The sequence below is a fragment of the Podarcis vaucheri genome (genome assembly GCF_965113315.1).
Source record: "Podarcis vaucheri genome assembly, chromosome: 9".
Taxonomy (NCBI): domain Eukaryota; kingdom Metazoa; phylum Chordata; class Lepidosauria; order Squamata; family Lacertidae; genus Podarcis; species Podarcis vaucheri.
In genome coordinates this window covers 690,359-829,718 of record NC_138767.1, presented here as the reverse complement: position 1 = coordinate 829,718, position 139,360 = coordinate 690,359, and the positions used below count along the sequence as shown (strand labels likewise).

General features: G+C 52.5%; 4 protein-coding genes and 2 long non-coding RNA genes across 14 annotated transcripts; 4 read left to right on the top strand and 2 right to left on the bottom strand.

Annotated features, from left to right (window-relative positions):
* Nucleotides 1–30,310: 30,310 nt before the first annotated feature.
* IDH3B (isocitrate dehydrogenase (NAD(+)) 3 non-catalytic subunit beta) lies at nucleotides 30,311–51,479 on the top strand. Of its 2 annotated transcripts, none has more exons than XM_082236592.1 (12): nucleotides 30,311–30,411; nucleotides 36,269–36,346; nucleotides 37,427–37,525; nucleotides 37,986–38,106; nucleotides 38,454–38,514; nucleotides 39,284–39,416; nucleotides 40,749–40,882; nucleotides 41,779–41,881; nucleotides 42,145–42,291; nucleotides 42,405–42,499; nucleotides 42,959–43,019; nucleotides 45,093–46,118. In XM_082236592.1, the coding sequence occupies exons 1-12, from the start codon at nucleotides 30,376–30,378 to the stop codon at nucleotides 45,180–45,182; spliced, it is 1,158 nt and encodes a 385-aa protein (XP_082092718.1). In that variant the 5' UTR covers nucleotides 30,311–30,375; the 3' UTR covers nucleotides 45,183–46,118. The 2 variants fall into 2 exon arrangements, with proteins under 2 accessions (XP_082092718.1, XP_082092719.1); XM_082236593.1 differs by lacking the exon at nucleotides 45,093–46,118 and adding an exon at nucleotides 51,276–51,479 and having other exon boundaries at nucleotides 30,312–30,411.
* Nucleotides 32,208–32,868, top strand: LOC309540196. Its single transcript, XR_014223121.1, has 2 exons — nucleotides 32,208–32,296; nucleotides 32,433–32,868. It is a non-coding gene; the product is annotated as an uncharacterized lncRNA (long non-coding RNA).
* A 433-nt stretch (nucleotides 51,480–51,912) lies between the features above and the next one.
* On the bottom strand, nucleotides 51,913–56,669 carry NOP56 (NOP56 ribonucleoprotein). The gene is made up of 12 exons (XM_082236501.1): nucleotides 56,560–56,669; nucleotides 56,363–56,452; nucleotides 55,792–55,906; nucleotides 55,543–55,704; nucleotides 55,212–55,410; nucleotides 54,743–54,930; nucleotides 54,293–54,444; nucleotides 53,774–53,874; nucleotides 53,334–53,482; nucleotides 52,969–53,078; nucleotides 52,634–52,762; nucleotides 51,913–52,499 (listed from the first exon to the last, which is right to left on the bottom strand). Exons 1-12 carry the CDS (start codon nucleotides 56,560–56,562, stop codon nucleotides 52,293–52,295), a joined length of 1,605 nt encoding a protein of 534 aa, XP_082092627.1. The 5' UTR covers nucleotides 56,563–56,669; the 3' UTR covers nucleotides 51,913–52,292.
* Nucleotides 56,670–58,908: 2,239 nt separating this feature from the next.
* Nucleotides 58,909–118,036, bottom strand: DCTN1 (dynactin subunit 1). Of its 8 annotated transcripts, none has more exons than XM_082236300.1 (32): nucleotides 118,014–118,036; nucleotides 104,525–104,773; nucleotides 101,512–101,590; nucleotides 99,688–99,719; nucleotides 95,780–95,800; nucleotides 87,549–87,569; nucleotides 81,759–81,779; nucleotides 79,711–79,902; nucleotides 77,245–77,442; nucleotides 76,688–76,892; nucleotides 76,206–76,284; nucleotides 75,531–75,690; nucleotides 74,477–74,581; nucleotides 74,045–74,236; nucleotides 73,451–73,567; nucleotides 71,768–71,920; nucleotides 70,080–70,240; nucleotides 69,799–69,967; nucleotides 69,227–69,295; nucleotides 68,619–68,681; nucleotides 68,361–68,510; nucleotides 68,074–68,235; nucleotides 66,273–66,404; nucleotides 65,676–65,804; nucleotides 65,314–65,456; nucleotides 63,835–64,001; nucleotides 62,706–62,720; nucleotides 61,811–61,944; nucleotides 60,601–60,790; nucleotides 60,394–60,470; nucleotides 59,951–60,040; nucleotides 58,909–59,858 (listed from the first exon to the last, which is right to left on the bottom strand). In XM_082236300.1, exons 2-32 carry the CDS (start codon nucleotides 104,750–104,752, stop codon nucleotides 59,721–59,723), a joined length of 3,792 nt encoding a protein of 1,263 aa, XP_082092426.1. In that variant the 5' UTR covers nucleotides 104,753–104,773; nucleotides 118,014–118,036; the 3' UTR covers nucleotides 58,909–59,720. The 8 variants fall into 8 exon arrangements, with proteins under 8 accessions (XP_082092426.1, XP_082092423.1, XP_082092424.1 ...); XM_082236297.1 differs by lacking the exon at nucleotides 118,014–118,036 and adding an exon at nucleotides 114,200–114,475; XM_082236298.1 differs by lacking the exon at nucleotides 118,014–118,036 and adding an exon at nucleotides 114,200–114,475 and having other exon boundaries at nucleotides 87,549–87,566.
* LOC309540177 lies at nucleotides 92,560–95,457 on the top strand. Its single transcript, XR_014223102.1, has 2 exons — nucleotides 92,560–94,326; nucleotides 94,708–95,457. It is a non-coding gene; the product is annotated as an uncharacterized lncRNA (long non-coding RNA).
* Nucleotides 118,037–124,588: 6,552 nt separating the features above from the next.
* On the top strand, nucleotides 124,589–135,091 carry LOC309540736 (uncharacterized protein; the record flags this gene model as incomplete). Its single annotated transcript, XM_082237797.1, has 5 exons — nucleotides 124,589–124,670; nucleotides 128,589–128,985; nucleotides 131,439–131,596; nucleotides 132,096–132,262; nucleotides 133,421–135,091. The coding sequence occupies 5 exons, from the start codon at nucleotides 124,589–124,591 to the stop codon at nucleotides 134,732–134,734; spliced, it is 2,118 nt and encodes a 705-aa protein (XP_082093923.1). The 3' UTR covers nucleotides 134,735–135,091.
* Between the last annotated feature and the right edge of the window lie 4,269 nt (nucleotides 135,092–139,360).

The following is a 139,360-nucleotide window of genomic DNA, read 5'->3' as shown; positions in this document are numbered from 1 at the left end:
TCCTCAAATAAGGTAACAGTGGTTTAAAGGTAAGGTAAGGTAATGGACCTCTGGACTATGGCGTGCAGCACTCGCCTTGTTTCTGGTTGTGAAGAGCCCCCCGTGACAGTTCCAGCTCCCATCGCTTCTTCCAACTCAACGCCAAAGAATGCAAGAGAAAGGTCTAGATTTCAAGAGACGGAACGGTGGCCTCTGCAATGCTCTGCCCAAGTCAGCAGTCCCTGCACCTCTCAGATTTAAGGGGCTCTAAGGAACCTAGCAGTTCGAAAGCACGTCAAGTGCAAGTAGATAAATAGGTACCACTCCTGCAGGAAGGTAAACAGCGTTTCCGTGCGCTGCTCTGGTTCACTAGAAGCGGCTTAGTCATGCTGGCCACATGACCCACAAAAACTGTCTGGTGACAAACGTCTGCGCCCTCGGCCAATAAAGTGAGATGAGCGCTGCAACCCCAGAGTTGTTCGCGACTGGACTTAAGGGACTGGACTCCCTGCTCACATAACTAAAGGAAGCTTTTGCATTGTTGTTCCCTGTGTTCAGAAGGTGGACCAAACTCCTTGACCTTCTTTTTCTTTGGCGATCCCTTGTAGCCGAGTAAAATTTTCTTCCATTAACACGGTTTTAACAATGAGTCCGTAAGTTACTGATCCACCGTCCTTCCACAGTGGGGACATTAGTTCCCGGGCAGAAGTTGATCACAGTGAGGGTTTGCCAAGCATGCCTTCCTCTTAGCGCGTTTCTCTCTTGCGTCCTGAGTTCGAGCGTCTTCAAAGCCCATGACACCTTTGGTCAAGGCTGTTCTCCAACTGGAGCGCTCGCAGGCCAGTGTTTCCCAGTTGTCAGTGTTTATACTACATTTTTAAAGATTTGCCTTGAGAGAGTCTTTAAACCTCTTTTGTTGACCACCAGCATTACACTTTCCATTTTTAAGTTCGGAATAGAGTAGTTGCTTTGGAAGACAATCATCAGGCATCCGCACAACATGACCAGTCCAATGAAGTGGATGTTGAAGAATCATTGCTTCAACACTGGTGATCTTTGCTTCTTCCAGTACAGTGATACTAGTTCGCCTGTCTTCCCAAGTGATGTGTAAAAAATTTCGGAGACACCGCTGATGGAATCTTTCGAGGAGTTGGAGATGGCGTTTATAAGTGGTCCATGTTTCACAAGCATACAGTAAGGTTGGTAGTATAATAGTTTTGTAAACAATCATTTTGGTTTCCCTGTGAGTGTCCCGGTCCTCAAACACTCTGCACTTCAACTAGGAGAAAGCTGCACTCGCAGAGGTCAGGCGGTGATGGATTTCGGCATCAATGTCGGCCCTTGTGGAAAGATAACTGCCCAGGTAAGAGAAGTGATCAAAATTTCCCAATGTTACACCACTGAGTTGGATTTGTGGCGCTGCAGAGGGGTTATTTCGTACAGTGGTATCTCTAGTTGTGGACATGATCCGTTCCGGGGTGCCATTCGCACCCCGGAAAGTCCACAACTAGAGCATGCTTCTGCACAAGCGCGGAGCACGATAGAGTTCTTCTGCGCATGCGCAAAGCACACCGAATGCTTCTGCGCACGCATGCGGGGCGAAACATGGAAGTATACACTTCCGAGTTTTCCGCATTCGGAAGCTGAAAAGACGCAACATGAATCTAAGGCAAGGTATGACTGTACTTGTTGGTGCAGCGCTTTGGTTTTTTGCATGTTGAGTGATAGGCCAAGCTTTCCTTAGGCTTCTGCGAAGATATTTAGGATGGTTTGGAGGTCATCCTGTGAGTGTGCACACACGACGTTGTCATCAGCATGCTGAAGCTCTATGACGGAAGTTACGGTAACCTTACTCTTTGCTTTCAGCCTGCTCAGATTGAAGAGCTTTCCATCTGTTTGATATATGATTTCTACTCCAGAGGGGAGTTTCCCTTCAACAAAGTGTAGGATCACGGCAATGAAAATGATGAATAGAGTTGGGGCACAACCCTGTTTAACACCTGATCCCACTGGGAATGGTTCACTTTGAGACCCATTGTTATCTGTGATTGTTGCTGTCATAATATCATGGAGGAGCTGAATGATGTTCACAAATTGGGCAGCCAATTTTCAGAAGGACAGCCCACAGGGCATTATGATTTACAGTGCCAAAAGCCTTAGTCAGGTCAATAAACACCGTATACAGGGGTTGGTTTTGCTCTCTGCATTTTTCTTGAAGCTGAGCAGTGAAAATCATGTCCACTGTCTAAAACCATTTTGGGAGTCAGGAAGGGTCTCCTTGGATATTGTTAAGAGACAGTTTGCTAAGATCTTTGCAAGAATTTTGCCGGCAATTCATCTTCAGAAGCACGGCTGTGGAGGCAAAGCAGAGCCATGGATGGCAAACAGGCCTGCCAGTTCGGAAGCCGGCAGGGCTCAGGGTTGAACCACTTCCTCAGATCAACTTTTAAGTTGTATTCAAATCAGTGCTGGAGCTGGGCATGTTTAGCCTGGAAAAGAGGAGACTGAGAGGAGATGTGCCAGCCCTCTTCAAATATCTGGAGGGCTGTCTCGTGGAAGATGGAGCAAGGTTGTTCTGCAGGGGGTTGGGCAAGATGACCTTTGGGAATCCCTTCCAACTTGACAATTCTGTAATTCTATGTGCAAATGCCTGCCTGCCTGACTTTGCTTCCGTGCAAAGCCCAGAGTCCAGAGAGCCAAAGTGCCAGGGATCCAGAACAGTGCTGGACTGTGGTTCCTGTGCGAGGCCCAGGCGGTTCCTGCTTCCCTCCTGCTCCTCTCTGGGCCTGGCCTGCCCCTCCTGTCCCCAGCCGAGTTTTATTAAGACATCCAAAGTGGCTTCTCTCCCCCCCCCCCGGCTGAGCGCAGTCAATCTCCCGCCACCCCCAAAGCCCCGTTCCCAGAGTGCCATTGGTCCGGCTGCAACACCTGAAGACATGTGCGCTGTTTGGGCTCTTTGAGGCCGGAGCTAATCCTGGCTCTGAGGGCAGCGGGAACAAAGGGGCCGCTTCAGCCGGGATGCCCAAAGATCTCCTCCCTGCGCCGGGCTCCCCACCGCTCGCGTAATCCAATTGCGCTGCCTCCGCTCTCCCCTTTGATGAGGGCGGGGGGATTATTTCGCCAGGGCCTTGTTCTGCTCCGCTCGGACACTTCCTCTTGGTTTAATAGAGGGATTAGCATCTCCCTACAGGCTCCAGGGTGTAATCTCAAATCGTGCCAGTTCCACCAAGGGGAGCAACATGCCATGGGGCTCAGACAGCCCCCCAGGGCTGGGCAGCGGCAGCAGGAAACGCCCAAGACCTCAAGCATCTTGGGGGCACCTAGTTCAGGACTGCAATGGGTCTCTGGGATTTCAGGCAGGCTTCTCTCCCACCAGGAGACGCCAGCAGGGATTGAACCAGCAACCTTCGCCTTGCAAGGAGGATGCTCTGAGCTGTGCCTTGAGAGCAGCCTTCGCAAACTTGTCACCCTGCAGATGTTGCTGGACTGCAATTGCCACCAGCCCCACCCAGGAAGGGGGGCCAGGTTGACAACGGCCATTTCAGAGCATCACCAAAGGCTGCTCAAAGGACACGCCGGTCTAGGACAACGTAGTGTGCGAACGCTCAGAGGACGACCTCCAAACCATCCTAAATATCTTTGAAGAAGCTTGCAAAAAACTTGGCCTGTCGCTCAACATCCAAAAAACCAACAAGCACAAAACAAGTCCTCTGTAGCGCCACAAATCCAACTCAATGGTGTAACGTTGGAAAGTGTCAATCAGTTCTCCTACCTGGGCAGGTATCTTTCCACAAGTGCCGACATTGATGCTGAAATCCAGCATCGCCTGAGCCCTTGCGAGTGCAGCTTTCTCCCAACTGAAGTGCAGAGTGTTTGAGGACCGGGACATTTGCAGGGAAACCAAAATGCTTGTTTACAAAGCTATTGTACTACCAACCTACCTGTATGCTTGTGAAACATGGACCACCTATAAACGCCATCTCCAACTCCTCGGAAGATTCCATCAACAGTGTTTCCGGAAAAAAATATACATCACTTGGGAAGACAGGTGAACTAATGCCAGTGTACTGGAAGAAGCAAAGATCACCAGTGTCAGGGCTGCTACCCAGTCCCAGCTCACATAGGACCACGTTAGCCAGCGTTCACGTTAAAAGAGTCTTTATTGGGTTACAGGTTCCATTTCCAAACTGCAATGTGCAGCCCCACGTCTTCTATGTCAGACCGGCGAAGACCCGTCTGAGTCTCCGCCTCTAGCACACCAGCTTAATACCCTAGCCTTGCTCCACCTCCTGCGCCTTTCCTTCCGTCTCTGGGTCCTTCTGCCCCCCGTGGTCTCTTCTCTCCTACTCTCTTCTGACGCGGACCCCCCTGACCCTTCCGCCTCCTTGCGGCGGGCTTTGGGACCTGGCTCACTCTCCGGGCTGCTTACTGCGCCAGCTTCCGCTGCATTTGAACTTGGCGCGCGCGCCCAACTCTCTACCTTCCTCTTGATCGTTTCGTCGCTCCCCGAGGTGGGCGTGACTACTCCTGACTCATGCCCTCCCTCCTGCTGAAAGCCTCCGGAACCCGATGTCTGGTCCCCTTTCTCCCCGCTGCTCCCGGCTGGGCACGTGGGTCCCGATCTCCAACTGCTGCTCTCTGATCCCTCTCTGGACCCTTCTTCCTGGGGTGTCCCCCTGCTTTCCCCCCTTGCTCTGACCGCTGGCGCTCCCTTCTGGGAATCCTCAGACTCACTGGACAGGCTCGGTGATCTCGGGTCGTCATCCCCACTCATCCTTCCTTCGTATTCCTCCCCCTCGCTCTCTGTCTCCTCCCTTCTCTGCGTCTCTGCTCCTGAACCCCTGACATCCATCCCCCCCTCGAAGCCCCCCCTTCCCCCTCCCCGCTTTCAGGTGTGGGTGCTGGGTGCTCCATCATCACGGGAGTGAATGCCGGATACAGTTCGCCCCCCGTCGCTGGCCGCCAACTGAAGACCTCCGAGTCTTCCTCCTCGCGTTCGTCAACGTTGATCTGCTCCGCCTCCATTTCAGTGCCGCCGTGCTCGAACCCAAGATCCTCCCCGAACACGTCCATGTCAGTCTCTGCGTCGGTCGCTCGACCTGGCATCTCCAGCCACCTCCGGCGCCACTGCTCCTCTGGTCGATCGTCCCACCAATACGAGGAGTCTGACGCCGAAACCTCCGGTGACCCCTCTGGGGAACGGGTGCCCGGTGCGGGCTCCCCGTCCGAGTCGAATCCATGGAACGTGCTGGAGGAAAGTGTGGGCGTGAACAGCCAGTCGTCGAAGAAGCCTGCTGGCATGGGTCTGTGTGGGAAAAGGGCATGAAACTCGTCCTTGAGCAGGGGTTCCTCCAAAGCGTAGTCTGGCACCCAGCTATTAGCACTGGCCCGGGTGCCCTCTCTGGCTAGGAGGTATTCTACTCCCTCTTCCCCCCATCTGGAGTCCAAAATCTCCGTGACTTCGTTGATGGGGTCCTGCTGTGGCAATCTCCCCGCCTCCGTCCGCTCCTGAGACGGACTCGGTGCCGTTCCTGGTTCCTGGAATCTGTGAGGTGCCTTGTAGGGAGTGAGCACCGACCTGTGGAACACCAGATGCATCCTGGAACCCTCCGGCAGCACCAGCCGGAAAGCTACTGGGTTGATCTGTGCTTCGACTTGGTATGGACCGAGTTGCTTGTGCCCCAACTTCTTCTTGGCTAACGATCTGGTCGGCACTGCGTGGGCTGCCAACCAGACCCAGTCTCCCACTCGGATCTCTTCGCCAACCCGCCTGTGCTTGTCAGCTTGCACCTTGTATGCGTGCTTCGCTAGCTCCAGCTGCCGTCTGAGTTGATCGTGGACCTCCTGCAACTCAGACGCGAAAGCGTCCGCCGTCTGTGGTTCTCCGTCCCCCACTCTCTCCCGTCCCGGGAAGGTTCTGGGATTCCTCCCATTGTTGGCGAAGAACGGCGTCACCCCTGTGGACACGTGCTTCGTGTTGTTGTAGGCGAACTCGGCGAGCGGCAGGTAATCCACCCACGTCGCAGGCTGTTGATTGGCATAGCATCTCAGGTACTGCTGCATGATGGCATTGACCCTCTCCGCTTGCCCGTTGGTCTGCGGGTGTCTCGCTGATGTCAGGTTGATCTTGACGTTCAGGAAGCCCATCAGCTTCTGCCAGAAATTCGAGATGAACTGGCGTCCGCGGTCGGACAGTATAGACCGCGGCAGACCGTGCACTTTGAACACGTGATCTATGAACAGTTTGGCTGTTTGTTCCGCCGTGGCCACCTTCGCACACGGTATGAAATGTGCCATCTTGGTGAACAAGTCCACCACCACTAGTACAGCTGTCTTGCCTCTCGAGCTGGGTAGATCCGTGACAAAGTCCAGGGCCACCCTCTCCCACGGTTCAAACGGCGTTTGCAGCGGTTCCAGCAGTCCCGCCGGTGGTTTGTGCACCGGCTTGGCCCTCTGGCAGGTGTCGCACCTCGCGACGTAGTCCGCGACTTCCCCTCTCAGTCTGGGCCACCAAAAGTCCCTTGCGACTAATTCCACCGTTTTTTCTGTGCCAAAGTGTCCGGCCGTGGGTGCGTCGTGCAACTGTTGCAGTACCTTGGCGCGAAGTTCGTCTCCCGGCACGTAGATGGCCCCTTTACGTAAGAGCAAGCCGTCTCGTATCTGGAACTCGTCGCTCTTCGCCGTGCCCTTGTGCACCTCGGCCATCTTCGCCTGCGCGAATGAGTCGTCCTGCAACGCCCGCCGCACCGCATCCAGGTCTACTGTGGCTGAAGCGCACGCCCACGCTGTTGGCGCGAAGATGTGCATGGCTGCCGCTGGTGTCGCCTCTTCGAGGTATTGCGGTTTTCGGGACAGTGCATCCGCCATGATGTTGGTGTCGCCTGGGACGTACTCTATTCGGAAATCGAAGTCAGCAAAGAACTCTGCCCAACGTATCTGCCTCTGGTTCAGGAACTGCGCCGTGCGCCAGTGCTCCAGATTCTTGTGGTCCGTGCAGACTTGCACTGTGTGCTTGGCTCCGATCAGGAAATGCCTCCACGCTTTGAACGCTGCATGAATGGCCAGCAACTCCCTGTCCCAGATGGTGTAGTTCTGCTCCGACTTGCTGAGCTTTCTGGAGTAGAACGCTCCCGGCCTCCAGACCCCCTGCGGGTCTCTCTGCAGCAGGACAGCTCCCACGGCTCTATCGGACGCGTCTGTCTCTACCCGCATCGGTCTGCTGGGGTCGATATGCAGCAGTTGCTCTTCCGACGCGAAGAGACGCTTGAGTGCTTGAAAGGACTGCTCCGCCTGCTCCGTCCAGATGAATTTCTTTTTCTTGGAGCTTAGCGTGTCCGTAATAGCCGCCGTCTGCATCGCGAACCCCTTGATAAACTTGCGATAGAAGTTGGCGAAGCCCACAAACCGCTGGACCTCCTTCCGGTTGCGCGGGCTCTTCCAATCCAACACCGCGCGAACCTTGGCGCTGTCCATGGCTAGCCCCTTGTCCGACAATTTGTAGCCCAAGAAATCCACCTCCGTCGTGTCGAACTGGCACTTCTCCAGTTTGGCGTACAGTCTATGCTGCTGCAGCCTCTTCAGCACCTCCCGAACGTCTTGGTCATGTGCTTGCTGCGATTCGGAGAATATCAGGATGTCATCCAGGAAGCAGACGCACTTCTTGTAGAGGAGTCCCGCCAACACATGATGCATGAAAGCTTGAAAACAGTGAGAACCGTTTTGCAATCCAAACGGCATCACTCTGTATTCGTAGGTACCCAGAGGCGTGAACATGGCCGCCTTCCACTCATCGCCTTCCCTCATGCGGATGAGATTGTACGCCCCTCGCAGGTCCAACTTGGTGAACACGCGTCCCTTGCGCACCGTCGCTAGGAGGTCGTCAATCCTGGGCATGGGGAAATCAGAGGGCTTGGTCATCTTGTTCAAGAGGCGAAAATCAACTACAAGTCTTTTTTGGGGCGTGTCTTTCTTCTTCACGAAGAAAACAGGACTGCCCCCCACTGCCTTGGACTCCCGGATGAAACTGCGCTCCAAATTGTGATCTATGAACTGTTTGAGTTCCTGTAGTTCGTCCTCAGACATGGAATACAGCTTCCCTTTCGGCAGCGTCGCCCCTGGTAGGAGGTCAATCTTGCAGTCATACTGCCTGTGAGGGGGTAGCTTGTCCGCCTCCTTCTCGCAGAAGACCTCCAGAAAGTCCGCGTATTTGTGGGGGACTGCTTGCAACGTTCCCAACTGCAGCTGTGATTCCTCCTCCTCTCCCTCCTGTCTGGGCAGGATGCAGTGCTCGGCACAATAAGAAGAGCCGAAGATCAGCTGTCGCTGGTACCAAGCCAGTGTCGGACTGTGCCTGTCCAACCAACTCATGCCCAACACAATGGGCGTGTCCGACAGTCGGGTGACATTAAAACTGATGACTTCCCTGTGGTTACCAAGTCGCATCACCATTGGCGGCGTCTGCTTCACCACCTGCCCCCCCCAGCAACTCTCTGCCATCCACTGTGACGACTTGCAGGGGCAGAGTGGCAGGCAGTAGCTGTATAGCGTGCTGCTCCACAAAATCCTGCGCTATAAAGTCTGCATTGCTTCCAGAGTCCACAGAAAGAGGCACGTCTGTAGTGATGCCATTGGGTAGCTGGAGAGATGCGGTGAGCTGCACTACTGGTTTGGGTGGGAGGGGGTCTGTGGGTTGCAAGATCGCTGGGGACTGCTTCACTGATTCGTCTGGCTGGGCCCCAGTGCCTCTGCCTCCAGCCAGACATCGTCGTTTCCCTGCTGGGGTTCGCTGTGCTGCGTGGTTGCTATCACCGTTGTGGAGGCTGCAGTGTGCTTGGAGTTCCTCTGGGGACACTCTCTCGCCAAGTGTTGAGGGCTGTCGCAGATGTAACACTTCCGGTTCCCTCTAGGAGGCTTAGTCTTGACTGCTCCCGGTGCTGGGGCTCTGGTAGCTGACTGAGCCCTGGCGCCTCCCACCTCCATAGGTTCCACTCCCCCTCCTGGCGGAGGTGTGGATTGCGCACGCGCTGCTTCCCTGGGAACGAAAGAGAAACTTCTCGCTGCTTCGCGCCCTCCACGTCCTTCGTCTCTGCACCATGGACGTTCTTCCAGCCTCACCCCCACAGTCAGCGCCCTTTGGACCACCTCCTGCGTGCTCCGGGGCCTCTCCCCCCTCGCAATTTCGTCTTTAACAGCACTGCTCAGACCCTCCCAGAACAGGTCTCTGACTGGAGGTGAATCCCGGTCCCATTCCAAGGCACTGACCAGCGCAAAAAAGCGGGCGTGATACTGCCGTACGCTCGCCCTCCCTTGTCTCAGTCCATGTATCTCCCGTCGAGCAAGATCCACGTCAATGGTAGATAAAAAGCACGCATCCATCGCTTTGATAAAGGCATCTGCACTCTGAAGCGCTGGATCTTTATCCCTCCACAAATTGCGCAGCCACGCTTTAGCATCCCCATGCAAATGGGATAGTATAAACCCCACTTTCTCTTCCTCATCTTTTGCCAGCAGTTGCAGTGCGCACATTACGTCTGCTCGAAAATTGGGGTACTGTTGCAAATTCCCATCGAAGTGAGCCACAAGCCCTCCTGCTCTCCGTGCCAACCCAACCCCCTCCGGTCTGGGTCCCGGTTGCCCTTGCTTAACCAACGCTTCAAACCTGGCGTGGAGATCTCTGTAGGCGGCCGCAGCATCCTGCTCCCTTTTCTTGGATGCCAGTACCTCTGCGTTCAATTGGGTCACTGCCTGTTGCAGCGCTGAAATTTTTTCTGCTTCCGTCATCTCTGCCAACCTTTGTGAGCTTGCTCCCAAACACCAATTTCCTCCTCTCGCTGCTTCTGCCTCCGCTGCGAGGTTTCAGGTGTCCGAAGCTATACAGAGACGGGTCTTACTGTCAGGGCTGCTACCCAGTCCCAGCTCACATAGGACCACGCTAGCCAGCGTTCACGTTAAAAGAGTCTTTATTGGGTTACAGGTTCCATTTCCAAACTGCAATGTGCAGCCCCACGTCTTCTATGTCAGACCGGCGAAGACCCGTCTGAGTCTCCGCCTCTAGCACACCAGCTTAATACCCTAGCCTTGCTCCACCTCCTGCGCCTTTCCTTCCGTCTCTGGGTCCTTCTGCCCCCCGTGGTCTCTTCTCTCCTACTCTCTTCTGACGCGGACCCCCCTGACCCTTCCGCCTCCTTGCGGCGGGCTTTGGGACCTGGCTCACTCTCCGGGCTGCTTACTGCGCCAGCTTCCGCTGCATTTGAACTTGGCGCGCTCGCCCAACTCTCTACCTTCCTCTTGATCGTTTCGTCGCTCCCCGAGGTGGGCGTGACTACTCCTGACTCATGCCCTCCCTCCTGCTGAAAGCCTCCGGAACCCGATGTCTGGTCCCCTTTCTCCCCGCTGCTCCCGGCTGGGCACGTGGGTCCCGATCTCCAACTGCTGCTCTCTGATCCCTCTCTGGACCCTTCTTCCTGGGGTGTCCCCCTGCTTTCCCCCCTTGCTCTGACCGCTGGCGCTCCCTTCTGGGAATCCTCAGACTCACTGGACAGGCTCAGTGATCTCGGGTCGTCATCCCCACTCATCCTTCCTTCGTATTCCTCCCCCTCGCTCTCTGTCTCCTCCCTTCTCTGCGTCTCTGCTCCTGAACCCCTGACAACCAGTGTTGAAGCAATGATTCTTCAACATCAACTTGGTTGGACTGGTCATGTTGTGCGGATGCCTGATGATCGTCTTCCAAAGCAACAACTCTATTCCAAACTTAATAATGGAAAGTGTAGTGCTGGTGGTCAACAAAAGAGGTTTAAAGACTCTCTCAAGGCAAATCTTAAAAAATGTAGTATAAACACTGACAACTGGGAAACACTGGCCTGCGAGCGCTCCAGTTGGAGAACAGCCTTGACCAAAGGTGTCATGGGCTCTGAAGACACTCGAACTCAGGACGCAAGGGAGAAACGTGCTAAGAGGAAGGCACGCTTGGCAAATCTGCACCATGATCAACTCCGGCCCGGAAACCAATGTCCCCACTGTGGAAGGATGTGTGGCTCCAGAATTGGCCTCCACAGTCACTTACGGACTCATTGTTAAAACCGTGTTTATGGAAGACCATCTTACTCATCTACAAGGGGTCGCCAAAGAAGAAGAAGAGGAAACAAAAGCAGAAATTAAAAGTCATTATGAATGTCTAGTGCGATAGATCTGCCATCTCCCACCTTCACCTACAAATCCACAGTCAAGCCACAGACTGCCTGGGTGAAACTCACACAGAATCCTGTCCTAGCCAGTCCTTGGGGTCACAACATCTAGCAGCAAGTAATTTGTGATTCAAAAACACACACACGTGTGTGTGTGTGTGTGTGTGTGTGTGTGTGTGTGTGGTTTGCCATTCAAAGGACTATGAACAGGAACCTCTAGGAAAAAGAAGATCTTTCGTTGCTCATTGGTGCTCATTTGAGACTCTGGCTTTTGAGACAGGGGCAGCTCCCTCTGGAAAGAGGTGCTGGGACCTATCTAGCAGCCAGATGGTTCTAGCAGATATGATGCAGCTCCTCTGCTCTGCCTTAAGGGGGGGATGCAATCCATCAATCAAAACTAAACACATCTGGCTCTGGCCAGGGCCGTTTACGCCACTGTCAGAGCTGCCACCCAGTCCCAGCTCACATAGGACCAAGTCCGCCAGCGTTCACTTTATAAGAGTCTTTATTAAGTTACAGGTTTCATTTCCGAACTGCAGCGTGCAGCTCTACACCTTCTGCCCTAGGTCGGCGAAGACCCGTCTGAGTCCCCGCCTCTTGCACACCAGCTTAATACCCTAGCCTTGCTCCACCTCCTTCGCCTCTCCCTACGTCTCTGGGTCCTTCTGCCCCCCTGGGCCTCCTCCCTTCTACTCTCCTCTGACGCTGACCCCCCTGATCCTTCTGCCTCCTTGCGGCGGGCTTTAGGACCTGGCTCACTCTCCGGGCTGCTTACTGCTCCAGCTTCCGCTGCATTTGAACTTGGCGCGCGCGCCCAACTCTCTACTTTCCTCTTAACCGTTGCCTCGCTCTCTGAGGAGGGCGTGACCACCCCTGACTCGTGCCCTCCCTCCTGCTGACAGCCTCCGGAACCCGATGCCTGGCTACCTTCCTCCCTGCTGCTCTCAGTCTTGAGCGTGGGTCCCGACTTCCAGCTGCTGCCGCCCTCAGTTATGAGCGTGGGTCCCGACTTCCAGCTGCTACTCTCTGAATCTCCTCTGTTCCCTTCCTCCTGGGGTGTCCCCCCGGATCCCCCCCTTGCTCTGCTCACTGGGGCTCCCTTTTGGGAGTCCTCTGACTCACTGCTTAGGCTTGGAGATCTCGGGTCGTCATCATCACTCATTTTCCCTTCGGATTCCTCCCCCTCGCTCTCTGCTTCCTCCCTTCTCTGCGTCTCTGCTCCTGAACCCCTGACATCCATCCCCCCCTCGAAGCCCCCCCTTCCCCCCTCCCCGCTTTCAGGTGTGGGTGCTGGGTGCTCCATCATCACGGGAGGGAATGCCGGATACAGTTCGCTCCCCGTGGTTGGCCGCCAACTGAAGACCTCCGAGTCTTCCTCCTCGCGGTCGCCGACGTTGACCTGTTCCGCTTCCATCTCTGTACCGCCGTGCTCGAACCCAAGGTCCTCCCCGAACACGTCCATGTCAGTCTCTGCGTCGGTCGCTCGACCTGGCATCTCCAGCCACTTCCGGCGCCATTGCTCCTCCGGTCGATCGTCCCACCAATACGAGGTGTCTGACGCCGAACCCGCCGGCGATCCTTCTGGGGAACGGGTGCTCAGTGCGGGTTCCCCGTCCGAGTCGAATCCATGGAACGTGCTGGAAGAAAGTGTGGGCGTGAACAGCCAGTCGTCGAAGAAGCTCGCTGGCATGGGTCTGTGTGGGAAAAGGGCATGAAACTCGTCCTTGAGCAGGGGTTCCTCCAAAGCGTAGTCTGGCACCCAGCTATTGGCGCTGGCCCGGGTGCCCTCTCTGGCTAGGAGGTATTCGACTCCCTCTTCCCCCCATCTGGAGTCCAAAATCTCCGTGACCTCGTTGATGGAGTCTTGCTGCGTCACCCCTCGCGTCTCCGTCCGCTCCCGGAACGGACTCGGTGCCGTCCCTGGCTCCTGGAATCTGTGAGGTGCCTTGTAGGGAGTGAGCACCGACCTGTGGAACACCGGATGCATTCTGGAACCCTCCGGCAGCGCCAGTCGGAAGGCTACCGGGTTGATCTGTGCTTCGACTTGGTACGGACCAATTTGCTTGTGCCCCAACTTTTTCTTGGCTAGTGACCTGGTCGGCACTGCGTGGGCTGCCAACCAGACCCAGTCTCCCACTTGGATCTCTTCGCCAACCCGCCTGTGCTTGTCAGCTTGCACCTTGTAGGCGTGCTTAGCTAGCTCCAGCTGTCGTCTGAGTTGATCGTGTACCGCCTGCAACTCTGACGCGAACGCGTCCGCCGTCTGTGGTTCTCCGTCCCCCACTCTCTCCCGTCCCGGGAAGGTTCTGGGATTCCTCCCATTGTTGGCGAAGAACGGCGTCACCCCTGTGGACACGTGCTTCGTGTTGTTGTAAGCGAACTCGGCGAGCGGCAGGTAATCCACCCAGGTCGCAGGTTGTTGATTGGCATAGCATCTCAGGTACTGCTGCATGATGGCATTGACCCTCTCTGCTTGCCCGTTGGTCTGCGGGTGTCTCGCTGATGCCAGATCGACCTTGACATTTAGAAAACTCATCAGCTTCTGCCAGAAATTCGAGATGAACTGGCGCCCGCGGTCGGACAGGATAGACCGCGGCAGACCATGCACTTTGAACACGTGATCTATGAACAGTTTGGCGGTTTGTTCCGCCGTGGCCACCTTCGCACACGGAATGAAATGTGCCATCTTGGTGAACAAGTCCACCACCACTAGTACAGCTGTCTTGCCTCTCGAGCTGGGTAGATCCGTAACAAAGTCCAGGGCCACTCTCTCCCACGGTTCAAACGGCGTTTGCAGCGGTTCCAGCAGTCCCGCCGGTGGTTTGTGCACCGGTTTGGCCCTCTGGCAGGTGTCGCACCTCGCAACGTAGTCCGCGACTTCCCCTCTCAGTCTGGGCCACCAAAAGTCCCTTGCGACTAATTCCACCGTTTTCTCCGTGCCAAAGTGCCCGGCCGTGGGTGCGTCGTGCAGCTGCTGCAGTACCCTGGCGCGAAGTTCGTCTCCCGGCACGTAGATGGCCCCTTTACGTAAGAGCAAGCCGTCTCGTATCTGGAACTCGTCGCCCTTCGCCGTGCCCTTGTGCACCTCTGCCATCTTCGCCTGCGCGAAGGAGTCGTCCTGCAACGCCCGCCGCACCGCATCCAGGTCTACTGTGGCTGAAGCGCACGCCCACGCTGTTGGCGCGAAGATGTGCATGGCTGCCGCTGGCGTCGCCTCTTCGAGGTATTGCGGTTTGCGGGACAGTGCATCCGCCATGACGTTGGTGTCGCTTGGGACGTACTCTATTCGGAAATTGAAGTCAGCAAAGAACTCCGCCCAACGTATCTGCCTCTGGTTCAGGAACTGAGCCGTGCGCCAGTGCTCCAGATTCTTGTGATCCGTGCAGACCTGCACCGTGTGCTTGGCGCCGATCAGGAAGTGCCTCCACGCCTTGAAAGCTGCATGAATGGCCAGCAACTCCCTGTCCCAGATGGTGTAGTTCTGCTCCGACTTGCTGAGCTTTCTGGAGTAGAACGCTCCCGGCCTCCAGACCCCCTGTGGGTCCCTTTGCAGCAGGACAGCTCCCACTGCTCTATCGGACGCGTCTGTCTCTACCCGCATCGGTCTGCTGGGGTCGATATGCAGCAGTTGCTCTTCCGACGCGAAGAGACGCTTGAGTGCCTGAAAGGACTGCTCCGCCTGCTCCGTCCAGATGAATTTCTTTTTCTTGGAGCTTAGCGTGTCCGTAATGGCCGCCGTCTGCATCGCGAACCCCTTGATAAACTTGCGATAGAAGTTGGCGAAGCCGACAAACCGCTGGACCTCCTTCCGATTGCGCGGGCTCTTCCAATCCAACACCGCACGAACCTTGGCGCTGTCCATGGCTAGCCCCTTGTCCGACAACTTGTAACCCAAGAAATCCACCTCCGTCGTGTCGAACTGGCACTTCTCCAGTTTGGCGTACAGTCTATGCTGCTGCAGCCTCTTCAGCACCTCCCGAACATCTTGGTCATGGGCTTGCTGCGAGTCGGAGAATATCAGGATGTCATCCAGAAAGCAGACGCACTTCTTGTAAAGGAGTCCCGCCAACACATGATGCATGAAAGCTTGGAAACAGTGAGAACCGTTTTGCAATCCAAACGGCATCACTCTGTATTCATAGGTGCCCAGAGGCGTGAACATGGCTGTCTTCCACTCATCGCCCTCCCTCATGCGGATGAGATTGTACGCACCTCGCAGGTCCAACTTGGTGAACACGCGTCCCTTGCGCACCGTCGCTAGTAGGTCGTCAATCCTGGGCATGGGGAAATCAGAAGGCTTGGTCATCTTGTTTAAGAGGCGAAAATCCACCACCAGTCTTTTTTGGGGCGTGTCCTTCTTCTTCACGAAGAAAACAGGACTGCCCCCTACTGCCCTGGACTCCCGGATGAAACCGCGCTGCAAATTGTGATCTATGAACTGTTTGAGTTCCTGTAATTCGTCCTCAGACATGGAATACAGCTTCCCTTTCGGCAGCGTCGCCCCTGGTAGGAGGTCAATCTTGCAGTCATATTGCCTGTGCGGTGGTAGCTTGTCAGCCTCTTTCTCGCAGAAGACCTCCAGAAAGTCTGCGTATTTGTGGGGAACTGCTTGCAACGTTCCCAACTGCAGTTGTGATTCCTCCTCCTCTCCCTCCTGTCTGGGCAGGATGCAGTGTTCTGCGCAATAAGAGGAGCCGAAGATCAGCTGTCTCTGGTACCAAGCCAGTGTCGGACTGTGCCTGTCCAGCCAACTCATGCCCAACACAATGGGCGTGTCCGACAGTTGGGTGACATTAAAACTGATGACTTCCCTGTGGTTGCCAAGGCGCATCACCATCGGTGGCGTTTGCTTCACCACCTGCCCCCCTAGCAACTCTCTGCCATCCACTGTGACGACTTGCAGGGGCAGAGTGGCAGGCAGTAGCTGTATAGCGTGCTGCTCCACAAAATCCTGCGCTATAAAGTCTGCGTTGCTTCCAGAATCCACAGAAAGCGGCACTTCGATAGTGACGCCATCGGGTAGCTGGAGAGATGCTGTGAGCTGCACTACTGGTTTGGGTGGGAGGGGGTCCGTGGGTTGCAAGATCGCTGGGGACTGCTTCACTGATGCGTCTGGCTGGGCCCCAGTGCCTCTGTCTCCAGCCAGACATCGTCGTTTCCCTGCTGCGTTGCTGCAGTCACCATTGCTGAGGCTGCAGTGTGCTTGTGGAGCCTCCGGGGACACTCTTTCGCCAAATGGCCTGGATCCTCGCAGATGTAACACTTCCTGTTCCCTCTAGGAGGCTTCGCTTTCACTGCTGTCGGTGCTTGGGCTCTGGCTGCTGACTGAGCCCTTGCACCTCCAACCTCCATCGGTTCCCCTCCCCCTCCAGGCGGAGGTGTGGATTGCGCACGCGCTGCTTCTCTTGGAACGAAAGAGAAACTTCTCGCTGCTTCGCGCCCTCCACGTCCTTCATCTCTGCACCATGGACGTTCTTCCAGCCTCACCCCCACAGTCAGCGCCCTTTGGACCACCTCCTGCGTGCTTCGGGGCCTCTCCCCCCTTGCAATTTCATCCTTGACCGCAGAGCTTAGACCCTCCCAGAACAGGTCTCTGACAGGGGGCGAATCCCGGTCCCACTCTAAGGCACTGACCAGCGCAAAAAAGCGGGCGTGGTACTGCCGGACGCTTGCCCTCCCTTGTTTTAGTCCATGAATCTCCCGTCGGGCAAGATCCACATCAATAGTAGACAAAAAACACGCATCCATCGCTTTGATAAAGGCATCTGCATTCTGAAGCGCCGGATCTTTATCCCTCCACAAATTGCGTAGCCACGCTTTAGCATCCCCATGCAAATGGGATAGTATGAACCCCACTTTCTCTTCCTCATCTCTAAAGTCTTTTGCCAGCAGTTGCAGTGCGCACATTACGTCTGCTCGAAAATTGGGGTACTGTTGTAAATTCCCATCGAAGTGAGCCACAAGCCCTCCTGCTCTCCGTGCCAACCCAACCCCCTCCGGTCTGGGTCCTGGCTGCCCGTGTTTAACCCATGCTTCAAACCTGGCGTGGAGATCTCTGTAGGCGGCTGCCGCATCCTCCTCCCTCTTCTTGGATGCCAATACCTCCGCGTTCAATTGGGTAACTGCCTGTTGCAGCGCTGCAACTGTCTCTGCTTCCGTCATCTCTGCTAACCGTCGTGAGCTTGCTCCCAAACACCGATCCCCTCCTCCAGCTGCCTCTCTCTCCGCTGCGAGATATCAGGTGTCCGAAGCTTTTGTGAGACGGGTCTTACTGTCAGAGCTGCCACCCAGTCCCAGCTCACATAGGACCAAGTCCGCCAGCGTTCACTTTATAAGAGTCTTTATTAAGTTACAGGTTTCATTTCCGAACTGCAGCGTGCAGCTCTACACCTTCTGCCCTAGGTCGGCGAAGACCCGTCTGAGTCCCCGCCTCTTGCACACCAGCTTAATACCCTAGCCTTGCTCCACCTCCTTCGCCTCTCCCTACGTCTCTGGGTCCTTCTGCCCCCCTGGGCCTCCTCCCTTCTACTCTCCTCTGACGCTGACCCCCCTGATCCTTCTGCCTCCTTGCGGCGGGCTTTAGGACCTGGCTCACTCTCCGGGCTGCTTACTGCTCCAGCTTCCGCTGCATTTGAACTTGGCGCGCGCGCCCAACTCTCTACTTTCCTCTTAACCGTTGCCTCGCTCTCTGAGGAGGGCGTGACCACCCCTGACTCGTGCCCTCCCTCCTGCTGACAGCCTCCGGAACCCGATGCCTGGCTACCTTCCTCCCTGCTGCTCTCAGTCTTGAGCGTGGGTCCCGACTTCCAGCTGCTGCCGCCCTCAGTTATGAGCGTGGGTCCCGACTTCCAGCTGCTACTCTCTGAATCTCCTCTGTTCCCTTCCTCCTGGGGTGTCCCCCCGGATCCCCCCCTTGCTCTGCTCACTGGGGCTCCCTTTTGGGAGTCCTCTGACTCACTGCTTAGGCTTGGAGATCTCGGGTCGTCATCATCACTCATTTTCCCTTCGGATTCCTCCCCCTCGCTCTCTGCTTCCTCCCTTCTCTGCGTCTCTGCTCCTGAACCCCTGACATCCACCTTCAGATGTAAGAAAGGCAGAGTAGAAAATGCACAAAATAGATGCATCAATGTGCACCTCTGGTTTTCCCTGCCCCCTCCGTGGTCCTGGGTGTGCTGGCAAAAGCTCCGGGGGAGGGGCAAGCACTCAGCACAGGCCCAGAGGCACTGTTGTCCTGTGGACACTTTCCGCTTGCAGGTTCCAGGGCTGCACTTTCAACACTGGTGGGAGGCTGCCTCTCGGGTCCCCCTCTCTCCCAGAGCCAGGCTGTTCTCGAACCCAAACCCCCTCCCCGTCCTCAGAAAGGGCAGCCCTCTCTGCACCCCCACAGAGGCCATCCTGGTGGGATTCAGGGGGCTGATCCTTTTCTGCAGCCTTAGAAAAATGTACTGCCTTCTGCTAATGATCTGGGAAAAGTCACACCTCAGCCCCAGAGCCATGGGAGGGAGGGAGGGGGGTGTTGGTGTGTGTTTGGGGGGGGGGAGGAAGTGGGGAGAAGCTCCCTCTGCTGTTCCTGCTCCAGAGTGGTCTCCAATTTATAGGGGAGGGAATATGGGGCTTGAGGGACCAGCCTCCCCAACATCTGGAAGGCCAGGATGGGTGTTGGGGGGGGGAGGACAGCCCCATTGAGCCCCACAGCATCCCCTTGGCTTGGGTTTCACTAGGTCCCAGGGATGAGGGGGGCAGGGAGAGTGGCAAGGCAAATCATGGAAGGGGTTCCAAGGGTCATCTAGTCCAACCCCCGGCAGTGCAGGAAACCCAAAGCTGAGAGAGCTGCAACACTGTCCAAGTCTTGTTTTGGTGGCCGGGGGGGGGGTCCCCTTTGCTGCTTTTGCTGCTTGCTGCCAAAAGTGGGGCTAGGTTTCAGGGGAGGTGCTGGGTTTCCAAAAGAGAATTTCAGTGATTGACTCACCAAGTTTCACAAAGGTGGGGGACATGGGATGTCAGCCACCCAGAGTTTCCCAGCTCCCCCAGCACCGAGGGGCAGCAACTCCTCCCTGCCTCCGCAACAGAGAACGAGGCAAAGACGGCTAAGTGGTTTTTAGTTACTTCGTACGTTTAGTTAGTACGTCCGTATAGTCAAAGCTATGGTTTTCCCAGTAGTGATGTATGGAAGTGAGAGCTGGACCATCAAGAAGGCTGATGGCCGAAGAATGGATGCTTTTGAATTCTGGTGCTGGAGGAGACTCTTGAGAGTCCCACGGACTGCAAGAAGATCCAACCTCTCCATTCTGAAGGAAATCAGCCCTGAGTGCTCCCTGGAAGGACAGATCCTGAAGCTGAGGCTGCAAGACTTTGGCCACCTCATGAGAAGAGAAGACTCCCTGGAAAAGACCCTGATGCTGGGAAAGATGGAGGGCGCAAGGAGAAGGGGACGAGAGAGGACGAGATGGTTGGACAGTGTTCTCAAAGTGACCAGCATGAGGGAGGCAGTGGAAGACAGGAGGGCCTGGCCTGCTCTGGTCTGTGGGGTCAGGAAGAGGCAGACACCACTAAACAACAACAACAACGTTTATTGTTCTAGTTGGTGAGGATCATCTGAGCGCAACAAGAAACCAAATCTTCAGTGTCATTGGCCCAGCCAGCCCTGTGGAACTCCCTGCCACTAGAGATTCAGCAGGCTCCTTCTGTTTCAACCTGAACTTTTTCTGTGCCGTCAAGCTCACACAGGCCCTTAAGAAAACCGATTTGCATAATAGTAAGGTTCTAGCCAAAGTTCGTGATAAACTTGTAGCAATAGCATTTGCACAGTCCAAATGCTGCCTTCGGCAAGAGGCAGGATCCAGATCTGAGTCATGATGGGTCCAGATCCACAGCGCGTGCGCACACACATCCTGGTGCCACCCAGGGCTTTCTCTCACCATGGCGGGTTCACTGCGCACTTTGCTTTTTCCTGCATGAAGCTTCATCCACTGAATTTCCACCAGGCATCAAATGCATAAGTCACCCGACATCTTTAGGGGCACCAAGGCGACAAATGATGGTGCACAATTGAGATTACGCACATGGCAAGGGATCCTGCGCTGCGGGTCTCAGGTGCCAAGATGGGGGGGGACGCTGGGGGCTTCCCCATTTTCTGCTTCGTTTGTCTGACGGGCCATTTCTGGATAACACTGAGCAGCAATATCAAAAGATGACCTTGAAGAATACCTCTCTCGCCCTGACCTGGCCACTGTGATCCACGCAACGGTCACCTCCAGACTTAATTATTGTAACTCGCTCTGTGTGGGGCTGCCCTTGAGACTGACCCAGAAACTCCAGCGGGCGCAGAATGCCGCGGCGAGACTCCTTACGGGGTCCTTGCCGTGGGATCACATTCATCCAGTGCTATAACAGCTGCACTGGCTCCTGGTGGAGTACAGGGTCAGGTTTAAGGTGCTGGTTTTAACCTTTAAAGCCCTACACGGCCTAGGACCCTCGTACCTACGGGACTGCCTCTCCTGGTATGTCCCACGGACATCTTGAAGGTCCCAGGCCACAGAGAGGTTAGGCTGGCCTCAACTAGAGCCAGGGCCTTTTCACTAGTGGCCCCAACTTGGTGGAACTCTCTGCCACGAGAGACCAGGGCCCTGCGGGACTTGACATCTTTCTGCAGGGCCTGCAAGACGGAGGTGTTCCGCCAGGCCTTTGGTCAGGGCACAGCCTGACTCACTCCCTCGGCAATCTTCGCAGAGCTCTGGCCCAATGGTTGCCATCAATTTGGTTTGAACTGATTTTATAATGAAATAATTTTAGAATGTTGTATCATTTTACTGTTGTTAGCCGCTCTGAGCCCGGCTTCGGCTGGGGAGGGCGGGTTATAAATAAATAAATAAATTATTATTATTATTATTATTATTATTATTATTATTATTATTAGGGAAGCTTTGCTGGACCGAGCCAATGGCCCATTGAGTCCTCCGTCCTGTTCTCTCAGCAACCAAATGCCCCAAAGGATTTGAGCCCCAGAGCAACTGTCCTCTCCTGCGGTTCCCAGAAAGTCGCGTTCAGCAGACTTGCTGCCTGGGACTGCGAAGGCAGAGCGCAGTCACCCTGGCTAATACCCATCAATAGCCCCGTCCTCCACCAATTTGCCTAATAAACTCTCTGCGGTCCCCTTTGCCCTGAGGGTTTCGTGTCCTTCATCCAGGGGCCCATAAAAGTTCAAGGTGGTCCCCACCAACGCAGGACCATCCCAGCCTCTCTTGCCGCCACCGCTTTGCCTTGTGGGGCGGAGAGAGGGAGTGCCCACCCCATAGGAGCTTTGGGGTCCCTGCAAAGAGGTCCTTGTAAAGGGGAGATGAAAGGCTGGACTTGTAAAAGAGCCTTGTCATTAAGAGGCCTGAAGGAGCAGCCCCCCCACCCCACCCCTGATAAATCCAGGGGGGTCTGGATTGCCTCGCCTGCCCTAGCGGTGCCCTTAAGGGCCCCTTTTCAAAGGCGCCTTCGCAAATAAGGAAAGCCCCCCCCCCCAGCAAAGTGGTTAAACATGTTCAAACGCTTGTCTGGGGCAACAGCACCCCGTGACTCGTGCACTTCCAAAGAGGTTTTCCCCGTCCCATCCCTGCGGAAGGGAAGGGCAAACACAGATTTGTTTGTCCCGAGGTGGGGGGCGAGCCCCCCAGCTCCTCCCTCCGACCCCACACCCATCAAAGGAGCCAGGCAAGGGACCCTTCAGATGTGTGGGGTTGGACGGAAGCCGCATCCATCAGGCTTGTTTGCAAAGGACACACACCCAGGCGGGGAGAGGACCCCCCCCCTTGCCTCTTGTTCTGGGGATCCCCAAACATCTGGCCTCTGGCCTGGTCTGGCAGGAGGGGGGGTGGAACTGAGGAGGGATTTCGGCTTCTGGCAGCTTCCCCCCAACCCTGACACTGGGGTCTTGCCTTGAATCTCTTGCCCCCACTGCTCCCCGGTGGCCAGAAGCACGAGAAAAATGCACATCTATTTTTTTTATATACATTTTTCATTTTAGTTCATTACATACATCTCAAATTCTTAACATTTGCTATATATTCCTCCCTCCCCTCCAAGACTTCCCCCAACTTGCGTTTCTGGTTTGTTTCTATTTTCACCCGCGTTTCCCAACAGAAAAAGTTATTAATAACATCAAACCTTAAACACATAAAAATAAAATTAAATACATCATCTTATTTCACGATCTTCCAAACATTTCCTGATGCTAATAATGGGAATGTTTATTTAAATCCTGCTATCTAATGCACATCCAAACACAGCGCAGATTTGAACTGTGGAACTCCCTCCCACAGGAGGCAACCAGGATGGCTTTCAAAGAGGACGGGGCAAATTCCTGGAGGAGGAGAGAGGTGGCTCTTCTCTGCCCTCATGAACAGGGGCAGCAGTGCTCCTGAATCCCAGCCCAGCGCAGATGTCGCTGAGACAGTTTTTTGGCCAAGCGCATAAAGCTGAATTTGAGAGTTGGGAGTCAACTGTATTCTCAGCCAACATCTCCAGATGTGCGCATCCGGAGAGTGGGGCTCATCCCTCCTCCCAGCGCCTGGCCTTCCGTCCTGTTCCAGAAGCGCCTTAAGCGGAGATGCTCTCAGCACTTTCAAGGGCGATGTCTCCCCAGCGCGGCTTCTGGTAGGGCACCAGTTCAGCACCTTGGCCATTACCTTCAAAGCCCTTCGTGGCTTAGGACCAGGTCACCTGAAGGACCACCTCTTGGACCCCTCGTTGCCTTGAACCTCAAGATCTCCAGGGGAGAAGGGCCTCCTGCCCTCTGAGGGGAGGGGGGGCTGCCAGGGAGAAGGGCCTGCATGGTGCTGGCACCCCAGATAAAAGTTTGCTCCTTCCTTCCATCCTTCCTTCTTTCCTGATATTTGCAACTCCCTCTTCATTAAAGTCAACCCCGGAGTATGTTACGATAGGTGGCTTAATAATACATGATGAAATTAAGCAATCTGGAAAGACAAGCCATAACAACAATAAATCCAGTGTACATCACAGCCCTGGGACTTCAAAAACCCAAAGGCATAAATGCGTCTGTGTCTGTGTCCTGTAATATGTTCCTGAGCCTCTTTAGATACAATTTAAATCCTCCAAAAGGCTCCGCTGGGCTTTATTACTGAGGAAAGGTTTGGAGTTCTCCAGAACTCATCATCAGGCTGCTTGTAGCAAGAATATGTGTGTGAAAGGAATTCTTAATTCTGGTGATGGTTTTATGCCGCTGTGGTGATTTTATGGCTTTAAACTTTTTTTCTGTATTTATTTTCTTTCTTTCAGTTTTGTAAACTGCTCCAGGAATATAGCTGAAGACAGTATAAAAAAACAGTGGTACCTCAGGTTACATACGCTTCAGGTTACAGACTCCGCTAACCCAGAAATAGTGCTTCAGGTTAAGAACTTTGCTTCAGGATAAGAACAGAAATCGTGCTCCGGCAGTGCAGCGGCAGCAGGAGGCCCCATTAGCTAAAGTGGTGCTTCAGGTTAAGAACAGTTTCAGGTTAAGTACGGACCTCCGGAACGAATTAAGTACTTAACCCGAGGTACAACTGTACTTCAAAGAAATAAATTTCCTTATTTTGGTTTCAAAACGTTCCCTCTTTTCCCTAGCAGTGTCCCTCTTAAAACTTTAAAAACAAAAAAAAAAAAACCCCACACCATTTTCTGCTTTTCTTCAACCAATTATGATGTGCCTTGCCTGAAATTTCCTGGATAGTTCTCTCCTCTGTGTGAATGGGCTGGCAAATTTGCACACTTAATTGTGCCTTGCCAAGAGCATGACCTGGAAGTAGCTGAGAGCTGGTTCCTTTGCATGTCCCTGAGTTGCCCCAAAGGGCGAGGGAGCCTCTCGGGTGCCCCACTGGGGCTGGCCCAAGGAGGAATCCTTGCAGAGATCAAGGGCCAATGCCCATTTCTTGCCCAAGGCTCCCTCTGGAGAACAAACACCTTCTCCTTAGGCACAGCAGCCTCCTTATTGGGCAATTATTACCCAAAGGGGGGGGGCAAATGAATGAATCCTTAAGCTATTAAGGTGTGAGTGGGGCTTAATCCTTTTGTCCCTTGGCTGGGGTGGGGAAGGTGTGTTGTGTGGCCAGAATCTAATGGGCAGCAATGAGGGTCATTAGCAAATGAATCCCATTGAGGACATGCCTGAACTTAGCCACTGTCTGGAAGGCATGTGGATTGGCTGTCTGGGCTGGATCTGCAAGATCTTCTCAAAGAACACAAGAGGCTGCCCTATACTCAGCCAGGCCATTGGTAATAATAATAATAATAATAATAATAATAATAATAATAATAATAATAATAATGCTGCAATGACAAACCTAGACAGCATCTTAAAAAGCAGAGACATCACCTTGCCAACAAAGGTCCGTATAGTCAAAGCTCTGGTTTTCCCAGAAGTGATGTGTATGGAAGTGAGAGTTGGACCACAAAGAAGGCTGATCGCCGAAGAATAGATGCTTTTGAATTCTGGTGCTGGAGGAGACTCTGGAGAGTCCCATGGACTGCAAGAAGATCCAACCTCTCCATTCTGAAGGAAATCAGCCCTGAGTGCTCACTGGAAGGACAGATCCTGAAGCTGAGGCTCCAAGACTTTGGCCACCTCATGAGAAGAGAAGACTCCCTGGAAAAGACCCTGATGTTGGGAAAGATGGAGGGCACAAGGAGAAGGGGACGACAGAGGATGAGATGGTGGGACAGTGTTCTTGAAGCTGCCAGCATGAGTCTGACCAAACTGCGGGAGACAGTGGAAGACAGGAGTGCCTGGCGTGCTCTGGTCCAGGGGGTCACGAAGAGTCGGACACCGCTAAACAACTCAACAACAACAACAATTTATTTATACCCCACCCATCTGTCTGGGTTTCCCATTTCAATGGGGGAGGTGACTTGCCACGCAAAGGACATTCCCAGTCCTAAGAAGAGCCTGGCTGCCGGATGCGGCCAAAGGGGGCCCTTCCAGGATCCTGTTCTCACTGTGGTCAACCAGATGCACGCCATAGGAAACCTGTGAGCAGGATCCGAGAACAAGGACACTCTCCCCTACCATAAGTTATGGACGTGCCATGAAGGTGTACGTTGAAAGATTCAGGGTACCATAAAGGACTGAAACTGTGGAACTCCCTCCCACATGAGGCAGCGATGGCCTCGGACCCGGAGGGCTCCCAAAGAGGACTGGATAGATTCATGGAGGAAAGGGTGATTCATGGCTACTCGCGATAAGGGCTAGGTATCGCCTCTGCAGTTGGAGGCAGAAAGGCTTCTGAAGACCACTTTGTTTTTTGTTATAATAAACATTATTTGCACATTAAGTGTTACACATAATGAATCACATTACTATTATATAAAAAAAATCCACACTAAAAGAAAAAAATAAGAAGAAACGAAAAAAGAAAAAAGATACAAAGGGGGGGAAACTTGTCAAAAAACATACAGCTATTTAAGAATTATGGGACGCGGGTGGCGCTGTGGGTAAAAGCCTCAGCGCCTAGGGCTTGCCGATCGAAAGGTCGGTGGTTCGAATCCCCGCGGCGGGGTGCGCTCCCGCTGCTCGGTCCCAGCGCCTGCCAACCTAGCAGTTCAAAAGCACCCCCGGGTGCAAGTAGATAAATAGGTACCGCTTACCAGCGGGAAGGTAAACGGCGTTCCGTGTGCTGCGCTGGCTCGCCAGATGCAGCTTTGTCACGCTGGCCACGTGACCCGGAAGTGTCTCCGGACAGCGCTGGCCCCCGGCCTCTTGAGTGAGATGGGCGCACAAACCCCAGAGTCTGTCAAGACTGGCCCGTTCGGGCAGGGGTACCTTTACCTTTACCTTTATTTAAGAAATGCAAACCATCATCGATGATATTCTAAACACATATTTCCAGTTACAGATAGGTAGCCATGTTGGTCTGCCATAGTCAAAATAAAAAAATTCCTTCCAGTAGCACCTTAAAGACCAACTAAGTTAGTTCTTGGTATGAGCTTTCGTGTGCATGCACACTTCTTCAGATACAGCTTTATTTTGACATATTTCCAGTAAGAGATCCTTTTCTCTTGACCTTATCTCCCCCCCCCCCCGCACCTCTCACTTTCTTATCTGTATCTAATCTCTGGTTTTATTCCCTGATTTATTTAATGATTTCCTTCTACCTCTATGCGGATCCTAATTTCTCATATCTTAAAGACTCTGCGAAAAACCATTCTGTTATCTCTGTGGAATTTAATCTATGCTCAACCCAGTATAATCATTGGAACCGTATTTCATCGTGTAAGTTTAAAAGCATCCCATTATTTTCTGATCTTATCTCCTGAGTGGTTTCTTATTGATTCTGTTAATTTCATCAATTCCAGTTCCTTTCTTCTTTTGTCAGTAGAACATTCCTTTTCCAGTACTTTGCTATCAGAATCCTGGGAGCCGTAGTAGCAGAAAGAAAAACTCTTTTATTGACCTTTGGGATGTTTGTTGTCAAAATACCTAATAAAAACAATTCTGTTTTTTTAGGAAATGTATATTTTAACATTTTCTTCCATTCTTCATATCTTCTCCTTTGGCGATCCCTCGTATCTGAGTAAGACTGCCATCCATAAACATAGTTTTAACAATGAGTCCATAAGTCACTGTGGCGGCCAATTCTGGATCCACACATCCTTCCACAGTGGGGACATTGGTTTCCGGGAGGGAGTTGATCATGGTGTGGATCTGCCAAGCGTGCCTTCCTCTTAGCGCGTTTCTCCCTTTCATCCTGAGTTCGAGTGTCTTCAAAACCCAAGACACCTTTGGTAAAGGCTGTTCTCCAACTGGAGCGCTCGCAGGCCAGTGCTTCCCAGTTGTCAGTGTTTATATTACATTTTTAAAGATTTGCCTTGAAAGAGTCTTTGAACCTCTTTTGTTGACCACCAGCATTACACTTTCTATTTTTAAGTTTGGAATAGAGTAGTTGCATTGGAAGACGATCATCAGGCATCCGCCCAACATGACCAGTCCAATGAAGTTGATGTTGAATAATCATTGCTTCAACACTGGTGATCTTTGCTTCTTCCAGTCCACTGATATTAGTTCGCCTGTCTTCCCAAGTGATGTGTAAATTTTTTTGGAGACACCATTGATGGAATCTTTCAATGAATTCTTCATTTATCATGTCCCAAAATAATTTAATTTGAAGACCACTTTGTGGAAACCAGGGGAGAGCTCTTGTGCTAGAATCCTGTTGGCAGGCTCCCCTTGGGGCAGGATGTGGGACTAGATAGGTCTGATCCAGGAGCCTCTTCCGAGGTCCCTTGGAGGTCTCTGCCCGCCTCTTCTTCCCCATTAACACCTCCTCAGGCTCACCCCCATTAGCTCCTCCAGAGCTCTGCTGCTTAAGGGCTGCTAATGACCTGGGATTGTGGGGTGGAGGAAGATGCCCTCCTTGGGTGAGCTGCCCCTAAAGATGGGCTCTGAGGACACACCAGGGCTGGTAGGATGCCTTCTGCAGGGTCTGTGTGTGTGAGAGTTCTTAAACATTTGCAGTGGGCAGTCTAAGTTTGTTCTTAGTACAGTCATACCTCTTGTTACGTTTGCTTCGGGTTAAATCTTTTCAGGTTGTGTCCCGCGGCAACCCAGAAGTAATGGAAAGGGTTACTTCCAGGTTTCGCAGCTCGAGCATGCACAGACGCTCAAAATGGCGTCATGCGCAGAAGCAGCGAATTGTGACCTGCACACATTGGCAGACGCGGTTTGTGTTCTGCTCATGTTGCAAACGGGGCTCTGGAAGGGATCCTGTTCGCAATCTCCTCTCAAGATCCTCTTTAACTGCAGTGGACGCTCGGGTTGCGAACATGATCCGTGAGGGAGGCACGTTCGCAACCCACAGCATTCACAACCCACAGCGCTGCATCTGCGCATGCGCGGGTTGCGATTCAGCACTTTGCACATGTGTAACATGCGATTTAGTGCTTTTGCACATGCGCAAGCACCAAAATCCAGAAGTAACCTGTTCTGGTACTTCCAGGTTTTGGCGTGTCCATAACCCAAAAATGTGCAACCTGAAGTGTCTGTAACCTGAGGGATGACTGTATTTAGTTGTGCTCTCACCTTGTATTTTTATCTTATGATGAAGGACGGTATAGAAATCTAATAAATAGAATTGATAAATGAATAATATTGCAGTAGTGGAAACGAGAAGTGATTGTACCACATTAGAAAACCGCACCTTTGAATCGGACTTCAGTAATGTCACCCAAAACCCCTGGAGGTAAAGCCAGGACCCAGTGGGGTCTTCGGGGGTCTATATCTCCCCAAACCAAAAGTCACTCCTGCAAGCTCTGCCCCATCGCCTCCTTTGGCAAGACCTTCTCATGGCACCCTCCACATCAGGGGTTCAATCACCTGCTCATCTGCCAAGAATGACCGTCTGCATTCTAAAGAGAGCGCACTCTTTAGGCAAAATAAGAAATGACACAAATCTTATGTGCGAAATGCCCATGGCCATAAAAAGAGGATATTCTGACACCTGCGGCCTCTCTGGAAACAAAGGCTATTTAAATGGAGATGGCCATGTGAAACTGCCAAATAGCAATTCCATCAAGAAGTTCAATCCTATCACTTGTGGGTTTTTATCACACTTATCCCATGTGTTAATCGGCTTATCAGTTCTCAGCACAACCTTTGTGCAGCCTGAGTGGCTCCTTGGGACTCTGGAGAGCTTCAGACCAGAGAGCAGTTGGCGCAAATCTCCTTCCGATGTCAGATGGATGCCAACAAGCCTGTACTGAAGGTAATGGAGTTTGCTTTTATGCTGTAAACCACCTTATATTACTTTAGTATGAAAGTGTGCTTTAGAAATATTGAAATAAAATCAATATCATGGTCTAGGCTCTTCTGCATTTTCTTTCTGATCCTGCTGTCCACACCCCATGCCCCCAAATCCAAGTGTGTGTGCATACACACAAATTCACACACACACACTTGCAGCTCAGGGTGACATTTTGTGCATCTGACGCAGTGGCCTGCGATGCACAAAAACTTGTGGCACCCTGATGTCATGGTCCTGAAGGTGCCACAAGACTCTTGTTCCTTGTGCTGCAAGAGACTAAGGTGCCCCACACCCAGAAATTCCTATATCCCTTAATTTCTTCCCTCACAGTGTTACTCATGGAAATCTGCAGATCTGCTAGATGTACAGGGACACCCTGGCTCTTAAACCGCTGCCCTGATCCCACCCACCCACCTTTCCGCAGAGAAAGTGGCGATGCCCCGGGCCCCGCAGTTCCCTTCGAAGGCAGTGTCACCTTCTGCCCAGTGTCTTCTCTGCCACAGTCTTATTTGGTGATCCCTTGTAGCCAAGTAAGTAATAATTTTAAATAATTTCAACATTTCAAAACTCGACTTCCTTCCCCCCCTTTCTGCGGTTCCTTAAACTTATTTTTAATATTTTCTGCATATCCCAATTAACTTAATTTGCTCATTTATTCATCTGCTTCAAATCTATACTCTTATAAAACTGCAGCTTATTCCAATTATCCTGTCAATGTCCTCCTCTGTTGACAGTTTATCCAGAACTTCCATCTCACCCAGGAGGCCAAAGTGATTGGATGCCTCTGGAGGCCTCGCCCTCTGCCTTCCCTTCCTTTCCAGTGGTGGTGGTGGTGGTGGTGGGGTTGTCTCTCTGGCTCCCTGCAGAGCTCCCCCTCGGGCTCAGAGGAGCCCCAGAGCTCCTGGCTCCTTGCCTGCCCCAGTTGGAGAGATTGGGCCTTTCGTGTCCTGTGGAACTCCCTGCCACTGGAGATTTGGCAGGGGACGCCTGCCGGGCAGACAACTTTCTTTTTATTCCAGGCCATCAAGAATTCATCTTTCCACAGAGGCAGATGAACTTCGGATTTCAACCTGTTTGGTAGGGATTTTATTGCAAGGCTTTCTTGCTACAGGAAGGAATAATGTGCATTTTTATGACACAGAGGCATAAAAGATAATAATAATAACAACAACAACAACAACAACAACAATAATACACAGAGAGATAATTATATAATATATAATATATAATATGTATAATATGATATCTATAGATCTAGATCTATGGCTCCTGTCTCAGGCTGGGCACGAGGCGCACAGGTGTGCGCATGCGCGGGATGTCAGGCTTCCAAGGCAGGTAGGGATTCCGGAACCGGAACCTTGGCGCCGCTCTGCCCGCGCTCCCTCGATGATGGCGCCCTCCTTCCGGGCCGCGGAGCATTGTGGGGCGGCAAGATGGCGGCGCTCAGCGGTGTCCGGGCGGTTGCCAGGGTGAGTGAAGGGGAGCGGACGGGGGGGGGGGGCGCCGACGGAGAGGGAGGGATCTCTGGGAGGCGCCCTTTGGCAGGAGGGGCTGAGCCCCCCCCGCCCCTCTGGAATTGCCCCCCTGCTCCTCCTCTGTCAGCCTCAGCCCCCCCGCAGGGCGAGGGGCGACCCTGGGGGGCTGTTCGCTGCCTCGGGGGCATTTCCACCCCCCGTCGTCCTCTCTCCCCCTCCCCCGACACCCTGGGGGAAATTAGCTGAAACAAACAATTAATGGAACAAACAATGTGCTTATTGTTGTACAAAACTCACATACAGTGGTACCTCGAGTTACAGACGCTTCAGGTTACAGACGCTTCAGGTTACAGACTCCGCTAACCCAGAAATAGTACCTTGGGTTAAGAACTTTGCTTCAGGATGAGAACAGAAATAGCGCTGTGACTTCGCAGCGGCAGCAGGAGGCCCCATTAGCTAAAGTGGTGCTTCAGGTTAAGAACAGACCTCCGGAACAAATTAAGTACAGTGGTACCTCGGGATGTGAACAGGATCTGTTCCAGAGCCCCGTTCACATCCTGAACGCAACATAAGCCATGACGGCGCGTCTGCGCATGCACAGTCGAATTTTGCCGCTTCCACGCATGCGCAGACGCTCAAAATGAGCGGTGAAACCTGGAAGTAACGCGCTCCATTACTTCTGGGTTGCCGCAGAGCGCAACTTTAACGCGCTCAACCCAAAGCACATTCAACCGGAGGCATGACTGTACTTAACCCGAGGTACCACTGTATACATACATTTGTCACGGATACGATCCCCTCTATTCTTAAGCAGCATTTGACAATGGTTTGTTATGGAGTCTAACTAGTTTCAAACAAACAAACAAACAAAACCCTTCCATTAGCACCTTAGAGACCAACTAAATTAGTTATCAGTATGAGCTTTCGTGTGCATACACACTTCTTCACATACACAGGTATTCTTCAGATACCTGTGTATGTGGAGAAGTGTGCATGCACACGAAAGCTCATACCGATAACAAACTTAATTGGTCTCTAAGGTGCTACTGGAAGGAATCTCCCCCCCCCCGACTATGGCAGACCAACACGGCTACCTACCTGTAACTAGTTTTGAATGGTTCCTGTTCATTTTCGGATCCCTCCATAGTCGTACAGTCTACAGCATGGAGGCGACTTTTGCATATAGACCACAAATTCTCTTTTTTATTTTTATTTATTTTTATTTTATTTACAACATAAATCCATCACAACTCAAGTAGCCCACAAATTCTCAATGGGATTGACATCCAGGGAATTCCCTGGCCAATCAAGTACCTGTATTTGCTGCTTTGTCCTGAATTTCTTCCCCACTTTCAATGTGTGACAGCGGACTAGGTCCTGCTGCCGTATTCCCAGTACCGTCAGGATACCTCTTTTCCAGCTCTGGAATAACTCTCTTTCGTAGAACCTCAGTATATTGTGGCGAGCGCATCATTCCTTCTATTGGCTGCAGGCTTCCGACACCATAATGAATTTTCATGTTTGTTTTGAGTACAGTGGTACCTCTGGATGCGAACGGGATCCATTCCGGAGCCCCGTTCGCATCCTGAAGCAAACCCAACCTGCATCTGTGCGGTTCGCGGTATGCTGCGCCTGTGCATGCATGTGACGTCATTTTGAGTGTCTGCGCATGTGTGAGCGGCGAAACCCGGAAGTGATGCGTTCCATTACTTCCGGGTCGCCAAGGAGCACAACCCGAAAATGCCCAACCTGAAGCAACTTTAACCCGAGGTATGACTGTACGGGGTTACGATAGAAAACCTGCTTTGTTTCAGTTAATTTGCACAAGGGTGTACAATGCCCACCACAACAGCCCTGCCAGGGAGGGTCAGGCTGAGAGGTGGCGATGGGCCCCCAAGGTCACACCCAGTGGGCTTTGTGGACATGCAGGGGCAGGATTTGAACCCTGGTCTCCCCAGGTCCTGGAAGCCACTCAATGCCCACAACAGCCCTGCCAGGGAGGGTCAGGCTGAGAGGTGGCGATGGGCCCCCAATGTCACCCCTTGGCTTAATGGCCAAGGGATTTGAACCCTGGTCTCCCCCAGGTCCTAGTCTGACATGGGTCCCCGGCTGTTGTTGGACTACAACTCCCAGCATCCCTCCCCACTGGTCCTGCAAGCGCTGGATGATGGGAGTTGTAGTCCAACAGCAGCCAGGGCCCCCAAGAGAGACCCCCGCCTCAAGGAGTTTGCCTTCCGAGTCTTCCTGGGCAGGGAGCCCCAGGGATGGCTGGCACATGAGGAGGTGCCTGGGCCCCAGCGCTGCGTACCCCCAAAGAACTTGTGAAAACGGCAGCCTTTCAGGAAGAAGCTTGTCTCTAGAATTATTTATTTCATAAAATGTGTACGTGGCTTGATTGTAAGAAAAACACCTCAAATACGTTTGTGAAAAGATGAAAAAAGAAAATCATCATCAAGAAAAAATTACAGTAGCTTAAAACGCACAAGAAGTTAAAATACTGAGATGTGTTAAAATTCGCACCCACTTTCTAAGCACCTGAGTAGCCTTGTCTAAGCAAGAATCTTTTTAGCAGGGAAGGTGTCTGCTTGGTGTCAACCGGCAGGGAGTTCCACAGTGCAGGTGCTGCCACACTAGAGGAATTAGTTCTTACAAGTGCAGAACGGCTGTTATGTGACACTTGCAGCAGTGCTGATTCCACCGACTGAAGCAGTTGCGCTAAGGTGATCTTCTAGGTCAGCTAGTTCCCAGTTCTTAAGAGCTTTAAATACCGTATTTTTCGCTCTATAACACGCACCTGACCATAACACGCACATCGTTTTTAGAGGAGGAAAACAAGGGAAAAAATATTCTGAATGAAACAGTGGACGTATCATTTTTGTGCTTCATGCTGTGGCCACAGACATGTGATCTGATGGTGAATTTGGGGTGACCCAATGCAAAAATCCTGAGGATCCATGCTTTGTAACCACGTTTTTGCACCATTGCAGCCCCAGGCAACAGTGGGTGCGTGATTTTTTTTTGGGGGGGGGGCAGGCTGTAGCCATGGACATGCTGTGTGCTCTGATGGTGAATTTGGGGCGACCCAATGCAAAGATCCTGAGGATCCATGTGGATCCATGCTTTTTAACCACATTTTAAGTGGGGAGGGAAGGAAAAACACAGAAGGCTAAGAATGCAGGAGAGGGCTATAACGTGAGGAAAGGAAGGCAAAAGTTCCCCCCCACCCACCCACACAAGCCAGCCAGCGTGTGCTCTCTCTCTCTCTCTCCCTCTTTAAATGGAAGAAAGCATATTTGAATGCTGTGTGTCTCCAAAAACAAAAAGCAGGAAGTCAAATCAGAATTTTAAGCCGAACCTGTAATCTCTCTTCCCTTCACAAACATTGTTCCTCCGGAGCAGGGAGAGGATAGAAGGACGGACGCTCTGCTTTCCCCTCTACTTGCCTGGAGGGGAGGGGCTTCCCCTGCTCTTTGTTCCGTTTGAGCAAACACAGCAAGGAAACAGAGAGGGCGGGCAGTAAGACCCTGAGGCAGAATGCAGGAAAGCTGCCACTTCCTCTCTTCAGGCTTCCCTTCTCCCTGAAGCGCGGTTTGATTTTTGCCTCATTTTTCGGCTCCAGGGACCACACATTCGCTCCATAACACGCACAGACATTTCCCCTTCCTTTTTAGGAGAAAAAACCTGCATGTTATAGAGCGAAAAATACGGTACTAACAATAGCACCTTGAACTTGGCCCAGTTGTAAATCTGCAATCAGTGCAAATCTAAAATAAGGCTTCCTGCCAGGAATTGAAAGATAGTTAACATAGTGACTGGGGCTGGTGGGAGTTGGGGGTCCAGCAACATCTGGAGGGCCAAAGGTTCCCCATTCTGACCTGTGGAATTCACTGTCACAAGATTATTTTTATTTTTATAATATTTTTATTATATTTTCAACAAAAAAGCAAACAACAAACACAGCAACAACCACAAACAAAGAAGCTTATACACAACAACAATATCAAATCCATAAAATGGGATTCTCTGAATCCCATGATTCCCCCCCTTCCTTAAATTCCCTTTTCAACTGCATGAGATCCAAGTGTGGTATAGTGGTTAAGAGCGGTAGACTCGTAATCTGGTGATCCAGGTTCAATTCTCTGCTCCTCCACATGCAGCTGCTGGGTGACCTTGGGCAGGTCACACTTCTCTGAAGTCTCTCAGCCCCACTCATCTCACAGAGTGTTTGTTGTGGGGGAGGAAGGGAAAGGAGAATGTGAGCCACTTTGAGACTCCTGAAGGGGAGTGATAAAGAGGGGTATCAAATCCAAACTATACTCCAAATTATTTTTTCTACCTCAAATTTCCTGTATTAATTGTAAAATTACAAGTGTTGTTAAAATCCTGCCAGTGTATTAACCTGTTTACAATACTTTTGCAAATACAGTCATACCTCGGGTTACAGACGCTCCAGGTTGCGCGATTTCGGGTTGCGCACCGCACCGAACCCGGAAGTACTGAAACGGTTACTTCCTGGTTTTGGTTCTTGCGCATGCGCAGAAGCGCTAGATCGCGCTTTGCACAGAAGTGCCAAATCGCAACCCTTGCGTGTGCAGACCCAGCGCTGTGGGTTGTGAACGCTGAGGGTTGCGAATGTGCTTCCCACACAGATCACATTCGCAACCTGAGCGTCCACTGTACATAATAAACATTTCCCATTCTTTTAAAAATTTCTTACCATCTTGATTTCTTTTCCTTTTTTTATTAAAGATTTTCTTGATTTACAAATCATCTTGATTTCTGAGCTTTCCAGTTAGTTTTGCCATTTCAGCATAGTCCACTAACTCACTGTCACAAGATGTACTGGTGGCCACTGACTTGGATGGTTTCGAATGTGTTTGTTGTTGTTGTTTAGTCGTTTAGTCGTGTCCGACTCTTCGTGACCCCCTGGACCAGAGCACGCCAGGCATGTGTTTAATTCAATGTTATTTCTGCCTTAGTAAAGCCTAAGGAGTAAAGCTAGAGGTTGAGCCTTGCTTATATGGGATCAGCTCCTTATATCAGAAGCTAGAGCCTGTTTAAAGCCCTAAACGGCCTTGGCCCAGTATACCTGAAGGAGCGACTCTACTCCCATTGTTCAGCCCGGACACGGAGGTCCAGCTCCGAGGGCCTTCTGGCGGTTCCCTCGCTGCGAGTATTGAGGTTACAGGGAACCAGGCAGAGGGCTTTCTCGGTGGTGTCAAGGAAATAAACAACTATCTGATTTTTAGAAGACATCTGAAGGCAGCCCTGTTTAGGGAAGTTTTTAATGACTGATGTTTTAGTGTACAGTGGTGCCTCGCAAGACGAAAAGAATCCGTTCCGCGAGTCTCTTCGTCTTGCGGTTTTTTCGTCTTGCGAAGCAAGCCCATTAGCGGATTAGCGCTATTAGCGGCTTAGCGGGCTTAGCGGATCAGCTGATAAGCGGTTTAGCAGATCAGCTGATAAGCGGCTTAGTGGATCAGCTGTTAAGCGGCTTAGCGGATCAGCTGATAAGCGGCTTAGCGGATCAGCTGTTAAGCGGCTTAGCGGCTTGGGGGAAAGGGGGGGGGAGGAAAAAAACCCCGCAGGAACTCACAAGACATTTTCGTCTTGCGAAGCAAGCCCATAGGAAATTCGTTTTGCAAAGCACCTCCAAAACGGAAAGCCCTTTCGTCTAGCGGGTTTTCCATCTTGCGAGGCATTCGTCTTGCGGGGCACCACTGTATTTTTAATCTTTTGTTGGAAGCTTCCGAGAGTGGCTGGGGAAACAGCCAGATGGGCAGGGAAGAAATTAATAATAATAATAATAATAATAATAATAATAATAATAATAATTCCTTTTCCATTGCAGAGTCTTCTGCTGTCTCAGAGCTGTGGGGCATGGAGGAGCCTCAGCACTTCAGCTGCAGTTCTGCAGAAGCCAGCCAAGGTAAGGCTCCTCCTCTCTCTTGCAGATGCTCTCCCTTCTTCCAGCTCCAGGCTTCCTCTGTTTATTGATGGCATTTCTATGTCACAGTTCTGTGTTGCAACCAACATCTGAAGCAGTGTACGAAATGTTAAGAGAGCTGTAGTTCATCTGCAAAAGGAGGCTAAAAATACTGTCATACCTCACAGGGTTGTTGTAAGGGCCACCAATGTATGTGCAGTGCTTTTTTCCTAAAGTTCTTTTTAAAAATTCAGCCGGGGGACTGGGAGCGGCCGCTGGGACCACATAACACTGGTCCTGAGAGATCTGTATTGGCTGCCAGTACGTTTCCGAGCACAATTCAAAGTGTTGGTGCTGACCTTTCAAGCCCTAAATGGCCTTTCAAGCGCAGTATACCTGAAGGAGTGTCTCCACCTCCATCGTACTACCCGGACACTGAGGTCCAGCTCCAAGGGCATTCCGGCAGTACCCTCATTGCAAGAAGTGAGGTTACAGGAAACCAGACAGAGGGCCTTCTTGGTGGTGGCGCCCGCCCTGTGGAACGTCCTCCCATCATGTGGTGGTCAGGTTGGATTGCTATGATCCCACGTGACCACCACACATGAGATGTCAAGGAAATAAGCAGCTATCCTATTTTTAAAAGGCATCTGAAGGCAGCCCTGTTTAGGGAAGTTTTTAATGTTTAATGCTGTATTGTTTTTAATACTCGATTGGGAGCTGCCCAGAGTGGCTGGGGAAACTCAGCCAGATGGGTGGGGTATAAATTATTATTATTATTATTATTATTAGTATTAGTATTAGTATTAGTATTAGTATTAGTATTATATTACATTGTGGGGGGCTGGACCAGATGACCCTTGGTGTGACAGTTCTATGACTAAGTTTTCATTAAAAAGAGATAAATCAGTTCAGCTCCTGCCAGGGTGCTCATTAAGCTGTATATCTGATTTGCATAATATCCCCCAGTTTAGATGGTTGTTTTTTTTTTTTTAACCTCTTCTAAAGGATGGGGAGTAAAAACCAGATCTGCTCCCCTTGCTCTGAGGATCAGGCTGGGTGTGACTCTGTGCTCTCCTCTTCTAGGCGGAGAGCTTCAGCTCGGAGGGGGTGTTCCCCGTCACCATGATCCCAGGGGATGGCGTGGGGCCTGAGCTCATGCACTCCGTCAAGGAAGTCTTCAAGGTAAGAGCGCTTGCTTCGCTTGGCGATTTCTCAAGAGCTTGGCTGTGGGGAGGAGGCAAAGGGCTGGCTGGCTGGCTGAGACGCTCCAGTCTCTTGCCCTGAATTAAGCCGTGGCATCTGTGTTGTCAAGCCCCAAGGTCTGGTCCTCAGGTCAAGACAGTGGGGCTCAGATCAGAGTCCCAAGCCCAGGGTTGCTGGGGAAAATCTCTCCTGGCTTGGCTCATCCTTGGGGGTGCCTGTGACAGCCAGTATGGGTGCTTCGCAGTGCCCCCGCACCTCGACAGGATTCCCTTTCCGCATGTGACATTCCTTGCAAGAGGCGGAGAGGGGTTCCCTGCTTTCTTCTGCATGGGGCGACCACGTGGAAGTCAGAGATCTCCAGGGGCAGAAGGGGCCCACCCTGGCCATGTGACCCAGCAGCACGGCACCCCACTTTCTCCCCTCCTGTGTGTTTCTGCAGGCGGCTGGTGTCCCTGTGCAGTTTGATGAGCACCACCTGAGTGAGGTGCAGAACATGGCTTCAGAGGAGATCCTGGATCAAGTCCTTGGCTCCATGGACAAGAGCAAAGTGGCCCTCATGGGTACGGCGTGAGGGGAAGGTGGTGGGCAAGGCTTCCTTCATACGCCTTAGAGGCCCATGGCGGGCATCTGGGCCAGGCATAGGCAAACTCGGCCTTCCAAATGTTTGGGACTACAGTTCCCATCATCCCTGGCCACTGGTCCTGTTAGCTAGGGATAATGGGAATTGTAGTCCCAGAGTTTGCCTATGCCTGATCCGGGCCATGGGGAAGTGGCTTACATCTTGCAAGGAGACGGCTTTCTCTGGGCTGCCAATAGCACCTTCATGGGGGCTCCCATCCCCTTATCACCCCGTGGCTCTCCTCTGCAGAGGGCTGGGGTCTTTTCTCACTGTCTCTCGCCATTGCAGGAAAGATCCACACCCCCATGGAATACAAAGGGGAACTGGCCTCCTACGACATGAGGCTCAGGTAAGTTTCGGCAGCCTTGCACCGGGGAGACTAGATAAACTTCAAATGCCGCCACCATCCAGCTAAAGGCATCCAATTTGCTGTCATCTGAAAGGATGGAAAGGGTGTGTTTCCCTATCTGCTGCTTTTCCACAATGAGCTGTGCCCAAAGCAGCAAACATCCAAAATATCAAAATGAGAAGCATGTCGGTATATTAAAAAATGACAAAAACCAACAATTTAGCAAACAGAATAATACTACACACTGCAAAAAAACAACAACCCACCAATCCGTCTAGCCTTAAATACCTAAATGCAAAGCGAAATGAGAGTTAGTTACCAATGAAGTTTCTGGTACCAGTCTTGCTGCACTCCAAGGAGCGTGGCTTAAACGCGTTTCAGAGGGGCGAGGTAGATCACGTACGGGGGCAGACAGGTGAGGGGAAAGCCACGACTCAGGTGCCTTTGCCTTATTCAAGGCAGCCCTGGATAGGGAAGGTTTTAATGTGTGATGGCTTTAGATTTTGTTGGTAGTCGCCCAGAGTGGGCGGCATACTTTTATTATTATTTTTATTTATTTTATTTATTATTATCATCATCATCATCATCATCATCATCATCATTATTTATTGCTGGTCCAGCCCATCACGGTGACTGAACAGACAGAATTGAATGAGCAGCCGTGGGGGCAGATTGAGTTGGAGGATGTGGGGCCGGCTGGTGTTGAGACAGCACTTTAAAATGGTGGTGGTGGCAGGTTTTCTCCGTAACTCTGGCTTCCCTCTTCCAGGCGCAAGCTGGACCTCTTTGCCAACGTGGTCCGTGTGAACAGCCTGCCCGGCTACAAAACGCGGCACAACAACCTGGACCTGGTGATCATCCGTGAGCAGACGGAGGGCGAGTACAGCTCCCTGGAGCACGAGGTGAGTGCTGCCAATACAGTAATGAAAATAAATATATATAATTTACATGCCACCTATCTTGCTGGGTGACCCCAGCCACTCTGGGCAGCTTCTGACAAAAGAGAGTCAAAACACTATACAGCATCACTTCCCTGAACAGGGCTGTCTTCAGGTGTCTTTTGAAAAGCACATAGCTCATAGATCTTTCAAGACCCCATAACACTGGTCTTGAAAGATCTACATTGGCTCCCAGGACATTTCCAAGCACAATTCAGAGTGTTGGTGCTGACCTTGAAAGCCCTAAACGGCCTCGGTCCAGTATACCTGAAGGAGCGTCTCCACCCCCATCATTCTGCCTGGACTCTGAGGTCCAGCTCTGAGGGCCTTCTGGCGGTTCCCTCACTGCGAGAAGTGAGGTTACAGGGAACCAGGCAGAGGGCCTTCTTGGTAGTGGCGCCCGTCTTGTGGAATGCTCTCCCATCAGATGTCAAAGAGAAAAACAACTACCAGACTTTTAGAAGACATCTGAAGGCAGCCCTGTTTAGGAAAGCTTTTAATGTTTAACAGACCACTGTATTTTAGTACTTTGTTGGAAGCCACCCAGAGTGGCTGGGTATAAATAATAAATTATTATCATAAATTATGATATCTGTTTGGCATCTGCTGGGAGGGCTTCTGTTCCTGGCCGTGCTGATCCTGCAGTTTGCCTAAAGTTACACAATTGAGCGAGATGCAGGGAGTGTGAGAGCCACTGTGTGAATGGGAAGGACATTTCTAACGTCACGTTTGGTGATGGGGTCGGGAGCGAAAGGCTGTGTACACTGACAGCCCCCACAGTAAAATGGGGAGTGGGGAGGAGACAAAGCTTGTGTGAACCTTTGGGATGGGGGTCGGAAGGGGAACAGGCAAAGCAGTTTTCTAGTAGGATAGGAGCCAGTCTGCTTAACTGTACACCCCTCTGGTGCGGGGCTTCTCCCCTTGGCTCTGCTTGCTTCAGATTCATTCATTCATGCTAAGCAGGTTCATTTAGCTCTAAGGGCAACTTGCCTAAGAACGTTGATGTACAAGACAACCTCTGCTTGCAGGCTTACATTCTAAAAGACGCCGCACAAAAGGAAATGGGTTGGGATGGGATGAGGAAAACAAGCAAACCCGGGCACCAGTTCTTAAAGTTATAAAGTTTGAAAGGAAAGAGTTCTTGGGCAGGAGGGGGCGGGTGAGGAGGAAGAGCCAGGTGGAGGCAGTCTCTGAGCAAAGCCCAGGAGGCCTGACGCTTGAAAGGGGCGGGGGCCTTGGTGGGGGCAAAGCCTTCCTTCATGTGGCTTGTGCTGCTTGTGCCCCCTCTGTGCTCAGAGTGCCAAGGGTGTCATCGAGTGCATGAAGATCATCACGCGGGCCAAGTCGCAGCGCATTGCCAAGTTTGCCTTTGACTTTGCCACCAAGAAAGGGCGCTCCAAGGTCACAGCCGTCCACAAAGCCAACATCATGTGAGTGGGGAGCAGCGGGAGGGCGGGGGCCGGCTGGCTGGGGGCTCCCTTTCCTGTTCCTGACCCCCAGTCCCCATCTCAACACCCAGGGGGTTCCCAAGTGTTTGTGCTGCCACACGAAGGGGTCAGGTTCTTACAGATGCTGAACGGCTGCTCTGTGGCCCTTGGTGACAGAGTCAGTTCCATGGAACGAAGTGGCCGGCCTGTTGAGATGAATGGCCTAACTTGGACATGCTCCTTACTTTCATCATCATCATCATTTTCAATTTGTATATCTCCTTTCTATCTTACAATACTCAAGGCGGTTTACAAGTTGAAGAAACAAAAAATGTACATCTTATAACAATCTAACGCAATACAAAAATGTGATAATAAAACATAACTTTAAAATAGGCAGCCTACATCAAAAAAGTAACATTCCACAATCAATTAGAATAGTATAAAATAATAATATCAACATTTAAAAGTTAAACAGAAACCCACCCAACAGTTACAATAATATCTAAACTATAATCAGTAAAACAATACAATCAATATAATATAATATAATACAAAACAACACAATTTGTATAATATAATACAAAACAACACAATTTGTATAATATAATACAAAACAATACAAAACAATATAATCAATAAAACAATACAATACAAATTGAGAAGCGGAGGGTGGGGCAAGGCAGGTGGAAGGAGGCCTTGCCTGAGGGAGTCTCTCCCCTCACAGTTCTTCCTCCAGGAACAGCTCCCTTTTGTGGACTCCCAGGGCCGGAGGGTGGGGCAAGGCAGTGGGTCAGCCTTCCTTGAATCCCGCCCCAAGTCTGTCTCCTGTTTCTACCTTGCCCACTTCCCTTGGGACAGCGCCCAGAATTTCAGACTGCCTTCTCTCTCTCTCTCAGGAAACTGGGCGATGGGCTTTTCCTGCGCTGCTGCAAAGAGGTGTCCGAGTTGTATCCCAAGATTAAATTTGACACCATGATCATAGACAACTGCTGCATGCAGGTAGGCCACGCCCCTTGGCCCCTCCCTCCCCGCTGCCTCCTTCAGCAGATACGTTCCCCTGGGGACCCTTGCCCCTCTGCCCAGGCTTGTGGGTTGCCAGAGGAGTCCCCCAGCGTTGGCAGTGTGCCCCTGCAAGTCTCGGTTGCTGGGCGGCCTCACCCCCTCCTGGCACAAAACCGTGAGCTGCCCGTGAGACTGGCATGACGGGAGGGTGCTTCCTGCCGCGATTCCACGTGCGATGGTGTGCCGTGTCTTCCTTCCAGCTGGTGCAAAACCCTTACCAGTTTGACGTCTTGGTCATGCCCAACTTGTACGGCAACATCATCGACAACCTGGCGGCCGGCCTGGTGGGTGGGGCCGGCGTGGTTCCTGGAGAGAGCTACAGTGCTGAATACGCCGTCTTTGAGATGGTGAGGAGCTGATCGGGGCCGGGTTCGCCCTCCCTCCGTCCCAGGGGCTTCAGGGGAAGCTGGGCGGCACAACGTGTCTGAGAGCATTTCCCCCTTTCTCTCCTTCCTTCCAGGGCGCCCGCCACCCCTTTGCTCAGGCTGTGGGGAGAAACATCGCCAACCCCACAGCCATGCTGCTTTCCTCGGCCAACATGTTGAGGCATCTCAAGTGAGTTCCCTGGGCTGAGTGGCAAGAGGGTGGGGAATAATAATACCACCTTCATTGTCATTGTGCAACCTGTGTACAGTGACATTAAATGAGCCTCTCTTCCCCACAACACTCAGTCTCATTGCACTCTGTGCTTTTCAAACAACACACCACCTCGCAAATCAATTTCACGGTGTTATTTTCCGTTCAACAGCCTAACAGCCCCCAGACAAAAGCTGTTTTTTAGCCTGTTGGCACGGCTGATTATACTTCTATATCTCCTGCCCAAGGGTAGAAGATTAAAGAGGTGCATAGCTGTCAACATTTCCCTTTTTTAAAGGGAAATTCCCTTATTCCGAATAGGATTCCCTGCCAGAAAAGGGAAGGGTTGATAGCTATGAAGAGGTGATGGCCGGGGTGGCCTACCTCAGAGGGTTATTACTCCTCGTGACAGCCTCCTCTTTCTCCTCCCCTGTCTAGCCTGGAATACCACTCCACCATGATCTCGGACGCCGTGAGGAAGGTGATCAAAGTTGGCAAAGTGAGTATTGAGCTGTCTGATTTCTGTCCTTTCCTTTCTGCTGTGAGCTGAACCCGTCTCTACTTCTCTTCCCTCCGTGTTGTGCCCAGTTCCGGCTGGCAGGTTCTGTTGGGGCAGTTGGGGGGGAGTTCAGGCCAAGGAGAGAAGGGGGGGGCAGAATTTGCCAGGGCAGCTGACTCACTCCCCCAGGAGGAGGAGGCCATTGGGGCTTGTTTGTACTTAGAGCTCACCTTTCATCAAATGGTGCCCGGGTGGATTACAAAAATATCCTACTTAAAATTATTTTCAAATTATTATTATTATATTTATTTATACCCCTCCTTTTCCTCAGCGCAGGACTTAAGGCAGCTTACACAAATTAAAGCAGCACAAATAAAATACAAAAAGCAAAAAACATATACAGTGGTACCTCGGGTTCCAGACGCTTCAGGTTCCAGACTCCGCTAACCCAGAAATAGTACCTCGGGTTAAGAACTTTGCTTCAGGATGAGAACAGAAATCGTGCTCCGGCGGCAGCAGCAGGAGGCCCTATTAGCTAAAGTGGTGCTTCAGGTTAAGAACAGTTTCAGGTTAAGAATGGACCTCTGGAACAAATTAAGTACTTCACCCGAGGTACCACTGTAAAAGTTAAAAAGTGATCAAACTATAATAGAATTAAAACAGCGTAAAATTACAGTGGTGCTCGCAAGACGAAAAGAATCCGTTCTGTGATTCTCTTCGTCTAGCGGTTTTTTCGTCTTGCGAAGCAAGCCCATTGACAGATTAGCGCTATTAGCGGCTTTTAGCGGCTTATCAGCTTATCGGATCAGCTGATAAGCGGCTTAGCGGCTTAGAAAAGGGGGTGAGGAAAAAAACCCCGCAGGAACTCGCAAGACATTTTCGTCTTGCGAAGCAAGCCCATAGGAGATTCGTTTTGCGAAGCACCTCCAAAACAGAAAACTCTTTCGTCTAGCGAGTTTTCCGTCTTGCAAGGCATTCGTCTTGCGGGGCACCACTGAAAATCCTTTAAAATACAGATAGCAAAAACAGCGCAGCACAATTAAAAGCCCTTGCTTAAAAAAACAGTTCCCAAAGGCCTGTTGGAACAAAACAGGCTTCATCAGCCAGCAGAAGGACAGCAAGGAGGGAGGCAGCCCAGCTCCCCAGAAGGCCCTCTCCTGCGCCCCCACCAAAAACCCCTAAAATAAAACCCCCCAAATGACCAAAGTAACAAAACAGCACCACAGAGCGGCAGCAGGAGGGAAGTCTCCTGCTCAGCCAAAGGCCTCCTGGGTAAATTGGCCAGTGGGGGCCAGGATACATCCCTCTGAGTGGAGGTCAGTCCACCCCCCTGGGAGCCACACCAGCCAGGCCTCCCCCGCTGAGCTCAACACCTGGGCACCCAAGTCACCCCCCCCCACTCCTCATTTACCAGCGCAACTGCAGCTCAGTGGACGCAGCTCTCAGAGAGACGCCAGTTTCTCCGTGTGGAACTGGGAATAGAGATCAGGTTCCCTTGGCAGGGAAGGGACTATTGACTACAGGGCCTGCCCCCAACCCATCTCAGACTTCTCCCACCCTGGGGCCTGGCCACAGACAGGGCCGCCTCTCTCTCACGCAGAACCTGATTGGGAATCTTGTGTGTGTGGTTGTTCCATCCCTGTGACTCCCCTAAGGAAGACCCCTTTGGGGTGACCTCGCCGCTTGTGGCACGGCTGGTTCTTGGAGCCTCTCCCCTCTTCGCAGCTGCAAACAGCCAGCCATGTGTACTTGCTAGCATCCAGCGGGAAATGGGGCTGGGGTCCTGTGTCTTCTGCCCCCTTCTCCCAGCTGTTCCCCTTGTCCTGTCGTCTCCCCTCTTCAGAGCCTTCTGTGGACCGTCTTGTGGTCCACAGATGTGCCGTCTTGTGGTCTGTGGCCTCGGTGGGGTGAGAGTGTCTCTGTGTCTCCCTTTGCCTCTCACTTTCTCTGGGTGCAGCTTGGGACTGTCCCCTTCCCTGTTTTTTTTTTTGGGGGGGTTGTGTTTCCCCCCTCCCACATCTCACAGCCACATGTCTGTCTCCCTCTCCCCTCCTTCCCTGTGTTGGATTGTAGGTGCGGACGCAGGACATGGGCGGTTACTCGACCACCTCTGACTTCGTCAAGTCTGTGATTGACCACTTGCACCCCCACTACGGGGCCTAGGGCTGGCCTGGCCCTCGGCTGCTCCCCGCCCGGCCCCCCCCAGCACATGGGCGCCACAGACACCTCCTCCCTCGGGGCTGCCTGTCTCAGAAGAGATCTGGGTGTGCTCTCCCTTGCGTCTCAGATCTGAAGCTGGCCGGTCCCTACTGGGGAGGGAATGTTTTCTTGCCCCCCCAATCTCTTAACCCTGGGTATGGGTCCCATAGATGAACTGAGGACACTCCTCGGTGCTGTGAGCCTTTGGGAACTGCTCCAGGCCTGGGGTCCCCAGGCAGGCCTCCCCCTGGAGCCCCCCACAAAGACTTGCCCATAGTTTTGAAAGCAGGCACTCTTGAGAGGCTGGGGTCCTTCAGGCTGCTCTGCCCCCTCCCATTCCCCCTCTTTTTCTGGGTGGAAATACCCCCCTTCCCACTGAAGCCCAGGCTGGAACGGGCCTTGCTCCCCCTTTCAAGGGAAAGAGGTTTTTCCTGCCCATAGTCCCTTTTCAGCAAAGCTGAGCTCTGCAGGCGATGCTGTGACCTTTGTGGGGAAGGGTCCCAGTCCCCCCACCCTGCTGAGGAGGGTACCTTTTGTGGCTAGACCCTTGGTTCCTGCAGTTCTGACACAGGAGGAGGAGTGCTCTGTGCGTGAGAGAGAGGGGTGGGGAGGGCAAAAAGGAGATTTTGTTACAGCTGTGGTCCCTTGCAGAATCATGACAGCCTGGCACCAGTCTCTGCAAATGGACCTTTAGGCCCAGGGAAATCCAGGTCACAGGGATTTGTCGGAATCTGCCTGTGGTGCCTGTGTCAGGTGGTGGTTTGACCCCCATGGGGGTTGTCTCATTTTGAGGCCAGCTGGCTGTGTTGGCATGAATGTGTGGGCAGAGAATCCCACGTGCGCTCAGCTGTCATCATACTCCATATTAATTGTGAATAAAACCGTTGCGGATTTTCTGCACCAAGTGGCTCTGCTCCCTCCTTGGGACTGTGTGTGTCTGATTCCTGGCAACATCTCTGCTGTGGACCCCAGAGGGAGAGCATTGGGCCTCTGGACTCCAGACCAGGCCCCTGGAGAAGTTCCAGCTGTGGGGAACTGGTCTGGCAGCCCTGGGGTGGGCAGGAGCCAGAGGCTTCACCTGGGTCTGCCTCCCTCCCTCCCTGCTCTTGGCCCCCCAGCGGAGCCCCACGGATGCTCCCCTCTCCCTTTCCGGCTCGAGCGTTTGTTCCATGTCCGTGTGAAACAGCAGACGTCCTCTTCCCGCCCTACAAGAGCTTCCTCTCTCTGCCTCCATATTCATTTGCACGCTGTCCACCCTGCGCCTTCAGCATCATTGCATGACCATACATAGCATGGCTAGCAAAGCAGTAATCACTAAAATAGAAAGGGAACATCACGCTTACCACCAGCAATTCATCCATGTAGTTTAGATTTTCCCACAAGTTAGAACTATACACGTGAGAGGTTCAAAAAAGAAACAGCCATGGTGGGGGGTGCCTGGCAGGCCTCCCTGGAGAGGGCATTTCAGTGGCAAAAGAGGGGGTGCACCTTCTGTGAAAAGTCCCCCCCCCCTTGCAATGGGGACTTTCCCTCCTGCTCACTGAGGCAGGTCCTGCAGCGGTATCATTTAAGCTCCAAGGATGTTGCTGGCTGGCCTGCTTGTAGGGATGCCTGTTCATTTAGCCTCTTCCCTGATGGGCCAATTGAACTTCTACGGTGTGCTTTGTGAAGCACCTTAGGATTTATGGAAGGTGACATAGAAATATTTTTAAATAAATGGGGATTCAGGAAACTCAGTATGTCAGCTTAACCCCCTCTGCTCCTGACCAATGCTGGAAAGTGCTGCTGAAGTTGCCCTTCTGAGCGCCTCAGTGAGCAGGAGAGACAGCCTGGCTTCTACAAGGATTGGGAAGATGCAGCAGACCAGGATTTCCTAGCAGCACTTGCCCAGTCGAGGGCCAAAAGCCCCTGAGCGAACAGCTGCTTAAGGAACAGGAAGCGCTGAGGGGTGAATGGAGAGAAGTAAAAAGTGGGGTGCCCAAAGGATGGTGCCGGGCCTGGGGGCGTTTCCCTGATCTGGAGTCAGAGGCCAGGTGGCCAGGCTTGCGAGCGAAACTCAGGGAAAACAGGAGGCAGCTCTGAAGAGCTCCAAAGGGCTCTCTCCCAGGCAGGCGACAGGCCACGAAATGGCAAATAAGTACAGTGGTACTTTGGATCTCAAAATCCATTCCATAAGTCTGTTCCAAAACCAAGGCACGCTTTCCCATAGAAAGTAATGGGAAATTGATTAATCCATTCCAGACTTTTAAAAACAACCCCTAAAACAGCAATTTAACATGAATTTTACTATCTAACGAGACCACTGATCCCTAAAATGAAAGCAACAATGTACTGCAGTCACACAATCAATTAGTAGCTGAACTGGGTTCCACACAGTCACAAAAACATAACAAAAATGCCACACAAAAAAGGCAAACTAAATAGCAAAGACAGACCCCAGCGTAACACTCAAGACGGAGTTCAGCTTCCGAAGAAAGTTCGCAAACAGGAACACTTCCGGGTTCGCAGTGTTTGAGTCCCAAGGCGTTTGAGAACCAAGGGACCCCTGTACAGTATGAACAATTTGCTGAAAGTAAGTATATGTGCTGTGCCTGGGGTGAGCGGCAAAGGTCTTCCCTTCACGTCTGTGCTTACGGGGTCTGAGCTGGTGGGGAAGGGGTTGTAGACAGCAGGAGGGAAATGCTGGCTCCCTGTGTGACAGCAGTGAGTAAGGCACAAGGAGCTGTGGGGTGGCGAAGGACCTTTGTGGTCTTTTATCGCACCCTGCTGCCTGCACATGGCAGGATCCCTGACACGATGGCTGTCAGCCCCTACTGCAACGCCTCCAGCGGAGGACAGCCTAACGCCCCCCCAAGGAAGAGGGTCCCCTTTGGTGCAGCTCCTGTCTCTTAGGAAGCTGTTCTTCGTCCTGTCCTTCAGCCAAGATCTCCTGCTTTGTCCTTCCCAGCCAGTGCTTCTCTGCAGCGACAAGAAAGGGCTCCGCTCTGGCTTCTGCAGGACTAGCCCTTCAGATCCTTGCAGATTGCGCTCCCGTCTTTGCTCCTCTCCCAGACCCTGCCTGACCTCAACTTTTTTTTTCCTTTTCCAAAAATTTTATTGCTTTTCAACATTCTTCACAAAAATAACATAACAAAATACACAACAAAGAAAAAACACACACCACACTACAATAAACTAAACACACAAGAAAGAAAAAAAGATCTCTTCAAATATCCAACTTTCATCACATTGTTGACTGACTTCCTCGAATCCCCTCTAACTGAATTTCATTATATCACCTTTATAACAGTTCTCAAAGGTCATATTTCTAATAATATTAACTCCTTTCATTTACTAACCTCTTCTCCTTTAATATTCTAATCCTTAATATTTACTACCACGTATCCTTATTCTACCCCTAAGCCTATTTGTTACTTCCAAGGATTTTCTGTTTATCTTGTATCCTGCTTGACCTCAACTTAAACTTCCCCGGTACAACTAACAGTCCTGTGGAAACACGGTGGAACTTTACAATAATTGCAAAAGAAATCCACAGTACCAGGCAGGGCTTTATCGCGCCCGAGGCTTCTGCTCTGTTGCCCATCGGTTGAGAGGAAGCCGTTTTCCCCTCGCACAATTGAAGATTCACCTGCACTTGCTGTTTAAGTGGTAGTTTCCAAAGGAACTTATAGGGATTACCTGATCTCAGACAAACCCGCCACAGAAAAGAAAAATCCTGATTTGGGCGGGCGGGGAATTGAGATTACAAAGACTACTCAGAAAGGACAAAATCTCTTTAGGACCTCAGGGATTCCTACTTCGTGGTGTCCAAAGAACTTTCTCATCATTCACAGATATGACCACACATTGGTTAAAAACGCTGTCAGGTGAGAACCAAAAGATTATTTCACAGACCTGCTTAAAAAGGGTCCTTGCATATTTTGCTTCGTGGCTTTGTAGGGGGGCGAGACTAGCACACAATGAGGGCAGGACAGCAACAGCTGCTGCACTTGACAGCATGGTGAGAATAGAGGTTTTTCATATAATGCCAGAAATGCCACCCTATCAAATGGATTACTAGTAAATTAAGGACTGGCCACAAAAATGATTTCCGCAAGACTTTGTACTGTCCGCCAACTCCAGACAGCTTTAGAGAAGTCTTCTGAAGTCACTGAAAAAGAACCAGATCTTTGCTAGAGAGTTTTGTGGGGGGGGGAGGGGGAGGGAATGGAAATGGAGAATATGCAAGTTTGTTAGTGCACGTCAAAAGTCACTTTGTTCCTTTAGGAATATAAAACATGTTATGTGTAACTTGGTTTACCATTAAATTATGTTTGGTATATTAAAAGTTCAGTTTGTGTTCAAACAATAATTAGAAATTTACTGTGCATTTTGAAATGTTTACAGTCTTTATTACAAGATTGTAAACTGCAAGCTGCTGAACTGTAAGGAGCCTCTTTGACCAGACCCGTTTATGAGCAGGCAAAAGCAATCAAATGGGAGGACTCAGCTGCATTATAGTTTTTTTAAAAAGAGGAAATTACTGTTCAAAACTCCCACTGTTCTAGGTGCCTTTTGTGACAGGAAATTTCATTAGTGCAAGCAGTTTCTGAGCTCTGGGCGCAGTACTGCACCTGAGATTTCAGATTAAACCTGCAGAGTGGAAGGAAAAGAGGGCCTTTTTCTGCCTCCCCACTTCCAGCTACTCTGGAGAAGAGACCTTCTTTAAAATATTAGGGAAGGTGGGCAGGGGAAGGACTAGACCATGTGAAGAATGAACATATTTTAAGGTGCCACTTAGCTCCTGGCTTCCATATCTCAGTTTCTAACAATGTCCACCATTGTGATGCAGTCACTTATTTCCATAAAAAGAGCTGAGCAAAGCAGGACGGGAGAGAGATAAGACGAAATAAACACCAGATGAAATGTCACCAGTCTATTTCTGTCTCTGTTGCTTCTGATCATTCATGTTTATCTTCAACTTCTAACAACTGAAGTTTTTGCCTAGATTGGAAAGAGCGTCTAGCACCCCTTTGCACCATAGGCCAAAATAATTGGGGGCGAAAGCAAGAGTTTGGAAAACAAAAAAGGGAGGGTGGCTAGACAGCTTGAAAGGCTGGCCAGGCAGTCAAGGATAAGAATGCCAGCAATGGCCTCAAGAGAAAGGAAGAGACCTCCATGCTTTGCTCTTTCCTGCAGCAGCAAGGCTGCAGATCCGTTGCAGTTAGTGATCAGTGGGTCCAGCTCTTGCCTTGGTTCCCTGTCTGCACAGCATTCCACAGAATTTATATATATATGATTTTAAAGACTGTAAACTAGAAGGGAGGAGAGTTTGTAAATCATGGGATCTGCAACAGAAATGAGGGCACATTGGTGTGGCTTCAGGTCCTGTCTTAATTCCCCCCTCTGTTGCATGATCTTTTTAATTTGAAACTCCAGCAGATGGCAGTCCTGAACAAGTCACTCCCCATCGTCTGTTGGAAGATTTTTCCAGTAGCTCTTCCCTCTTGACTTAGGATCCAGGGAAAACAAGCCATTTTTTGCTAGGATTCTAATGTGATAAAGCAATTTTATAATCTTCAAAGTTCTTTGCAATTATGTGCAACCCACTGTTTTGGTAGTTAGCAATTGCATAATTAACATTGGCACCTGGTACTGTTTGGCATTTCCTTTTCCTCAGAATTTGCTTTTTACAATTCCACCCCACCCTGGGATAACTGCCACCCATACAAGTTCATACCATAATACAGTCGTTCCCAGTCGGTGGCCACCCAGGAGGCCCATGGCACAAGCCACGTAACAAAAACCACCATGAAGACCACAATTTTCAAAAGTTGGGGGTCCATGGCTTGGCCTTGTTAAAAAAAGGGTCCACAGTACTTAGCTAATTGGAGCCACTGCCATAATAAATATGGTAGTTTTTAAATTCCTAGACACAAACACATATTGCTCCCTCCATAAATATATATTGTTCCTATTGACTTTGTTTTGGAAGCGGTACATTATTATTCTTGCACAAAGGACTCTTCTGGGGGAAGAAATGGCCTTTTCTGCTAACTTGCCCATCTCTCTTCACAGGTGCGCACACCAGACATGGGCGGCTACTCCACATCCCATGACTTCACACGTGCCGTTATCACAGCTCTGAGCGAGTAGGGCTTTTCAAGAAACACATGGGGAAGGAACTCAGAAATGAATTATGATGCTGCTTTCTGCTTGTGCTAATTTATTTATTGTGAGCTTAGCTCAGTGTTGCACAAATAAAGTGAATGTGGACACTCCCATGAACTGTGTGCATGAAATACTCCTAGCAGACCTTGGAGGACTCTTCGGGGAAAGTGGGAAGAAGTGGCCGGCCGCGGAGTTCAGCTACCTCTGACAAGTGAAAAGCAGCTATAAGCAAAGAACTGAAGTCTGCAAATCTTGCAGTCAGCCAGCGGAGCACCAGGGACGCTCACTGTTTGCTACCCCAGAGTCTTGAATGTGGAGTGTCTTGGCTTAGAAGCTGGCAGTAAAACCCACCAGCTGTCCAGAATCATATACCTCCCATATCAAACTTCTTTATTCAAGCTGCATCTGCAACAGCTGCAAACCTTTATACACAACAGACATGGAATAAACAGAATGTGCCACACTACTTGGAAGGGCAAATCTCGTTTTGTTTTGCTACACCCCCTTCCTGGGTCTCACCTAACAGAATACCCAGAGGCAAAGCTGCTATAAAAAGACAGTCATTTTATTGTTAGCTGGTTAAGTACATGAAATGTCCAGGTGGAACTTGCTGAATGGCCGTCTCCTGAGGGGGGCCTCGGCTGCAGGCCACAGAACACCCTCCCCTCCTCCCCCTTGCAGGAGAAGCCAGCCTGGCTCACCCTCTCTCCTTCCCACTCAGAGCTCTAAGCCCTTGCACCGCCAAGAAAGGATCCTGGGCTGCCATTCTGCCCATGGGAGGCCCAACCGTGGCTACATTCAGTTGCCACAAAAGGACTGGGCAGAGAGCAAAGAGCCCAGAAGCCCGTTTTTAAAGAAACCCTCAGTGGACCTTAAGTCTCAGGCTGGCCATGTTGGACGGGATTTTGCCGCTTTTCCTGCCCACTAGTCCTCCTCCTCCTCCTCTTCCTCCATTCTGGCCTTTTTCTTCTTTGTCTTTTTCCCCTTTGTGTGGGGTGTCTCCACAAGGCCCAACTTCTTCTTCTTTTTGGGGGAGACCTCTTCCTCCTCCAGGCCGTTCTCAGACGGCTCCACGTCCTCTTCTTCCTGGTGCTTTCGCTTTTTCTTTTTCTTGGGCGTGACATCATTTTCCTGAGATTAATTTATAGGGGAGGGGGAGAGAGAAGAGAATGGAGGATGCACACAGCCCTGTCTATCACAGACACTCCGCTCCTGCTATGCCCAATCCCACAACCAACCGCCGGCTCCCCAAAGGGGCTTCTCACCTCTGCCGTCGTCTCGTTCTCCATTTCCTCTGCGGCCTCCAGGGCTTCCAGCCGCTTCTTCTCTCGCTTCTTCTTCTTCTTCTCTTTCTTCTCCAGCTTCTTCTTCATTTCGGCAGCCACCTCTGTGGCCTGTGAATGCGGAGAGAAATTGGTAAGTACCAGCCCACGCACCCCCAGTTGTTTGCAGCAGCAGCAAAAGGCTGGATCAGACTCATTAAATCAGCTTTTGCCTCCAGCAGTGGATAGGTCAGGCTCAGGTCATTTCATCACATCCAGCGACTGCTATGGGGCAGCCCCTCTGCCCTCCCACCCCGGCTCCACAGCCCATTGCCCACCTCCTTCATGACGTCAAGGTTCTTGCGTGGAGGCTCCCCTGTCTCGTAGAAGGCCAGGCGCTCCTCCACCTGCTCTCGAAGCTTGTCTCCAAAGACGCAGGTCGGGGTCTCTGCAAAAAAACACAGACAGGAATGCGTGAGTCCGAGGGCGCCTGCTCTGCATGGCCAGAACCCAGAGAAGGGCGGCAGCATATTGTCCACTCTCCCCTCCACCCCACGGCCACACCCAGCAAGCTTCGCTCAGCCTTAATGCGTCACCATTCACTGAGTGAAATGCTGTTGACGAAAAATGTAACCATCATAGCAAAGCTGCTCGGCCGCTTGTCCAGCTTCATACAGAGATGGGCCAGGCCCTGATTCCTCACCTGAGAAGCAGTCAATGCGGGATGCAATTGTGCACTTGTTGGCCAGGTAGCGGGAGATTCGGCCCTTGTTCTTGGCAGCTGCTCGGCCAATGAAAGTGGAGTGGAAGATCAAGCCATATTTGGGAGTGTTTCCCCGAGTCTTCAAGGCTCTGCGGGAAAGAGGGGCAAGGTTCACCAAGACAATGCTTTCTGGCAGAGGAAGAGAATCACAAATTAAGCCCCCAACCGCGGCTTGTCTCCCTCCTCCCAGCTGTGTCCAACCATCCCAGGCCAAGCCTGAAATAGCTAACCTACCAGATGGAGGGGAAAGGGAATGGCCCAGGTGACCGCTCAGAGGCTGGGGGCCAGCCCATCACACATGCGGCCAATGGGGCTTGACCAGCACATCAAGCCCAGCACCCCAGGAGCCTGCCATCACTGCGGCCGCCCTGCAGCTGTACCTGAAGAGAGCCTTCTCTGCACCCAGGATCTGCACTGTGGAAGCCGGATACTTGGCCAGGTTGGTCAGGCTGCCAGCGTGGGAGATGAGGCGGGCGCCCACCTGCGGGGAAAGGAGACAGGCAAGGCAATCATGTGACGCAGCCGCCAGACCCACAATTGTGCCCAGGAGACAAATTGATTCCCAGACTGTGCAAGGGACTCAGGGTTTGCTAAGCCCCAAACAGGAAGGTAGAAAACTCCGAAGCATCAACTTGCACCAGCGGCCCAATCCATGGGAGCTGCCCTAGGCCTTGCTCAGCAGCCGGCTAACATTGCATACACAAAATGTTACAATGCCTAAAACTCCTCTCTACAGATGACCTCTGCCCCCTCCCTTTCCTCTGGCACAGATCAGCAGTGAGAGGGTGTCAGCACAAATGCTCAGTGGATTGACAGATTCACATTGTACATCATATCTGTAGCCAGTGAGAATGGGGGGGGGGCAGGGGTTCCTCTCTACACACACAGCAGCCACTTACCACTTCTCCAATCAGGGCTGAGAGGCTGGGAGCCACCTGGCTCATCTTGGAGCGCAGATACTCCTGCAGGCCTTTGCGATACTCGGAGAGAGAGATGACGCGGCTGGAGAAGCTCTCGATGTTGATGAGGTCAATGGGAGAGATATCCATCCCTGCAGGGAGGAGAGAGGCACATCAGAACAGAGGAGGCAAAAAGGAGAACCGGGCCACGCTCCTAACCCCCCTCCGCTGTGCAGCTTCTCTTAAAAACGGGCCCTTGTTAACAGAAGCCTAAAAAGGATGAAGTTATTACAAATTGTTGCATGTGTCAATTTAAAACAGACATTAGCACCAGAAAGACTCAACGCCAAGTAGATGAGCTGCTTGAAATCAAAGAAGTGTGCAAGAGCCGCGGTTCAGCACCTGTGTTCACCTGGCATACCCAAGGCCCCACCCCACATTACTACTGACCCATGGATGAGCGGGAGGCCTCCAGGATAGCCTGGGCCTTGGCACTGTCCATGACGATTTCTTCCAAGGCCTCCAGACTCTCCTCACTCAGCTCCTTCCGGTTCCCAATGAGCTTGGTGAGGCGGCAGTAGGTGTAGTTGTCACTCACGATCTTGATCAGCTCAGGGAAGTGATATCCGTACCACTCTCTGCCAGGGGGAAGAGGAGGCAGAGTCAGGACAGAGCACCCACAGCCTCTCCCAGCAAAGTTTAGAAAAGGCTCCAGGATTTGGGGTGTGTGGCTTTTTTGTACCCGTACTAACAATACAGCTCAGGGGAAAGTCGGCCTGGCTGTGGTGTATACGCAGGGCTATCGATTCTCTATCTCCCGTTTCTATACAGTCAGCATGGATGGTGAAGCTGCCTGTGGTAAGCATAGGGAGACCGGAAGGAAGGATCACGCCTCTCCAAAGCACCAGAGACCCCTCACCTGACCCGCATGGAGAAGGTGTTAATGTCCTTGTCTAGCTGATCCAAGAGGCTGATGGACTGGATGATCATGTTATCCACCCTGTTCACGTTGAACTTCACTTTGGCCCGAGAGTAGCTATGCCCCAGTCCCAGCTGAGCCTTGGAGGCGGACTGTGCTGTCAGACCTTTGATCAAACTGTGGAAATGCATCCGGATACCTGGGCAGAGGGAGAAGACAGGAGAAAGGGGGTTCAGCCCTGCCAAGCGCTGGCAGAAAACACTCTCCAAACACCTCATCCTCCTGCAAAAAACCATTCTTCCCGCTCCAGTTGCCCTTTTCACAGACTTACCTCGGGTGATCTCAGCCACGACGCCTCCAGCCTGGCACTGGAAGCCCAGCTCTTCCTGGATGGCAGCCCCGATTTTAGCATCGCTGACCCCCACAACGACCTTCTTCTTTTTGGCTGGCAAGTTTGTCTCGAGGAGAAGACGGAGATCCTCATGGAGGATCCCTAGACCAGGCAAGAGAAAGAGAAGACTCAGTGGGGCGCAAAAGAGCAGCATCAGAGCAAGGAGGAGGGAATCTTGGCGCTGCTCACCTTCGGAGATAGCATTGATGTTTTCCAAGGCACTCTGGGCAGACTTGAAGGGCGAAAAGGCGACGAGTTTGACCACCGTGAGGAATTTGCCGAGATTCAGGACGCTCTCCTCCACCTGCAGAACCGCCAAGAGCACATGGCCTGGTTTTGCCCTGCGCGGAATCAATGCACAGTGCCTCCTCCCCCCCCCAAGACCAAGATGGCGGGGGCAACCACGTGCTTTGCGATGGTGGAATTTTGTGGCCGGGGGCGAGGCCGCGCTAATCTATGCAAATCTATGCCAAAACCTACCGAAGATTCCTCTTTACTGGCGCGTGCAGATCCCACCTAAGAAAGCCGATTGAACCCCCCCCCCGGCGCGCCGCCCTCCCTGGGATCCCGCCGGGCCTGCTCGCGAGTTGCTCTCCTCCCCGCCGGGCCCGGCGCACGTGTCTCTCCCCCGGGCGCTCACAATCCCCACGTGGCATCACCCGAGTCAGAGGAGGGTCACTGGGGCGCCCGAGGGGGGAGGGGGTGGGAGGCGGCCCCCAGAAAGTTCTTCTCCGGCCCCCGGTGCCCTCCCCGCGCTCACCTGGGGCATCAGCAGAGCCACCTCCTCCACCTGCCGGAGGGCGAAGAGCGCGTAGCCGGCCGCGTGCTCGAAGAGGACGTGAAGGAGGACCTGCGCGGGGGGGGGGAGGAAGGAGAGCCGCCATTAGTCCAGTCCGACCCGAGGGAGCCCCACGCCCCCCCCCTCGCCCGCCCCCGGCTCCCGCTCCCGCTCCTCACCATGGCGCCGCCTCTTCCGCGCCTCTCGCCCGACTGGGCCGCGCAGGCCTGGCGCGCAGGAAGGACCTCGAGGGCCCACCGGAAGCGCCCCCCTCGCCTCACGCCGCTCAGCCAACGGCGGGGCAGGGTTCCGGCCCCGCCCCTTCCGCTTGCCCGCCCCTCCGCGAGGCCCGCCAATGGGAAGGCGAGGAGGCGGCGCCAGCTCCCGCCCCTTCCTCTCAAGGACGTCCATCATTCCACGAGGTTGGGCCTCGGCGCAGGCGCGGCAGGAGGCTCCGCCCGCAGGGCTGTCCGGGGCGGGGCCGGGAGGGAGGGAGCCCCAAAGGCCATCTAGACCGGCCCCTCCAAGGCGGGGGCGCCACCAGGCCAGGAGGGCGCCCCGAAGGAGGGAAGCCCCCCACAGGCAGGCCGACCCGCCCCCCGCGCCCCCGCAGCCTTGTCTCTCCCCTCCATCGGGCTGCATCCTGTTCTCCCGGAGGGGCCTGAATGCCCCGGGAGGCGAGAGGCGCCGCCCCCCTTGTCCATTGGCAAAGTCCTTGCTCTTTGCAGCGGCTCAGGCGCTTTGCAACCACATTCCAGACGCAGGAGGTTAATGGCCGGTGTAATAAAAAAATGAAGGTGTTGTTGTTTAGTAGTTACAGATAGGTAGCCGTGTTGGTCTGCCATAGTCAAAATAAAAAAAAAAACATCCTTCCAGTAGCACCTTAAAGACCAACTAAGTTAGTTCTTGGTATGAGCTTTCGTGTGCATGCACACTTCTTCAGATACATGCACACGAAAGCTCATACCAAGAACTAACTTAGTTGGTCTTTAAGGTGCTACTGGATGTTTTTTATTTTGTTTAGTCGTGTCCGCCTCTTCGTGACCCCCTGGACCAGAGCACGCCAGGCACTCCTGTCAGACTCATGTTTGTAGCTTCGAGAACACTGTCCCACCATCTCATCCTCTGTCGTCCCCTTCTCCTTGTGCCCTCCATCTTTCCCAACATCAGGGTCTTTCCCAGGGAGTCTTCTATATATAATAAATGTTCATAAACGTACCAACCAGGCAGGTGCATGGATATGTGTACCACATGTCTGGAGTAGCACAGGAAGACAGTCCTGAAACCATTTTGACTCCCCAACTGACCAAATGTTTTCTCTGCAAGGAGGGAGGGGGTGAGGAATTGGGAAATCGCCATCTCAAAGGAATGGCCAGACTACCAGGAAAGGCAATCAGAAAAGGCATTATCAGAGAAACTGGCAGACAGGAAAAACAACAACATTCACATTTCTGTTGTAGACCACCTTTTCTGTGTTTGTAGGTTTGATGTTTGTGGGGGGCGGTCTTGAGCTACACCCCTTCTGTGATGTATGTATGATGTATGGAGGGGGTGGTCTTGAGCTCCAGGGCAAGAAATTTAAATGTCTATATAAGAGCAGGCACACCTTTGTTCTGGGTCCTCCTCCTTTCCTGCATGTGAGGGGAGACCCTGTTGCAACAGATCAATAAAGATCAGGTTTACAAGTTGCTTTGCTTCTCAAAATTCTCTGCTTGGCCTCTGCTATTTTCTTCTACCGATGGAGAACCTACAAAGGACTCTACATGGGCTCTTGGGTACCCCATAAGGGAAAAGGAGCAGTTTTATCTTATAACACCGGGAAACCAAAGGGAGCTTTGTGAGCCCTTCTGGTGGCTGAGAGACGTCTGCTTTGAGCCCCTCACTGCCTTGGCTGCACCTGAAGCCATTTCATGTGGATACCTCTTTGAGCATCTGGGAGATTTATATCAAGTTACATGTTCAATGAGGAACGCGGGTGGCACTGTGGGTTAAACCACAGAGCCTAGGACTTGCCAATCAGAAGGACGGCAGTTCGAATCCCCGCAATGACGGGGTGAGCTCCCATTGATCAGTCCCTGCTCCTGCCAACCTAGCAGTTCGAAAGCACATCAAAGTGCAAGTAGATCAATAGGTTCTGCTCCGGCAGGAAGGTAAACGGTGTTTCCGTGTGCTGTTCTAGTTCACCAGAAGCTGCTTAGTCATGCTGGCCACATGGCCCGGAAGCTGTACGCCAGCTCCCTCAGCCAATAAAGCGAGATGAGCGCCGCAACCCGAGTCGGCCACAACTGGACCTAATGGTCAGGAGTCCCTTTACCTTTACCTTACATGATCAATGTAATATTTGTGCACCAATGGCCACTGGGTGGTTTACTGTTATTTGGTACTATTTGTACATTATTATTACTCTACTTCCCCTCTTTAATTTTATTTCATTTCCCCGTTTTTCCTTGTTAAATTTGGAAAATACAAGAAGTTGTTTTTAAAGGTCCCTCTAACTCATATGAGTAACGATGTCACACAGTGCAAGCTTGGTTTAAGAGTTCAGTTTATTTATCTCAAGAGCTCAGAGGAGTCAACGTGCAAGAAGGTTTCTGCCTCAAAGTGCTTGTGGGTCTCCAGGCTCCAAATGGCTCCTCGCCCCCAGTATCCCAACACCACAGAAGCCCCCACCAGGGAAGTCAGCAGAGGAAGAAGAGAAGAGCACTTAGGGGCTGTGGCCAGAGGGGTGGAGCTGCAAGATGAAGTGTGCAGAGAGAGACCCCCGCCACCCTTAACCAAGTGCCCCAGTAAGGCCAGTAAGACCCAGAGGGTAGGGGAAGAGACACCCCTTGCCATGCTTGGGCCGTCTGGGGCTGCACCCAGATGCAGCAGGAAGGAAACTGAAGGTGCTGATGAAACAGGTAAAGGGCATGGATCTGGCAATGGCATTCCCTCCATCTTCCCCATCTGGCAGGTGGCGAGCAGGGTGCCTCCCCTTCTCCCTTGCTGGCAGGGGGGAGTTGCCTGGGAGGGAAAAGCCACAGCACACAAAGAAGCTCTTGGGGCAGAACGGACTGTATCTGAAATGGGAGGAAAGCCTGGCCTGAGAGCCACGAAGGAGCAGGTGCCCAGTGGCCATCGCTAAGGGAGTGGGTGAGAGCTGGGAAGGACGACAGTGGTCATTGCGGGCAGAGTTGCCTGCCCAGTTTGAGGAGGGAGGCGCACAGAACAAACACAGGTCGTTCAGAGAGTCGGCAGTGCCAGGAGGGCCTTGCACAAACAAGAGTCTGCATATTTAGTGTGCATCTTGTAGGAGGAGAGGCAGCGGCGGAAGGGGGCGGGGCGGAAGGGGGAGACCCTCTTAGGAGATGAGGCGGGCGTGGAGCTTGTGCAGCTGCTCGGGCGTCAGGACCAGTTTGTGGACCTGGCCGTGGCCCGGCTGGCAGGGGAAGGTCACTTTGCCAATGTAGACGGTGTCGTCCTTCTGCTCCTCTTTGGCCTGTAGGGGAAAGCAGAGCAGGCGGGAGAGTCAGGGGGGCGGCCCAAGAGGACTCCCTCCCCCCGCTTCCCTGCCCAGGCCCAAGCACTCACCTTGAGGAAGGGGGCTGAGGGGAAGGTGCCAAAGTCGGTCAGGACGTTGGCTCCGGGGTGCTGGAGGACAGTCTCCCTCAGGACTTCATCCTGCAGGAAGGAAGCGCAGTCAGGGCCGTCCAGCCCGAGCCCCCCCTGTATTCCCCTCCCGGCTGCTCAGGAGAGGAAGCGACACAGCCCTGGAACAGCCCACCAGGCAGCGGCCTTGGGGGGCTCTCACGTCCCCCTTCCCCTCTCTGAACAACCTCTGATGTCACCCCTCCCTTTCTTCCAGGGAACAGGGCCCTGAGCAGCTTATTGCCAGCGAGAGAGACAGAGCCTGCTCTTGGGCACGTTGCCAATGGGCAGAGTCTCTGGTTCAGGCCCCCAGTGCCACTCCCACCCCCTCCACCATGAAGGGCTCTTGCCCGGGACAGGAGATGACGGCCAGAGGCCTCAATTACCTTCAGTTTGTCGATGGTTTCGCTCAGTGACTTCAGGCGGGCCGTTTGCTCCAGGAGCTGGGCTGCTGGGCTGGTGGCTGCGGGGAGGACAGAGAGACGGAAAAGGCGTTGCTATTGCTGCCCCTCCCCACCCTGCAAGGGCACGCTCCGCAGGGATGGAGAGGCTGAGCTCTCCCGCTGCCCCCTCCCAGCCTCCGCCAGGCGCACCTGTCCTCTGCCGCGTGATGTCCACCACCTTGGTGTTGGCGCTCATCTGGTGAAGGGTCTCCAGCAGCTGGCTGGTCTTGCGGTAGAGGGAGCTGGAGACCACCTCCTCCCCTTGCCTATCCTTGGCGAGAGACAGCTTGGGCACCCGCAGTGGGGTCAAGGAGGCCAGATCCCGCCTCATCTGGGCTCCCTGGAAAGGAGGAGGAGGAGGAGGAGGAATAGCAGGGCTCAAGCCAGACACTTTGACACACACACACACACACACACACACACGGGCACAAGCAACCTCCAGCCACACTAGAGCACCCCCACCCAAAAAAAGCCGTTGCTCTGGGCAGCTTATTGTATTGATTATCACATGTATTTATATCCTGCCTTTTTCCCAGCCCAAGACTCAAGGTGGCTTACTCACTGAATAAAACAAGCTAAAAACACAGAAAATACATTCATTAAAATAGAACTAAAACACTGACAGAATTAATATATGATTAAAAGATCCTTTAAAAACAAAGACAATAATAAAAATCTCCTTGGATCTCCAGGAACAGTCAGGAAGAGTCTGTTCCTTTCATGCGTGGCCCCCAAACCAGCCATGGCATTCCTCGCACTCCCTCCACGACAAAGGAGGACAGAACCAAATTGTGCAGGGAGGGGTCGTGAAGCAACATGGAAGAGAGGCGTGTGGAAAGGGAGCTGGGAAGGAGGGAGGGAGGGAGGGAGGGAGGGAGGGAGGGAGGGAGGGAGGGAAGGAAGGAAGGAAGGAAGTAAGTCTCCCTTTGACAGATCTTCCTTGGTGCCTGGGATTCCTGTCTGCCGTGACATGAGGGGTGTTTTGTTTTTATGTTTTGTGTTTTGTGTTTCTGTCTTGTATTTTTATGCTGTGAAGTGCCCAGAGCTCTACAGAGGAAGAGCGGTATACTAATAAACAACAGCAACAGCAATAATATCAATAACAACAACAATAAAATGTGCACAAAGGTGAGGATGGCTGGGGTGCCACAGCCTGCAGAGAGCAAAGAGTGTGGGGCAATGGGGCTCCATCCCAGAGTCTGCTGCTTCTTCTGTCCATTTCAAAGCAGGCATCAGCCTTGGAGACCCCCCCTCTGCCCCTCTGCTCCTCCCCTCCCCCTGCCTGCCTGCAGGGCTCCTTCCCTCCAGCCAGAGAATGCTGAGCTGGAGCTGCAAGCAGGAAAGCCGCCCCCCCGCTCACCTTGAGGCGGTTGTTCTCGTTCTTGAGATGCTTGATGGACAGCTGCATAGCATCGATCTGCTGGAGGAGGAGAGGGGAGTCCTTCACCTGCACAGGGCCTGAGCCGGCCATCATCACCTGGCCAGCACCCACACCTGCAAAGAGAAGAGCAGCACTGTCAGAGGAGAACAGATTTCCAGAAGATGCCCCTGCGCAGCGCATGCCTGGACTGCTCCATGGGGAGCTCACAGAAGGAGCTTCCCACCGGCATCCTGGCACCAGAGGTGCTCTGCCGAGGGTCAGGGAAAGGCAGGATGCGCCCGCATCAGGGCACCACAAGGCGGAGAAGCCTGGAGCTGAGCCCAGGAGGAGACAAGAGCTGAAGGGCCAGGAAAACACACAGGAACATGCAGCCAGAGGCAGAAAACGCCCCGGGGAGCAGTTTTGTACAAATATCTGCAACAACATGCCGAACACTCTTCAGAAAGAGCCCCCACCTCATGCATGTGGGGGACCAAGACGGGTCTCCAGCCCCACTGCGCTTCCTTAGGGAGGCGCTCAAATTGGGCTGCCTGTGGCCAGACCCTTTGAGGCCCCAGCCCAGCCTCCCCAGAGCTCGGCTCATTTCCAAGCACAGGGGGGTGACGAGACATTTGCAGCAGAGGATGGGCGGGCTGGGGAAATGTTCTTTCACATACATGCTTTGCACCCTGGCATGCAACCTTGCTGTATTCCCCCCCCCCTTCCTTGGCACACAAAAAAACCACCTCAGGCTGGGAATAGGGGGAAACAACTCTCGCAGCCGTCAGAGATTCCCCTCTGCCCCCAAAGGCAGCCTCAGAGTCCCCCTTGTGTCCTCGGGAGATTCCTGGCCCCAGGTGACCCCAGCAGCCCCACCTGGGCCATGCCACTGTACCTCTCTGCTGTTCCTCTGCAGTGGAAGCATGGAAGAGATGAGAAGGAGCAGAAATTAGGAGAGGTGTCTGAGAGAAGGCAGGAAAGACAGCAGCAGCAGCAGCAGCTCCCCTCTGGGTTTGCTTCTCTGGACTGCACAACAAACCTGCTTTTGTGAGCCACGATGGGCCACCTCTTCTCAAGGGCACTGGGACACCATCTACCCAGAGCCCTGGCCAAGCACGCCAGGGGGGCTCCCTTGCTCTGCAGCCCTTCAGGAAAAAACAATAGCCCCCCCCCCCAGGTTTGGAGGAAGCTCACACAGCCCCCCAGACATGTGGGAGGAAAAAAAACCCAGAAGCAGCTCGTGTGAATCGCTGAACGAAAAGAGGGGAGCACCAGCACGAGGGAACCCACAACCACGTGCAGAGGCTTTACTGGCCGACCCTCCCAGGCCCAGCGCAGATCGGCCCTCTTTTAATGGGTAGAGATCTCTGAAAGGCAGTGCAGTATGTGAATGTGAGTCTGGTGGCCTCAGCTCAAAGCAAACCCTTCCCCGGGGGACAGCCGCTCCAGTCTGGAACATCGCCTGCAGCAGGCTCAGAACTCTGAGATTCGCAGTCTAAAGTACCCCATGGATCTCCATGAGTTTGGATTTGAGATTCATCATCCAAAAGGGCAGAATTTTGCAGCTCTGGGCAAAGGTGGCGAAGTGATCCTCTGTGCATCGTCTCTGCAGTGCTCCAAGCGGGAGTCGCGGTGGGAAAGGGCTTCTGAGGCCGGTGGCTGTGAGCGCGTCAAAACTCAGCAGCGCAAGCCCTAGACCCTGGAGCCTCCCTCCCCAAATCCCTGGCTCCTTTGGATCAGCAAGGGAAGGGAAAAAGAGGAGGGTGGGGAGATTCTTGCTGGGAAATGGAGGAAGTGGAAATAAATGGGGAGCAGGAACCAACGCGCCCCTGCAACTGGCCCTGCCCAGGGCTGCCCCAGCAAGGAAGGAACAGGCAGGCAGGGAGTCCAGGAGGTTCGTCCAGCCCCTGCGTCCATCAGCTTCTCTGGAGTTGCTGGCCCTCCAGCACCCCAAGACTCTCGGGGCATCTCTTCCCTGCAGTCTCCCCGCCCCAAAGCATCCAGACACGCTTCCGAGGGCTCACCTCCGGTGATGCCAGAAATGACGGAAGCGACTCCCGAGGGACCGACTCCCCGGAGGCCCTCAATGGTGCGCTTGGACTGGTTGCTGAGCCGCTGCTTCAGCTCCTGCTTCTCGGACTCCAGCTGGTCAATGTCTGCTTGCAGGGCGTCCATCGTCTCCTCAAACTCCCTGCGGAGGGAGAAAGATACAGAGGAACTCAAGACCCTTCTAGGCTGCCCTCCTCCTCTGCACACGTTCCAGCTTGTCAACGTCCTTCTTAAATTGTGATGCCCAGAGCTAATAATTTTGAAAATAATTTTATTATTTACAAGCCGCCTATATGACTGGCTTGCCATTCTGGGCGGCTTTCAGCAACTAGACACAGTATTCCAGACAGGGTCTGACTAAAGCAGAAGAGAGCAGAACTCTGGACACTCGACTTCTGTTGATGCAGCCGAGAAGAGCATTCGCTTATTTTGCTGCTGCCTCACCCTGTGGACTCATGTGAAGACGACCCTGAGATCCTTTCCACATGTACTGCTCTCAGGGGTTCCCCAAGCATCTGGTTATTCCTGCCTAAGCATAAAACCTTACATTTGTCCCTACTGAAATTCATTTTGTTAGTTTTGGCCCAGTTCTCCAATCTGCTGTGCTCATATTGAATCCTGTTTCTGCCTTTAACAACAACAACAACAATTTATTATTTCTACCCCCTCCCATCTGGCTGGGTTTCCCTTCTGAGGTATTAGCTCCCCCTCCCAGTTTGGAGCCCTTCCCTCCCTTCATCATTTCCTTTGCCATTTATAAAAACATACAAAACTGCCTTATTCTGAGCCAGACCACTGGTCCAGCTGAGCATCACTACACTGACTGGCAGCTGCTCTCTGGGACTTCAGAGAGAGTTCTCTCCCACCTTCCCTGCCTTGAGATGCCACGGGGGACCGAGGCTCCACCCCTGAGCTATGGGACCCTCCCCACTCTTTGCCAGGAAACAACGCCAATCAGTCCCAAACTTCTCTGGGTGTGAGCACACAGCCATGTGCATCTCAAGGCCAGAGCTGAGCTGCCCATTAAGTCTGTCTGGGTCATTCGTGGAAGCCGGCAGTGTCCAGAAATCAAACAGCCCCTGTTGACCTTTGGGCAAAAGAGCAGAGCGAAGGGGGCAGAGGAAGGCGGACAAGGAGGGGATGGGGAAGCTGGCTGAAACCAAGCTCCACCATCACAAGGGACACAGAAAGCAAAGGCCAAGGTCTCCAGGATGCCAGGTGCTGTGCCAGGGAGCAGATCCAGTCTTGGTCTTGAAATCCCTGGGCACACAGAGCCCACAGAGCCCTGGCTACGCCTGGCAAGACCCGATCTGTGTGTAGGCAAGCTCAGAGGACACAAGAGGATGTGAGTTTGGCAAAGAAGATGCCAGCCAGCGTCTCCTACATCTGTCAATCCTCAGAGGACACCCCACCTCCTCCTCCTCTTCCTCCTCCACTCCCCGCCTCCCGCTTACTTCTCCTTCTTCTTCAGCAGAGCCTGGGTCTCGTCCAGCTTGGTCTGGATCTTCTCCACCCGGTCATCCGCGTCCTTGGAGGAGCTGTCCAGTTTCTTCTCCAGGAGACTCAGGCGGACGTTGGCTTCGCTCAGCTCCTCGCCCTGGGCAGCGGGAGGGAGGGAGGAAGGGCGCTTGTGGGAAGGAGGACGGGGCACCCGCAGGAGGACCCCAAGAGCTCTCCTCTGGAGCCAGGCAGCCGGAGCAGGGCCACCCACGGCCACCCACCTCTGGAGCAGCCCCCTGGGAGACTGGGCCCCCTCCTCGTGGCAGAGCCTTCCCAGCCCCACCTGCTCCCGGGGAGAGGCAGCTCCGTAACTCACCTTGATTTTGAGGGACTTCTTCAGCTCCTTGATGACCGTCTCTCGGTCCTCCAGCTTCAGCCCCAGACCCTCAGCATCCGTGATCTCCGCCCGCAAGGCGGCTGCCCGCAGATCCACCGGAGGAGGAGACTGCAAGAGGAGCCCGTGTTGGGTTGCTCAGATATGGACCAGGTTGTGGGAGGCGTCTCGAGATACAGAGCATGCAGTGAACCCCTCCCAAGCCCAGGGGAAGGCCCCACACCTTCGTTCCTCCTCAAAGGATTAAACTGCCAGGAAGGCAGTCTGAGGAAGAACCCTGAAGCAGAGCAAGGGGGTCCCAGCATGGAGGCCCGCCTCCTCCTCCCCACAGCAGCTGCCCCCCTGCCTCTGAGGCTCCTGCAAGCAGCACCCTCCCCCCACCTGAAAGCCCACCCAACAATTTAAAATGGGGCTGGAAAAGGAGTGGCTTTCACTGGGGCACAGACACCCTCCCCCAAGCAATAGGCTGGCCCCGTTAGCCAAGCACCAGCCAGGGGAATCTGCCCGCAAGTGCCTTGGCCCTTGCTGGTGGGTGAGGCCAGATCCTGCCCTCTCTCTGCCCTCTCTGCCCAGGCTCACCTTGGCCTGAGGCTTGTCTGCATCGTACTCGCCCTCCTGCATGGCCGTGGCCATCTTGTTCATGGTGGCAATCAGGATGTTGCACGACTGTCGCAGGCACTCGTGGGGGTTGATGCCTTGCGTGCCGTAGATCTGGAAGAGAATGGGACAGGTCCAGAGGACGCCAACGCACGTCCCTCAGTGCTGATCCCGGCCTGAGGTCTAGCAGAGAGCTCCCCAGCCCTGATTAGCAGGCATGGAAGAGGAAGGGGCCAGCCTCCCCAGGCCTGAGGAGACCCTGGGAGGAAGGCCAGGCCTGGCCCAGCTGGGAGAGCAGGGGAGCTTCCAAGATCTCTGAGCTGAGGAGGCGCCAAGGCAGGTTCCTTAGCCCAACAGCCCCTCAGCCCCCGCAGTGCTGTCCAATTATTATTATTGTTGTTTTATTATTATTTATTGAATTTATATACCACCCTATACCTGGAGGTCTCAGGGCAGTTCAAGGACAAAATCAAAACAAAATACACAATCAAAATAAAAACAACAACCCATTAATTTTATAATGAATGATTTTAGAGTGTTGTTTATGCTATACTTTTATACTGTTTTATTGTTGTTAGCCGCCCTGAGCCCGGCTTCGGCTGGGGAGGGCGGGATATAAATAAAATTTATTATTATTATTATTAATAACACCCCCCCAAATAACACCACATTTTAAAAGGGACCGGATGTCAATCAAATCAATCAAAGGCCTGGTTGAAGAGGAACGTTTTTGCCTGGTTCCTAAAGGTGTATAATGAAGGCACCAGGCAAACTTCCCTGGGGAGAGCATTCCACTGATGGGGAGCCACTGCAGAGAAGGCCCTGCTCTCATGCTGCCACCCTCTGGGCCTCTCGAAGAGGAGGCACATGAAGAAGGGCCTCAGAAGATGATCTCAGGGTCTGGGTGGGTTCATATGGGAAGACTGAGGTATTGCAGTCCTGAGCAGTTTAAGGCTTCAGAGATCAAAACCAGCCCTTTGAATTGGGCCCAGAAACTAACTGGTAGCCAGTGCAGGATCAGTGTAAGATGCTCAAACTGTCTTGCTCTGGTGAGCAACCTGGCTGCTGAATTCTGCACCAGCTGACGTTTCTGAACCGTCTTCAAAACAGTAGTTAGGCTCTCCCTGTCCAGACAGGGGCGTAGCTGGGCCACCAGCCAAAGCTGATGGAAGGCACTCTGGGCCACTGAGGCCACCTGAGCCTCGAGTGACAGCAAAGGATCCAGGAGGACCCCAAGCTATGAACCTGCTTCTTCAGAGGAAGTGTAACCCCATCAAGCGCAAGTGACCTCTCAGCCATCCGGTCTAGGGAACCCCCCACTAACAGGGCCTCCATCTTATCTGGATTGAGCTTCAGGTTGTTGGCTCTCATCCAGTCCACTACTGAGGCAACTGCTCAAGGGAGCCAAGCAGCAATACTTTAGAGCTCTTAAAAGAGGCAGTGGAGGTGTAGTGGTTAGAGCATCCGTCTAGGACCTGGGAGGCCAGCGAGCAAATCCCTGCTCAGCAAGGAAACTCCCTGGGTGACTTCAGACCAGTCACACACTCACAGGATCCTTGTGGGGATAAAATGGGGAGGGGGGAGAATCATGGACACCCCCTTGAGCTCTTTGGAGGAAAAAGGCGGATACAAGTGCAATAATCAAATCAATCAATCAGTAGCTGTGTGTGAGCCAGGATTTAACCCTGCCAACCCGCAGCAACCGCACACCCCCCGGTGATTCTGGAAGGGATCCTGCTCTGCCCACTGATAGACGCAGCCAAATTCAGCCGAGGCCCCTTACCTGCTCGCTGGCCTTGAAGGCCAGGTCTTCCAGCTTCACGGCCTGGAGACCCTCGTTCTCCGTCAGAGGGGCAATCATCTGAGCCCCTGCAGCCGCCACCTCCTGCAGCACAGCCACCACCCACGTCAGGTGCTTGCGGCAATCCAGCAGCGTGTCTGCGACCTGGGAGATCAGAGCAGGGTCAAGAGGCAGCCCTGCGTGTGCTCAGCTTCGGGGAAAGGGGCACGTCACTCCCTCCCTCAAGGGGGCTGGAGGCCCAGCTCTCCGTCCCGGGCCGGGCGACCCACCTGCTGCCCAAAGCCCAGCGCTGCAGGGATGCCGGGGGCGTCGGTGCCAGGCATGCGGCGCCGGATCTTCTTGCAGAACTGCCGGATGTCGCTGCAGGAGGTCTCCAGGTCCTTCAGGAGGATGGCAAAGTCGGACACCTCCTGCCCGGTCTGAAAGCGGGAAGAAGGGCAACGTCAGGACCCACAGCCGGGGCAAGCAGCCTCGCCAAGGAGACCCCCACCTGCTGCCTCCTGGGGGTGGGGGATGGATGGGCTTACCTGCAGGAAGGACCGCAGCCTGCCCACCTCCACACTCATGCAGTCCAAGGCACTCTGGGTGAACTGCAAGCAAGCAAAGGCAGCGTTACCTGGGCCTGCGCAGGGCAGCCTCTTCCTGCTGCAGCCAAGGCCTGGGAAGATGTGGCTTGGGATGTGGCCGATGATGTCACGCTCCCTGGGGAGGGGAGACTGATTTTGCGGGGTTGTGAATACAGCATGGTTTCACTCCATATTTGTGTCTGTGTGTTTGTTCTGAAACACACACAGAGGGAGAGAGAGAACTTTTTTTTTCTGGGGGGACGCAAGGGGACGCATACCCCTAAACATTTTGTGAATTTAAGTTTGGCCTCATTGAGGAGAAGTTTTTCAATGTGAGTAGGAAAATGAGAGTATCCCTAAACATTTTTTAAGAAAAAAGCACTGTGTGTGTGTGTGTGAGAGAGAGAGAGAGAGAGAGAGAGAGAGAGAGAGAGAGAGAGCGCGAGCTGGGAGAGACCGGGGTTCGAATCCCCCCACAGCCACGAAGCTCACTGGCGACCTTGGGGGCCAGTCGCTGCCTCTTTCAGCCTATGAGGAGACGGGGGGAGCCACAAACACCACCTGCTCACCTTGATGTGGTCAGCCAGCTGCATAGTGCAGTCCTCCGCCTGGTCAGCCAGATGGATGCTGTACAGATGCTGGAAGGGAGAGAAGGAGGAACAGTGGGGGGGGGGGCTGCTGAGCTCCAGCTGGCTTCCAATCCACCTCAGCCAAGGCAGCGCCAGAGGGCCTTGCCCCCCCCAACATGCCAGCCTTGCCCTCTGTTGATCTTGCCACCACCAGGAGAGCTGCAGCAAACACAAGGGCCCCACCCTCTTTCAAACCAGCGCAGCAGCAGCATGGCGGGACCGGATTCTGCAGACAGACCTCCTGGGAAGCAGGCCTGGCTCTTAAAGGAGCCCCAGTCGCTCCACACTCTCAGTCTTCTCCTGGCACTGGGGGGAGGCGCAGCCAGGGCTTGAATTATGGGGAGGGGGGAACAGCCCCTTTACCTTTGGGGGGAGTGCCTGGCCAAAACTGAGAGAGGGCAGCCAGGAGGTGGGGCTAGAGGATTTCATGAAATGCCCACCCCCTTTCCCAGCATAAATCAGCGTGACACGGGCTCCCCTTGGTGTGGTCCTGGGGGGCAGGGCCCCCTCACCTGATAGTACTTGATGGCTTTGGTCAAGGGCTCGACGTTGACGGTCTCATCCAGCTGGTCCTTGTGCAGCAGCTCAATCAGGAAGTCCAGGGACCTCTCGTGCACACTCATCTCGGGGTACAGGGTCCCCACTTTCTTGTAGATCTCCACACTGCATTTGTTCAAGGCCCTGAGCAAGGGGGGGGGGCGAGAGAGGTAGGGGCCATCAGGCTCAGCCAGGAGGGGGCACAGAAGCCACCCTCTCAGGGGGACCCCAGGGACCCCCGGGCGGGAGGACTTACTGCTCATATTTGTGCAGAGTGGCTTGCAGGAGGCTGAGGGAATACACCAGCCCGGCAGCAAAGCTCAGCTGCTCCCCTGGCGCCCCCCGGAGGCCAGCGCGCTCGGCACAATTCTCGTTCAGCTCAAACTTCTCCTGCGCCTGCTTGCTGATCAGCTCGGCCTGTTCCAGAGAGAGAGGGAGGGGGGGAGATGTCAGAGGTTCAGCGTGCCCCACCCCACGGCATCGCTCCAGTATTATCTCAGATAAAGGAAAGGCCCTTTTCACACAGTGCAGACCTAAAACTGCAGAGCTCCCTCTCGCAGGAGGCAGTGATGGCCAACAACTGAGACGCCTTTAAACGAGGATTCAAGCAATTCCTGGAAGAGAGGGCTTTTGGTGCCTACTAGTCTATGCTAAACCTAGACATCATCTTAAAAAGCAGAGACATCTCCCCTCTCCATTCTGAAGGAAATCAGCCCTGAGTGCTCCCTGGAAGGACAGATCCTGAAGCTGAGGCTCCAAGACTCATGAAAACAGAAGACTCCCTGGAAAAGACCCTGATGTTGGGAAAGATGGAGGGCACAAGGAGAAGGGGACGACAGAGGACTGGATGGTTGGACAGTGTTCTCGAAGTTACCAACATGAATCTGACCAAACTGTGGGAGGCAGTGGAAGACAGGAGTGCCTGGCGTGCTCTGGTCCAGGGGGTCACGAAGAGGCGGACACGACTAAACGACTAAACAACAACAAGTCTCTGCTCTGCCTCCACAGTCAGAGATACAAAATGCTGCTGAATAATACCAGTTGCAGGAAACCACAGGAGAGGAGACCAAGCCTATTTTGATGTTAGATGATGTGGTTGTATTATTTTGCTTTGTAAAATCTATTGGGTTGGGGGGGGGTAGGATTAGAAATGCTAATTTATCCTTTCCTGCAGGTAGTCTAGCCCTGAGTTGTAACTGGGGGGGGGGGGGAAGTGAGCACCTGGTTGCTGAGAATTTGGGATGTGGTATGTATGGTAAAATTAATTCACCTGTAAAGGAAGGAGGAGAGTTAAATAATATAAATATATATATAGAGAGAGTAAAACTGGTGCTGAAGTAAGTTTTATTCTGAATAGAGTCCCTTGTCCTAACTTAGTCAACAGGTCTATTCTGAGTAAAACTTAGTTTAAATACCACTTGATATATTTTTGTAATCTATTGTAATGTGAAGGTTGAAGGTTTTCTGCAACCATATATGCTACTGGGTAGTGTTTGAGGAATTAAAAAAGTATACAGTGGTACCTCTGGGTGTGGACAGGATCCGTTCCGGAGCCCCGTTCGCATCCTGAGCAGAACGCAACCCGCGTCTGTGTGTCTGTGCGTGCGCAGGTTGCGACTCACCGCTTATGCGCATGCGCATGACATCATTTTGAGCGTCTGCGCATGCGCAAGTGGCGAAACCTGGAAGTAACCCATTCCGTTACTTCCGGGTCACTGTGCAACCTGAAAACACTCAACCTGAAGCAACTTTAACCCGAGGTATGACTGTAAAAATGATTCAGGTTCAGGTGAGAAATTTCAGACAACGTAATTTTTTCCGTAGGAAACTGACTAGCAAAAACTTGATTATTTACTGACCTAAATCATTTGTGGTTGGCGTGTTTCTGTTGGAAAGGAGGGTGTGGCGAAACCGCCCCCCCTCCCCCAGTCGCTCTCAGCCTACCTTGCAGATGAGCCGTGGGATGAGCAGCAGCACCAGGACGCAGTCGTGGTCGCCGCCATGACGCAGGAAGCTGTCCGGCATGAAGGAGGTGAGGAGGGAGACGTGGCGGTTGGCCTGGTGAACCTCCATCTGGCGCAGCTCCATCTCGATGGCCTGGAAGGGGACGGGGGAGAAGCCCATTGGACAACCCCGTTCTCTGGCTCTCGGGGCTGCAAGCGACACCTGGAGGCGGCACCAGGAACACCTCCAGACCCCACGTGTGAGCGCGGCACAGGAGAGCGGGAACCCCACTGCAGTGATCAGGTGGGATTGCCATGAGGAATTATAAAAAAAATATGGAGCAAGCCATTTGCTTTCCTCAGCAATGAAAGCCTTGCGTTGAGTGGGTTTGAGCCATTTTGATATGATTTTTCATTAATCCACGCCTCTGCATCCCTGTCCTATTTCTCTTGCTTGACAAGTCACGTACACAGCCCAGGAGGAGGAGTTTGGATTTGATATCCCACATTATCACTACCCGAAGAAGTCTCAAAGCGGCTGACATTCTCCTTTCCCTTCCTCCCCCACAACAAACACTCTGTGAGGTGAGTGGGGCTGAGAGACTTCAGAGAAGTGTGACTGGCCCAAGGTCACCCAGCAGCTGCATGTGGAGGAGCGGACACAAGAACCCAGTTCCCCAGATTACGAGTCCACTGTTCTTAACCACTACACCACCAGTTGCCAGTTGCTTCATCAGGCATCCTCAGTGCATAAAGATCGTAGGTTACCTTGATGTAGTTTAATCTTTAGATAGATCTTAAGGGCCAGGCAGAGAGTTCACAGGAGATGGTGAATACTTTTTCCTTGCCATCCTTCCGTCCTCTCCTGTTTATGACCTTCCTAAATGCATTCCTCTTCGCTTCCTCTTTTATTTACTCTGAATTGCATATGCATGCTCAAGTAGGAAATTAGCTCTTTGTAGTTTTAACTTTAACTTTGTCCCCATGTGGAGTTTTTTATGAAATGCTCAGAGGAAATCTGATTGGTACTTCCGAACACTTTACACAGTGTTCGAAAAACCAATCAGATTTTGTGAATAAAACGACTCGGGCCGGAGGGTGGAGAGGAATTATTATTATACGCACTCCTCCCAGAGTCTTGCTGGCTCAAGCCTCTGTGTGTATTTTATTATCAGAGTCCAATCCTTCCTTTACTTTGGGAAGGGCTCACCCCACAAAACCCCTCGACTCTCCGAGATGACTCCCACTGCTGCTACTCCACCATTTGTGCCAGTGGGGCTTTGCTCTTGACTCCACAAGAGCGTAGGAGATGAGCCTGAAGGCGTCCCAGGAGTCCTGGCAGACTACCCTGAACCTGTATTTATTTGTTTTACTGATATCCTGCTGCAACCTAGTAAACTATTCTCGAAAACACAAGCCTCATTCAAGGTTCCTATTCTAATCAGAACTAGTTTCTGAAAAATCAAGCCTGAACTTTCAGGTTCACGGACTTCAGAAAACAGGTCGTCTGTCTGAACTGAAAGTATCTGTAACATTATTCTGAAGCACTGCTTTAAGACTAGCTCAAGAGTGTCTTCCTGGCCCCAGCTCTTCAATTTCTAACATGGGTTTCAGATGGGAAATGGGGTTCTCCCCCTTCCCTGCCCCCCCCCGCCTATCCCTGCTGGTCTCCAGCTGAGCATACCTTGGCGTGAGCTTTGGTCTCCGCAAATTTAATCTTGAAGTCAAACATTTCAGGCGGAGGCTGCTGCTGCCTCTCCACAGAGGCCTCTTGCTGGTTCATCAGCTCCCGGTTAACATCCTGGAACAGGGAGAGCAGGAGTGAGGCATGCTGGGAAGGCAGTGCCGAAGAAGGAGGAGGAGGAGGAGGAATGCACGGCTCAAGGGGGAACCAGGAGAAGCCCCAGAAACCCCAAAGGCCCCTGAGGGGGCTAAACAGGAACCGGAGAGGGAGAGAGCACATATAGGTGCATAGAAATTTTGTGGTGCCTCCTGGCCCCAGTGCAGGAGATGCTGGGCTTGAGGGGTAGCTTGGAAAGACCCACATGTGGCCTCTCCACTTCCTGTTCCACACAAGGCTCCTTGCGCTGATGCTCGCCTGTCCCTCTCATGCGCTTGGAAGCAAAGTCTTGCCCTTGCACAGACACTTTCACTGGGGGAGGAGGCCAGGTGCTCTCCAAACGGTCAGGAGTCCGTCATTCCTCCCACAAGGCTGGGTCCTCCATCACCTGAGCCTGGCCTGCTCTGCGCCCCGCCTTCCTCCCCCCACAGCAAGCACCTGCAAGTGCGCAGTCAGCTCCCGATACTTCTTGATGGTCTGCTGGTAGTCGGCCACCGTCTCCTGAGCCGCCTCCACGCGCTTCTCCGCCTCTCGCACCCGGGCAGTCGCCATGTCCAGCTGCTCTCGCAGCTCCAGCTCTGTCTCCCTGGCGTTCTCCTGCAGCTCATCGTTCATCTCGTTTATGGCTTCCTGGAAAGGGGGAAGGGCGTGGGGGGTGAACATGGAGGACGCAACAGCAGGAGGCCCTGGGTGGCCAAAGACTGACCGACCACCAGACAAGGATAAGGAGGGCACCCCACAGCCCGCCTGTGGGCCACGGCAGCGCCTGGGGAGAGACACGCAAGAGGCCCCCACCCCCTCTCGCCACGAGGCAGATAAAACAAAAGCCAGCCCCCTCCCCTCCCTGCTCCTCCGCCCCCTCACTCTCACCAGGTCTGAAACCGTCTCGCGAAGCTCCCGGACCTTCTCCTCCAGGTCCAGGTTCCTCTCGGTCAGCGTCTCCACCATCTCCTCAGCCCCCAGAGCAGCATCCACCTGGGAGAAAGGACACAGGGTTGGGCCCAGACCTGGAGCGATCCGGGCACAGCTTCCCCATCCCAGCCCCTGCCCCGGACAGCAGAGGGAGCCCAGCCCCAGAAACCAAGGCTGAGCCTCTGACCATTGTCACCTTCCTTATTATTGGTTATGCTTGTTGGTCAACTTTTCTCACAGAGTGAAGCAAGGCAGCTGGCATTTAAAAGCAACTAAGGGGTGACGCTGTGGGTTAAACCACAGAGCCTAGGGTTTGCCGATCAGAAGGTCGGTGGTTCGAATCCCCACAACGGGGTGAGCTCCTGTTGCTCGGTCCCTGCTCCTGCCCACCTAGCAGTTCGAAAGCACATCAGTGCAAGGTGATAAATATGTACCACTCCAGCAAGAAGGTAAACGGCGTTTCCGTGCGCTGCTCTGGTTTGCCAGAAGCGGCTTAGTCCTGCTGGCCACATGACCAGCTGTACGCCGGCTCCCTAGGCCAATAAAGCGAGATGAGCACCGCAACCCGAGTCGTCCACAACTGGACCTAATGGTCAGGGGTCCCTTTACCCTTTACCTTAAGGGCAACCAAGACCAAACAACCCACTGAAATACATCTTAAAGAAAGCAAAGCCTCTATACTCAAACTGCTCCTTTGTGAGCATCCCTAACCTTCCAGAGCTGGCGGCTGAGGGGGCTTTTCCCAGCAAGCAAGGCAGAGAGTGTAAAAGCTCAACCAGTCAGCCTGCAACCGCGCATGGTTGAAACTGCAGGGGCTGAATGCTCCTGAGAGGCCATAATACTCGACTTCCCTGTTTGAGATCCTGGCCAGGGGTGGAAGCTGCCCACCAGGCCTCCTGGCAAGGCACAGCCTCCAGCCCACCCCCTTCTCCCCAGCGACCCCCAAGCGCAGCTGAGCGCATGGCTTGGAGGGGACGTCAAGGCGGGGCTGCCTGGCCCTGGGCGCACATGCCTGCTCCTTCAGCTCGTCGATGGTCCTCTCCGCCTGCTTCAGCTCCTCCTGAAGCTTCTCCTTCTGTTGCCGCAGCGTCTCCAGCTCCGTGTTCTTCTTCTCCATGTGCTTCTGGAGCTTGACGTGCTCCTGCTTCTCGGAGGCAGACAGGTCCCGCATCCTGCCGAGGCCAGAGGGGGAGAGAGAGGGCGGCTCAGAGTCATGTGCCCCCGGGATGGGAAGGCAGCAGAGACACCCCAAGGCCCTCCCAAGCCAGACAGGGGAAGGAGGAGCAGGACACTGGCATGGAGAAAGAGGGGGAGGCACCTGCTAGAAAAGGCTTCTCCCCGCCCCCTGAAATATCCTCAGACAAGCCTGGGCCCAGTTCATCCCCCCCCCCAAATGCTTTTTATTGAGATTTAAGAACACCAAGTAGGATATATGTAATATGTAATAAGATTTGATGTTTTTGTTGGTCGGTGTTGGTGTGCCTGGGCCCAGTTCAAAAGAGAGAAGCTTCTCTGAGAGTGGGTCGCCTTCCTTGGGCAACAGAAACAGCTCACGCCACAGACCCAGGAAGGGTGGGGCAGGATCCTGCCTTCAGAGGCTGCAGGAACCAGGACACCGGGGGACGGTGTGTGCCTGACATGGAGGTGTGTTTCGGGGGGGGGGGGGTTTGCATGCTTGTGTTCTTACCGCACCAGCGCCTCCTTCAGCCGGCCATTCTGCTCTTCCAGCTGCTTGACGTGGTAACTGGAGGCAGCGCCGTCAGATCCTAGAGAGGGGGGAAGGAGCATGTGAAAGCCCGACCGAATGCAGCTGGCGCAACTGACTCACTGGCAGGCAACATGGTGCGTGGGAAGCCGGGCCGGCCTCTGGCTCAGCAGGCAGCCACCCCACCCAGCCTATGGGAGGAGGGGCCTCTCCGCTGCCTTCCTGCGAGGAGGGCACCCAGCGCCCCTGCTGCTGTGGGGGAACCAGGCCCTGCTCAGGGAGTGTGGCACCTCTCCCAAGGATGCAGCCAGCCGGGTGAGGCCCTGGGAGAAATCAACCCTTCCACCTCTTGGAGAGCTTTTTCTCCCTGAAAGAAAGGGCAGGGCAGGCTGGGCCCAGGCACCCACCCACCAAGTGAGATGCCAGTGTTCCTGCCACCCTCCCGGAGCCCCCGCCGCTCTCACCCTTCTCCTCGATCTCGTGCTTCAGGATCTCCAGGTCCATGGTGAGGTACTCCACCTTCTCCTTCAGGGAGTCCACCTCCTGCTGCAGGGACTCTGCCCGCTCCTCGGCCATCTCCTTGTCCAGAGTGGCCATCTCGATGGCGTCAGCCGTGTCGGCCATCTCCTCCATGTAGCGCTCTTTGGCCTCCAAGGCCTCTTTGGCTTCCTGGGAGGAGAGGAGGCAGCTGGGCCTGGCCGGACGTGCAGCCCCCACCCTCAAGCCACCCTGGGTGCCCGGCTCCCCAGAGAGACTCCTGCCTGGCAGCCACCAGCGGCAACCAGGACGACATCTCAGGCTAACGGGCCAAGTCTTGGGAAAGGCCCTCTGAAGAGCAGCAGGGGAAGGACCAAGCAGAGCAGCCCAAATCTGAGGGATGCTTGGGCTAGGAGGAAGAGGCTTCCCCTGAAAGGAGACCCTCTGAGACTTCCAAGCCCTGCGCTGCTGGGTTCCCCTCTGCCCCCAGGCAGAGCTCCTCAGTTCCCAGCATGCTTTGCAGGCTGCCCATCTCCTCTCTCACCTTTTTGGCCTCCTTCAGGCGCTTCTGGAGCTCGGCCTGCTGCTCCTGCATCTTGCTCTTCCACTCCTGGACCTGCTCCAGCTGGATCTTGTACTTCTCCAGCTCCTTCAGCTTGGCCTTGTCCTCGTTCCGCTTCATCTTGAGGGTCTCCAGCTTCTCCTCCAGGTCTCGCACCTGGCTGCGCAGGTTCTCCTCCTCCTGCAAGGCAAGGAGGGTCCCACAATGAGAAGCCACACCCTGCGCGCTCAGGCCTGGGCCTCCAAGCAGGAAAGAGCCACCTGGCTGGCACCAGGGGAGACCTCCCGCCACATCACTGCTATTAAAGAACCTGCAGTATCCATCTGCATAACATGACCTGGATAGCTCAGCTGGAAACCAGCAAGGTTGCAGGTTTGATCCCCGTATGGGGCAGCTGCCTATTCCTGCACTGCAGTGGGTTGGACTAGATCAGGGGTCTGCAACCCGCGGCTCCGGAGCCGCATGGGGCTCTTTTACACCTTTGCCGCGGCTCCGGGGTGGATACTAGCGAGGGGAGGAGGCGCATTGTGCGCCCCAACACTTCCCACTGTAGCAAGTGCTGTACTGGCTGTGACGTCGCATGGGGGTGGTGCGTGCGTTAGTCACACACCGTCCCGACGTTACCTTCCCGCCCGCTGTCAGATCGGACATTAAGGTAAGAAACAATATATGCAGTTATATTTGTTTTAAATGTCGCAATGGTTTTGCGGCTCCCAGTTTTTTTTTCTTCGGAAACGGGTCCAAGTGGCTCTTTTTGTCTTAAAGGTTGCAGACCCCTGGACTAGATGATTCTCAGGGTCCCTTCCAAGTCTGTGATGCTTTGCAGTTTAGCCCTAATAAGGCAATTCTCACAAGAGGGCTGCAATGCCACCTCCTCTCCACCAGGGGGCACTTCCTTCTGCCTCCAGGGTCATGATCACAATCCCTGCTGTAACACAGAAGCACCAGCCTCTCCTTGGAGCACGAAACACTCGCAGAGCATTAGCACAACGAATGCGCTTTCTTTTGAAAATGTGATGTTCCACCTTTCCTTTCCAGCCTTACAAATAGGAATCACTTTCAAAGTCTGTCTCAAGAACCGTGACATCCAGACTATGTCATGCGGTCCTGCAACTAAACACTGCAGAGAAGCCCCCCAGTTGTCAATGAAGGAAGGGGAGGGTTGGTCCCCAGAGCAGGGAGGGGGAACTTGCAGTCTGGCCAAATCTGGGGGGCCACCACCATTATCCCCTGCTGGGAAATAGGGGTCAGCAACCTTTTTCAGCAGGGGGCCGGTCCACTGTCCCTCAGACAGTGTGGCCGGCTGGACTATATTTTGGGGGAAGAAATGAATGAATTCCCACGCCCCACAGATAACCCAAAGGACACATTCTACTCATGTAAAAACACGCTGATTCCCGGACTGTTCGCGGGGCCGGATTTAGAAGGCGATTGGGCTGCATCCGGCCCCTGGGCCTTTAAGCCTACCCATGGAGACTCTCCACGTAGCTCAGCCTGGTGCTGCGGGTTCAATCCCCCTAGGGGCCACCTGCCTATTCCTACATTGCAGGAGGTTGGACTAGATGACCCTCGGGATCCCTTCCAACTCTACAATTTTGTGGTTCTCCTTTTGAAATCTCCTTGGCTGAGGACCAGATTAGCCCACGAGAGAGAGAGAGAGAGAGGAGGAGGAGGAGGAAGAAGAAGATGAAGAAAAATGAACACATTCATTGCTTAGTCTCAGCTGTCCATCTGTTCAGTAGGAATAATATTTCTCCATGTCAGAGGGTTGCTGTGAGAGAGAGCACGTCAAAACTGAACAGCAATTTCAATATCGGTTACAATGCACAAAAGCTTGGAAACTCTGAGGACAGGTTCCGGGCCCACTGGACACCTTGAAAGCCCTAAACGGCCTCGGTCCAGTAGACCTGAAGGAGCGTCTCCACCCCTATCGTTCTGCCCGGACACTGAGGTCCAACTTCGAGGGCCTTCTGGCGAGAAGCCAAGTTACAGGGAACCAGGCAGAGGGTCTTCTCGGTGGTGGCACCCGCCCTGTGGAACGCCCTCCCACCAGATGTCAAAGAGAAGAACAACTACCAGACTTTTAGAAGACATCTGAAGGCAGCCCTGTTCAGGGAAGCTTTTAATGTTTAACAGACTACTGTATTTTAACAGACTACTGTATTTTAATACTTTGTTGGAAGTTGCCCAGAGTGGCTGGGGAAATCCAGCCAGATGGGCGGGGTATAAATTGTTGTTGTTGTAATTTCCCGCTTTCAGATTTCCACGCTACGAGGGCTGCCTCTGATGAACTTGTGGACACAAGAAGGGCTGTCAGAGGCTCTTGGCTTTGAGGTCACCCTTCCCGCTCATCCCACAAGCCCCATTGTAAATGGCGGGAAAGCTCAGCAGAGCCAATGCAGCCCCCCCCCCCCCGGAAGCCGCCCAGAGGCCCAGGGGCCCCTTTACCTTGGTGGGTGACAGGATTGATGGCGGAGCCACGGGAGAAGTCAGTGACGGCGTGGGAACCACGGGAGCAGCCAGAGGTGTCTGCGCAGGAGTGCTTGGCTCACTGCTGCTCATCTCGCCGGCCGAGGCAGAAGCTGAGCCCGAGAGCCCCGTTGTGCCGCTGGACGCTGCTGAGCTGGCCGTCCGGGTGGGCTGCAAGGCCGCCATTGGGGTGGAGAAGGAGAAGAAGGAGGGAAAGCATGTTAGAAGGATGCTGGCTGCGCTGAGCCCATGGGCTGCTCTCTGGGGCAAGGGCATTGCACAACCGAAACGGCAGATCTCACACAGCTTCTGCAAGAAACACACGGGGACTGATGAATCCAGGAATCAGCAGGAGTTGGAGAAGATTCTGACACTTAAGGGCAATGCAGAGGAGAGGGTTTGTGTGTGTGTGCGTGTGTAAAAAAATGCTACTTTGACAGCAAACCTCCCAATGGGCCATTTTTTTCTGGAAGCCTGCTTGGAAGCCCTGCTCGACTCCTAGGGCTTCCCTATGGTAAAAGCACTCTGTACCAGCTCTGGGGCACTCTCTTAGCCGTTCCTATTTGTGTCCCAAGGATGAAACCTGGCCTTAAAATCAAGACACCGCCCTGGTTCAACTGGAACCCTGACACCGTCAAGGGAAGGGTCATTGCAGAAGGCGCTGGGGGGCTCTCACCCCCGGGGGCTCTCACCCCCGGGGGCTCTGCAGCCTGGAGTCCTGCTCAGCCAGGCTCCCCTGCGGTGGGATGCTGGCTTCACAGCCAGGCTTTTATTTATTTCATAAAACTGATAAACCACTTTATTGGGGGGGGAAAGGGAGGGGGACCTCAAAGAGGTTTATGAAAAGATAAAACAAGAAAATCAAGAAAAATACACTTTAAAACACAAAACACCCCGAAGTTAGAATACTTCCAACTTTTAAAATTACCCCAACTTTCTAAGCATCTGGGTCTAAACAAGACTGGTTTTGGCAGGTGGCGAAAAGGGTACTGTGAAGGCACCTGCTTGAGCTCAACCAGAAGGGACTTCCAAAGTGCTTGTACTGCCACACTAAATAATCAAGTTCTGGCAAGTGCAGACCTGGCATTATGTGGCACCTGCAGCAGTGCCACTTCTGTCAATCAAAGCGGCCGAGGGGCAGATATGGGGCTTTGTGGGATCTGCTCCCACGCCTGCCTCCAGACAGGCCTGCTTCTCTGGGCCCAGGATGGCGATATGGGGGCACATTCCTGCTCACCTTTCAAGAATCTGCCTGGGAGAGCACCTGAAGGCCCACATCAGAGGGAGGGGACAACGGGCAAGGTGAAAATTAACCAAGTCACTGTGTCCAGATAGCAGACATCAGAGAGCTCTCAAAATGTGAAATTACCGTCTATCAAACTATGCCTCTTGTCACTAAAATTGGACTCCTTGCTAGAAGATGAGAAAGACTCATGCCATGTCGTATAATAATAATCATAATAATAATAATTTATTTATATCCCGCCCTCCCCAGCCGAAGCCGGGCTCAGAGCGGCAAACAATAAAAGTAACACAGTTTACATAAAATCACAATCAATTAATTAAAATACTTTCTAAAATCAATTCAGAATCAAATTAATGGCAAACATGGGCTAGAGTTGAGTGTTCAGTGGGCTAGAGGGGGTCAGGCTGTGCCTTGGCCAAAGGCCTGGTGGAACAGCTCCGTCTTGCAGGCCCTGCGGAAAGATGTCAAGTCCCGCAGGGCCCTAATCTCTTGGGACACAGCGTTCCACCAGATTGGGGCCACGGCCGAAAAAGCCCTGGCTTTTTCATTTGCATTATTCATTTGCATTATCCCATGTTTCTCCAGGGAGCATCCGTGGTTCTCCTGCCCATATAATCCCCACAGCAACCACGGAGGTAGGTGAGGCTGAGATATACTGAGACACCCTCTCTACCCTGCCACAGAGGAGAGAGGCTGTAGCAAGAGTCAGCTCAGAGGGGCCTCAGACCCTTCAGCAGCAGAGAGCATTCGAAAGAGCTGCGCAAAGCCCACCGGTTCTCACCTTGGGCCTCCTGGTGGTGGTCTGGAGGCCGGCAGGAGCAGAAGGCAGAGGAGGAGGAGACAGGCAGACAGACAGATGGGGAAGACAGGAACAGGGAGACACAGAGACACGGCAGCGGCAGGACAGAACAAAGTGCGGAGGGAAGAAGAGAGACAGGAGAGTGGTTAGTGCGCGCGCCATCAGCTCCGCGAGTCTGGCACCCCGACACCCCCCCAACCCCCCCGCAAGCCAAGCTGCTGCTCATGCACAGTCCAGATGGGGCTCCTCCCAGTGCTGTGAGGCTGGACACCCGGAGCAGCCTGGTCTCCTCTTCCTGGACAAGGGACAGACCTCCCTGCCTCTGAAGTCAAGGGGCAAAGGGGCCCTTGCCACAGCAAAAGGACGGACACTGACGAATTGGAAAAATAAAAATGCGGCTCCCTTCTGTGATTGGATTGAAAACTTGTACAAACTTGCAATGTATGAACAACTTGCATATAAACTCAGACAAATTCAATGGTATTTGGAATCCATTCTTACAAATACTGTAACGGGTTAAGATCTGGTGAAGTACAATAGCAACTCTGTAAAGTACAGTCATACCTTGGAAGTCGAACGGAATCCGTTCAGAAGAAGGTTCGACTTCCAAAATGTTTGGAAACCAGAGCACGGCTTCTGATTGGCTGCAAAATTGGCTTCCAAAAATAGTTCGCAAACCGGAACTCTCACTTCCAGGTTTGTGGCGTTCAGGAGCCAAAATGTGCAAGAACTAAGCTGTTCAAAAATCAAGATACGACTGTATACAGTTTTGGGTTTCTTCCCCTGCCCCCTTTATTTCCCCTTCTACACGGGTGCTGTTTCTCTTTTTCTTTCTCTCTCTCTTGTTTAGTGTACATAGAATTATGTGCTTTTTGAACTTCCAATTGAAAAGAAAAGGTGGCAGACCAAAGACCTTTGGCCCCCACGCTGGATATCCATTAAGTGACAGAGCACTGCAAGCAGAGGAGGCAGCAAACTTCATAGCAGCCAAGACTCGCTTCAGAGGCGGGTGAAGTTGGAGAAATCTTGAAGGGAACCTGCACCTGGGCCAGAGCTTGGAGCTGACCCTACCCAGGGCCTTCAAGGCACTTGGGAGCTCTGGGGGTCAAAGGCCGTCCTGACTTCCCAGGGGATAAGAGAGAGGGGGAAAGGGGACGGATCCTGCAGAGGACTCAGTGTCTCCACTCACATGAAGGAGTTTCCTGGCAGAGGGGAGTCACAGCTAGAGATGCCAGGGCCGGAAGCTGGAAATCCCTGCTCTGCTATTAAGGTCTGGGCAGACTGATGACACCCACAAGGCCCCGATCCAGGCAACACTTCCAAGATTGAGGAGGAGGCAGCTGCCCTTCCCATCTTGCTGAAACACTGAGACAGCACATGGCAGTGCAGAACTCTCCTGGGGGTGCAGCTCTGAGAGGGCTGCAGGACGGTGCCCCCGCCGCTCTGCCACCTGCAAAACACCACTGGGGGCTGCAGCTGCCCTCCCCTTGCTCTGCCCTCCTCTCCTGGAGCTCCAGCCCCCGCCTTGCCAGCCGCCTGTGCCCAGAGGCTTTGCTGACAGCCAACACTGGCGCCTCCAGGCAAAACAAGACACTGACAAAGTCCCCATTGTCCGGGGAGGGAGGCGGCTCCAGGCATTGTCCCTTCTCCCCTGCTAAGCTTGCAAAGGCCAGCCTCTCAAGCGCCCCTTGTTCTCCCTGAGGAACAAACTTCCAAAGAACAAAGTGCTGAGCTGGAACTTGTGGCTGGGGAGGGGGAGCAGGGGGGACTGGTAGCCAACCTTCTGCCTTTGGGGTGCACAGCGCAGGTTCTTTCCCTTCCCAGCTCCTGCCTGCGTGCCTGCAGAGTCAGGCCAGGTGTGGCCTGTATCTCTGAGAGTGGCAAATCGGAACTTCAAGACTGCTTTCTCCACAGTTGCCCTCATATACCCTTTGCTCTGTGCAGTTTGTGTAGTTTTGGGGACCATCTAATGGACATCTAAGGGACGCGGGTGGCCCTGTGGGTTAAACCACAGAGCCTAGGATTTGCCGATCAGAAGATCGGCAGTTCAAATCCTCCCGTTGCTCGGTCCCTGCTCCTGCCAACCTAGCAGTTCGAAAGCACACCAAAAATGCAAGTAGATAAATAGGTACCACTCTGGTGGGAAGGTAAACGGCGTTTCCGTGCGCTGCTCTGGTTCGCCAGAAGCGGCTCAGTCATGCTGGCCACATGACCCGGAAGCTATACGCTGGCTCCCTTGGCCAGTAAAGCGAGAAGAGCGCCGCAACCTCAGAGTCATCCACGACTGGACCTAATGGTCAGGGGTCCCTTTACCCTTTACCTTTAATGGACAGTCACTGGGCTAAATGCCCCTCTTGCTGGAAGAAGGCTTCCTAGGGGGAGAGCCTCCACTTTAGCAGAAGGATGTGGGCGAGATCCCTGAAGTGTGGTGAGATCAACCTAAGGAAGTGCCTTCTTGGGAGTCAGGCCATGGGTCCATCTAGCTCACTTGGCAGAAGCTCTCCAGAGTCTCAGCCCCAGCCCTACCTGGGGAAGCAGGGCACTGAACCAGGGACATCAGGCATGCAAAGCAGGCCCTCCGCCACTAAGCCACAGTCCTTCCCGGCTGGTGAATGCAGTCAGAGGGCGCTTGGCCAAGTGGGTAAGGAGAGCAGTCCATGTCTCGGAGGGGAAGGTCTACTTCCACCCAACCCTAAGATGGCCATTGTGAGAACATCACTGGAATACCACTGGTTGCAATCCAGCCAGAATAAATGCACCAGAAGAGCAGAGCTTAAGTTTTGTTCATATATGGTTGGCATCCTTCTGTCTCGGGAGACAGCGGAGGAGGAGGGAGCCTTTGGGAGTAAAGTCCAACCACGGGGGAGTTACAGCACCTGCTGTGACTGGAGAGACATGTTTTCTGGCAGGTGAGGCAGGTGAAAGCGTCTGGTTTTGCTGCTTCTGGTGCACCATGTAAATATAAAAAAAATACAGAACACGCTCCCCCCCCCCGTATGCACCAGTGCCTTGCCCGCCTCATCGTGGCTTCACAGCTCCTACAGGACCAAACAGCCTAACTGTGTGCCAAGGACAAGCCAAAGGTTGCAGCCAGCAGGAATGATGTGCAATATGCAAGTGGAGCGCCAGAATCTGAATACCTGATGCTGTTGCGCAAATTTTCCTCCCCCTCAAAGCCTCTCTGCCTCGGCTCCAAGGGGGAAATGTCTCTTCGGAAGAGGAGATGTATGCCCAGCAGCCACAGCAGAGCACCAGCAACAAGGCCTTTCCCTGCCCTGTCCCAGGCTGGACAAGGCGGCCTCCCTGCCTGCCTCTCAGCCGCAGCAACACCCTCTCCAGCCCCACCCGAGGCAGGCGCTCTCCCCATCCAGAGCGGATGATTTCAGCCCACCTGTTTCTGGCTATGGAAAGGCCAGCTGCAGCCACGCTCCAACGCAAGGACAGCAACGGCTTCGTGCCCTTTTCGCCCACCTCATCCTGCCCTCCACGAGGCATTCAACCCATGAACTATGAAGTCCGTGAATATCAGCGACACCTACAGCCACCCATTAAACCCAAGACGCAATCTTAGGCTCTCGTGGTGCAACAAGCCGTGATTCACGTTCCTTGCATAGTTCTTGAGTGGGAAACTTTTGGGGAGCAAAGCAGTCTTCTTCAAGGCACACAAAGGAATAAACACATTTAAAAGAGAGAGATGGATGAAGGGCATGGGTTTTCCAGTTGCGGACGCTGCAAGTTCAACTACGATTCCCTCCATTCAGCTTTCTTTCTTGAAGACCCAGACCATGATGAGGTGACCCAGCCTAGGCAAGCAAGCCACCGTCCCACACCTGGCCCCATCCTCCTGCGGCCCAGGAGTGACTTCCCAAGCTTGCGCTCCAGGAAGGAGCCTGCCTTTCCCAAGAAGCAGACTGGTTTGTTGTATCAGCTGACTTGGGATCTACACCAGCCATCTTGCCCTGCCTTTAAAAGCAAGAGCCCTGACACAAAAGCAGGCAAGGTCACAAACTGGCCTTCAGTCTCTGTGGTCCGGCATTTGAGCAGATGCCTCAGGCTCCCAACACCACTCCCCCCCAAAAAAAGAATTGCCCAAGGAGCAACATGTCCCTTTCACAGAAAGGCCAGTTCAGGACTGCTTTCATGTACAGAGCTTCAGGCTACTTCCTTAGACTGGGGGCGGGCGGAAATCCCAGCTGGGATGCCAGGAACTCCAATTCAGTGCCTTTTCTGTCTGCATAAAGGAGAAGGGCCTGTCAAGAGAAGCCTCAGGGCAGAGATAGGTGACTGGCAGCCTGGCTCTGCCTGGTCTCCTTGTCCAAGTGCCACAGGCTACCAGGTCCATGTGCAAGGTGTATCCTAGCACTTGCACGTGCTGGAAGCAAAGCTGATTGTGCTTCCCTGTGCCACCTGACACAACTCCTTCCTTCCTTCCTTCTTGCAATATTATTGCCTACCATGGCTCCAGGCCCACCCTCAAGTCCGCAACTGGGGACAAACCTGCTGGAATCAACTTCCTGCTGCTTTCCAACAGCTGAGCTGCATGCTTTCCCCTACAGTGACCGCTGTCCACCAAGCCTCCTGCCTAGTTCAATAACCCTCCGCTGAAGGACCACGAGAAGAAGCCGAGGGAGCCTGAGGCATGCAAGGCGAGGTCATCATACCCCAAAAGGGCATTTGCCAGGAAACAAATCCCGTCACTGCAGCCGTCCCTAAAGCCTCCTTATTCCAAAGCAGGACAGGGGATGATTAAAGAGGCCCCCGCAAATGCCAGAGGGGCATTAATTTATTGGGATCTATTTCTATACCGCCTTAAATAAATAACATCTCTCAGCAGCGCAGCACCAGATGGATGAAAACCAAAACTAGCCAAAATAAGGGCAAGGGCAGGAGCAAGGGCATCAAAGCAGCGGCATCGGTGCCCCAAGGCCTGAACAGCCAGGCAATGTGGGCGCCAGAAGAATCCCTGGCATGACCGGGGGCAGCGAGCAGGACCTCAAGAGCTGCCTCTGCCAAGGCTCCCCTTCTGCTGGATTTTAAAGGCACCTCTCAAAATAGCCAGCAGGCAGCAGCACCTCACCCCAGTCTGGCCAGCCCAATGGCCCAGAATCGGGCACTGGGCACATTTCCCGTCACGTAAGCCAGTCTACGCAGCATCCCTGCTGCGGCAGGAAACTTGCACATTTGCCTCTAAACTGCTCACACGCTTAGCCTTGCATGCAGAAAACCCCAGCAATGGCATGGGCAAAGCGGAGGGGACAGACTGTGCAGTCCGAAGAGCAAAATGCCCCTCAGAGAAGGAGGAAGGCAAGCTCCTGACAGTGAAGACTGTCAAATTAGCCAGAAGTGTGAGAAGCCGAGGAAAATGGCTGATCCGGCGGAGAAGAAGACAAGAGAGAGCAGTTCACGGGCAACTTTCCCAGAGCAGGCAACCCCCTCTTCCCCGGCCCCGGGCAGCGGCAGCAGCGGCAGCAACAGCAACACTGGCCCTCCAGGCTGCTTGGAGGTAAAAAAATATATATGCTGCATGCAACACCAAGGAGATGAAGAGGGAGGGGAACTCAAATCAGGAAGATGGGGAATGAAATGCAAGCACATCGCGCCTTAGATCCAAACATGTGCTGTCTCCAGCCCCCTTCCAGCGGCTCCACACTCCTCATCCCCATGGCCCGCATGAAGGAGACAAACTCAAAATGACAACCCCCCCCCAAAAAAAAATCGTTTCAGCAAACAAAATGGTTTAGAAGCAGCAGCAGCATTTGCATTAGACTGTACCTTCCGTGCAGTTGCGGCCTGCTTCATGGTTGCAGGAGATAAGAGGCAGAGACAGAGAAGAGGAAGGCAGAGACAGAGGGAGAGAGAAAGAGGCAGGCAGAATATTAGACCATTCAATCACAACAATGCAGCACAGCCTGTCCAGGAGATCTTGCAAATGGCTGCAGCTCCGTCGTCTTCCCTCCGCTGTCCTCCGGCCCGGCAGTCCGGCCCCGGCAGCTCCTCTCAGACCTCGGGGCGATTACAGGGGCTCGGGAGCCCAGGAGCACCCCAGCAGCCAGCACCGCGGGCCGCACATCCTTTCGCCACTGGCCTCCAACCACCGCCCCAGCTGCTCATTACATCACCACTCCTGGATCATCCCCTCCCTCCCCCGAGTTCCTCGCAGGCAGATCTCTGATCCAGACGCGCCGCTGCTGCGACTGCAGAACCGGAGACGGAGCCTTTTCTTCGGCAAAGTGAGAAGAGGAGGGAAGAGAAAGGGATGGCGCCTCTCGGGGACAGGCGAGGGGCTCCTTGTCACTTAGCAACGCCTTCGGCTCAGCTGTCTCCCTGGCTAATTAAAAGGCTTCTTGGTGCTTCCCTCCCTCTCCCTTCTCCCGGGGCTGGTCTTAGTCTCCGCGCCCAGAAGACCCGGGAGCTCCCTCCTCCTCCGTTCCACAACTCGCTTCAGGGATCTCGTGGAGGACAGGATCTCATTCGCCAGGACTTGGGCACAACTGCCCCCGCCACCCCGCCGTCATCAAAGGATTCATCAGTCAAGCCAAGTCCTTTGCTCACCATCGCAGGCAGAAAAACAAAGAGGGAACACACACATGCAGCGCAGGAGCACAAAATCCAACGTTAAGAAGGGATGGCTTTAGGAAGACACTACGTGACTTGAACCCGGAGCCATGGAGGAGTCCTGTCTGCTTGTGAGGAAGGTCCCATGCCATGGGCAAGTTGACCATCAGGGTCTCTAGGACACAGGAGAAGACGGACACAGCACAGATGCCTCTGGAGGACTGTGGAATATGTATGAAATATCGGGTGCCAAGGAAGCCTCCTAGCCCTGATTTCAGCAATTGTACCAACCTGAGCATCACAGAGTAGATGATCTCATGCTGAGAATTATTATGAACAAAACTAAATGACGGCTGTCACTCAGACACTTCACCACAGGCAGAGGCCTGTGTTACTTGATGCTGCTCATGTCATAACGGGCTATAATGCAAACTTTAAAGGTGCTGACCTTTAAAGCCCTAAACGGCCTCTGTCCAGTATACCTGAAGAAGCGTCTCCACCCCCATTGTTCTGCCTGGACACTGAGGTCCAGCTCTGAGGGCCTTCTGGTGGTTCCCTCATTGTGAGTAGACAGAGGGCCTTCTCTGTGGTGGCGCCCGCCCTGTGGAGCACCCTCCCTTCAGATGTGAAGGAAATCAGCAGCTATCCTATCTTTAAAAGACATCTGAAGGCAGCCCTGTTTAGGGAAGTTTTTAATATTTAATGCTGTATTGTTTTAACACTCGATTGGAAGCCGCCCAGAGTGGCTGGGGAAACTCAGCCAGATGGGTGGGGTATAAATAATAAATTATTATTATTAATTATTATAATTACTTCTAGTGTTTTCGGTATGTTCCTCTCGGTTGCTCTTCTGGAAGCATCTCCAGGGCAGGCCATAGAGAGGAACGCAGCCCCGCCTTCCTTTTCGCCTGCTCCATTTGTTCTCCATCTCACTAATGCCCAAGAAGCTTGTCCACAGGGATGCCTGCGCTCTGGACCTCTGGACCTCGTGTCAGGCCCAGAGTCGCCAGCATTCCCTTCCAGACTTGGCCACCTTTCTGCCTGACGGGAGCTGGCGCCTGACACTGGGCTGGAGGTTCCCCATCAGGACTTTGGGGTGTCTGAAAGGGACTGATGCTTTCCAGATCAACTATGGGATTAAAGGGGGGAAAGCAGCAAAAATGAGCGGAAGCCCCAAAAATTGGGCAGAAGTGAACTTTTTCAGTGGCATTGTCACAACACTATACAGGCGAGGAAGACCCTCTTTTGGTTTCAGGGATTTCCCTTGGTTCTCTCTCTCTCTCATACTTTCTCAAACTGGCCTTTTGCATAAAATGGAAAGAAAATTCAGAATCTTTAATTTTGCTACCATGAATAAAAATTATTCACAAAGCTTTAAGAGGCTTTTCGGCAGCTATGAATAAAGACACCAAGCTCTTTCTTATTTGCCACTTGGCTTGCAAAGTGTCCATGTCGTCTTCCCAAAACAAGCTCCGCTTCAGGGCCAACCTTATCCTCCACAATCACAGCGACTGGACTGAATGAGAACGGCAGCAGAAGGTTGTGAGCACTTGCCCCAAAGGTGAACTATGACAATGTGGTCAATAAGTCCAAGCAATGCAAAAAGAGCAAACATTGGGAAGAAATGACATTTAGGATCTATCCTCGAAGAGGAAGAATGCCCATTTGTTGCAGTAGGAGATCTGCACACTGGCTCATAGCTTGCCCTTGTGGTCAGCCCAGAGGGGTGGCCAGAGAAGCTGTTTCTCATCCTCCCAGAGAAAGCAGAGCCAAGCCAGGACGCTGGTCACCCACAGGGAGTTTTCCCCGCTAAGAACCACAGACAGCTAAAGGCCAGCACAGCCCCTCTTCCTGGGGGAGAGGACAGCGGCAACTGGCCCAAGGGACTGGGGAGTATTTGTGGCAAGCTGGCAGGAGAACTTCCTTGAAAATGCCTCCTCATCTCAACTGTTGCCTGAGGATCAGCTGCCCCAAAGACCAAACTTTGGGAGGATCGAAAGGGCTGCAGCTCAGCACTGGAGCAACTGCTTGGTGTGCAGAATGTCCCGGGTTCAATCCCCAGCGTTTCCTGGGAGGGCTGAGAGAGGCTACAGCATGGAGAAATCCTGCAGGGCCACTGCCAGTCAGTGTGGACAGTACTGAGGATGGAGCAATGGTCTGACTTGGTAAAGAGCAGCTTCCTGTGATCCTGTCTCTTTTGTGGAAACAAGTGGTGGCGGTGAAGCTTCCAAGCGGGCGTAGACAGGGCAGAGTTGCGGACTGCCTTTACTGCCAAGGCAGCTGGCTGGGGAAAGGGGCCAGGCCATGGGATCCCCACACTCTGCAGAGAGCTGGGCTTGGTGACCTGGAGCCAGGAGAATGCTCAGCACCTCCCAGGTGATTGGAAAAGGCGACCGTGGCGCCACGCACATGTGGGACTTCTGCTGGAGCTCATAGCCTATGCCAGGAGCACCACTTCACGGAAGCCTTTTAAGCTGGCAGCATGTTTCACCTGGAATCTACTCCAGGCCAGGTATCACAATGCTGCAAGCACAACGCTAACAGAAAGACCACATTGTATTCGACGAAGCTGCTCTGATCACAGGACTTCCACTTACACAAAGGAACTTTCCTTTCTCCTTGTCTCCCTGTGCATGCCCCCCCCAAATATTTTCTTGGGTGTCCACCCCACCCTCTGTAGCAGACCTGGGGAGGAGACAAGGAGAGGGAGGAGGAGAAGTTCTGTTGCTCAGAGAAAAGTCCTTGCACAAATGAGACTCTGCTGGGTACAAGCCCCTGCCTTTCCTCTGCCCACCAACTGCCGGGCAAAGCAGCTCCCTTGACAAGCAAGGTCTCTGACTCAAAAGTGAGCTCCCAATGAGGACGCCCTGGCAGAGCAGCCATTAAGGCGCCAGGAAGCTGCAATCAGGGCTGACCTGATAAAAGGAGCTCAGAAGAGCAGAGCTCTGCAAGATGACACCAAGTCCCAAAGGCCCACGCAGGGCGCTGGAACAACAGGAGAGCACCCCAGAGAGGCCGCTGCTGGCTACATGGAGACAAGGCCCTTCGCTTTCAGCAGCCAACGGGGGGGGGGGGGCAGCTGGGACAAAGAGGGAAACAGTCTGTACCAGCAAACTAAGGAAACAAAGCGCCAGGCAGAAGAGAAGCACACAGAAGGCTGCCTGAACACCAGGCTACGTGTCCATCCAGCACAGGGCAGAAACAGCTCTCCAGGGTCTCTTCCCTGCCTCCTGATACTTCTAACTGGGAGGTGCTGGGCAGAGAATGGCCCATTGCTCACTGAGTCAGGATCTGCACATCTGGCCCAACTCCATCTTACAACCTGTGTAGAGTTGCCTGTTTTATTTTATATAATTCCATCCCTGCCCCTGCTGATCTCAGGTAAGAGCAAAGAGGTACATAAGGCACCAGGGCTCCATTCTGAAGACCCAACGCAGCCCCTCCTGGCTTCCAAAAAGAGCACCCTCCGGGTCCTGCGTCCCAGGGAACAGGCTCTCCTACCTAGGACAGCTACCACACAGAGCTCACCGCCCACTGCCAGTCTGGGAGAGGGCGGGGGGAGCAAGGTGATCGCCTGGATGCCAGAGTGCATTTCAGAGATACCCCAACGGGGGACGAGGATGGTGGAAAAGCTTTTGGGTGCATAACTGGCCTCCTGCAACTCCACCAACTTGCACCCATCATCATTCACTGACCACCATCTTACCTAAGCAGGAGTTTCCCCCAGTCCAGTTTGGCGCTTCCTGCCTGCCCCCCAGTGGAAAGGGGGTGCACTGGATGCATTTTGGGAACAGAACCAGAGAAGGCCCCTGGGCTCAGAGACCCACTCCTCCTCCCCAGGAGGGGAGAAGCGAGGTAAGGTTGCTGCTAGAAGGCCCATGAGGCCGTCCAGATCCTCTTTCTAGCTGGATGCATTTTGGGAACAGAACCAGAGAATGCCACTGGGCTCAGAGACCCACTCCTCCCCAGGCTGCTGCTAGAAGGCCCATGAGGCCGTCCAGAGGCTCTTTCTAGCATTCACTCAGCAGTCCTTCCGCAGGTCCTTCACTGCCCAGGCCCCGCCCTTGGTCCTTCAGCCTCACCTGCCGAGCACAGGGCGGGAGAGGGCCCTGCTGCGCTAGCCACTAGGCAGCCTGCCCTGGTGTTCCCTGTCACCAGGGAGAGGCCACCAGGCCTGGAAGGCAGACACCAGGAGCAGAGAGGCTCCTTCCGGGTGGGGAGACAGATGGTAGGGCTGGAGGAGGGGAGGGTTAATAGGTTGGGGCAGGCAGGGAGGGGGCTCTCTGGGGGCTCTCCCTCTGGGACCACGGGGACCATCTGTCACTAAAAAAGCACAGCCAGAGGGAGCCAGTAACCCGATTAGCAACGCAGAGCTGTGCTGCAAAGAGCTCCCTAATCTCATCAACTGAGATTTACCTGCTGCCACCTTCGGCTGTTCTGAACCCAGCTCTGTTTTCAAGAGACCGAAAGGGGGCTGAGAGAGATTTAAGCATGCTGAAATGTCATATATACTTGGGGGGGTGCCAGCTGGAGAAAGAGCCTGCCCCCCACCCCCAGGGCCAAGGGGCAAGCAGCTTCAGGGACAAGACACAACGCAGCCCCATCTTCTCTTCTCTTCCAGGCTGCTGAGCCGTTTCATCATGAGGAAGGGGAGCCCCCGTGGGACAAGAGGAGTCCCCCGGTACTGCCTTCCGACTCACAAGCAAGCCAGGCAAGTCAAGACCTGCCGCCAGGAGCCCAAGAGAAAGGAGAGTCGCTCAGCTGGACGTCCGTTGCTCTCTGTGCGCTCTGAAGGATGGGAGGACAGGCAGAGCTGGGACCAGGCTGGGGCCTCATGCAAAGTGTTGGCAGCAAGGAGACGGATCGGCAAGAAGCAGCAGCAGCAAGAGCACAAGCGAGAGAGGGAGGGAGGGAGGACAGAGCCCATGCAGGTCAGGAAGCCTGAGGCACATGCAACACCAGCGGCGGCGGCAGCGGCGGCAGTGGAGGAAGAAAGGGATCCCTGCCAGAGATGGAAAGGGGCCCTCAAAGCCCGGCCAGGAAAGGTTCTCCCAGTCAGAGGTCATTTCCACCACACCCTCTGGAGGCCAAGGACAGCCCACCTCTCCTGAGAAGCCAAAAGGTAGGACTTCTCCCTCTGGGGTGCAAGGCTCAGAGCACAGGGGACGGGGTCATTCCATGATCAGATCTCATTCACAAACTGATAGGAGCAGGAGTACCTTAAAGCAGTCATGGGGATTCAGATTTCGACCGCAACAGCCACTTGGGCCGGGGGCAGAGGGTGTTGACCTGACCCTCCCCCCCCATTCATTTCCCAGATCTGACCCCCCCCCCCCCGAAGCTGCCACTAGACTAATCATAGGAAGAATAAGCATGAAAAGCGGCAGCTTTGGGCTTTCTTGTTCTGATGGGTGTTTCTGCTGCACTTTCCTTGATTCTGCCTTAGGAAAAGCTGGTGCTTGAAGGCCCAAGACCAAGGGGGGCACAAAGCCCCTCCCCGTGCCCCAGGGAGAGTGGGGTGGTCATTGCCCTTCTCTCCCAAAGGGGGAGCGGTCCCTTCCTTGCTGCGATGAGTACCCCAGGGGTGGCTGATGTTAGGGAGAGCGAGAGGCAGGGGAAGCCAGCTCTGTGCTCTTCTCAGAGGCACACGGCTGCTCGTTCTTGGCCAGGCTTGCTCACCCAGGATGCCAGCAGTGTGTCTTTGAGTTCAAGCTTTTCTGTGTCCTGCCAGAAACTAATAGGAGGGCGAGATGGAAAGGAAGCAATCAGCAGCAGCTGTGCTGGCATGAGAACCCCCAGCCAGGCTCACCCGGGCAAAAAGCAGCTGGCAGCACCCTTTCAAAGCCCACCAACTTTGTGACTTGGAGGTGAAGCTGGCAGGGGGCAAGGGAGCCCTGGAACAGCCTAGCTCAGGGGCCGCCAGCTGCCCAGACCCAGGTCTTGGCTGATGTTATACTGATGCTTCTTGCTGATTTCGTTCTTGTACGTTGTATAAGTAAAGATAAAGGTACCCCTGCCTGTACGGGCCAGTCGTGTCCGACTCTAGGGTTGTGCGCCCATCTCACTTAAGAGGCCGGGAGCCAGCGCTGTCCGGAGACACTTCCGGGTCACGTGGCCAGCGTGACGAAGCTGCTCCGGCGAGCCAGCACCAGCGCAGCACACGGAAACGCCGTTTACCTTCCCACTATAAAGTGGTACCTATTTATCTACTTGCACTTAGGGGTGTTTTCGAACTGCTAGGTGGGCAGGAGCTGGGACCGAGCAACAGGAGCTCACCCCATCGCGGGGATTCGAACCACCGACCATACGATCGGCAAGTCCTGGGCACTGAGGTTTTACCCACAGCGCCACCCGCGTCCCTCTGTACGTTGTATAGCGCCTCAATATATTCTGATGAAAGTGCGGCTTATAAACATGTGAATTATGTAAAGCAGCGGCTCACAATTTGCTAATTACTGAGGACCCCCTATTTTTCAAAAGCCAAGCCATGAACCCCCTAATGTTGATAACTCTGCAAAGCAATTTTTTGAACAAAATGTGAGGTAGCCCCAATAAGCAAAGGATTTTAGATATACTAAAAAACAGACTAGGGCTGTGTGATATCTGGTTGTCAACATTGTGATGTATCAGTGGCTAAACATTGTGATATTCCAATATATCACCATGTCTGAATTTGGAGGTCGGGCGTGGGGATGAGGGAAGGAGCCGTCACAAAAATCAGGCAAGTGGGGGGGGGAGGAAGGAGAAGAGTCACCCCCACTGCATGGTTTGAGTGGAAGGGGATGGGGCTAGGGGGCACATCAAGTCACCATCAGCGGAGCAGCTAGAGAAGAGGCACGTCCACTGTGACTGCTGCTGCTTCCCTGCTGAGAAAAGCTGCTCTGCCTCAGTGCCAGGGGAAAGGAAGTGCCATGGTGCCTTGAAGTGAGGGCAATCAGATGCCCTGGTCTCCCTCAGCGTGAGGGAAGACAGCTCAGATCAGCAGCGTTATCGGCTGAGATCATTGTGCGGTGTCAGCGGTGCCTTGAAACCAGCTGCCCTGCTCTCCCTTCCGTGAGGAGCAATATATTGCTGCTTATTACCGGGTCAAAATCGTTATCGCAGTGTGATTTCAGAACCGATTTTGGCCAATATACTGGAAAATCATACAGCGCTAAAACAGACCATTAAATTTGTGATATTACCATGCAAAAATGACCCTTTAAAAAGTTGGGGGGGGGAGGCAAGGGATGGGGCTGCGGACCCCCTGAGTGCACTCCAGAGACCCCTAACTGGGAACCACTGATGCAAAGCACTCCAAGCCCACTCATCAGGCGCCAGCCAAGGGAGCAGACATGCAAGGAGGGCGCATGCACTGGTGCACAACGGAGGGGGGGGGGCACAGCAGCCCCTGCCGAAACGGTTTCATGCGCGGGTGGGACTCTGTCAAGAGAAAAAAGAGGCACCACCTTTTTAGGTTTCACTCCACGCTGCATGGAAAGAGGATAAAAGATGAGATGTTAGACAGATACAGGCTGTTAGGCACCAAAGGCAGGTGGGAGACCAGGCTGGGTGCTGCCCTAGTGGGGGAAACCTCGCTCAGGGCTCCGTTCAGCAGCACACACAACCCTCCTCCTTCTCCTCCTCCTCCTCCTCCTCGCAGCCTCGTGAGCCTTCCAGAGTTCCACCAAGACAGAAAAGCAAGCTTGAGAAACGAGGACGGGACCGGCCTTCGCCTCCTCGCACCCAGGTCCTGGGACACCTTGGGCTCCGGATGGAAGGTGGTTCACACAGCAGTAGCAGAGGTGGGAGGGGAATTATATAATGCCACAACTCAGCCGTAGTGCTGATACCTGGAAGCAGGACTTAAGGTTTCTATCCTGCCTTTCCATTAAAAGCAGGAAGGCAATAGGTGAAAAGTCTCACCAGCAGACCAAACACAGGACAGTCCAAACCACGCTGACTTTGAAGTAAGCAATATGGAATTCACCGAGGAAAGGCTGATGAGCTTGCAAGCCCACGGAGGACTGCAGCCAGTTTGCTTCATGGAACAATTCTTGTATGGAAGGGCCCACCTCAAAAGGAGAACAGGGGTCTCCTCGCAGTCAGTTCCACTGGTGTCAGTTTGGAAACCCCAGAGAAAATGGTTGGGACACCCTGAACGACCATTCCCCTCAAAGCAAGAAACCAATTTCAAAATGGCCTCTTCTTCAGCCATGATTATCTACAAACAGAGAACTATTTGCAAGTGACTGAGATGAACATGATACCACAATGCAATACAAGCAGATAATGTAGCCTGCATAACCCTCAAAGGAGATACTCTCGCCAAATACCGCCCTTCCGTCCATTAGACAGCCAAGGACTCTTTTGCAACAGCAGCTCCCAAGATCTCCTGGCTCTGCTGACATCTAGTGGAGCAACAAACAACTCCTGCCCACAGCTCCCAAATTCAGCTTGGAACAAGGGGTGCAGGCAGACGCCCTTCTGGAAAGGACAGAGGAAAGTGGCCCCGAGACTCAAGTTCCTCATTCTTCTTAGAAAGAAGCCACAGGCACAGCCTTGGACTCAGGACTGGGAAGCAAAAAGAAGTCAAGGGAGGGGGCCACTCTCCAAAACAGCAGAAGGTGGGCAAGTTTTATGGAAATGAGGATGGAGATGAAGGCAGTGAGGCCACAGCTGGGTGGGTTGAAGCCCAAGGTATGACCTGTTCCCTAACGAAGTTTTGAGCTGACATTATTAACATTATTGGCAGCTGATGTTATTACAGTGCCCGTACCCTTCTATAAAGTTTGGGGCTTGTGGCTAAGAAAATGTCATTTAAGGGGACAGGATGAACTCCAGGACAGGGCCATGGTCCCCAGCTTGAGTCCCTGGAGAGAGTAAGTCTCCTCTTCCTCACCTTTTCTCCAAACTAAAACATGGTGGACGGATTTCATCAGGGGGCACAACCTGGCCAGAGTGGTGAGCAATGTTGGGGGCAGAGTTCTGGGTGGAGCTGAGGTGGCCAAGCTGTGCTGGCAGAGGGCCAGTGAGGCAAAGGTTGCAGAAGTCAGGGGGAGAGACGGCACCAGAGTTTTCAGTGAGCGAGAGGAGGGGTTGCATTTGATGATGGACTGAATAGGCAGAATAAATGAGAAAGAAATTAAGAAATAAAGCCAGTTGCAGGTGAGATGGCAGCACTGTGAACGACAATGGAGAGTGAACAGAGAGAGAGAAATGAGAAATCCAGGACGTTAATCACATTTATTTAACTATAGAAGCCCACAAGATTTTCGGTTGCATGTGAAACGTTAGGGAGGGGGGCAGTCAACTAAGTTTTACTCAGGGTAGACCCACTGAAAATTAATGAGCATGACTAACTGAGGTCCTTTAATTTCAGAGGGTGGACTCCAAGTAAAGCTTAGCTGAATATCACCAAGCAACTAAGCTACTTGGATGTTAGGTTGGTTAACACAAGCTATTTTTGTGACTGCGGTGGGTATGTTAATGTTGGAGGGCACATTAACAGAATTCCATAATGTTTTTTATTTGAAAAGACTGATGAGCCTCAACTTAGGCCAGCCACCTGGGGGCAAATCCCGGCAGGCCATCTTCAAAATCGGAAAGGTTGGGACTGGGATGAGCACCTTACTCCCCACCCCTTCCATCTCTTCCCACCCAGTGTTTTAATAACTCGGAAACCAGGAAAGGGGGCACTGGAGGAAGAGCAGCCTCTGCTGTTGCTGCTGCTGCCCAGCTGGTGCCGCGTGAGAGGCGCCTGCAAAGCCCACGACCGCGAACCATCCGCTTCACGCTCCATGCTGCCGGCATCTGTTGGGGCAGGTGGTGCCTTTGGAAGCACTTTGTTCACTGGGCACTGCAGCTCCCCTTGCAAGGCCAGCAACAGGAAAAGTGCCCTTGCTCTAAAGAGCTGCCCAGAGGGTCTGGGGCAACCCAGACGGGTAGGTGGGGTCCAAATAATAAAATTACTATTATTCTTTATTTAAGAGAACCAGGGAGTTTGGAGGGCAGCAGCGCCAATTCATGAGACACCCACCCACCCACCTGCCTCCCTCCTGAGTCAGTCACTGCCCCCCCCCCCGGCAGAGCTGCTCCTTCGGCATAACTCTGACCTTGCCCCTCTGCCTTCATCCTCCCCCCTTGTTCCTGGGGCTCAGCAAGGTGTGTGTGTGTGGGGGGGTAATCTTCCCACTGAACCGCCACATAACTTAGAAACTGAATGGGAGGGCTTGCAAAACTGAGGGTGAAGCAAATGTTTGGCAACAGACACCCTTCTGCCCCACATGAAGGGGAACCCAAGGAAAGGCACCACCAGCCAGAGGGCTGCAGCTAACTGCCCATGTCCTCTCCATCGGCCTAGAGGAGAGGCAAGCAAGGGGCTGGACTTGGGAACTTCTGATCTCCACAGAGCACAGGATCATGAGTCAGCACTAGTTCACACCACCACAGCTCTTGGGTCCGTATCTCTGACTGCAGGCTGCTGTGCTCCACTGTGGCCATGAGAGCATCCTGGAGGAAAAGGAACCAGCCCCCCTCCCTTGCAGCTGCAAGTGCCATGTGCTCCCTGACGCATCGCTAGGAACCAGCAACTCAGCAAGCAGCTTGAACCAGCCTCGGACGGAGTCATTTGATCAGCCAACGTGGCAGTTGAGAGGGGCGCATGGTTCCGTGTTGAAGCCGGGACAACACCCCCACTCCCTGATCATGCAAGCCAACTCATCCCTGTGGCCTGGGCCAAGGTGTGATACTAGAGGGTGCAGCCTGGAACATCTTCCCAGCAAGGCGCCCTGGCCTGCAAACTGCACGAGCAGCTCCAAGTCCAGGGGTCAGAACTAAGAAGCACGCCTAGGCCTTTTGTGACCCAGAGTGTGAGGAAGCCAGGAAGCCCAGTGGCTGTGAGAGAGCCCTCGATTCAGTGCACGTGCAACAAATAAGCAAACCTCTGGACACGCAGCGGCACAAGCTTTGGCGCCCCTGGCAGACAGATCTGGCTTGCTCCAGCAGACACCCATTTCAGTCAGTGGTTGCAGGACTTTGCGCTCCCATCCCCTTCTTTTTCGTTCATAAAGCAATTGCTGCCTTTGCAACGGGTGTGATGTGTGCTCTGAGTCTCCCATCCCAGCCCTGCCCTTGCGCACATTGAGAGCGAAGCCACAAAACATTCAAGCAGAGCATATGTCTGTCACGTATGACCCAGGGGAGAATCCTGCACTGGAGGCGGCTGGACCAGGCGGCTCTCAAGATCCATTCCAACAACAGTTCTATAAGTCTATGAAGTCTCAAGCGTCTGGGTCGAAATCCCCCCCCCCTTCAAACCAAAAGTTAGACGTGGATGGAATGAACTGTCCGCCCGTCCCAAGAACAAAGTACTCACCAGCTTGCTGGCTTTGGGACCTTCCGAAGAATCTGGAGGAGACGAGAAAAGGAAAAGAAGCAAAGCACTCAGAAGAGACTTTGGAAAATGGATTACTCTCTCCGCACCTGTCAAGGCATCAGCAGCAAGTTCCTAAGGGAGGATCTGGATTCCTGAATTTCACCAGGAAGGCAGCTCCCATTTTATACCCTTCAGCTCATTTGTGAGGCAGAGGCGGAAAGTCAGGTTCCAAACACGTGCAAACCAGGGTCCACTGAGGCAACGGAGTTAATAATAATAATAATAGGTAAAGGCAAAGGGACCCGTGACCATTAGGTCCAGTCGTGGCCGACTCTGGGGTTGTGGTGCTCATCTCGCTTTATTGGCTGAGGGAGGCAGCGTACAGCTTCCGGGTCATGTGGCCAGCATGACTAAGCCGCTTCTGGTGAACCAGAGCAGCGCACGGAAACGCCGTTTACCTTCCTGCCAGAGTGGTACCTGTTTATCTACTTGCACTTTGACGTGCTTTCAAACTGCTAGGCTGGCAGGAGCAGGGACCGAGCAATGGGAGCTCACCCCGTCGCAGGGATTCGAACCGCCGACCTTCTGATCGGCAAGTCCTAGGCTCTGTGGCTTAACCCACAGCACCACCCACGTCCCTAATAATAATAATAGCTGCTATAAAACTTAGTGAACCCCACAATAACTAATAAAGCACACCCAGTATCCTTCACACGGCTTGTGATGTCCTCTCTCTGCACAGCAATGAACCTGGCACGTCCCCTTTCATTCCTGATACCGTCCTGTAGTTAATGCGTATCGGTCATTTGCCACTTGTCTTTACTGGATGTGTTCTGTGATACCAGCTGCCTTATTGTGAATGTTAAAAGCTACTTTGGAGATGATATGATGCTTTAATGGCGAACTCAGATGGCCCTCGCCAATCATTTTGAAGGCGAATCAGGGCCACCAACAAAGAAAACAAAAGGTTTTAGCCTAGCAGGAGGAACCCCAAGATACAAATCAAGTATCCCAAAGGAGCAAAACAGAATGCTTAAAAAAGATGCAGCTGCTTACTGCTGATGTACTCAGTCAAACCGCCTCACCTGATGTTAATGGTACTCTGGACTTGTGGAGAAGGGACACAAAGTTGGAGTGCAGGGTTTCTAGCAAATCAGCCAGCCAGCCCTGGCATGCCCTCCCAGGGAGAGAGGGGTAGAGGGCGCTGCAAATCTCAGACCAATTTACCCAGCATGGGACACACCAGCCCATGTTATAGGGAGCTCTGAGCTCTGCTGTAGCCTGAGTGCTAAGGAAGCCAGAGGCTCCTGAAAAAGAGAGAAGAGAGCTACAGCCAAGCAGAGCCCAGCACGTCCTTTCCATCTGTTTCACGCCTGCACCAAACGTTGCAGCAGCCACCAGTTTCCATGGAAACCCTCTGGCAAAAAGCCATGCTGCTCAGAGTTCCAGGGAGAAAACATTAAGGCCAAGTCCAGAAACTCTGACGCTTCTCACCTGCCGGCCTCACTCTTGCATCCCAACCTTAGAAGACTAACCCGGCCACTTCCTGCATCCTATGCCCTGGTCCTTAACCCAGGACAATCGTCACCTCCCTTCACCTCTGCCTAGTGAAGCCGGCTGCTTTCTCTTTCCCCTCTCATCTCCACCTGCCTATCTGGCTTCACTGACCCTATGGGATCCTCTCTCCACACTCTCTTTAAGCTGCCTGCTGTTCAAATTCAGCTGCCAGAGAAAACAAGGTGCTCCAGCAGGAACCTTGCAAAATCCTGCTTGTCCCTACTATATTTACATGAACAGGTAGTCAAGGATCAGTGAAGTCCCTACCTCTCTTGGGGACCTTCGAAGCGGAAGACTCCGGCGTCTCCGGGGACGTTGTTTCTGCGCCATCGTCAAAAACCTGGATCTGATCAGATTTAACATTTCATATAAATTATTTATTGAAATACTGTTAGGTCACATTTCAGAGTAAGCACCCTCAGTGAGGCAGCTTACAATATATTCAATGCAAAGTGACAAACATAAAATAAAATCAAAATGCTGATTTTAAAACATGGGTTGGAAGCAGATAAAACATATCATTACAGCTTAAAATAATTGCAACAGCAGCATCATAAATCCATTAAAAAAGGAAGTTGAATTAGGTGGTTTGTCAAAAACCAGAACTGACAGGGCCTCTCACACTTCAATAAGTGAAGAGTTTTATTGATCTTTATTTGAAGATTTATGTACCGCCTTTAAGAGTAAATAACCTCAAGGTGGCGCCTAATATAAAAACACTAATAATACACACAGATATATTAGCACAGCTCAAACAAGCAAATAGCTGAGCATTACATAAATACCACCGGTACTAAGAGCATCAAAGCCCAAAAAGTAAACCCCTTTGAAAGAAAGCCAGCAAGAAACATTGTTTTTTGAGATCTTTCTGAAAAGCCTGCAGTGCTGCCGTCACAAGGGTCTAGACCCCAAGATGTGTGGGTTCAAATCTAGTTATGGACTTGGCAAGTGGCCCCCTGGAACCCAGTTGCTGCTTTCTAAAACAAAACCAATATGCCTGGGTTTTATATACATGCTCTTGGTCAGAAGATCTAAGTTCTTCATCTAAAACACACACCCCCTTTAGCACCCCAGAACTGCCTGTGGAAAAAGGCTTGAGAATAAAATAGCCACCATGCCTGATGCAACAGCGCAGCTCCCCCATCTCTCGGGGGCCCCTGTCTACTGGCAGCAGAGAGGAAACACCTCCCAATTTACACCCATTGCTTCCCCCTTCCTGGGCTGCTGAAAGATTTTACCAGTCTTCCATGCCCAGTGGCTCCCTGCCGCACATGCTAAGTACATCAAGCATACATGACCTGTAGCCCTGCTGAGGGAAGCTTTTAATGTTTGATGCATTACTGTATTTTAATATTTGGTTGGAAGCCGCCCAAAGTGGCTGGGGAAGCCCGGCCAGATGGGCGGGGTATAAATAATAACATGATGATGGTGATGATGATGATGATGATGATGACTGGTGGATTCTCTTCCCTCGGTCAACACCAGCACCACTCCAGAATTTTACAGGTATAAGAACGGAAATTGTTCCTTCTGAAATTTTTCTTCTACTGAGCCCTCAGTCTTGTAAGTAAGTTTAGGATTTCCCTTTAAGATTGTCTGGTATAGACTCTTTAGAGAGCAAACTCTTGTGGTTGGTTTTTCCCATTCTACTGCTACATATCTGACTTTCCCTTATCCCTAGTCTTAATAGTTTGGAACTTTGGGTTTGGCTATATAATTCAGGCATCGCAAAGATTCTCCCTTTTTTTCTGTGCTGGCAACACCCTTTGAGCAAGGGGAGTAGGAGGGGGAAAACTCCCTCCGTGATTACTGGGGAGTGAGCTGGCCATTTCCCCAAGTTGAATATTATTAACCCACCGCTCTTGGGAGACCCACTCATTCAGGAGCAAAGGGGCACGGAGAGGCAGAGGCAGCAATGAGGAAGGGAAGGGTTTCAGGCTGGCCCCTCCCTTGGTTCAACCTGCTAGTGCAGCAAGGGTCAAAAAGGGGGCCCTTATCCAAGGACTTGTCCTTATTCAGCCCTGCATATTGGGGCAAACTCCCTTCCGCCCCGCCCCCCCCACCAAAACACACAGAGCAGGGGACACCACAAAGACCTGGCCAACTGCCCCAGCCTTCCTGTTCCCCCTCACTGGTTAATTCGTGCCCAAGAGCATGTGCAGATTATGTCACATGAGGCAGCTTCCAAACAGATACCCAGCATTTGGTTCGCCCTGCGCAACCTGTCAACTTGACCCCTAACTGGGGCACGGAGGAAGGCGAAGGAGAGAGCAGCCCAACCCGGCCAGAGCCACGTCTTTCTGCATCTTCGCTTCCCATCACCAGGAAGAAGCTGGACCTGAAGTAGCAGCAGCAGCAACCAGCTCCAGCTGCCAACAAGATTGCCATAGCAACAGATCTGTCAAGCAGCACCAGGAAATTCAGGGAGGAAATGAGAGAGAGGAAGCCCCAGCAGCCAGGCCTCCAGAAGGAAGGCCCAACTGCTCCAGGAAGAGGGTTTGGGCACAACTAAGGGCAGGAGACTCAAGGAGACCATCTTCTGCACAACACACACCGAAATGGGCACGAGCTGCAATGGGGGGATTGGGCCCCACATCACTTGCCATCTGGGTTTCCCAGCTCAAGCACAAAACCATCTTGGGCTACCAGGACTGAAGTCAACCAGGACCAGATGGCACTGGGACAGAATCCTTAAGACATAAGCCAAGGCCAGCAGAAGAACAGAGGAGCCAGGTTACCTCAAGCTCCCCGACCAGGAACCCCCCCACAACCTCCCTATCTGATCTGTGGGGGCATCAGGACTGTGCAGCAAGTGCCATGGGCATGCCCCACTCTGCTCACTTCCTCTCCAGAGGAAGGAAGGGCGTGCGTGACAGAGCCAGCAGAATTAATCTGAGCTTGAAAAGCACATGGCGTTAAAATTGCAGGGAAGAATAACATTACTCTAAGTTCTGCTCTATATAACCACCCTTAGTGCCTCAGGACCAAGGGGGCAGTGAGTGGGGTGGGGAGGGGTGGGCTTCGGAGGCTTTGTGGGCACCAAGGGAAGGCATGAAGGGCACCAAGTTGGTGCCTCCTATTTTAGGAGACTCACGAGGGCACCAGAAAGGGTAAAACCGCAGTTGATGCTTGGAAACGGCTGATGCACCTTAAAGGGGGAGAGAGACACTCTCCCTATCAAGCGTGTTGAGCAGAACTTCTTTCCTGACTGACACAAGCACTGACTGATATCGGTAACACCCAGCCTTGCCGCCAGGCGGCTGCTCAAGAGGAAGCTTACCTGCGACTGTCGCACAAAGATGCCGTGGTTCTCCTCGCAGGTGAAGTACTTTCTGCCCTGCACCATGCCATCGTTCTTGCCTTTCGCTTCGTCCAGGATGACGCCCACCCACTTCCCAGTGGCAAAGAGCGTGGCACCCACATAGGCCACCGTCCCACGGTACCCTTTCCCGATGACTTCCACCCGGGAGCCCACTTTCAGGGGCTTGCCGCTCACTTCCACGCTCATCCTGGTGCTGGCACTCGATGCCTGGGGAAAGAAACAGGGAGAAGCCAAGGGTCAGTTGACAACGGCAACGAGGCTCTTCTAGGCGAATCTGGACCCAAAGCATTGTTCAGTGCCACAAAGGAGAAATCCTCCTCCTCTCTACACACGCGAAGACACGGCAGCGTTGAACAAAGGAGGCCAGTCACAGAGTTTCTTCATAGATTTGAAATAAACGTTGAAGAGGGCAAAGGGCTGCTTAGTGGATTCCCTTACAGTAGGACCAGAAACAAGGGAGATGAGCTGCTGGAAAACAGATCCAGGCAAATATGGGATGTGGGATGTGCTGCAAAGGGGAGCTGCACAATCTGGCTCCTTGCTGGCTTTCAAGACAAGACTGCATAGGACTATGACGCACGGGCGTGGACCCTCTTTCCCCCCATATTTTTTCTTTAAAAGCCTCAAGTAGAAGGGGGCCTGCCACATGAGTCTGCTGAATGCTTCTGGTTCTATGGAAGCTGACTGACTGGAGGCCCAAAAGAAACCCAGAGGAGTTAAATGGAGGCAATTGCAAGAATCTTTTCCAAGCCCCTTCAAATCGCTTCCAACTTCTGCCAGAGCAAAATGAAGATGGGAAGCGGCCTCTCAGAAATGCCTGGTCCTTTCGCTAGAAATGCACAATGTGGCAGCGTGTGGCCCAGCCCCTCTCTCTCTTTGGGAACCAGAGCATTCCAAGAACTGCTGCAAGCCACCCTCTCTCTGGGCTGGAGCGCTTATAGATGTCAGAAAATTTATACACTGCTTGATGGGAGGAAACCTCAAAGCACTTTACAAAAAAGATAAAATAATAAAATCATCCATAAAGAAATTCACGGCAGTAATTTAAAATCTTCAATATAAGGCTTGACTAGACAAAAATGTTTCCAGCAGGCGCTGAAAAGAGAACAGCCAAGGTGCCTTCCTGAGATCAACAGGCAGGGAGTTCCGAAGGGCAGGTGCTGCCACACTGAGAGATCCATTTCCTACAAGTGTGGAATGGGCATTATGTGGCACCGATAACAGTGCCAGTTCCGCAGATCAAAGCAGTTGAGTTGGCATATATAGGGGGCAAGGTGCTCTTGCAGGTAAACCGGTCCCAAATTGTTAAGGGCTTTATATACAAACAGAAACACCCTGGACCTGGCCCGGGAGCAAATTGGCAACCAATCTCTTGCCTTTTAAGGCTTTCTGCCACTTGAAGAACATCCTTCTCCTCCTCCAGTAACGCTCCCTGCAAGATGAGAAGTGGCCTCTCCAGGCAGAAAGGCTCAGTCTGGGATATGAAAGTCTGATGGTTTGAGCATCCGTAAAAAGGGAAAGCTCTGTGGATCAGTCTTTAAGAGACCAAGTGCCTGGATCCGTGTCTTCCTCTCCCTCCTGCTGGGAAACATCTACAGCTTTGGCTATCCATCAGTGCCTTTCTGAAGTCTAGACTATGTGCAACCAACCTGTTTTGCCAGCATGGAACCCTGTTGGGGATGGTGTGTTCACAATGAAAGCACAGCGAGTCTGAAGAGGGAACTATCACCTGCGGCACCGCCCCATGGAACAGACTAACAGCACACAGCCAGGAATCCCACGGCTTGACACCTGGGCGCAGATCTTGTAACAGCCTCACTCCCTTCCCAGTCCACTCCCCTTGTTTATTACAGCGGACGCTCAGGTTGCAAACGTGATCCGTGCAGAATGCACATTCACAACCCACAGCGTTTGCAACCCGAGTCTGCGCATGCGCGGGTTGTGATTCGGTGTTTCTGCACATGCGCAAAGCGCAATTTAGCCATTCCAGTACTTCCGGGTTTCGGCAGTCCGTAACCCAAAAAAACACAATCTGAAGCGGCTGTAACCTGAGGTATGACTGTATTAAGAAAAAACACCTTTTAATCAAATCCTCCTATATGTGCTTCTTCCCAGAATCACAGGAAGGTGTTTTGTTCTAATGCATGCAGTGTGTGGTTACCGCAGCTCAACAAATCCACTGGAAAAACTGCCATAGGACCAGCCCAGAATCCACACGCCAGAACAACCCACAGAGATAGCTCAGCTACTGAGAACAGAGCTGACCTGTCCTGGCACATCTATTCCACAACTATTGCCTCTGCAACTGCAATTCTAGTCATACCCAGTTGCTCAGCTTGCTGGCCAAGGCTCAGTGGCCCAGCCTGCCCGATTCCTGGTCAACGTGACTATACCAGAGTGCCATGGTCACATTGCACTTGGAGAAGGAGCCAGAGATCCTGGGCCAACAGTTTGAAGTATTGCACCTAGGACTCTCATCTTCATGAAGCACCAAAATGCAAGCTGCAGTTTTTGCAACAGACATGGAAACGGACATGTGAAGTCAGCCAGTCAGGGCTGTGATGGGAAGCAGCAGCCCAAGTGCCCTGTTTGCCTGTTAAGGAAGGCCTGGTCGCCTTCCCAGAACAGCCGCCCCCAACACAGTTTCGCCTCCAATAGGCCACCCCTGACAAGACGCAGGCTTTCTGGTTTGCCTGCCTTCCTAGGAAAACTGCTGATGGGTTAAATTCAGTCGGCCTGAGAAATGCAGGGACAGACCTGCAAATTACTCAGTCTAAGGCACCAGGAGGCTTCCTGCACAAAATGGGAGCAATGTAAGGACGGCACCCAAACGATGGAAAACAAGACCAAGTGAAGGCCGGCTTTTTAAAAAAAAAACTCTTCACAGACGAGTAAGAATGTTATGCTTTTTAAGGGTGGGTTGCAGAAAAGAGAACACTACTTACAGAAGGTTTTGGAAGACGATGCGTGTAAAATAACAAATTTGGTGGGGAGGGGAAACTTGTTGAAACTTGTTTTAAAAATGCAGCAGTGCAGCTGCCCTGTTAGAGGCTCACTTCCAAACTCCAGGTTCATGAGCTGAAAGCTTGAAAAAGCAAGAAATTAGCCCACTTAAAATCAATAACTACTTTCCCGAGGCAGAGAGCTGCAGACACCCAGCATATGCCCCACACCAGACCCCAAGAGGGGAGGGACACAGTTGTTCTGCAGAGTGCTGGGTCTGGCAGCAGCTTGGCTAAGGTGGAAGTGCAACTGCACCAGGGCAGGGAGACATGCTCTTCCCACCAGGAAGTGATGGAAGGCACACTTAAAGGATTAAATGCTGGGCAGGAGAAAGAAAAAGCCACCCTCTCTTTACAGGCTCAAACAGAGAGGAGAGGAGGGCCTTTCTCGCCTTTTAAGTGAATTCCCACCCCTGTTCTCTGCTCACCAGGACACTTAGTTCCAGGGCACGCAGCACCACCTGTACCAGAATTGTTATCTTTTGTGCTTGCCGCTGTGGGCTCCTTAGGGAGAAGCTTGGAATATACATTTATTTATTTTATTTAATGAAGTGTATATGCTGCTTGATTGAAAGAAAACCACAAATATGAAATAAAACATTGAAATCACCTGTAAAAACAGTCTATTCCAAAGAAAATTGAAATTCATCAGTAGCTAAAAAGAGATTAAATACATGTCGTAACAACAGCACCGCCAGCACCCTGGGCATTCTAGCCAAGGAATGCCATCGTCCCTGCAGCCTAGTGAGTGACATGCCATTGGTCCCTTTAATAAGGGCTGTGGGCAAGGCATCCTTCGCCTGAGATTCCTAAAGAAGTTAGGTATCTGGCTATGGTGACACATACATGCCTTAGTTGCCTCATCACTGGAGCGTTCTTTCTGCCTGGGGCTGCTTTGGAGAAGTGTCTGTAAACTTCAGCTTCTCCAGGATGCTATGGCAAAGCTTTCTGTTTTGGGGAGCATCTCACTCTCTGACCAAACAGCCTCGCTGGCTTCCTTCTGGTTTCCAGGCCCAATTCAACGAATCTGCTTGGAACCAGGATGAACAAGGGCTGCCTTTTCGCACTTTCACTCTTCATTATGGAGCTTCTTTGCTCTTTAAGCTCTTCCCACCAATGGCTGAGCTGAGATGCTGAAGAGGTCCTCTGCCATGGAAATGTTCCCATGGAGGCCTATCCTGATGCTTCTCCATCAGAGGAGCAGGAATTCAGCAGGGCAAGCTACTAAGTTTTAATTTCCCTGGCGTTTTAGTCTGCACTGCTTTGTCCTCTGTATTTGCCATTAATTATTACAAGAAAGAAGATTCTAGCTTAACATCAGGAAGAACTGACAGTAATAGCTCTTCAGCTCTTCAGCAGTGGTACAGACTCCCTCAGAAGGTGGTATAGACTCTCCTTCCTTGGAGGCTTTTAAGCAGAGGCTGGATGGCCATCTCTCATGGATGGTTTAGTTGCTATTCCTGCATTGCAGGGGGTTGGACTAGATGACCCCTGGGGTGCCTTCCAGCACTACAGTTCTATGATAACTGTATTTTATTATGATAAGTGTATTTTATTACTAGCCCCCTTGAGGATTTTAAATTGAAAAGTGAAGTAATTAATAACAAAATGAGCAATACATTTTGGCAGAATACAGCTCAGGAGACAAACAAAAGTAAAATAACCGAGCTCTGCAGAAGCAGCTGTGCCTGTGAGAAACAGGACGGAGCCAGCAAACTATGGCTGCTGCTGCTGCTTCCGCCCGTGGGCTGTGGGGCTCCTGGAATAACAGGGAGCAGCTTCTGCCCAACGGGGCCAGGGGAGGATCCTGGGAAGACGACTGAAGAGCAGCTTTTGCAGATCTCTCACAAGGATGCCTTTTATTCCTCCAGCCACTAGCAGCACCCACCAGAAAACAAGCAAGTTCCAAAAGGAGGATAATCCAGACGGAAGGAGGAAAACCAAGAGAGCTGGGCTTGCTAGAGAGAAAAACCCTCAAGGCAGCCCAGCAAAGGCGAGTGCAAGGCAAGGAGAGATGGAGGAAGCCCACTTCCACATTCAGACGGACAAAATGATTTGGACCTCCTTGGGGAATATTATTCAGGTATCATTTTGGATGAGGTAATCCTAGCATGCCTGTTGTCTTTGTCCATGGAGTTTTCTTGGCAGGGATACTGGAGTGGCTTGCCCGTTCCTGCTCCAGGTGGATCACATTTGGTCAAAACTCTCCACTATGACCTGTCCATCTTGGGTGGCCCTGCACGGCAGAGCTCATAGCTTCTCTGAGTTATTCAGGCCCCTTCGCCAGTGCTCACTGGAAGGACAGATCTTGAAGCTGAGGCTCCAAGACTTTGGCCACCTCATGAGAAGAGAAGACTCCCTGGGAAAGACCCTGATGTTGGGAAAGATGGAGGGCACAAGGAGAAGGGGACGACAGAGGACTAGATGGTGGGACAGTGTTCTCGAAGCTGCCAGCATGAGTCTGACCAGACTGTGGGAGGCAGTGGAAGACAGGAGTGCCTGGCGTGCTCTGGTCCAGGGGGTCATGAAGAGTCGGACATGACTAAACGACTAAACAACAACAATCCTAGCATCTGCCCAACTTGAAGAGATGTGTGGTAGGGTGAACAAGCTGTTATACTCCATCTGCTTGTCTAAAGATGCCCCAGAAATTACGCAGGTGTATTAGGAGACCAGGCACCATGAATTGCACAGGAGGTAGTGAACTCAATTTGGGAACCCACATAACGTGTCTAGAGAAAACACAAGGATGCCACAAAGCACATGGCAGTGGATACGATAAGGTGCCCTCCAGCAGTGGGAATGAGAGAGGGGTTCAACAGAACTGCCAGTCACAGGACCTGCCACCTACCACTGAATCAGAGCAGCATCCCTCAGATGAGCCAGAGAACCTGTCACTAGCCTGCCTGCTCACAGCAGGGTGGGTGGAATTGAGAAAGGAACAGCCAGGACCCCAGCTTGGGCTCTAGGTCCCCTCTACCTGGCAAGTTACACCCATGTTTCAAGGAACAGAGTCTTCTCACTGGCTGCCCTGGTTTAAAGGAATGAGCTCCTGGAGGAGGTATGCTCAGGGCTCTCCCTCCTGGGCTTTTTAGGCACCTCTCTCAGGCTCACTTGTTCACAACAGCCTTTGGGCAGAGGGCAGAAAGTTAGATATTTTTTATTTAAATCATCTCTGTGCCACTTCAGTTTACAACCCGTCATTTATAAACAGGACATTGCAAGCACTATAGGTACAAATGCAATAATAAACTATATTTAAAGCAGCACAATTAACAGAAAAACGTGATAATCTCTCAAAGAAAAACATGACAAATGAAAATCAGGTACAAAAATACAATAGAAACTTCATATATAAAGATCATTAACGAAAGAAATTCAGTACAACCTAAGTTGCACCAACAGCTCCTTTCCCCTCAAAAGTCCTCTATAACATGTTTATGCTGCCATACTTGCTGTTTAACTTTCAGAGCAATTTAAGCTTCTTGCATTTTTTAATATATATGTTTAATCTCACTCTAGCTTTTTCCACAAGTGTTCAAGGCAACTGAACCCTTGTGAAAAAGACAGAAAGTCTTTATATAAATACATAAAAATGAGTGGGACTCCAGTGTCGCTCTGTGAAACTGAAATCTGGAAGATTCTGACCTTCTCTTGGCAAAATCCTGATGCTTGACTCACAGTGAGTGCCTGTCCTTGGCTGCAGACGCCCCCTGCCTTCTCCACTTCAGAGCGGGGCTCATTCTCTAGGGCTGTCAAGGCAGACACTTCCCCAAACATGCAAATCACAGTATTTCTGAAACACGCAGGCACGAGACTCTGCCACTAAAGTTCATTCTCACGGGAGACTGTGGAAAAAGACCATCTTCCACACCAATTGAGCATCGCCTGCTTTGCTTGAAGGTAATGTGCTGGAGCTACAGTGTTGGTTCCTTATCACAGGCTTCCTTCTTCCTCACTGGAGTTAGTTTCTGACACCACAACAGCTCAAACACCAGAGGAGAAGGCTATTTGTGGCCTCCTCCAAGAGTCTCTTTGAAGTACAAATCCCAAGTCTGAGGAAGGCCTTCAGCTCCACAGCCTGCCCTGCCACCCACCCACCCACCCCTCCAACAAGAAGAGGCCAGGATGCAGGATTCGAAGCATCTCCCGCCTCCAATTTAAGACATGGACAGACTCATCTGGAAGGAGGAGGAGGAGAAGCAAAGCTCCCTTTGCACTAAGCCTCATTATCAACAGCCATGTTATACCAGAGAACTGCCATCTTCCCTCCTCACCAAAGGAGGAGATTACTCAAGGATTAATAACTGACTTGTCACCCAGTGACAGAATGGGGGTGGCTGCTGTCTCATCAAAGGCGATCGGAGCAGCACAGATGATCTGTTGCTTTCAAATGAAAAGGCAAACCAGCCAGAGCTGGTGTCTGTGTGGCAGGAGCCCTCACTCTGCTCAAGGACCAGCCTGCCCCTGACCTGCGCTTGGCCTGGGTTTGAGAAAAGGGGAGCAAGGCAGTGTGAAAGGAAGGACAAGGTGATGGGTGCGGGGAGGCTCCAAGGAGCTCACGAGCAGAACAAAGGGTGCCCAGCCCTCCAGAGAGGAGCACAAAACTGAAAGCCCACGGGAAAACTATGTTCCATGTCAGCCAAAGAATGCAGAAGAGCCAGAAAGTCTAAACTGCCTTGTGCCCCCAATGTCCCAAAGTGCAGCCACCAATCCTGGTACAACTTAAAACCAGAGAGCTGGTGCAGCGCTGTGGAGAAGGAAACAGCAGCAGCTGCTGCTGCAGATCACTCGAGCCAGCAAGCCAAGCCACATTCTACAACCACATTCTACAAGGCACGTTCAGTGCAGGACCAACATGGGGTACCGAGTCAGGTCACGTGTCCATTGAGTTCAGCACCGTCTGAAAGGAAGGACAAAAGCTCTCCAGGATCTCAGGCAGGAGTCTGGGAATGATGGGGATTGAACCCTGAACCCCTGCACTCAAACTGCACTAGCACTGCACTAAGACCCTTCCCCAACCAGCCGGCATCAAGTCCTGCAGATGCTTAAGAGGGGACCCCAGTGGCAAGGCATGCAACACACAAGTGAAGGCCTTTCCTTTCAACAGGCCACCAATGGACCTTGTCTCTGGCAAGAGTCTGACCCAGTTTGGGTTTATGGGGGCAGGAGAGGATTCCAAACCTGGAAGACTATAAAAATCACAGCCCAGGCAGCTGATACATCCTCCAGAGGCTGTGCTTGAAAGAACGCAACAAGACCCAGAGCGCATCAGACCCAGAGGCCTCCTGACCGACTGCCCTGCTCAAGAGGCAGCCAAGATGAAACTTCAGTCACTGCCAGCCCCTTTCAGAGATGGAAGAGGAAGGACAGGGGGAGGCAAGGAACAAACCCCTGCAGAACCACAAGCTCACTTCTCAGACACCAGAGCCTGGAGGGCAAACATTTTGCACTCCCGACTGTCAGCTGAGCGCCAAAGACAACGCCTTCCACCCGCTTTGGGGCCTCCACGGAAACTAGCCAGGGTAAATGCAGAGGAGCCGAAGGACAAAGTGGCCTGGCCACCAGTGAAGGGCCACAGCTGAAAGGTGGAACAGCTGCCTTGCATGAAGAGGGTCCCAGGCTCAATCTCCAAAGGCATCTCTCTGGGTAGGGCGGGAAAGGCTCCGTGCCTGAAACCCTGGAGAGCCCCTGCTGCCAGTCAGTGCTACCCGTACTGGGGCTGACGGACCAACGGTCGGACTTGGTATAAGGCAGTTCCTATGTTCCAACGAAGAACCAGCAAGAAGCAGCGGCAAGAAAGGCCTCCCTGGGAATTGCACATGCTTCCTTCCAGGGGAGCCCCAGAACGGCCTCCTCTCCTTCCAGGCTTGCAAAGGTGAAGAAAGACACAAAGGTGGCCACTCAGCACTCCCCAAGCTCCTTAAGCAACACCAAGCTCTTGGCCCAGAAGCAAGGATGCTCAAACGCACTGCCTGAGCCACCCCACATCTTGTGTGTCACTTCAGCCCTCCCTGGGGGTCAGGCAGGGCAGGGTGGGCGCGGAAAGAGAGCAAGAACAAAATGACAAAGGGGGGAAACTCCAGAGAAAGGCCCCATTGTGAGGCTGGTTCCGAGTTCTGCTGCGGAGTCTGCAGCGGATGCCCAAACTGCAATATGGTGGAAGAGGGGGCTCTCAAAGACCACCCAGAAATGAGTGGGGGGGATAAGGGAGGGGGTGCGGGTGGGAGCAAGTGGTTGCTGGGGTGGGGAGGGGGGAGAAAGGGAAAGGAGCCCAGAAGCTTTGCATTCGAGAGCCCTGGGAAAACTCACCATCACCAGAGCTCAGCTGACACCTCCTTACAGTATCAGCAGCAAATAACAGCGGCCCACCTCCATCGAAAGGGCTTGGCTAGCAGGGAAATTCAGCCCACAACCCAGCTTTCCTCAACATACATGGCATGGAGGCACAATTCATGGCAGGGAACCGGCAAAGGAAACACACACTCTCTCTCCCTCTCTCTCTTTCTCCCCATCCAGACCATCTGCAGGCTGCCCTCGCAACAGATTGCATCTAGAGAGACTGTACCTACAGGGGCACAGAGCGCAGCCCAGGCGTAGAGCGGCCAATGGCTGCCCATGTGTCACTTACCCGGCTGTACGTGTGCCTCTTGGTCTGGGCCATGCTGATGTTTTTCTTCCCAGCTTTAATTATCTCTGAAAAGGCTGCTCTCAGCTCATGGCAGGGGGCTCGCCAGGGAGGATCCTGCCCCTTCCTATGTTGCAGAGGAGGCTTCCATGCCCACGCCCTGAGCCACCCTCTCCCTCCGGCCACACGGGGAGAAAAGAGCCCTTTTGCTGACAGAGAGGCGTCTTTAAGCCTCCAACACACAAAAATCCAGCCCAGCTGATGGAGACTCACTCTGCAGTGCTGCTCCAGACTCTTGTCACAGATTCTGTCAGCCCACTGGGTCCTAATGCTAGACCGTGTTTGCTCTCAGAAAGGAAGAGCAAGGCGCTTGGTGAGGCGAAGGTCGCACCGCACACCAGAAGCACCCACCAGCCCAGAGGCAAGTCACAGGCTGAGCTCCACTTTGGCCCTCTCTGTCTGGAATAGTCTGGGGAACAGCCCTCAGGTGTACCACTTGGAGCTCTGCCTGTCCTGATCACCCATGCGCACCCCCTCCCCATCGCTGGCTCCCAGAAGTGCAGTTAGGCCACCTCCCCTGGGCCCTTTTCCCTGCTGCAGTGGAAAGAGAGTAAGAGGAGGGAAAGCAGAGAAGAGTAGCAAGCAGCAGCAGCAGCAGCAGCAGCCACCCTGCTAGCCAAGGCTCCCCATCAGATCTCAGGCAAGATGGCAACAAAGACCCAGCTCAACTGCTCCACTGCCTGACACAGCCACACAGGGCGGAAGGCGAGGGGCAGGCAGCTCAAGAGTTAACCACGACTTGCTCCGAAATCAATCAGTCTCCTTCCCCTGGACCATCTGCCTCATGACATCCCGAGCTACCTGGGAGAGGGAGGCAGCAGGTAGAAACTGGAGATTCTGGCAGGACCAGATTCCATCTGCTGCTAACATCCTAAGGAGCCAACCTCCTCTGAAACTGGCGGTGCAAAGCGTCTCAGGGCTCCATTAGGTGGACTTACACAGCAAACACATTCCGCCAGGCCTGCCTTAGTGAGGGTCCTCTTTCAAATGTCCTGTTTAGAAGCAAGGGCCCGGATTCATTGCTACTGATCAGAACACCAGGAGGTGCTTCCAGCAGTTTCTAAAAAACACTGCTCTATACTTAGGCTGCTGCTCCTCTCCGTCTCCTCTGCTGCCGCCTCCTCTAGTTCCACCTCCAGGCCTTCTGCCATGCTGCTCCTGGTGCGTGGAATCATTTCTCACCGCCAGCTCGGCTCCTGAACCATCCCTGAGCAGGGCTCCTCTGCTACCACCTGACTCTTCCATACCTACTGCTGGCCAATAAATCCATAAACCAAACAAACCATTCCCTGCTCAGCAGTGTCAGCACCACCTGAGAAACAGCTGAGGAGAGGGGGGTAGGGACAATTGTTGCCCAGTGGCAGAGCCCATGCTTTGGTTGCCAGGTCTCCATTTTGATTCCTGATGTCTCCAGGAACTTGCCTTATACTGTGTCAGGAAATGCAGTACTACGCTGACCGGCTCTCCAGGGTTTTGAAGAGGATGCCATTCCCAGCCCTACCTGGAGGCGCTCTGGGTGAAGCCTGGGACCTTCCGAAGCTCAGCCACCGAGCTAAAGCCCTTCAGTGGCTGGGAAAGATTCCTGCTCAAAACGCTGGAGAGCTGATGCTGTGAAGAAGACGGGCATCTGGCAGGTGAACTCAGCTGACTTTCAGGTTTCCTTTGCCCAGGAGTGAAGCCTATGGATCCATTAAATCTGCATATAATTATTACAAATGAATAGGCAACCGTTTTGTTTTTAAGATTATGGCCCAGCCCTACCTTAAGAAGACTCTCCCCTCTCACGTGTCAGAGTGGGAGCGAATGCCTCTCACCGGGTGGTGCCAACTTTGCCTGTCAAAAATAACCATTGTTGTTCTTGCGGCTGCTTTCAAATCTGCTCCCCAATTGATCATGTGGAGACTTATTTATCCATTAACCTGACTGATGACTGGTCTGATCAGCACCCCTGTTCAAAACAACAAACTTCCAAGAGTTGGCAGATCCAGAAGAAACCCCAAGGCCTCAGATTCACGCAACGCCCCCTATAAGGGGTGGGGAAGAGGAGGCACAGGGCATCCTTGGGCACACTGGCAATTCCTCTTAATAGCTCAACAGCACACTTGGCCAGGAAGCGCTTCAATAATCTTTTGTGACACAAGGTGATATTTTTGAACATCTTGAGCTGATAAAATCAATGTGGTAGTTTCCCCTGCAGTACTTAACATAAGAACGCACCTGAGGTTACTCTGGGAGGCAACCACAATGTCTACAGAAACTTCCATCCATCATACATGCCCATAGAGTCTGACAATCGACTCATGTGATCTATTTCCCTCTCCACATGAAATGATTACATAAGCACAACAAAGAAGGACTGTGAGGAGGGCCGGCCCATGCAGGGGCAAGGGGAGGTGATCACCTCGGGCGGCAGGATCCACAGGGGCAGCAGATCCTGAGGTAGATCTTTATCCCCACCGCCTTGCTCCTGAAGCGGATCTTCACTCAGCCCTCCTCCCCTCGACAATGGGGGGAGCATTTTGGGGTTCACCTCAGGGGCCAAAATGTCTTGGGCTGGAGCTGACGGTGAGATCAGTGTTGCTATTAATAATAATAATAATAATAATAATAATAATAATAATAATAATAAATGGCTCCCAATTCATACTTTCTCTGACACCACATTCCTCATCTCTTTACTCTCAACCCAGTCTTTGTTAAAATCTTGCAAACTCCATCCTTTCATCTACAGTGGACGCTCGGGTTGTGAACGTGATCCGTGTGGGATGCATATTCACAACCCGCAGCGTTCGCAACCCACATCTGCGCATACACAGGTTGCAATTTGGCGCTTCTGTGCATGTGCAAAGCGCAATTTACCGCTTCTGCACATGCACGACCACCAAAACCAGGAAGTAACCCGTTCCAGTACTTCCGGGTTTCGGCGGTCCGTAACCCAAAAAAACCCAACCTGAAGCATCTATAACCCGAGGTATGACTGTACTGTACAGTATATTTATATAAAGTCTTGTCGTTAACATTCTGAATGCTACAGAAAGAAGAAAACACCAACGCATGCAATGCCATCAGACCTGGTTGCAACCAGAAACCCACAAAGCACCTAAACGGTCTCCTTTGAATGTCTGCTCCCTCCTCCCCCACTCCATCTTAAAATTCTTACCCGGCAGAGACAGGGATGGCTTGAACGTCAGTCTTTCTCTCCACAGCCGCCCTACCCCACTTATCATCTATTCTAGCTTGATGAAGAGTTCTGGGGAACACAAAAGCTTGCACACTATTTTGTGGCATTTTGATAAACTTTATAAAGGTATTGCCCTGATACATACTTATGGGCCAACACAGTACCTTTATGACTCGGCCGTTTAAAAAATCTCTGTTGTTTTGTACTAGCCTAGAAAGCTCTGCCTTATTTGATCATCTAGCCCAATAGGGTCTCTTCAGATTGGCGGCAACTCTCTGCGAGGCAGAGAGGGAAAGACTTCCTCATTACCTGCTGCTCTCTGATACTTTCTACTGGAGATGTCAAGGACTCAACCTGGGGCCTTAATAATAATATTAAATTTTATTATTGATACCTTCTGCATGCAAAGCACATGTTCTGTCACTGAGCTTCAGTCCCTCACCCCCACCCAAACATTCACACGTCCCACCAGTAAAACATAAGGGTTGTTTTGCAAGCACAAAATGATGCATGCCAGGGTAAAAAAATCTTAATTTCACATATACACTCATGGAGCCTGAACTGACACTGACTGACCAGGAACGAGACCTTGGGGTTGTAGCAGAGAGCTGATTCAGCTTGAATCAACGGTTGTCATTGTCCGGCTTTCCCTTCTTTCCTTTGAACTGATTTGGGCAAATAAATATGGTTCTTCTTTCTGCTTTAAACCAGCCGGTGAATCTTATCTTCTACAAATAAAACAATTGATTTATTATTTTTATTATTTTATTTTTATTTATTTTATTATTGAGAGCCAGTTTGGTGTAGTGGTTAAGAGCGGTGGACTCGTAATCTGGGGAACCGGGTTTGCGTCTCCGCTCCTCCAGATGCAGCTGCTGGGTGACCTTGGGCCAGTCACACTTCTCTGAAGCCTCTCAGCCCCACTCACCTCACAGAGTGTTTGTTGTGGGGGAGGAAGGGAAAGGAGAATGTTAGCCGCTTTGAGACTCCTGAAGGGGAGTGATAAAGCGGGATATCAAATCCAAACTCTTCTTCTTCTTCTATTTTGAAAAGTTATAAACTGCATAATAAATATCGCCCCAAGTAATGCTCAGATAGAATTATTGATAAAACATAGCTAAAAATCCATAAAGCAATTAAAAAACAAAATCATCATCATTAGAAACAAAGATAACACTCACTATAACTTTAAAATAAATGTAAGTAACTAAATTATGTCTTTGTTTCTGGTTTGCTGAAACAGAAGAGTTTTCAGCAGGAGGCATCTGGAACCACAAAGGGCACCTGCCTCATGTCCACAGGAAGTGAATTCCGGAGCGCAAGTGCTGCCACACTGACAAATGCACAAGCAGATAGTCCTTCGCCTACAGAAAAATTAAATTCACTGCCCAACCCTCACAGAGACAAAGCAGTTAAGAAATTAGGAAGAGCTGGCTGAGCCCAAAGCCAGATCTGTAAGGCCAGGATCCTCTTTCCCACAGGTGGGAAGCCCACAAGCAGCGCATGAGCGCACCAGCACTCACGCTCATGTTCCTCAGCAGCTGGTATTCCCTGGCAGGCTGTCTCTGGTCCCCAAGGAAGTACACAATCCTCTGCGACCAGTAGCTACTGATAAACCTGTCCTCCATGTTGTTTCTGGCACCTGTCCATCTTGGCCGGCAATGGAGGAGTGTGCCTTTGAGAGTGAAGTCAAACTGTTGGCAGGTTGCAGCGCCTGCTGTGGCTGCAGAGACCAATACAGGAGAGACATGTTTTGTTGCAGCCGGGGCAGAGAAAAGCATCCAGTTGTGCTGCTGCAGATGCGCCAGGGCGTTTCTTCTCTCTGCGCTCCTCCCAGCGGCCATATCTCCTCTCGTCACTGCTTGGATACAAGACCCAACTCTCTGTCTCCAGGCCCTGTGATTGTCTACAAGGGATTCCCACATGGCAGGGTTAATGTTGCCAGCCTTCATGTCACATTTGCAGACATCTTTGTAATGCAGAGCTGGTCTTCCAATGCTGTCTGGTGCCTGGAACCAGATCCCCGCAGATCACGTCCTTGGGGATCCTGCCATCTTCCGTTCTGCGGGCATGACCAAGCCAGTGTAGAGGTCGCTGAGGCAGGAATGCGAACATGCTGGGAATGTGCGCTGGGGAGAGCATATCTTTGTTTGAGACCGTCTGCCATGTGATGCCCAAAATCTTCCTGATGCAGTGCACATGGAAGGCATTGAGGCGTCGCTCCTGGCAGGTGTAAGTTGCCCCTGACTCACTTCCATAAAGCAGTGTGCTCAATGCGCAAGCTTGGTAGACCTTTCTTTGGTATTGTAGTCCATGAATTTCATCCAATCCCCATTAAAGCTGAGCTACACAGTTATGCATCCAAGGAGGCAGGGATTCCCTGACCTGCACACAGGAAAGGGATCTGCAGTCTCCAGTTTGGAAGAGGACTTAACTGCTGCCACACTAGGAACTGGAAGGGCAGAGTTCGAATCCCCATTCCGCCATGCAGCCCACTGGGTGGAAATGGAGCACAGAAATAGAATACTAATGCCTCAGAAGGCACTTGGGACATATATCAAAAAAAGGTTGAAGGTCCAAACAACTAGCAGTCAGCTGCCTCTGAGGCTGGGAGATGCAGCCGCACAGAACTGGGATCACAATGGCAGCGATTTGATTTAGGAAAAAAGGCAGCCTTGCACAGGGTCATCTTATGGCCCAGGTGGACCTCAAGCAGCCCCTCCGTTCCCTACTCCGTCATATTCACAGAAGGGCAACAAGGGAAGAGGTGGACATTAAGTGGCTCGTATGCTGTTCTCAGTACGTTTCCGAGCACAATTCAAAGTGTTGGTGCTGACCTTGAAAGCCCTAAACGGCCTCTGCCCAGTAGATCTGAAGGAGCGTCTCCTCCCCCATCTCTCAGCCCGGACACTGAGGTCCAGCTCCAAGGGCCTTCTGGAGGTTCCCTCATTGCGAGAAGTGAGGTTACTGGGAGCCAGGCAGAGGGCCTTCTCGGTGGTGGCACCGCCCTGTGGAACACCCTTCCCTCAGATGTCAAGGAAATAAACAACTATCTGACTTTTAGAAGACATCTGAAGGCAGCCATGTTTAGGGAAGTTTTTAATGTTTGATGCTATATTGTTTTTAATATTCAGTTGAAAGCAGCCCAGAGTGGCTGAGGAAACCCAGCCAGATGGGCGGGGTATAAATAATAAATTATTATTATATATCATTATTATTATTCTCGTCTCTCCTGCTACAGCTGCCTGGTGCCCCTTGCTCCCTAGCCGGGTGGTGCTGTTACTGAATAAGACTTCCCTTCCCCACAACTCCACTCTTGAGGAAGGCACTGGCCAGGCATGCGTTACTGAGAGTGGCATCCTACCCAGAATCTTGCAAGGGGCTGATGTGGGACAGCCCTGATGTTTGATGGGGAAACTGCAGCTAGCGCATGATGTGGCAGCAGGGCTTGGGGCAGAGGCTGCTGTCTGCCTATTCAGGATACCATTCCTCAGGGAACTGCGCTGGCCGTCAACCAGGCCAAATTGAAGGTCTTAGTGGACGGTGCCCTAAACGCTTGAGACAGGATATCCCAGATTCGCCTTGCCCCCCTTTTTGCTGCTGGTTCACTGCAGGCATCTTATGGCAGCCCAGTGGCACATGCTATCCACTGAAGTTTGGCTCCAGCACAGCACACATCTTGTCAGAGGCTTAAAAGAAAAAACAACCCCTGTTTTTTTCTAGAAGGATGAATTGACTTGTGGGCAGTATCCAGTTTTCCTTTGGAAAAATTCTCTCTTCTCTCTTTTTATTTGTTGTATTTTTATTGTTGTTTTATACACTGTAATATTCAGTAACGTTTAGCTGCCTATAAATATTCAAAATAAATAATAACCACTGAAGTGTGAGTTTCCACCAGATCAACCTCTCTCAAAAGAACCAATGCAGCAACTGAGGACACTGCCACTGAATCCCCGGGAGCAGGGCTCCCGACTCCTGGTCCAAGCTCCTCACCCAAGGAGAACCGAGATCCACTTGGCACTAGGACCCTGCTGAGTCAAGCTGTGTGCATTTGCGCACTGACAAACTGCACCATTTTACCGTTTCAGCAGTAGCTGGAGCAGCTCTGCCAAGGGAGTGAGGCTGCAGCGCCTTCAGAAGCACAGAAAAGGGGCTATTCAAACAGATGCCCCCTGACGCCCGTCCAAACGCTCTCTCATGTCTTTTCTTCTTCTTCTTTTTGCAGCTTAAACTGGAGCAACCAAAGCTGCAAATCAATATATCTGAAACACTTCACTGAAGGCGTAACCATAGCAACACACCAAGGATCTGAGGATGCGCCTGTCTGGTAACAAGGAGGTTAGTCTATTTCAAGTTCAAGATCATATTCATCTGAATGCGTCACCCACCACCCCATCATTCCACAGCCAGCCCCTTTCACCTGACTATCAGATAGCAGGGCAGCAGGTGCGACACGTGCCGGGACAGAGGTCAAAAGCTGCTCTAGAAGTGCTTGATCACACTTCTTCTATTCTTCAGAGTTCAAAATCTCTTACTTAAACTGCTGCTCTCTTTGGTATTCTCATGAGATATAGTGGTTCTCTTGTTCGTCGGTATTAGGCCCATATACTGGAATTAAACTTCCGTTTCCTTCCGTCATTCCATCATGCTTTGCCTTCTAATGTTTGGCCCAAGCAGCTTTCACAAGCCAAAGGAAATAATATTTCCCCCCATCTAATTTAAAGAGCTGGCTCCATCGCCCTGTAAGCGTGAGTTGCTCAGGAGCAAATGTCGCAACCATCTCTTCCCAGCAGTCACTGTATATTTCAGAGACGCTCAAGAACCTGGTAAAGGTCCCGTCTGTTCCAAGATCCCGTTTCCAACAGAAGTCGGAAGGTTCTTTATTTATTACATTTCTATCTCACCATTCCCTCCGGGAGTTCAGTGTGGCATACATGGGTCTCCCCCTCCTCATTCAATGCCCATAACAATGCCATGAGGTAGGTTAACCTGAGAGCCAGGGACTGGTCCAGTCTTGCCCAGGGAGCATAATGGCCGAGTGCGCACTAGAACTCTGGTCTCGCAGGTCCTAGTCCAGCGCACCAGCCACTACAGCCCACCGGCTCTCAGGGGCCCCAAGGGGAGCCTGTCGCAGATCATGAAAGAAACCTCCCCATAGTCAGCAGCAGCAGCAGGAAGAGGGAGGGTGAGGAAGATGTGGCCTCCAGACATGATTCCCATTAGGGAGCATTTTCTCCCGTTTTGGTCCAGATCTCACTAGAGGATCAGGGCCACCAGCAGAACCCAGCCAGAAGCAGCCCATGTTGCTCCCAGAAGGAAGCCGCTCCACGTGAGGCTCTCCCAACCAGCAGCTTCAAGCCGCCAGCTGCTCAGTCGCAGTCATGATGCCACGAAGGTCCCAAGAGGTCAAAGAAGTCATCCTAGTCCACTGAAAGAAGCAGGCAGGTCCCAGCAAAGATGCAGCACTCTTGGCCCACACTGCACAATTCCGGCAGGGGCCAGCAAGGAAATAATAAGAATAAGAATAAGAATAATAATAATAAGTATTATTATTTATAGTATTTATAGTATAGTATTATTTATATCCCGCTGTCCCCAGCCAGAACCGGGCTCAGGGTGGCTAACATCAAAATATATAATATATTAAAATATAAATTCAGCAATCAACTGAAATACAGTGGACACTTGGGTTGCGAACGTGATCCGTGCGGGATGCACGTTCGCAACCCGCAGCGGTGCATTCCGGTACTTCCAGGTTTTGGCGGTCCATAACCCCAAATAATGCAACCTGAAGCGTCTGTCACCTGAGGTAGGACTGTACAGCTTAAAATCGGATTAAAATCAAAATAAACTCAGATGGCTACCCACAAATTATAACTATAGGGTTAGGGACCTTAAGTACTCATCGGGCTCAGCTATTTGTATGAGCCAGTGAGAAGAGATAGAGAGGCCACTTATATGCAGGGTCTTATAAAAGGAGGGGGTCAGACTGGGCCCCGACCAAAGGCCTGGTGGAACAGCTCTGTCTTGCAGGCCCTGCGGAAAGATGTCAAGTCCCGCAGGGCCCTGGTCTCTTGGGACAGAGCGTTCCACCAGACTGGGGCCAAGGCAGGAAAGGCCCTGGCTCTGGTCGAGGCCAGCCTAACCTCCCTGTGGCCTGGGATCTGCAAGATGTTATTGTTGGCGGATCGTAAGGCCCTCCACAGGGCATACCAGGACAGGCGGTCCTGTAGGTACAAGGGTCCCATGTTGTATAGGGCTTTAAAGGTTAGAACCAGCACCTTAAACCTGACCCTGTACTCCACTGGGAGCCAGTGCAGCTGGTACAGCACCGGGTGAATGTGATCCCGCAGTAAGGACCCCGTAAGGAGCCTCACCGCGGCATTCTGCACCCGCTGGAGTTTCTGGCTCAGCTTCATGGTCAGCCCCGCGTAGAGCAAATGACAATAATCAAGGCACAGACAATAGTTTCTTAGCACCTCCTTGTAATATTCTGCCTCTATGAGCTACAGGATGTATTCTCTGTGTAGAACAACTGGGTGGAGCTGCGGAAGGAAAACTTTAAAGCGCACAGGACGGGCTGCCCTCTATCACGTGAAGCAAGTCCGACAGTTGCTGACTTGTCGCTGCACAGCAGATGCTAGCAGCCTCCCAGCGAAAGCTCAGTCGCCTGCGCCTTTGTCATACTAGCTGATCTGCTGCCAAAGAAAAGCCTCTGGCCCAAAAAGCCTGCTCACTGACATTCATCAAGAAAAAAGTGATCCTTGGTGGAATCTGCCTCTTCCCAACACCCCGTAATTTTTTAGACTCCCCAGTTTTGAACAGAGTCCTTTTGGCAGGGTGTTTGAAGACTATCATGGGCTGACAAAAAATGTGAGGGAAGAGTTTGCTTGACTGTTCAGTTAAAAATTGAGGGCAAGAAACTAGCACTTGGGGAGGGGTGTGTGCAACAAAACCTGCCACCCAAACAAACGCCCACCTTTAAAATGTTAAGAATAGAGCAAATGAGCGGAGACATTACAGACACAAATGGTAGTCTTAAAAAAAATGAGATTTTTTCCCTCCAGGGATGTGCATTGTATTTCATTATTCTAATTTTGTTCAGCCTGCGCAGATTCTGTCATCACACTGAAGCATGGGAAGAAGCACCCATGTCCAGCCCGCAATGCAAACATCTCCTGTCAGAGCCCAGACCGCTTGAAGGTCAACAGGCCCACCGGGAAGGAGGAAATGGTGAGTGAAGCAAACCCTGCAGCACAAGATTTCCTCCCCACATAGCAAAATCCAGTGGGGCTTGAAAGGAAGGGGCTGCAGTGAAAGGTCTGCAGGAACCCCAGGAAAGAGAGGCAGTGGGAAATGGGTTCTGAATGCAGGCGAGATCCATTGGCTCCCATGAGCCAGAATGACACCAAGAAGAAAGTCGCCCTCAAGAGCCCTCTGGGAATTGGTCCAATCCTCCTCTAAGGCCAGCCAGAGGGGCGGGGTATAAATAATAAATTATTATTATTATTATTATTATTATTATTATTATTATTACCCCCCGCAAGGGCCGTATTTAGGTTTGATGAGGCCCTCAGCTCCTGAAGGTAATGGGGCCCTTTATATATCCAGCTGTCCTTTCTCCACAACAAATTGTCAATGTTTTTTGTGTTGAATATATGCTATATGGTAATTTATGGAACAAAGAGGTATCTAAAGCCATTTGCACATCACAAAATATGTATTTTATCAAAGTAATTGTTGAACTGAAATATAATTAAGGAGAAGTATATTAATAGTGAAATACATTTTCTTTTTCTTTAATTTTTTTGGGGGGCCCTAAGAGAGTGGGGCCCTAAGCTATAGCTTGTTTAGATTATATGTAAATCCAGCACTGCGGCCCCTGCCTCTTGTGGGAGGGAGTTCCGTAGCTCCACGATGCGCTGCGTGAAGGAGGACTTTTGTCTCCCTGTCCTGAATCACTTTGTCGGATGCCCTCAGTTCGAGAGAAGGAAATCTTTCACTGCCAGTCCACTTTCTCCCTGCTCTGCATCCCTTCATAAATTTTTATTGCCCCCCTCGCCCAGCCACCTTCCCCACATTTTCCTTAAACCAAAAAGCCTGTCTTCATGAGGGAAGGCCGCCCCTGCCAAGATGCCTTGATAGCCCTGTTGAGTTGGGGGGGGATTGATTTTTAAAAATAATATATTTATTAGGTTTTCCATTTTATAATGTTAAATACATCTTTATGGAACTCTTTCCTCATTTGCTCACGCGAGCTGTTGACTTCCCTCCATCCCGCCTCATGGTTTTTTATCATTCCAATTTTACCTTATAGCATTTGTACCTTTTCCAATTTACGTTGCCCTCCTTCATTTTATCACGTATTTTAAATCACTGTGGGCCAAACTCGGCCCTCCAGCTGTTTTGGGACCCCTCCAGCCATAAGCGTTCAACAGATAAAAAGCAAATAAAGTACCTGAAGGCCGCTTTCAAGCCACATAAAAACAGCTGAAGTTCTTGACTTTTTAAAATATTGTTAGTATCTGGAGAAAATACTTAACTACAGAAGCAGTGCCTTTCAATGATCCTTTTCCACAATTCTAAAGTGTCACAGCTACAAAATTACAGCTTCCACGTCACACTTTTTTAAACACCCAAATCTGGCGGAAAGCCATCTAATTCAGATTTTAATTCTCTCCTGATTTGTTTTAAAGAGGCGATTTAATTATTGCTTGATTTTATATCCATGTTTATATTTGATGTTAGCCACCCTGAGCCCGGTCTCAGCCAGGATAGAAATAAAAATTTATCCTTATCATCATCATCATCATCATTATTCCTAGCTAACAGAACCAGTGCTCAGGGATGATGGGAGTTGTAGTCCCCAAATGTCGGCAGGGCCAAGTTGGGCCATTCCTGCTCTGAATAAATGTTAAAAAGGTAATAAATATTGGGTGGGTTGAGTCCCGCCTCCCTCCTCCGCTTCCCGGCCGGGATACAAATAAAACTTTATTATTATTATTATTATTATTATTATTATTTCCCCAGCTAACAAGACCAGTGGTCAGGGATGATGAGAGTTGTTGTCCCAGAACAGCTGGAGGGCCGAGTTTGGCCATCCCTGTTCTAAATAAATGTAAAGAGGTAATAAGTATGGGTGCGGTTTGAACCCCGGTCCCTTCCCCCTCCACTTCCCGGCCGGGATACAAATAAAAGTTGTTGTTTATTTTTATTATTATTATTAATATTATTACAGTGGTAAAGGTAAAGGTAAAGGGACTCCTGGCCATGAGGTCCAGTCGTGGCCGACTCTGGGGTTGTTGCGCTCATCTCCCTTTACTGGCCGAGGGAGCCGGCGTACAGCTTCAGGGTCATGTGGCCAGCAGGACTAAGCCGCTTCTGGCAAACCAGAGCAGCGCACGGAAACGCCGTTTACCTTCCCGCCGGAGTGGTACCTATTTATCTACTTGCACTTTGACATGCTTTCGAACTGCTAGGCTGGAAGGAGCAGGGACCGAGCAACGGGTGCTCACCCCGTCACGGGGATTCGAACCACCGACCTTCTGATCGGCAAGTCCTTGGCTCTGTGGTTTAACCCAGAGCACCACCCGCGTCCCTATTACAGTGATACCTCGGGTTAAGTACTTAATTCGTTCTGGAAGTCCCTTCTTAACCTGAAACTGTTCTTGACCTGAAGCACCACTTTAGCTAATGGGGCCTCCAGCTGCTGCTGTGCCCCCGGAGCACAATTTCTGTTCTCATCCTGAAGCGAAGTTCTTAACCTGAAGCACTATTTCTGGGTTAGCGGAGTCTGTAACCTGAAGCGTATGTAACTTGAAGCGTATGTAACCCGAGGTACCACTGTACTTAATTCATTCTGGAGGTCTGTTCTTAATCTGAAACTGTTCTTAACCTGAAGCACCACTTTAGCTAATGGGGCCTCCCGCTGCCGCTGTGCAGCTGGAGCACAATTTCTGTTCTCATCCTGAAGCAAAGTTCTTAACCCGAGGTACTATTTCTGGGTTAGCGGAGTCTGTAACCTGAAGCGTCTGTAACCCGAGGTACCACTGTATTATTATTATTAGTATTATTATTATTATCCCTAGCTAACAGGACCAGTGGGCGCGGATGATGAAACATGGGGAGGGCCAAGTTGGGCCATCCCTGTTCTAAATAAATGTTAAAAAGGTAATAATTATTGGGGGGGGGGGATTGAGTCCCACTTCCCTCCTCCGCTTCCCAGCCGGGATACAAATAAAAGTTTCTTCTTCTTATTATTATTATTTTCCCTAGCTAACAGGACAGGTGGTCAGAGATGATGGGAGTTGTAGTCCCAAAACATCTGGAGGGCCGAGTTGGGCCATCCCTGTTCCAAATAAATGTAAAGAGGTAATAATTATGGGGGGGGGGGTTTGAGCCCCGGTCCCTTCCCCCTCCTCTTCCCAGCCGGGATACAAATAAAAGTTGATGATGATGATGATGATTATCCTTATTATTGTTATCCCCAGCTAACAGGACTGGTGGTCAGGGATGATGGGAGTTGTAGTCCCCAAATGTCGGGAGGGCCAAGTTGGGCCACCCTGCTCTGAATAAATGTAAAAAAGGTAATAAATATTGGGTGGGTTGAGTCCCGCCTCCCTCCTCCTCTTCCTGGCCGGGATACAAATAAAAGTTTATTATTATTATTATTATTATTTTCCCTAGCTAACAGGACAGGTGGTCAGGGATGATGGGAGTTGTAGTCCCAGAACATCTGGAGGGCCGAGTTGGGCCTCCCCCGTTTTAAATAAATGTAAAGAGGTTATAATTATTTGGGGGGGGTTTGAGCCCCGGTCCCTTCCCCCTCCTCTTCCCGGCCGGGATACAAATAAAAGTTGATTATTATCACTATTATCCTTATTATTGTTATCCCCAGCTCACAGGACCAGTGGTCAGGGATGATGGGAGTTGTAGTCCGAAAACATCTGGAGGGCCGAGTTGGGCCTCCCCCGTTTTAAATACATGTCAAGAGGTAATAACTATGAGGGGGGGTTGAGCTCCGGTGTCCCCCCCCCGGCTCCCCCCCCCGACTCCTTGCTTGCTGCCTCCGCCCGGCGCCCCCCCCCCCGCCCCGCGAGGTCTCTCGGCCGGGTCTCTCTCCCCTCTCCCCCCCCCGGCCTGTCGCCTCAGGACCCCCCCCCTCTCCCCCCTCACTCACCGGCTCCCTCCTGGCTCCGCCGCCGCGCCGGCCTCCGCCCTGCCCGCAAGGCCCCCGCCCGGGCTGCCCTCTCGCCGCCGCCCGCCCAGCCCCACCACCGGCGACTCCCACAACTTCCCAGGGCAGGCGCCGCGCGGGGCAGCTCCCCGCCCCGAAGGCCCCCTGGGGCCCGCGCAGGCGCCTCCGGGGCGGCGAAGCCGAGGGGGCGGGGCCGCGGCGCCTTCCGCCCGGCGAGGGGCGGGGCCTGGCTGCTCCCCGGCCGCGTGGGCGGGAGGAGGAGGAGGAAGAGGGACTCGATCCTTTGGGCTCCCGGGAAGGAGGGCGGCGGGGAGACGGGCGGATCGGCGGCAGGAGGGATCCAGCGGCAGGGTAAGGGCTGGCGGGGGCCAGGAGGGCGGAGGTTTGGAATACAGACCTGGTCCCATGGTGGGGGGGGGGGACTGTGGCCATTTGGCCAGGGGAGGGAGGGGTGGGGGGGCTTCTTGGTCTACTGTCCAGCTGCCAACTATGGCAGTACTGTAGGAGTCATCATAATAAGAATAATTTATTATTTCCACCCCGCCCATCCGGCTGGGCTTCCCCAGCCACTCTGGGCAGCTTCCAACAAAACACTAAAAGACAATAACCCTAGCTGCCAACCTTTCCCCTTTTTTTAAGGGAAATTTCCCTATTCCAAATAGGATTCCTCGGAAGAAAAGGGAAAAGTTGACAGCTATGACAGTAACCTATTAAACCACAGAGCCTAGGACTTGCCGATCAGAAGGTCAGCGGTTTGAATCCCCACAATGATGGGGTAAGTTCCTGTTGCTCGGTCCCAACTCCTGCCAACCTAGCAGTTCGAAAGCACGTCCAAGTGCAAGTAGATAAATAGGTACCACTCCGGCGGGAAGGTAAACAGCGTTTCCGTGCGCTGCTCTGGTTCGCCAGAAGCGGCTTAGTCCTGCTGGCCACATGACCTGGAAGCTGTACGCCGGCTCCCTCAGCCAAGATGAGCGCCGCAACCCCAGAGTTAACCATGACTGGACCTAATGGTCAGGGGTCCCTTTACCTTTACCTTTATTAAACACAAAGATGCTCAAAAGATTGCGCTAGGACTTCCCACCCACATTATGGCTCTGCTCTGCCTCCCCAGTCACATAGCTGTCAACGTTTTCCCTTTTTTAAGGGAAATTCCCTTATTCCGAATAGGATTCCTCATGAGAAAAGGGAAACGTTGACAGGTCTGCTCTCTTGGTCCCGGGTCCCGATCGGCGCCCCCTTCCCCTCCCCGCCCGGGACAAGCCCACCAGGATCCCCCTTCTAGCCCCACCCCAAAGCTTCCGCTTTCTCCCCCCCCCCCATCCTGTCACTGAAACTGATCAGTGTAAACTCTTTAGGATTTGCGGGTGTTTAATTTTACTGTTTACTATTGGATTCCAATGGATTGTTGAATCCTGCTTCATTTGATATGTGTTGGAAGCCACCCAGAATGGCTGGGCTGGGTGAGGTATAAAGGCACTGGTACCTCGGGTGACAGACGCTCCAGGTTACAGACTCCGCTAACCCAGAAATAGTACCTCGGGTTAAGAACTTTGCTTCAGGATGAGAACAGAAATTGCACAGCAGCGGTGTGGCAGCAACGGGAGGCCCCATTAGCTAAAGTGGTGCTTCAGGTTAAGAACAGTTTCAGATTAAGAACAGACCTCCAGAATGAATTAAGTACAGTGGTACCTCGGGTTACATACGCTTCAGGTTACAGACTCCGCTAACCCAGAAATAGTGCTTCAGGTTAAGAACTTTGCTTCAGGATGAGAACAGAAATCGTGTGGCAGTGACACAGCAGCAGCTGGAGGCCCTATTAGCTAAAGTGGTGCTTCAGGTTAAGAACAGTTTCAGGTGAAGTACGGACCTCAGGAACGAATTAAGTACTTAACCCGAGGTACCACTGTAAATAAAATGATGATGATGATCCTGGGCGGTGGGGAGTCTGCATGGGGGCTTTGCCCACCCCTGGCAGGAGAGAGGAGAGTCCCCCTCCCCGTCCCCCCTGGGCCGCTCTCCCCCCTCCTTCCCAGGCCAAACCAGAGATTCCGGCCACCGCCTCATTCCAGGTTGGCCAATGATTCATAAAGGAGGAACTCATTCATGAAATCCCCCGCACACACACATGCGCGCGCAGCTGTCGGAAGGCAGCCCAGAGCTTGAGAGAAACGAAAGTGCCCCCGTGCAAAAGTTTAAAAGGCTCAAGGAGATAGGATAATAATATATTAAGGGTGGAATAACAAATAAAGTGAATAACACAACAATAACCAAAATAATAGCAGGTACACGGGTGGAGGGAAGTACTGGGCTGTGGGGGAGGGAGGTGAAGGGATTAATTGAAATTGTTAAAGGTTGGTATAGGATTTAAGAGGTTTAAATTTTTATAAAGATTCTATAAAGAAAGCAGAAAGCAGCAAGAAACATCAAGTAAAGGTATCGGAGAGGAGATCAGTGTAAAGGAAAACATCAGACTTCTGGTTTTGTTACAAATGATTTTATTTTGGAGTTGCCTGTTTATTTTGGAGTTGTTTGTTGTAAAGAATGTATATTATGTGAATAAAAGAATAAAGGATTTGGAAAAAAGAAAGTTTCCCCATGGATGAGGAGAGCCAAAGGGCAGGAGGGCGCGAGTGATGTCACACTGGCATGACATCGTGGCATGACCTCACACCCCACCCGTGGGGCCTGTCATCCTGCCAAGAGAGCAGCTCCACCCTGACTGGGAGCAGGGGAGGGGAGGAACTGCCCGTCTGCCCGCCCGTCCCTTGCCAACGCCTCTTCTCCTCCTTCTTTTCTGCCAGGAGCCCCATGCCCAGGCGGAAAGAGGTGCAGGCGCTGCAGAGACTCTGCCTGGAGAATGTGGCCGGGAACATGAGCTGCCTCTGGCTCAAGGATTACGCCGACAAATACCTGGACGAATACCACTTCCGCTACATCATGGGGCCCTTCAGCGAGCTGGGTGAGTGGGGGCGGAAGGGGGCAGCGCCCAGGAGCCCCCAGCCGGCAGCAGCAGCAGCACCGGTTGAAGTCTTGCCTCCCATGATGGCAGCCGGCCGGCAGTCTTGGGGTTGGAAGCCGCCCAGAGCGGCTGGGGAAAGCCAGCCAGGGGGGTGGGCTATAAGTAATGAATTACAGTCCTACCTCGGGTTACAGATGCTTCAGGTTGCATTTTTTCGGGTTGCGGACCTGCCAAAACCTGGAAGTACTGGAACAGGTTACTTCCAGGTTTTGGTGGTCGTGCATGTGCAGAAGCGCTAAATCGCACTTTGTGCATGCGCAGAAGCCCCGAATCACAACCCATGCGTGCGCAGATGTGCCGTTGCAGGTTGTGAACGCTGCGAGTTGCGAACGTGCATCCCGCATGGATCACGTTCGCGACACGAGTGTCCACTGTGGTGGTGGTGGTGGTGTTGTGAGCACAGATGAACACCTTTGGGTCTCTCCTCCCCCCTTCCCAGCTGGCTGTGTCGTCCAGGAGCTGCTCCAGCTGATGGGGCAGAGCGGGCGCCTGACCCGCCCCATGCTGCACCTGCTCCTGGTGCCTCACCTGACGCAGCTGAGCCTCAGCACCTGCCCAAAGCTGGTCACCAAGGCCATCGCAGACATCATCACCGTGCGCTGCAAGGTAAGGGGGGGTGCAGTGTGCCAGGACGGAGATCCCTCAGGGAGGCGCGTCTTCTGAGATGCCGCTTCCTCTCCCTGGCCTCCTGCCATGTGGCTTCGCTCAGGCGCTTGATGTGCTCGGATCGGGGCCATGGGATGCCCTCCCATGCGATGTCAAGGAGGCAGAGAACTTTTAGGAGACGTCTGAAGGCAGCCCTGTATAGGGAAGCTTTTAATGTTGGATAATTTATTATGGTTTTACTCTGTTGGCAGCTGCCCAGAGTGGCTGGGTAGTAATAATAATAATAATAATAATAATAATAATAATAATAATAATAATACCGTATTGGACTGAATATAAGCCTCACTTTTTCCCCAAATTCCAACCATGAAAGGTTAGTGGGGCTTAAAATCGAGACCTTACAAAAATAGGCTTTGAAACAGACATACGGTAAAACAAAACAGGTGTGAGTTCCTGTGGAATTTTAAGGGAGCGTCTCATTTTCGAGTATTGTCTTTTCTTTTCCCCCCCCTTGAAATTTAAAGATGCAGGTTATATTCGGGTGTGGCATGTATTCAGGCCAACACGGTAATAATAATTAATTTGCTCTGCTGGCAGCATGGCCACCTAATCATGGTGTCCCAGGATCCTTTAAAAATATATTTTTATGCTTTTCAGGTGTATACATTTCACTAATTTTACAATCATTTTAGCATTTCAAAATTTGACTTCCTTCCCCGTCTTTCTGCGGTTCCTTAACTTTATTTTTAATATCTTCTGCTTATCTAAATTAACTTAATTTGCTCATTTATTCCTCTACTTTACATATATACTCTTATCAAACTGCAGGTTATTACAATAGCCCTGCCAACCTTCTTATCTGTTTACAATTTATCTGTAAATGGTCAATAAAGCATTTCCATTCTTTTCTAAAAAGTATATTGATTTCTTATTCTTCCGGTAAGTTTTGCCATTTCTGCGTATCCCATAGGTTTTTGCATCCGTTCTTCCTTTTCTGGGACTTCTGCTTCTTTCCATTTGGGGGCGAGTAACATTCTTGCCGCTGTGGTAGCATACAGGAATAAGCTTCTATATCGTTTCGGTAGTTCTGTCCCTATAATTCCTGGGGTCCCTTTGCCCTCCGTCCTACTCTCATTCTCGCTCCTTTTCCCGAGGCAGAACCTGTCCTCCCTGGATCTCCGCGGCTGCAGCCGGATCCCCGCCGACTCCCTGGTTGACCTGGCGGAAATCCTGTCCAGCCTCACGAAGCTGAACCTCTCAGGGACGCAGTGCAACACAGCCGTCCTCTCAGCTGTGGGCTCCTCCTGCCGCCGGCTGCGTGAGCTGGACGTCTCTGCCTGCGCCCGGCTTTCTGGGGCCTCCCTTCTGCACCTGGCCTATGACCCCATCGCGGGCTCCCTCTGCTGCCCGGCCTTGCAGGCGCTGGCAGCGTCGGACCTCGAACCCAGCGCCTCCAGCCAGGACCTCCTCTGGTCCCTGGTGTTCCTGCTGCTGGCACTGCCCAGCCTGAAGTCCCTGGCCAGCAGCCTCGTCCCGGACGCCGTGCGCTTGGTCCACCACCAGGAGTTTGGCGGGGCCCAGCTCCCCCCAGAGTTTCCGTCCCTGGAGGAGCTGGCGCTGCGGCACAGGGCACCTTCCTTCACAGGCGAGGGGAGTGCCAAGCTCACGCTGCCCCTCCGGGAGATGCTGGAGGTGAGCGAGGACTCCTTGCCTGCCATCTGTGCTGCGTGCCCCCACGTGGCAAGGGCCACGGTGATCCTGGAAGACGGCCCTGCCAAGGGCCAAAGCCCCCTGCTGTCCTGGCACCGCCTTGCCCACCTGACGCTGAGCTGCCAGGGGAGCAGGCACCTGGGGGAGCTGCTGCCCCTGGCCGCCGCCCAGGGCAGCCAGCTCCAGACCCTCTCCCTGGGGGGCTTCTCCCTCGAAGACCCTCTCTCCTTCCCCACCCTACTGAGCCGCTGCCCGAACCTCCGGGAGCTCAGTGCCTCCTTCTGCGCCCCGCAGCTGCCCGGCTGGCACTGGGAACCGCCTGCAAACGGGGACGGAGGCTTGGATGTCAGCCTCGTTCCCCTCAACAAATTCCCTCGACTCCGTGCCTTTCGGCTCATCTTGGCCGCGTCCGACGCTCCTCTGCCTTCTCCGCACTCCGCGGTGCTGAGCGCCACCCTCCTGTCTCTGCTGAGGAATTCCCCGTGCCTGGAAACCCTGGAGCTGATCCACATGCCTTTCCCCTTGGACGGGCTGCTTCAGAAGGTGCTGGAGACCCCTGGCACCCCCCTGGCACACCTGCGCAAGGTCTCCCTGGCCCACAGCCAGGTGTCTGCCCAAACCGCCCACCTGCTGCTGTCTTCGGAGAATCAGCTGGGACACCTGGACTTGCAAGGCTGCCCGGACGTTACCCGGGGAGACCATGACCAGCTGCTCAGGAGGGTCCGCCGCGAACGCCTGGACCTGCTCGTCCTGTGGAGGTGAAAGTCTCTGCTCCGTTCAGCCTGCAATGGGGCATCCCCCTTGCGCTGAGGCTCAGAGCGCAAAGCGAGTGTTAAGTTTGCAGAATTCAAGCGCTGTCTCTGCACCCACCAAACGCCAGCAGAGCCTGGGGCGGGGCGGGAAAACGAGGTCCCTTGCAAGGGATCGGCTGAGATGAAGTGAGGGCCAGAGTGAGGCCTCGGTGCTTGGCAAGAGGCTGTGGAGAGCAGGGCAGCCAAAGATGCCAGAAGACTCATGGAATTCTAGGGTTGGAATTTACTCCCAAGTAGGCTTTCCCCCCAAGGGACACGGGTGGCACTGTGGGTTAAACCACAGCACAGAGCCTTGGACTTGCAGATCAGAAGGTCGGCGGTTTGAATCCCCGTGACGGGGTGAGCTCCCGTTTCTCGGTCCCTGCTCCTGCCAGCCTAGCAGTTCGAAAGCACACCAGTGCAAGTAGATAAATAGGTACCGCTCTGGCAGGAAGGTAAACGGCGTTTCCGTGCGCTGCTCTGGTTCGCCAGAAGCGGCTTAGTCCTGTGGCCACATGACCCGGAAGGTGTACGCCAGCTCCCTCAGCCAATAAAGCGAGATGAGCACCAAAACCCCAGAGTCGGCCACGACTGGACCTAATGGTCAGGGGTCCCTTTAGCTTTACCTTAGGCTTGCCAAGATGTATAAGACAGAATCAGATACCGTATTTTACGCTCTATTGGACGCACCGGACCACAGGACGCACCTTGTCCCCCCCCCCAGCCCCAAAGAGCAACGGACAGGCTACGCGCTTCCTCTTTAGCCTTGAGCAGCATCTTTAGCCTTGCACAACGGGATGGATCGTGCCCGCTGTCCACTGGGGCTGGACTAGATGACTCCTGGGGTTCCCTTCCAACCCTGCAATTCTGTGACCTCGGAATTTGTTGGGGGTCTCCACCACTGGAGGCTTTTAAGCAGCGGTTGGGGGACCTTCTGCCTGGCGTTCTTTAGCTGTGATTCCTACATTGTGAGGGGGCTGGGCTAGATGACCCTCGGGTGGCCCTCCCAACTCTATACAGTCCTACACTTCTGCGGCAGGAGATCCACAGCCACTTCACACAATGCCCACTCCCAATTTTCATTGGAGAGACATGTGGCTTCACTGTCTAGGTAGGTACCCCCCTACCTGCCACTCTTCCCCCACCCCACTTAAGCCGAGGGAATTCCTGCCCAGAGAAGCTCCCAGGTGAGGCAAGGGTTAAGATCTACCTCTGGTAAATGGCTTTGCATCCTCCCTCTTTCCCTTTTCTCTTCTTCTTCTATGCTAGTTCCTTCTCTTGTGTTTTGTTTAATCTGTTTTTATTGTATACTAAAATAAAAGCTGCAAAGTTTCCTTTTTTATAATATTCCCCCCTCCAAACTAAAACGTTAATCTAGATAAAAACACTGATCCAGAAGAAAATAAGGGGGTGGAGAAAGGACGAAAAAAGAAAAGGAGGTAGAGATAGAGAGATTTTTAAAAAGTTGGCTTCTTTAGCCTTGTGCAGCCTCCCACGACTGGAGAGATTGTGCAAGGCTTTTCTAGAGGAGGGAGAAGGGACTGACTGGCTGCGTCAGTCCCTTCTCCCTCCTGGGGAAAAGCCCGCAAGAGCCGCGCGAAGCTTGTGTGTGGCTCTTGGGGGCTTTTCCTGCTTGCCTCCCCCCCTGCATTCGCTCCATAGGACGCACAGACTTTTCCCCTTAGTTTTTAAGACGGAAAAACTGCGTCCTATGGTGCGAAAAATACGGTAAGTGTTGGAAATGCAAAGAGGCGAACGTTCTTTCATACGTGGTGGGCTTCTTAAAGGGTAAAAGAGTACAGTGGTACCCCGCAAGACGAACGCCTCGCGAGACGAAAAACTCGCAAAACGAAAGGTTTTTTCGTTTTCGAGTTCCCTCGCAAGACGAATTTCCCTATGGGCTTGCTTCGCAAAACGAAGCTTGCCCCGGGGACAGCGGGTCTTCTCTTTTGAAGCAAGGGACCGCGGGGAGATAGCAATCTCCCTGCAGCCCCTTGCTGCAAAAGACGTCCGGGGGAAGCGGGGAAGCGAAGCGCTTCGCTTCCCCGCTTCCCCCGACGTCTTTTGCAGCAAGGGGCTGCGGGGAGATGGCTTCTCCCGGTGCTCCGAAGCCGGGCGGGGGGGGCAGGGGACACCTCCCGCCGCAGCGGGGACACCTTTTGAAGGCAGGCGGGGGGGGAGCAAAGACTTTGGCCCCCCGCCCGCCTTCAGAAGAGGTCCAGGACCTCTTCTGAAGGCTGGCGGGGGGGCCAAAGTCTTTGTCCCCCCTGCCTGCCTTCCCAGGGGCTTTTAAATCGCCCCGGACAGCGGAGAAGTCCTCCGCTGTCCGGGGCGATTTTAAAATGCCGCCCGCCAGCATTTTAAGATCGCCCGGACAGCGGAGAAGTCCTCCGCTGTCCCGGGGTTTTTTTAAATGCTGGGGGTGGAAAGAAAAGCCCTTGTCCCCCCCCCCAGCCTTCAGAAGAGGTCCGGGGACAGACTGTCCCCGGACCTGGTCTGAAGGCGGTTTCCCTAGGAACGCATTAATTGATTTTCAATGCATTCCTATGGGAAACCGTGCATCGCAAGACGAAAAAACCGCAAGACGAAGAGACTTGCGGAACGAATTAATTTCGTCTTGCGAGGCACCACTGTATTGGGAAATGATCCGTAATTGTCAGGGAACTGCCATTGGAGCCTGAGGGAGAGGGAGGGCTCCAGAGGGGTTCCGGAGAGCGTCCCGGGAGGGAGAGAAGCAGCACATCTTCTGGGGAAGGAAATCAGCGTAGCACCAGTGGAGAAGGGGAGCAGATGGGGGAATCAGCGAGGAGGCTCCATGACTCCTCGCCAGGGACCAGTGGGGAGAGCACGGGTCCTCCGCTGCCCACACCCTCCCTGCGCAGAAGGCTTCCGCGCAGGGAAAATAGGCGGACACTAGGCCTCAAAGAGCTTCTTTTTTAAAAGATATTTATTAAAAGTTTTAAAGATATAACAAGAAAAAAGAAAAATAAACATACAAAATAAAAAACAGTTAAAAACACACATTAATTTTCAATAACATAACTTCCATACTCTTATTTCCTCGGACCTCCTCATACCTCCCTTCTTTGTATTCCAGTTCGATTTGTTAGTTCAGCAAATCCTTACCATTAAACTTTTACCCATTTGTGAAACCTCTTTTTTTTCATATCTCTTAAATCATTACAGCTGGAAACCGCTTAGTTTCTATCCAACATCCTTCTAACATTCATTAATTTTACAATGTTTCTGTAAGTAGTCTTTGAATTTCTTCCAATCTTCTTCCACCGACTCTTCTCCCTGGTCTCGGATTCTGTCAGTCATTTCCGCCAGTTCCATATAGTCCATCACTTTCATCTGCCATTCTTCCAGAGTGGGTAGATCTTGTGTCTTCCAGCGTCAAAGAGCTTTTGTGCTGGAAGAAGTTCAAGAAACGCCCACTGACGGATTCTGCCAGCGATTGAGACAGCCACGGGCGAGTGGCTGTCCAGACAGAAAGGGTTCGCTCCGGCAATCCAGCCAGGTGTGGCAACGATTTACGCACGAGGAACCCCTAGAACCATTACAGTAATGAATTGAAAAAAATGTTTAAAAGTACTTTCCCCAAAAAACCAGAGTCCTTCCTGTGGGGGATAATTCAGACTGACATTCCCAGGGGTCAAAAAAGGTTGTTTATGTCTGCCACTACTGCAGCCTGTGCAGTAGTGTTAGCCCAAAAATGGGAAACGAGGGAGGTCCCAGCTGAAGAACAATGGCAGCTGGAGTTGACAGAATATGTGCAACTTGCAGACTTAATAAGAGAACAAGAAGAACATACGAAGATTGGGAAACGTTTATTGAATATATGGGAAATAATGACGCTGGCAGCGTTAAGATAAATTCAACAGGGTAAACAAGTTTGACGGATGCAGTAGTGGAATACTGAATGGCATAGTTCGTGTAAAATATGTAGGGATTTAGGATATGTAAAATGAACCATGGAAAGAGGAGAAGTCGTTGATATCTTGAGGATGTAAAATGAGTATTTAAAATTGTGAAACAGAAAATTTAGTAAAAAATTTATACGGAAGGGACTTCCAAGGGGCATCTAGTCTAACCCCTTGCAATGCAGGAATCTCAGCTCAAGGATCCCTGACAGGCGAACATCCAAGCTCTGCTTAAAAGACTCCCGTGAGAAAGATTCTGATGCAACATCACGAAAGGAAGAATCCTGCTGCAAAGAATTTTACCTTCTCTGAACAATTCGGAGCACAAGCAGGGAGCCCACGGAAATTCCGCTTCTGGGGTCAGTCCCAAGTGAAAATATCCTGCCCTGTGTGCCTTCAGCCTTTTCCCTTTCCCTCCGTGTTCATTTCTGGGGAGGCTCAGCCTCCCTGGGCTCCTTCCTTTCCACCTGCACTTTCAGGGACGGAGAGGCAGTATGATGTAGCGGTTAGAGCATCAAACTGGGACCCTGGAGACCTGGGTTCCATTCACTCCTCTGCCTTGAGCCTCCCTGGGTGACCTTGGGGGCCAGTCACCAACCCTCCGCCTGACCCACCTCACAGGGTGGTTGTAAGGATATGGGATGGGGAGGAGGGTGCAGGCCGCCCTGAGCTCT

Bases quoted from the DNA above. Each gene is read 5' to 3' on its own strand.
- DCTN1 (XM_082236297.1), bottom strand. From the start codon at position 114,232: ATGGCCCAGACCAAGAGGCACACGTACAGCCGG. The intron at 76,893-77,244 runs GTGAGAGAGGAG...CTCTCCTCCCAG, and splicing joins GCCTGAAGGAGGCCAAAAAG to GAAGCCAAAGAGGCCTTGGA. The intron at 60,041-60,393 runs GTAATTGAGGCC...TCCTTCCTGCAG, and splicing joins AAACCATCGACAAACTGAAG to GATGAAGTCCTGAGGGAGAC.
- NOP56 (XM_082236501.1), bottom strand. The intron at 55,907-56,362 runs GTGAGCGCGGGG...GCGGTTCTGCAG, and splicing joins TGGCTCTGCTGATGCCCCAG to GTGGAGGAGAGCGTCCTGAA. The intron at 52,763-52,968 runs GTGGGCAATGGG...CCGCATTCACAG, and splicing joins ACCTTGACGTCATGAAGGAG to GCCACAGAGGTGGCTGCCGA.
- IDH3B (XM_082236592.1), top strand. From the start codon at position 30,376: ATGGCGGCGCTCAGCGGTGTCCGGGCGGTTGCCAGG. The intron at 37,526-37,985 runs GTAAGAGCGCTT...GTGTTTCTGCAG, and splicing joins CCGTCAAGGAAGTCTTCAAG to GCGGCTGGTGTCCCTGTGCA. The intron at 40,883-41,778 runs GTGAGTGGGGAG...TCTCTCTCTCAG, and splicing joins GTCCACAAAGCCAACATCAT to GAAACTGGGCGATGGGCTTT.